The sequence below is a fragment of the Apium graveolens genome, chromosome 6 (genome assembly GCF_009905375.1).
Source record: "Apium graveolens cultivar Ventura chromosome 6, ASM990537v1, whole genome shotgun sequence".
Taxonomy (NCBI): domain Eukaryota; kingdom Viridiplantae; phylum Streptophyta; class Magnoliopsida; order Apiales; family Apiaceae; genus Apium; species Apium graveolens.
In genome coordinates, this window is record NC_133652.1 from 21839428 (window position 1) to 21983606 (window position 144179).

Genomic DNA, 144179 nt, shown 5'->3' on the forward strand with positions numbered 1-144179 from the left:
TGCTTCATTTTATGTTTTTCAAAAACCTGGCTCTCGTGTTTTATATATGGGAAATGTATGTGGACTTACAGTTTCTGATTTGTCTGATCTTGTTGGCTTGGTAAGTTATGTGGTCTATTGTCGGTCATTTATCTCTATCATTTACACCTTGCCTAGATGTGTGCTTTAGTAGTAGTTTGCAAACATATCTGTTTCATTTGCAGGATGGTTTGGTCTATGTAGTGGGGTTCTCTGATGATGATGTTGCACACAGCAGGCAGGAGGCCAAATGTTTTGACAATTAATATGAAAGGATATTGTCATGTCCATTACCGCATGCTTGTCGGTATGGTGGATGTGATATTCACTGAGATTGATCATCATCCTGAGAAGCAGGTTCTCTGTTGTCCCCATAATATGATGTCTAATATTATATTTTGTACTTTATCATATTAAGTGCTTTATTAATATCTTCAAAACGAGGGCCATTCTTTAATTGTAAATTACTTTCAAGTATTGTTATATCATCTTCTCATTGAATTTGTTATGTTCTATTAGTTTTGTCTGGAGGGGAGTTTGGTACTTAATAGTTCTCATTTCTATCTTAGAGCTGGTGGGATTACATGATCTCCAGAAAGGTTTGTATCAATTTTTATATTTAATTTGCCAAGTACAGTAATGTCTTTGGTATATTTGGTAACCATGCCGATGACTTGCATGAACTGTAGGTAAACAATATGAATTCAACTGGCCGTTTTATTTTTGATGCCCGCGACAAACGAAGGGAGTTTAAGCCGATAGAAACACTCATGTTGGGAGCATATGCCCTGGATGTTGGTGCTAACCGCATGTAGGAGGAATAGTTGATACGGGTAAAAATGGGAATTCAAGTATCAAGGGGCAGAAAGGGAATTGCTAATTTGGAAATGCTTTTAGGGGAATAGACGCAAAGTAATTAGGGTTATGTGATTTGTAGTGAGTAAACAATTGGGAGGCCACTACTGCTAGAACTGTGGTGTATCTGTAATAGCTACTAAGTCCAGCTACTATATTATTCCCTTTCCCTGCTTAAATATTAAAGGTCATTTTGATTCATAGCATTGAACCCCTTAAAAGAGAAGCGACAGTTATTAAGTTTTGAACTATTGTCACTCTATTAAAAATTATAGAATTATTGAATCTGCAATGAACCCCTTAAAAAAGAAGTGGTCGCTCTTAAGTTTCAATGCAATCAGTATTTTATTAAGCAAAATAAAAGAAGTTGACAGTAGTGTTCGATTCTTCTTATTTATTATGTTAATAATTGGGTGTGCGTGTGGTAGGGCCGTACGGGAATCCCGTAACCTTAAAAGCTGAAGTGATGCAAAGACAAAACTATGATATGCAAAAGTTGTGCAAATCTTTTTAAAATAGGCATAGTAAGAGCTTCTATGAACATCTCGTCAAACCATAATAAACCAATCCATAATAAACCTAACACAGAAATGATCACCTCATCAAACCATAATAAATCAATCCATAATAAACCTTACACGGAGCATTAAATATTCCAAATAATAGCCATAATAAAGTCTAATAATCTCCAAAATAATTCAAATCATCCATAATAATTAAATCCTATAACACAAATTAATAATAGAACAATAACCATAATAAATTCCAAAATCATGTTAGAAGTCCCTAAGTTTTGATCAACGGGAACAAAAGGTTACTCTCCATCACACTGTCTTCGATACCCCCTAATCCAAAAGAAAGTCAATCATCTGCCGAAAGAACGAGGTCATCATCTGCCAAAAGAAAGAGGCGGTAAGGACTTTGAATAGAGTTTCTAAAACATTTATAAAATTGAAAGCACTAAAAATGTTTTCACATAAACAAATAACAAATACATATATCATACATCACAGGGTACCAACTATCAATCAATTAGTTGGGGATGAAAAACTAATGGATGACCTAGCCATAAATTAAAGATGATAACGTAAACCATTTACCTTAATGTAATATTTTTTTTCTACAACTGACTTCTTTATGTGTCCCTAACTCAAGAGCTTTTAGTATATATACAGTTCTTCTTCTGGAGATGCTCAACTTAAGAACTAGTTACACACAATGCTTTGAGGTCTAACAGTCTAAGGATGTAGTGTTTGGACAAAATCCCCTCACATTTGTCTCAAGTTTTCAGCAGGTCCATAGTCAGATTAATAATGTGGCCATTATTAGATTAAGGATCCCAAAAATTGTTAAACATTTATAACACTTTACACTAGTCTAGAAACCTCTTTCCTTATATCTTGCTTGTAGCTAAGAAAAAGTTAGAAAATTGTTTACACTTCAAAAGATATTAGGGGACCTAACTGAATTTAAGAAAATAATGATTTATTTCAATCATAAATATGATCTTCTGTAAATAAAGCATCATCTGCAGATCCACGGACGGAAGATCCACGAACGGAACCAGGATCCTTGGTGTTTTTAAGTAAATAAAAAAAGAAGGGTCCTGATCTCTTGCAAACATTTGCTATTTAACTAATTTTGCAAATGGCTTCTGGACCGTTGAATCAACATAGGAACGGTCCAGATTAAAAAAAACGAAATTTAACTTTCCTCGCTTGATAACCGCGGCAAGGCAAAATTATAAATATGCCCTTAGTACTTGCCCCGCATATTAGGCGCGGCAAGACGGGCTTGTATCACTTTCAGCACAAAATCTACATTCCAGTTGATACATAATTATGAGCAGTTGAGCACTGAAAATTTCTAATAGTTTTAGATCATTCCTTCTACCCTAGAACATTCCTGATTTCCTATTCTAAAGTAAATAAAGGTGAAGGTTCTATTTGAGATTCAGGAGCAAGCAAGCAACTCACTCATTCCCGATACCTACAATGTAAAAAATAGCTTAATTTTTAATCAAAAACTCACAGGAAAATCAAACACTAATGCAAACAAAATTTTGTTAACAATGTCCAAAATGAAAGGACATCTTCGATTAATTATTTATTTTGGTATTTGCATAATTTAAACATAAAATTTAAAACACGTATTTCCTCTCCAAATAGGCATGAATTTAATTGACATGATCAAAAGTGGAAAGCCATATCTAGCAAAATATTTTCAAAAATATTTTTCAAAGTGTTTATATTTTAAATCTAAATACAAGATATATTCCAATTTGCTGAAAATCAAAATATATATTTTTAAAGGAATATACTCCAAAGCAATGAGATCGTAAAAGAACTATCGGAAATATGATCTTTCTTAGGCTCTCTTGCAATATCAATAAGGCAACAAGTTTGAAAAAGGAATATCAGAACTTGGATATTCTTTAGAAGTCTCGTGCTAAATTTATTTCAAAATAGATGTTTTTTTAAAAAAAGGATAAAATATATATCTTTCACTTCATAAACATTTATAAATCCAAAGATACATTTTTACTCTCTTAAAAATTAATATTTGATAAAGAAATATTAATATCTCATTTTATCCCCCTCCTCATATTTTTCAAAGTAATTTTCTCTCGTATCTCAAATATATTATTTATCAGAGAAAATACTTTTAAATACTTAAAAATATTTCCCACACTCTCAAAATATTTTATATTTAAGAAAATATATTTTAAGTATTTATTTTATCCCAAACTGAGCCAACAAGGTCTATCTGTTTTCATAAAAGATCGTTCATATTTTATTTGGAACCGAACCCTGATTTAATCATTTTAAATCTAAATAAAATACTTCCACTTGCAAGAAAATCTTGAAAATTAAGATTTGTCACTTAAATGGTATTTTCCAATGCATGGTTAAAAGTTTGTAATTTTTGAGAAATTTTGTTCGGGTGTGATTTTTCGGGGTGTTGACCAAGACTTTAACCAAGCTACCTTTGACCAAAATTGACCAAAACTTGCAGATCGTCATTTTATGATATTTAGGTAATTATCATATTTTTTGTTGTATTTATTAAAGAGTTTTCAAAGTCGTTATATTTAATGGTGTTAATTACTTAATTAACTAAGTAATTAATGATTAATAGAAAAAGCTAAAAATCATTATTATATAATTAATAGTTGCTGGGATTTTTCTTTTTTGTCCTATATGCAAGTTCCAAACGAACACACCTTATCCTCCATGTCATCAATCCACACCACTCTCTTCATCCACCATTCACTTTAACTCAATCTGAACCACTCCTTTCAACTAACTCCTTCTATAAATAAACACCCCCCACCATTTCAAACACAAGCTAAGAGCTAATTAATTGTTGGGCATTTTCAAGAAGTAATCTCTCTACACACTCTCTAATATCCAAACCCAAATATTTCATCTCAAAAACCTTCTCTCTTACAAATATATATCATATATTCAAGGTTTTTGATATTCAAGCTTAATTCCACCAACCAAGATCTATCTTCCCAAGCTCATCCATACCACTTTCTTGCCTCCCGAAGGGCTGCCCAAGTTCGACCAACAAGCCAAAATCCGACCGAACCTCCAGTGAATTTTTTCGGCGAACTTTTCCGTTTATCTCTTAAAAGTGGTAAACCTCTTAGCTTTCATCTAAGTCTTAACCGACAACTCTTAATATTCATATAAGAAGCTTATAACATCTGCTCTTCATCTCTACAAGCTCTTATATATAATAACTTAAAGAAAAACAAATCCGTACAAGGATTGTTTTCTACAAATTATACACTTCTAACACGAAGTGATAATTTCATACAACACTTGGTTTATATTCCTAACTATCACCTTTAGTGTTTCGTGGGAATTAAACTACAAAGCTAGCATTTTATTCTGTAAACTTAAACACACTTATTTTGGCCATATATTGATATATTCGTTATAATTGTTTAACAAGACTTAAGCGACTTCCCATACTAACACCTTTAGTGTTCTGTGGGAAAAACTTAAGCCTTATATTATATATATATACATATTTATTATATTTAGTTAAAATATTTGAGTGAATTCCCTTACCAGCACTTCTAGTGTTTCGTGGAAAGATCTTAAAGCTTTTAAGTAAATATAAGTATATATATAATCGTATAAGAATTAAGCGACTTCCCTTACTAGCATCTTTAGTATTTCGTGGGAAAAACTTAAAGCTTATATTTTATTATATATATACACATATAAATTGTGCTAATATAATTTAAACTCTACTCTTATATTTTGTGATATATTGTGTTTAAATTACGCACCTTTTTTTCTCTCGATCAAATATTTTATAAGTGCAAATAGTTAAAGAATAAGTGTAACATTCTCGAATTATAAAAGTCTACATACGACTATATTAAATGAGATAATATTTTATCAAAGATCCGAAAGCTATAACGCTTTACCAAGGACTTGATATATTTATTACTTTGGAAATAAAATATATTATTCAAAATGAAGTAATACCAAGTATACTCTAACATTCATTTAATCTAGAAAAATATACACTAATATTCTCGTAAGAATATTTATACGTCATCCGGTCTAGTTAAGTATATTACTAGTCCAAACTCTTTTTATCTATAACGGGTTTTGTTTCGTAGATATTGTCTTCTTCGTTTTGCAGTGAGGTGAAGTATAGTGAGATGATTCTCTTTCTAAGACCCAAGTCCTAGACGTACTAACGGGGAGTTAGTAGTCTTTGCACCGTGAGGAAAAGGAAAGACCCAAGACCAACTACTGAGATCCAAGACCGACAAAAGCTTAGAAGGACAAAGACTACACCAAGGGTTCTACATCAACTTTGAAAAATAACAACGTGTTATTGTCTAAGATAAGTTGTGTAGGTTGCACATTTATTTTGAGGTGGTAACCCGGAGTTACGCACCAAGACAAGTATTTGTGGGGTTGTAAAGGCTTCTCCGCCTCCATAAGGAGCAAGGTTATTTTAAGGGAAAACTCGGGTCCTGGAGAGGAGTTCGGGGACTGGACGTAGGGGTGAGCGAATCTATTAGAAGTTGCGCCATCGCGAACCATGATAAATCTCTCGTGTGGTATTTTCTTCCTTGTCTTTTATTTCCGCATACATAATATGCATCGATAAAATATTTAAAACGGGATAAATCTTTTTAAAACACCATAATAATTTTTAAATTGGTAATTAAGCTATTCAACCCCCCTTTTAGCTTAAAATTACCATTTTACGGGACCCAACACAAACATATCTCTACTTCCCAAAAAAACTTGTTGACAAATTTACCAAAAACATTTCAGTCCAACCTATCAAAAATATTGATATAATTATCTCAAAATACTTCAATTTTATTCACAAATCTCATCCAATTAGTAGCAAATTCACATACATACACATACAACTATAATAAGAATAAATAAAGTCATATGATTCACACAGCCACGGGAGAGGGAGAGAGAGGAGTCAACCTGCTCTAAGAGACGATCATAGATCTGGCCCATGAACCATTTTCCAAAAAATCAGGACCCAAAAAGAAATCATGTTTTTAAGCAAATAAAAAATAAATTACCTGGATAGAGCAAGTATTGATAACCATAAAATCTTTCAGGAGTGTCGAACTCCAGCTGCTCGTCTGCTATGTATAAACCCCAATATTGACATCTCATCCTAGCGTTTCCAACGTTATTGCTCTCGGCGCCTATATCACCGTAATCCACCAAACGGATAGTAGATCTCCAGTTTGAAACAGCTTCCATCCTTCTATTCCCTATACTCATTCGCTGGTTTTCCAAAATTCTCATACCCTCAGTGTGAGCTTCAGCTATTTTCCCCCCTTTCCCATCGACAAAATAAGTTCCATCTCCGTTATATAAATTATGTAATGGATACTTGATCACAGCACATATAGATATTCCAAAACCAGTGCATATGAACACGGTCATTGTGTAGGCCAACCAAGATTAGTTGATTTCGATATTAGAATTGTTCACCGACACCAATCTCGGGAACATGACCGACCATCAAACTCCAAGCACGAACTTCTTGATGCTCGTTTGGAAGCTCAGCTATGGTACGATTGTAGGCAGCTTGGTGGCTTTCAAATTCTTCGGGAAATACATCAGCGAATCTTTGCAATAGAACACGTTTGTTGTCCATGTTAGCTGGCGAGGAAGGGAGAGTGTAAGCAGTAAGAATATGGAGATAAACAACTGGTGAGAGAAGGAGAGTGTAAAAATGGAGTGTAAAAAGTTAGATAAGAAATGTGTGGTGTGACGTGAGAGAAGGAGCAAAAACTTAACATCAAAAAATACTAATGTCCTCATTTTAAATAGAAATATTTTGAATAAATATATGAATACATATTTATAACATGATAAATAAATGCATAATTTAGTTTATCAACTCATATTTTGCATAAATCTTTTAGTTAATTAGTTGTTTATGATGATCTTAATTTTTTCTCTCTTTAAAAATGTATTAATTTATGATAATAAATATAAAATAAAAGTACTAACAAAACATTAAAATATTAGAATGAATTGGGCAAATTTTGTAGATTTTTTTGAATAATATATATAATAGGATAAATAAATTCATCATTTAATTTAAGGAATCATGTTTTATACAAATCTTTTTACAAGTTATTTATTTTTATGATCTGCATTTTTTCTTTTTCAAAAAGATTATGTTAATTCATAGTAAACAACATATAAAATAAAAATAAATCCAGCTTTTGAGAATTAAGAAAGAATGATATTAATTTTATGATAATTTATAATCAAATTTTGCATAATTCACAAATACGATGTTAACCTTTATCGCCAATTATCAAAGAAGGATGTTGTACTTCTTTTATAAAATTAATAAGAAACTGCATACACAAAAAGTATTTAAAAAATTATTCAAATTCTTTCTTCTTATCATTTTGATGTTTTTTTCAATGTTTATCATCTCATTTACTCATGAGTGGTGATAATAATTGAGAAAATGTCATTTTTTTATAATATATATTAATTTTTTGTTTGAACATATTTATAATGACACTTAAAATGAGATCATGACATTAACAGATTGTCACATAATATTTTATTTCGTCTTCCCTCTATCTTTTTTTATTAAATTAATTATTTATATTTATATGATAATACTAAAACAAACAAATATCTATCACCTCAAATAACTTATTTTCTCATTAATTTAACAATAACATTATCACTAAAACAATATTCATCTCTTATTTTAATTTAGTAATAACATTATTAATGAAATTTTGAAATAATACATAAGAAAATTATCCAAAATACCGATATTTGATATTCTATGTCCTGATCTACTTAAATCCACCTAAATACTAGCATATATGCTCATGTACAATGTTTATCCAATTTTTTATACTTAATCCCATATTTCCTTTTCTTCCCTAATTCTTTATACTTCTAAGGTATTTTGTATTTTTTTCCTAATTTCTTAGACTCCTAAGATATTTTATTGCCACCCTCTTCATGAATTGCATAGTTAATTTTTTGATGGGTTTATTGAAATTTGGTACGAGATTGACCTGTGTAGTGTGGATATAGAAGATAAAGATGTTAGTGATAAAGAGATTAAAGCATAACAGTCGTGAGAAGCGAAGCATTAAACTTTACCAAAAATATGCCTTAAGTGATATGTGTTGGAATATCAACTCCCTGCCCTATGAGTTCTGATATATTTATTTGATATCTGTATCTTGAATAATTAATGTAAAAGAGAGGAACAAAACCCAGATTTTTTAACGCGTCATTTAAAGATGTGCATCTTGTAAAAGTACATGTCCTCGACATAAAGAGATAGAAACCATGCCAATTGGCTATGCGTATTAGCGGATACGCGTCATAGATATGCATTTGCAGTTGGTAAAAAAGGTCTTTCCTCCCACGTATCAGCATGTCAGACTCCTTCTTTAAAAATTAGACACATTAGGCCATTACCCATATATATATACACACACAGATATATATATATATATATATATATATATATATATATATATTAATAAATCATATGTAGCATATAACAAAAGAAACCAAATAGAATGGACAAGTGGGAGCTGGTTAGGGATCGAGCTTAAATTTTCAAACATCAAAATTTAATTCTGTTTGAATTGTTTCATTTTATTTTTCAATTACTGAAAAGCTTCCATTCCCATCCCACTCCAAATTACATGTTTTAGAGATGATTTTCTTGCATTTTGCTTGCTTACACTGAAAAAATATGTCGTTCAACTACGCAAACGGATGGTACAACTTCTTTATTATTTATGCTTATTTTTCATATTTGTATTTTTTTAACTTTTATTAAAATTAAAAGTATTTAAAATGATAAAGAAATTTATGAAGTTGATTTATATATTACAATAGTTTTTCTTATATGAAACTTTCCACCCTATACTTAATTAGTTCGAATTGTAATTATTTATTTATTTATTTTTGTTGCCAGAATTTATTTTAATTTTTAGGAGCAGGAAATTGTGATATTAACGTGCAAATAAGTATTTCTACATGTCGATGATGTTCTGTTCAAGGTGATGGTCGTACGTAACTCAACAACGGTACAAAAATACCTTGCCAACAATATTTAATCATAACATTAGTGAAATTTATTTTTCACATTTATCTCTTACTTTCAAAAAATTCAACTTCACCAAAATTAAACGTATTTTCTGAAATTTAATTACTAGTATCATCTTTACCTACACCGTGATAACCAATAAATTCAAGAACGTATGCCTAATAACCAATTTATACCACATATTCTTTAAGTATTTAATCATGATCCTCTTTTCAGTCACTCACTAAACAAACTCAGTCGACTACACAATATACATCAAAATTTCAAATAGTTGCACATCTGATAAGTTTATAAGCGCCTTTATTATTTTCACATCGGTCCCAACAAAATATACATCGAACTTCAGTTCTGCATTCTAAAACAAATATACATTTTATTCAAGTAATTTTCTTATCTCAAACTCAACATTCAAACATGTTTTATACCATATTCTGGATATTCTGAACATGTCAGATTTCACACAATTTTTTATTCCAAATTTTCAAACAAACTACACATTTTTAAAGTGTCGACAAAATTATCTAATTTATTCTAGAAATAAAAAAATTATCATTTTCTTACATTTACCTTTTGCAACTAGGCAAATCTCAAATTTTGAACATACACAATTCTCTAATTTTTTCTTTCCAAAATTCACTTACCCATTGTGAATTTTCTATCTTATGAAAAACGTATAAACCCCACGTTCCATATGCTCAATTTAATTTTCGAACCAGATTCTCGCAAACTCATCGTAGTGAAAAGACACGACTATGATACACATAAAGAAAACACCTTAAATTTAATTTTCGAATCATATTCTCACAAACTCATCGTAATGAAAAGACACGACTAGCACTCACGACTGTGACACAATCATGAAGTCGCGTCTCCTACAAAAATAAATTTGATTCAAAGAGAGAGGCATGTTAGTGCCGCACAAAGAAACCTAATGAAAACCCTATACATATCGGGGGTTCCTCCTAAACAAACAATGAATATTTTTAGTAATCTTAAATGAGGAGTGTAGGGTTTGATGGGCAACACATTGGAAACGTGGTATGTTAGGTCACACACACTGTAGAGGGGGTGAATACAGTGTAAAATACAATCAAATCGAACTTTAATATCTTAAATAACATAAAACAAACTTTATTGAAACAATAAACTCTGTTACAGTATGGAACTGTTACCTCTCAGTGATGAACAAATATCACGAGAGCTGCTAGGGTTACAATAAACAATCTTCTCGAATATGATAACACTTATAGTGTAAACCCTATGTCTGTGTTTATATACTACACAGTTACAAGATAATCGCTAATTGATATGGAATATAATTCTGCTTCCTAAAATATATCAATCAGATATCTTTTCTTCCAAGTATTCCATTCTTCACGGAACTCCTTCTTCATGCATATCTCTTCTTATGTTTATCTCGATCTTCTTTCCTTTAATCAGCTACTGTCCTTATTTGATCGTCCTTCAGCACTTAAGTTCTGATATCCAACTTCTGATGATTATCTCCTGATAATATAAGTACTGATATCCTTAAGTCCTGACTTCCAGTATAAGTACTGATTCCCAGTTAAGTACTGATTTGTCCCGTTAAGTAAGATCTGAAAACTAAACATAAATCATATTAGCCATGACATTATCAAATATATCTAACAATCTCCCCTAACTTGTAAATTAGCATAATATACAAGTTTAACAGATATTTGATGATGTCAAAAATATTAAGTACAAATGCATGAGAATTAGACTAGATAACTACAACTTACAGCCCTTAAAGCTTTACCAATATTTAAAAACTGATAACAACTTCAGTCTGTACAAATATCAGAATTTAAGCAGTTGTAGATCTTCAACTTGGTTTCATCTTCTGATCTCTCTGATGTCAGGAGTTGTTCTGAGATAGTTCTTCAACAAACATCTCTCAGCATATCTAAGTTCATCAATCATCCTCCTTTTAGCATCTTTAAGATCTGCAGTATCTTCACCAATCTGAAAGATTGCAGCCCTGAGATCATTAATCTTTGATTTTCTTATATCCTGATCCAGTCTGATCAGATAAGCTTTATCAGACTCAAGATTGAATTCCACAGCCCTGTACCCTAGAAAGGTAGTTATAATTTGAGCAGAATTGGGCTTCATTTCAACTATATCACCCTTGTGATCTCTGTACTTTGGAACATATGTGCTGTCAGACTTAACAGAATAAAGCCTTTTCTGTCTCTGAATCTGATCCTTCAAATAGTTTGCAGCAGTTCCTGTCAATCTGTCATTCACTTGAAGTAAGAATAGTACATGCTCCAATTCTTCAAAATACTTCAATGGAATGGCATTTTGCCTTATATGATAAACCCTACCATCTGTCATGAAGTACAACAAGATGTGTTCTTTCAAGTAGGTATGGTAAACTATTTGTACAGATTCCAGTTGATTCAATCTCTCAGGAGTTGCTCCAATACCTGGTTCACTCAAGGAAGTTGGATCATTGGTAGTGTTCTGTATTCTCCTTTCATCAGCACTTCCCAATCCAGTTTTATCTCTTGCTTCCTTTCCAGTAACTACTCTAGCTTCAAAACCACTTGCAGTAGTCTTCAAAGGTTGAGTCTGTTTTGCTTTAGTGAATCCTGGTAGGAGTGTCTTTGGTCTATCTTCTGATATCAAGTTAACTTGAGCTGTGCCAGAGGTTACTTGCTTCTTTGAAATATTAGAACTTACTTTATCTTGACTCTGAACAACTTGAGCCATGTCAGAGGTTGTTTTAAGAACTTTTCTTGAAGTCAGAGCAAGATCATCCTTTTCATCAGTGATTTCTTCATCCTCAGGAGGCACATAAACCTTGATAGGTTCACCAACCTTTTCTTTACCCTTGGATCTTGGATCTATCTGCGGTTGTGATTTAGCCAATGTTGCTTCAGTATATGTCCTTTCTTTGATCACAATGCCTTTGAGTTTTGGAAGTGGCTTTTTCCCAGAAGCTTCAGATTTAGATGTGACTTTCTCTGATTTAAGTCTGGCTTCTTCTTCCATTAAACTCTCCAAGTCCATTCTTGGATTTTCCTGAAGAAATAACTGTCTTGACATTTCTTCATCAAGATCTAAAAGTTCATCAGAACTTATTCTTTTACCAGTAGCAGAACCAATTCTTTTCCCAGTATCAGAACTTGTCCTGTGACTTGTGATTTCAGCTTTTCTTGATGTGAATCCTCTACCTTGACTATGACCTCTACCCGTTCCAGAGTTTCCTTGATCATAATCATTTGAAAAATAAACGCATTCGTTCTGTCATCCTTCCCTTTCAGTGTCTTGTCAGTCTTGCATTCGGACTTAATTACTTTCTCCCCCTTTTTGGCATCAATAGGTAGTAGAAGAGAGACAAACAATTCCACTGAGGCTTGGATTTCATTAAGTTGTGATTGCTGAGATGCTTGATTTTTCAGAATATCATCAATCTGAGCTTGTTGATTATCTTGAGTCTTCTCAATATAAGCAATCCTGTCAAAGGTAGGTTGGAAGAACTTTTTCTTATCAATCTTGTGAACTTGTTCTTGCTTCATTAGTTCTTCCCTTAAGAGATGTAACTCTGCATGAGTATTTGAATGAAGACCTTGTAAATGTTTAGTACTCAATACAGTGACTCTAAGCTGTGTTTTGAAATCATCAGTATTTAACATCTCATCAGCTTTTGTCAATTGCTCAGCCAGATTCTGTGCAGTTGGAACACAGGTGACTGAGTTCCATTCCTTAGTCCACTCCTGTCCTGCAGGAGTTTCACTCCAAGGCACTGGTGCTTCTCTGGTAACAAACTTCTTAACAAGTTCAGACTTAAGAATAGTTTGTTGAGGAGCATGTCCTGAAGGACCTGCTGCATCAGCATCTGTATTTGGAGCAGCATCACCAGTATCTCCAGCATTTGCAGCATCAGAACTTACAGAATCAGTATCTTCTGATAAAACAACAGTGTGAGTAGCAATGGAGGCTTCAACATCCTCTAATTGCTGATCTGGTTCTAAGTTCTGATCAACAGCCATATCCTGATGCTCACCTAAATTCTGATCATCAACATCTAGATACAGAGAAGGTGTAGTAGATAACTATGGAGTTTGAACAGCATCAGTAACAGGTGTTGTTGAAGGATTAGCTGCTGTTGGAGCTTCTAAGAGAATTACTTCAGGCACAACCAAGTGTTGAACATCAATATCAGCACTTGTGCCTGGATCATTAGGAGATACAGATGGTGTTTTGACCTTTTCAGAAACAGCTTCCTGAGATGGAGTTGATGGAGAAGAAGTGACTTTAGCAAATTCCTTTTCTTGTGAGATCAGAGATTCTTGATCCCCTTCCTGAGTTGCTGCTTCTTCATCATCTGAAACAGGTCTTTTTGCTCTCTGTTTCTTGTATCTCTTTGAAGATTTAGATTCCTTGGGAGTTTCAGGAACTGTCATTCTTCTAAGCCTCTTGAGAAGCCTAGATCCCCCAATTCCAGAATCCTTCTGAGAAGTCTCTTTCTCAGCTTCATCAATAACAGGTTCTGAAGAAGGAACCTGGTCCTCAGTATCAGATTTATCTCTCAAGGCAATCCTCCTTCTCTTTTGAGGTGTTTGAGGAACAATCGTTGTCCTCTTTGGCTTGGAAGATGAAGGCTTCACAGTAGGTACTGAGGTTGAGGGTTGAACTGTCTGTGAAGTGGAGAGATAGGATTTGATATATTTCCTGAGGGTTGGTTGAGTAGAATGGGTGGTAGGTGCTGATGGTTGTTGTGGTGTTTGGGAGGTTGTTGTTGGTTGGACATCAGAATAAACAGATCTATAAGTATCAGGATCAGCATTTACTAAGATCTGTTATACAGATTGAAGAATCTGTAAAGGTCTAACCACTGATTTCTTAGTGTCAGCATTTATCAGGTCATTGAAGTAACGTTTTGCAACCTTAAAAGGTGGAGTTGAGGAACTGACTAATTGAGGTTCATCAGTACAAAAAGTATATATAAGTTGACAGAATCTAGCAAAGTACACAACATTCCTATCCTCTGTCATCCTATCCCCAATAAAACCAATTATAGCGGTTGCAAAATCAAAATGAGTTTGGTTTATAATAGCATACCTGATGTGCTGACTCATTATAGGAAGAGCATCAAAATTTGAACACTTGTTCCCAAAAGTTTTAGTGATGCAGTCGAAGAAGAAGCTCCATTCTCTTCTGATATGAGCCCGTTTCAACTGTCCAAGCTTTGCCAAACTCTGTTCATACCCCAAATTGGCCATTAACTCCTGAAGAGCTGATTCCTCTGGAATTGAAAAGATACATCCTTCTGGGAGATGTAGAGCCCTGCGTATTGTACCAGGAGTGACTGCATATGAAGAATCACCCACTTCGAAAACAATACTAGGAGTGCCATGTGTACTACCATTATCAAAGTGCCCAGTCCGCCAAAACGTCAGAACTTGTTGGCTCGAAAAGACTGAAGGCTGGGTAAATGCATACCCAATCTCACTGTGTGCAAGAAGATCTTGCACAAAATGCAATTCAGATGGAGCTTCAGCATGATCAAGAATTGCAGCATAGTTGTTTGGAACAAATTTAGCTCCATCAATGATTAAATCCTTAGGTGCCATGTGAAAAATTTAGATTTAAGAGTGTCTGTTAGGTGTTTAATAAAATGTCTGTATGAAAAACCAACATTAGAAGAAGAAGGAGAGTAAAAACAAGTAGAGAGAAAAAATATGAAGAGAAATAAAAGATTAAAAAAAATCTTCTCTCTTTCTTACTTATACTCTGAAAAAAATGTTACCGTTGGACACCTGTCAGACATGCAGTAATAACGGATAGTTACTGGGCTCGAGAAAACAGGAATCATTACTTACCCACTTGCCGTTTTTCAAGGAAAAACCGTTCCACTTACCCAGATATTCCATTAATCAAGGTGAAACAGTTTTAATTCAAAATTGAAATCGTTCCCACTTATTTAATTATTTTTCACTGCAATATTAATATTCTGAAAATAAATCAAGTGAAAATGACCAAAATAAATCAGAGGAGTAAGTACTGATAAAGGAAAATCAGAACTTAAATTAAAACAGAATTTATATGGTCATCAAAATATGAATATTTATCAGGATTTATCAATGCATTACAAAATTTCTCAGAGACAAAATCTTGAAACAAAAATAAATTTCATTAATATATCAAGAGAATACATTCATGAAATTGAAAGTACATCAGAATTTATACAAGATTTCCCAAAGCTGCTAAACCTAACATCAACAGCCTTAGTCCTAGCTCAAGAAGCAGGGCAAGGCTGATGATGAAGAAAAACAGGAAGAAGAAAATAAATTATTTCTTCTTCCTACTCTCGACAAACAGAATGGCGAGTCGAATGATTCGCTCTTGCTGGCGGAGAGCTTCCAGCCTTTCCTCCTCCAATCGCTCCAGATGGCGATGGTAATCCATATAGAAGAACAGGAGGTGGGTGAGTACCTCCTGTGGGACAGAGTCCCATATCTCATCAGGAATGGCAGTGACGTGCCATTCCTGCTGCCACTCAGCACAGCTTAGCTCCATATTGAAGGTTTCGTAGTTCAAAAACATGTTGTATCTGACCATGGTATTTTTGAAAGAAAAAGTATGAAGGTAAGTTTGTGAGAAAAGATTTGATGAGAAGGCTGATGTGAAGTGGTTGCTTATATAGGCAAGAGAATGCCAGGAGACGCAAAGAATTTAATGTTGACAGGTAGAATTAATTCTACCTCGTCTCCCCAGACTTGGAAAAAGAAAAACAGTCATTGGAAAGAGAAAACATGGTTTAATGCGCACAAGAAGCAAGTAAAAGTTGATTGTTCAAGTACGAGTACCACTAATCTTAACCATAGTGACTATTAATCTTCCACTTCAACATATTCTAGTTTGAACCGAGACTGTTATCAAATTTTATCCACAGATAAGTCAAGTAAAGAACTAGACTGTAATATCAGAACTTAGACTTATATCAGAACTTAACAGTCATCAGAACATAATTTCTTAACTCGAAAAAGGAATGCCTATCTTAGTAAGTCCTCATACAAGTTCTGAGTTATATTCTTCAGAACTTAATCATCAGAACATGCAACCAGAACTTGTCCTCGGAATTTGTGCAATGTGACACAATGACTGTTCATCGAAAATAACATAGATCACCACAGTAATTTTCATCATTCAAATGGAGTGATTAGTGTGTGCATTAAGCTAAATGTCAGACACAGAGTAAAGTCTGATTCACTTCAGTACATCTTAGAAATAAGGCATAACTAAAATTTTGCTAAAGAGCTGTCATTATTCTGAAACCTACTGTTGAATGAGTTCATGCTTGAGTCCACCTCAACTATTTTGTGCTAATTTTATGCATCTTTTTAAATTCCATTTCACAGTGGCTTCTCAGTTTAAGTGAGTCATGACTGCTTATCAGAATTTATGCTATTATCAGAGTATTTCTCCAGTAATCATAGAGTGTGAAAAGTCACCAAGAAAATATTTTACTTTTCTAATGCATATTTACTTAATACCAGCAATGCACTTGGGTCGTCCCTTCCACATTTTTACTCTAGATCTCAAAGGAGTACCTGATTTTATTCTTTGATCCTTTTGCTTTTTCTTTTGATAAGTGAGGTTTATCAGCACTTAGTGCATTCAGCAGATTTACTAGTATCAGAACTTAACAGTTGAGTAGCATTATTCTAATTTGTAACTTAGTAATAAGATAGACAAAGTAAACTCAACTAAGCTCAATTATCAGAATTTGCTTGTGTCAATAGATTTCCACAGAAATAATTACTTCTTACATGGGATCATTTATTTATTGAAGACTACTAGGTCAGCATCTAGCACAGTTATCCTCATAGGATTGAATAGTTACTTAAACAGACATATCACTTATCAGAGTTTAGAAAGATATATCAGACAACAGTCAGTACTTAAACACATTTGTCAATTAAGCACAGAATACACAAAGAGAGTAAATTCTGTAAATACTGATCATAAAGTCTGATATAACAGATCAAAACTAAGCAGATTTAGAGAAAGAACCTGAAACCATTCCAAGTTCATTTACCAATCTTGTAAAAGTGGCTTCACACAATGGTTTTGTGAAGATATCTGCTAGTTGTTGATCTGTTGGAATAAAGTGCAATTCCACTGTACCTTCATCCACATGTTCCCTTATGAAGTGGTACCTGATGCTGATGTGCTTTGTCATAGAGTGTTGAACTGGATTACCTATCATAGCAGTAGCACTTTGATTATCACAGTAAATAGGGATTTTGAAATATGTTAACCCATAATCCAGTAATTGATTCTTCATCCAAAGAATCTGTGCACAACAGCTTCCTGCAGCAATATACTCCGCTTCTGCAGTTGATGTGGAGATTGACTTTTGTTTCTTGCTGAACCAAGAAACCAATCTGCCTCCAAGAAATTCGCAGCTTCCACTCGTGCTTTTCCTGTCAATTTTGCAACCTGCAAAATCTGCATCTGAGTAACCTATTAGTTTAAAATCTGATTCTCTAGGATACCACAATCCCAGATCAGCTGTTCCTTTAAGATACTTGAAATTTTTTTTCAAAACTGTTAAGTGAGGTTCTCTTGGATCTGCTTGAAATCTTGTACAAAAACAAGTAGCATACATGATATCACGTCTACTAGCAGTTAGATAGAGTAGAGAGCCAATCATACCTCTGTAATCAGTAATATCTACTGATTTACCAGTATCCTTATCCAGCTTTGTTGCAGTGGCCATGGGAGTGGATGCACTTGAACAATCTTGCATTCCAAATTTCTTCAGCAAGTTTCTGGTGTACTTAGTTTGACAAATAAAAGTGCCTTCTGCATTCTGCTTGACTTGAAGGCCCAGAAAATAGGTAAGTTCCCCCATCATACTCATCTGATACCTTGACTGCATCAGTTTGGCAAACTTCTTGCAAAGTCTGTCATTTGTAGACCCAAAAATGATATCATCAACATAAATCTGGAACAGAAGTAAGTCCTTTCCATGGTTGAGGTAGAACAGTGTTTTGTCTATTGTTCCTCTGTTGAATCCACTTTCCAGAAGAAACTGAGCTAAAGTCTCATACCATGCTCTAGGAGCTTGCTTAAGTCCATAAAGTGCTTTATCAAGCCTGTAGACATAATCTGGATGTTTGGAGTCTACAAAGCCTGGAGGTTGTTCAACATATACTTCCTCCTCCAATTCTCCATTGAGAAAAGCACTTTTCACATCCATTTGAAAGACAGTAAACTTTTTATGAGCAGCATAAGCCAAAAATATCCTTATGGCTTCTAACCTAGCAACTAGTGCAAATGTTTCATCATAATCAATTCCCTCCAGTTGAGAATATCCTTTTGCAACCAGCCTTGCCTTATTCCTTATAATTATGCCATCACAGTCAGTTTTGTTTCTGAATACCCACTTTGTATCAACAACAGATCTATTCTTTGGTCTTGGCACTAGGGTTCAGACTTTATTTCTTTCAAATTCATTTAACTCTTCTTGCATTGCTTACACCCAATCAGCATCTTGAAGAACTTCTTCCACTTTCTTTGGCTCAGTCTGAGAGAGAAAAGAATTGTAAAAACATTCGTTTGAAGTACCTGTTCTAGTTCTGACACCTGCATCAGGATTTCCAATTATCAAATCAGGTGTATGTGATTTTGTCCACTTCCTTGCAGATGGAAGGTTTTCTCTAGAACTGGATGCTCCCCCGTGATTCATGCTGTCCTCATTTTCATTTTCTGATGCTCCCCCTGAAACTATGCTCTCTGAGTTGGATTCTTCAGAATTTAGATTTTCAGCACTATCAGAACTTGATGAATCAGAACTTAAAGAGCCAGATGTATGTTCTGATGTTTCTTGAGATGTGGTAAGATCTTGAGTATGCTCCCCCTGCATAGGTGCATCTTCCTTTGGAGTAGTCACCACAGTTTCAATAACATCAGATTTTAATCCATCAGAATTTACAGTATCAGGACTTAGACTGTCAGGATTTTCAGTATCAGAATTTGAGTCTTCATTTTCAAATCTCAGCTGATCATGGTCAATAAAATCTTCAAGATCAGTAATCTTCTTGTCATCAAAGGAGACATTGATAGATTCCATGACCACTTTTGTTCTCAAATTATAGACTCTGAAGGCTTTTGTGGAAAGTGGATATCCAACAAAGATTCCTTCATCAGCTTTTAGATCAAACTTGGATAGTTGTTCAGGATGAGTCTTGAGAACAAAATACTTGCATCCAAATACATGAAAGTACTTCAGATTTGGCTTCTTTTTCTTCACCATCTCATATGGTGTTTTTCCTTGCTTGTTAATGAGTGTTGCATTTTGAGTAAAACAAGCAGTCTGCACAGCTTCAGCCCAGAAATAGGTTAAAAGCTTTGCTTCTTCAAGCATTGTACGTGCAGCTTCAATGAGAGTTCTATTCTTCCTTTCAACAACTCCATTTTACTGTGGAGTTCCAGGAGCAGAAAATTCCTGCTTTATTCCATGGTTTTTGCAGAACTCTTCCATTATCAAATTCTTGAACTCAGTGCCATTATCACTCCTTAAGGTTTTCACAGAATCTTTGACCAATTTATCCATATGTTTGACATGATCAATCAAGATAGATGCAGTTTCACTTTTTGTGTGCAAGAAATACACCCATGTGTATCTAGTGAACTCATCCACTATGACCAATGCATATTTCTTCTTTGCAATAGACATGACATTTACTGGACCAAATAGATCAACATGTAGTAAATGATAAGGCTCAAAAATTGATGATTCAGTCTTGCTCTTGAATGAAGATTTTCTCTGTTTGGCCTTCTGACAAGAATCACAAAGGCCATCAGGAGCAAATACTGACTTTGGCAGTCCTCTCACAAGATCTTTCTTGATCAGCTCATTTATATTGTTGAAATTTAAATGAGAGAGTTTCTTGTGCCAATTCCAGCTTTCTTCAATTGATGCTCTACTCATCAGACAGATTGTAGACCCATCAGTACTTGTTGAAAGCTTAGCTTCATAAATGTTACCACGTCTGTATCCTTTCAGAACAACTTTGCCTTTGAATTTACTCACAACTTCACTGTGTTCTTCAAAGAAGTCAACATGATAACCTCTATCACATATTTGACTTATACTCAGCAGATTATGTTTAAGTCCTGAGACCAGAGCTACTTCTTTAATGATGACATTCCCAAGATTGATACTGCCATATCCCAATGTTTTTCCAATGTTGCCATCTCCATAAGAAACACTTGGGCCAGCTTTCTCCACAAAGTCTGATAGCACGGCTTTATTTCCAGTCATATGTCTTGAACATCCACTGTCCAGAACTAGAATATTTTTCCTGTTGCCCTGCAATCACAAAGACCACTAATGATTAGTTTTAAGAACCCAGACTTGCTTGGATCCTTTGGCCTTATCAAGTTTGTTAACATTTGCAGCGGATTTAGCATCAGAGTTTATGTTAACATTTTTCTTATCAGAACTTACACTATCAGACTTTGAATCAGAATTTACACTAGAAGGAACAATGGAAACTTTCTTCAAAGAAGGTTTTAATTGATAATAATCATAGTACAAACTACGATATTCCTTACAAGTATAAATGAAATGCCATAAACTACCACAATGAAAACAAGGATTCTGTGGTTTATATCTAACAGACTGACTCTTAACTCCTGATTTTGAAGGTAAGGAGTTAATGTTCTTATTCTTTCTGCAAAAAGAATCCAGATGGTAAGAACTTCCACAGTTATGACATGTTTTCCTAGGAGCATCAGGAACAGGTTTATAATCATTGCTTTTATTCACACCTTCCTTTCCATTCCTATTTTTCCTAGGTGATTTTACCTTGTTTACATTCTTAACATCTTTCAGCTTATGCTTAAGCTGCTTCTTAGTCATTAAGCCTATGTTTACTTCAGCTATTTTTTCCTATTTTAGTTTGTCAGAAGTTAATCCCTCTCTAACTTTTGATTTATCATTATCAGACTTTACAGTTACAAACTTAACAGGTTTTAACTTTGGCTTTTGCTTAACAACATGCTTAATTTCTACAGTTCCTTTATCATTCTTATCCTCTCCATAACCTAAGCCCTCTTTCCAATTTTCACTACTTAGCAAATTTTGAGTTGTTCTGCCAGAGTTAGTCCAAGTCCTGATTATCTCTCTTTCCTTTTCTAACTCAGTTTTTAGAGATTCATTCATTTTTAGCACTTCATCCCTAACATAAAAAGCATCATCTCTATCCTTCTGAGTTTGATGGAACATAACTAACTCTTTTTCTAAGAAATCATTTCTTTTCTTAAAAGCAAGATTTTCAGAAGTTAATCTTTCACATGTTAAAGTCTGATCTCTATAACTAACAAATATGGTTTTAAGATATCTTCTCAACTCATTAATATCATCAGTATGAAAAGCATAAGTAGTCTGAGGTACCTTTGTTTCAGCAGCTTCAGAACTGCTCTCAGCACTTTCTTTATCAGCATTTGCCATCAACGCATAGTTCTTCTCACTTTCAGAGTCTGGGGTGTCTGTCCAGCTTTTCTACTTTGTGACAAGAGCCTTGCCTTTGTCACCCTTTACCTTCTTGCAATCAGGAGATATGTGGCCTTTCTCACCACAGTTATAGCATTTGACATTAGTATAATCTCCTCTATCAGACTTTCCTCCTCTGCCTTCAGATCTTCTGAAATTCTTCTTATCAGAACTTATGCCTTTTCTGGAAAGCTTCTTTCCATTCCTGAACTTCATGTATGCAATCTTTGTGATCCCTTTCACCATAAGGGCACACAACTTCATCATCTCCTCATCAGCATCAGTCTCAGGCAAGCTTTCAGAATCTGAGTCATCATCACTTTCAGAACTTGACGACTCAGTATCAGACTTTGTGAACAGAGCTTTACCCTTGTCTTTCCTTGAGGTAGCTGCCGTGGGGAATTCTTCTTCAGCCTTAAGAGCAACTGTCCTTGACTTTCCTCCTTTCCTCTTGCTTCTTTGTTCCATCTCAAGTTCATGAGTCTTGAGCATTCCATAAATTTTATCAAGAGTTGTTTCATCAAGATTGTAATTGTCTCTTATTGTCGTTTCCTTCAAATCCCAACATTCAGGAAGAGCTAACAGGAAATTTTAGGTTTGAATCTTCAAGATCATACTCCTTATTAACCAGTGACATATCATTCAAGAGTCTGACAAATCTATCATATAAATCAGTCAATGACTCATTAGCCTTTGAGTCAAAGTGTTCATACTCTTGAGTGAGTATTGTCTTCCTGTTCTTCTTAATTGTATCAGTTCCCCGACACCTTGTTTCCAGAGCATCCCATATCTCCTTAGCAGTCTTGCAGTTAATTACCCTGTTTGACATTACATTATCAATGGCACTATGCAGTAAGTGTCGTACCTTAGCATCCTTAGCAATTGATGCGATATCTTCAGCAGTATAATCACTCTTTTCCTTTGGTACAGTCTTTGCTGCCTCACCTGCAACTGCAACAGCGAACTTGGTTGGTTTGTGAGGCCCTTCCTTAATTCTATCAAGATATTCTGGATCTGTAGCTTCCAGAAACATGGTCATCCTCACCTTCCATATGCCATATTCAGATGGTCTCAGTATGGGAACTCTGATGGTTTCATACCGACTTTGAATTTGTGTCTTTGGAGGTTCTTCAGTTTTGGTAGGCTTAGTTGGAGTTTCTGTGTCAGACATGATTGTGTTTGGATCTTTAACTGTATGTGTGTTAACAGATAGCTCTGATACCACTTGTTAGGTCACACACACTGTAGAGGGGGTGAATACAGTGTAAAATACAATCAAATCGAATTTTAATATCTTAAATAACAGAAAACAAACTTTATTGAAACAATAAACTCTGTTACAGTATGGAGCTATTACCTCTTAGTGATGAACAAATATCACGAGAGCTGCTAGGGTTACAATAAATAATCTTCTCGAATATGATAACACTTATAGTGTAAACCCTATGTCTGTGTTTATATACTACACAGTTACAAGATAATCGCTAATTGATATGGAATATAATTCTGCTTCCTAAAATATATCAATCAGATATCTTTTCTTCCAAGTATTCCATTCTTCACGGAACTCCTTCTTCATGCATATCTCTTCTTATGTTTATCTCGATCTTCTTTCTTTTAATCAGCTACTGTCCTTATCTGATCGTCCTTCAGCACTTAAGTTCTGATATCCAACTTCTGATGATTATCTCCAGATAATATAAGTACTGATATCCTTAAGTCCTGACTTCCAGTATAAGTACTGATTCTCAGTTAAGTACTGATTTGTCCTGTTATGTAAGATCTGAAAACTAAACATAAATCATATTAGCCATGACATTATCAAATATATCTAACATGGTACGTGATTATAGAAAGAACAAATTAGAGTATGTGATGCTCAAGCGAGATTAGACTTGTTATATCGATTGAAGGAGGAGGGTGGTGGTAAATTTTTCATTAAAACTCTACTTGATGAAGAACAATGTTTGAAGAGTTTAGTATGGGTTGATCCTCGTTTTTTGATGGCATACAAAAATTTTGGTGATGTCGTTGCTTTTGATACAACGTACCGTACGAATAGGTATGCAATTGTTGGAATAATCTTAAATTTAGTTATTAATTATTTGTTTATTTAATTATTAGATATTTTAGATATTTAGCAATAGATTAATTATTAGAGAAAAATATTATTCTAGAATTGTTTAGTAGTGGGGTAGTGGAGTTATGGAGTAAATTATGGACATGTAATTTACCCATTAATTAGTAGTGGTTAGTTTTAGTAGTAGTTATTTTAATATGTTTGTAAAGCCTATATAATGGCTAATTTACCTTGAGTTTTATAACAACAAGACATATAGCAGTACAAGTTCTCTGCAAAAATGTAGGTGTCTTTTTTCTCTAAATTTTTACAACATGGCATCAGAGCCTCATGATCTAGGGCTTTGTGAGATATTTTAAAATATACACCTATATATATATGTTAAATATTAATTTATCATATTTCAAATGGCATTAAAAAATTTTCCATATATATTTAGTGAAGTATCAAGATGAAATGATACGTGGAAAAAGAAAAGAGAAGCAAGAATAAAAATGGAGGAAAAAATGAGGGACTGCTATTAGCTAAAGCTTCATCCTCGATAGGAACATGCAACAAAGTTCAATGCAACCATTGTCATAAGATGGGACATGAAGAAAAAGACTGCTGGTACAAAGGAAAGCCACAATGCTACAAATGCAAAAAATATGGGCATCTGGCAACGAATTGTAGATTTCAGAATGATGAAGAAAGGATGACACAATTGATCGAGGGAGAACCAATCCTTTAGAGTTGTGGAGAGAAAGTGCTCCAAAGTGTTTTTGGAGAGAAGTGCTCCAAAGTGTTTTTGATGAGAAAGTGCATCAAAATTGATGGTGGTGAGAAGTGAATCACAGGCGAAGAGAAAGTGTTTCATAAATTTAAGATTATGGGGGGTGAATGTTGGAATAATCTTAAATTTAGTTATTAATTATTTATTTATTTAATTATTAGATATTTTAAATATTTAGCAATAGATTAATTATTAAAGAAAAATATTATTTTAGAATTGTTTAGTAGTGGGGTAGTGGAGTTATGGAGTAAATTAAGGAAATGTAATTTACCCATTAATTAGTAGTGGTTAGTTTTAGTAGTAGTTAGTTTTAATATGTTTGTAAAGCCTATATAATGCTAGTTTACCTTGAGTTTTATAACAACAAGAAATATAGCAGTACAAGTTCTCTGCATAAATGTAGGTGTCTTTTTTCTCTAAGGTTTTACAACATCAATGCCATTTGTACCTTTTACCGGGGTCAATCATCATTATCAGTCGGTTCAATTTGGATTTGCATTGATGCGTGAGGAAATAAAAACCAGTTTTGAATGGGTTTTAAAAAGTTGGCTTGAAGCGATGGAAAATAAGCATCCCGTTGTCATAATCACCGATCAAGATCAAGCCATGGCCAGGGCAATTGCATCTCAACTACCTCACACCAATCATCTCAACTACCTCACACCATTCATTAGTTTCACGTTACTATTCAAAACCGATGTATATATGAAAATTGTTATTATGAAAGTCTAAAAGTTGTTTGATAATATATGTAATAAACGTTTTTTGTTAGTACAATATTTTAAAATTTTATTTGTTGATAAATTACATGTTTTTGTTTAATAACAAATTTTAAAAATATTAAAGTTTTGTAAATAATTCTCACCAATTTTTGAGTGAAAAGACGATTGTATTGTTTATTGACATCAATAAAATGAGGGTCTAGATATGGAAAATCGTAATTATTGTAACTTGTAATATAAATAAAACGAATTTAGTTAAAGCAAAATATATTGATTCCATTAACCAACTAATCACTGTAAAAATCTTTTTTATTTAAATACATCTATTAAAATGGTAATTTATTAAAATAAAATTGGAATTAATTAAGTAGAATAGAGTTCCCTCAATTTGAGAGAGAATTATCCATTCCTTATCACATCAATTTTCTTCATAATTCTTATTATAACAATTTTGTACCACCTAATTTATTTTTCAAATATTGCCTCTAATCCTCATTAAATTTCTTTAATCTCATACATTCCATTTCATTTCATTTCATTACATTCACCCCAACCAAATTCAACATAAATAATTTCTCTTATTTTGGATCCCTTTTAAAGGAATGTTCTGATATTGTAAAGGGTTTTGTATTCAGTTTATTTCCTTAGAGGATCAGCAAACTTAGCAGCTCATTGGCTTGCAAGAGAGGTTAGTTCTTTGTCTGATTTTAAGACATAGTTTTCCGTATCTCCCTGCCTTATCTATGTAATTTTTCATGATTTGAATTAGGATGAATCCTTTTAATTTCAAATAAAAAAATTTATGACCCCTCTTGTGTCACTTTACTTTGAGACTATAGCGGAAGCTGCTGGCTAGTATTTATGTTCATTTGGCTTTACTCATTTACGGAATGCAATATCATGAATCAGCATAACTCTTTTTTTTTGTTGCTAAATATGAATCAGCATAACTTCCAAATGTATAAAAGAGTAGTTACAAGTAGATGATGGGCCACATATTGTGGAAAAGAAACTTCTTTTTTGACAATTTGGGTTGGGACTTTTGTGTTTGTTTTGGGCTAACATGTTTCTTCTAGTGGTACTTCAAATTATTTATTATTTGCTCGGTACCTGCAATTTATTATACAGAATCTTCAAAAACTCTGCAGATTAATAATTCCGTATATTAACTTTCAACCTCTCCGGTTTTTCGAAAACGATTCTAATATACGGAGTTGGTCGTAAAAATTAAAAATTGAGGTAGGTCACGAAAATAAGAATAATACTCTTTTAAGGTTCATTTGAATTTTATCATTCGAATCTCACACATTTTTGAAAATTTTACTTACTATTTCTTCTTATTTAAATCGATAAATAATCCATATGTCGCCCTTTCATAATCTTATCCTCCAGATATTTAGTATTTAATTTATTATACTATTTAGTTTGTTGTATTTTAAACTGGATAAGGGCCCGTTTAGATAAAAGTATTTCATTTCAAATTTTAAATTTTATTAAATTAGCTGTTTGGGAAACGATAAGAATTTGTATTTGAAATTTGTTCAAATCCATGACATTTGAAAATTAAGTTTATATATTATAATTTGAAATGACAACTTAAAATATGTCATTTCAAATGAAAAATACACTTCTTTTTCAATTAAATTAGTAGAATTTTTTATAAAAAATATTTTTTCAAGAATTATTTTTTAAGAAAATTACTTTCAGAAATTAATTTCTCGAAAAAAAATTCGAGAACTTTTTCGGTGAGTTTTTTCTCGAGAAATTTTCCGGAAAAAAATTTCTCGTGATTTTTTTCTCTAAATACTTTTTTTCTTAAATTTTTTTTATGAGAATTTTTTCTCGACAACTTTTTCGAGTAATTTTTCTCGAGATTTTTTTTCGAAGAACATTTTTTTAAAAAAATTTCTCGGGATTTTTTTTGAAAAAACTATTTTGGAAACTTTTTTTTCGAGAAATTCTCTCTCGAGTATTTTTTTTCAGGTAATTTTTTTTCGAGAAATATTTTTCTGAGAACTTTTTCGGAAAAATTTTTCTCGAGAAACTTTTTTCCAAGAACACCGTTTTCCAGGAAAGTTTTTTCAGAAACTTTTTCAATTATTTTTTTCTCGAGAAATATTTTCCCGAGAACCCTTTCGGGAAAGTTTTTTCTCGAAAAACTTTTTTCCAAAAACATTTTTTTCCCGAAAAGTTTTTTCAAGAACTTTTTCGGTTAATTTTTTCTCGAGAAATATTTTTCCGAGAACTTTTTCGGGAAATCTTTTCTCGAGAAATTTTTTTCCAAGAACATTTTTTTCCAGGAAATTGTTCCCGAGAATTTTTCAGGAAATTTTTCGGCAAATTTTTTCTAGAGATATTGTTCCGATTTTTTTTTCAGAATTTTCTTTTTCGAGAACCTTTTTTCCAAGAACTGTTTTTTCTCGAAAAAAAATTTCGGGAATATATCTTCTCTTGAATTTTTTAGACAAAATTTTTCTCGAGTTTTTTTTCTAAAAAACTTTATCGAAATTTTTTCTTCAGATATTTTTGAAATTTTTTTCTCGAAATTTTTTTCCCCGAGAACACTTGTTGGTGAACGTTTTTTACCGGAAATTTTTTCAAAGAATTTTTCAGGAAATTGTGTCTCGAGAATTTTTTGGAAAATTTTTTCTCGAGATTTTTTCCCGCAAAAAATTATGAAAATTTTTGTTTCGAAAAACTTTCTCTTTAGAACACCTTTTCAGGAACTTTCTAGAATTTTTTCCAAAATTTTTTTGAGATATTTTTCAGAGAAGATTTTTTTTAAAAAAAAGTTTCTTAGAGAATTTTTTTCAAAAATTTGTTTCTCAAGAAAAGTTTTTCCTAAACTTTTTTCAAGACAGTGATTAATTTTAAAATTTAAAGATATCCTTAAACAGGAAATTCTGAAATTGAAATTTTTGTTTTTCCAAATGCGAGATTTGGATTTCAAATTTTAGATTTGAAATTATGAATTTGAAGTGAAATCAATGTTCCCAAACACTACCTAATTTCATTTTAAATTCTAAATTGATTAATTATTTTTAGATCTTATAGACATATATGTAGTTTTTGAACTATCAAATTATCTGTAAATTTCTTAGATTAATTTTGTGTACGTGATGTATCTTAAGTATCAATGAATCTACAATTTTACGAGATAATTTGATTTTTAGGTAGTGTTTTTTGTGCATCTCTCCTCTACACGTAATAGTAACTTTACGAAATAATTTGATTTTCAGGTAGGATTTTTTGTGCATCTCTACTCTACACGTAGTAGTTATTGTTAAAATTACATCATTTTGTGTGATGTTTTGCTGACGAATGTTGTTATTCTGAGAACAAAGATCAGGAGCAGAAATCATTGTACCAGTAAAATGAAACTAGTGATCAAGTTGCACTCAAGGTGTAAGTTTAGTTTATAACTGAGAATCGTTTACTATTGTTATGAATCATGTCTACCAGACATGCACAAATTCTCTAACAGAGAGTGTATTACCAAGCGCTGAAGCAACATGACATTGCCCCTCAAATGGTATGTATGCCACTAGGTTTACTCTAGTCTATTGTCTAAACTTTAATTTTGTTCACTCTCCAGGCCATCTTCCAGCAACAGCAATATCGATTTTCATCTGATTTATCGGTTTTTCTGCTGTGTGTCCATGGGCATATACTAAACACAAACTTCTTTAGTTTTAACTTGTTTTGATTGGTCAATACTTTTTAATAATGGTGGCCCCCTGTATTTACAACAAATACACATATCAAAACATTCCAAATTTTATAAATTTTAGTGCTTAGCACGTGGCCATGAGCACACACTAGACAAACCCCTGATTTATTATATCTAGTGTTCAATAGTTCTTACGTGTTTCAATCATACACTTTACTACAAGGAATAACCAAACCAGCTCTCTAAAATGGACAATTATTGGAAGTTAGAAGACAACTATTTACAAGATAAACCAAAAAACTTAGAATTAATTTAAGGTTTTGAATTGAAGACACGTGCATTAGTCCAGTCATGAACTCCTGTGGCAAAGAACATGACATAGTTCAGGGGAGATACTAAAAGAGATTTGCAGCAATAATGTACACTTACATATAATAACCTTCAACAGATAATAATAAAGGCAGGGTATACTTAAATTTGATAATGTTTAATAGATTCTACTAGAAAGGCCATAGCTAATATACAAGACTCTCCCACGTCGCAGGATCTAAAAAAAATCCTAGTTGTATCCATGGGGTTAGAACATGTTACTTGGCAAAGCTATAGGATAGGAAGCAAAGTCATCACGTCAAGTACGACCTTAACATAGATACACTATAAATTTTAATTAAATAAATCAAGGAGAACAAGCCCTCTGTCCATCTTTAGTCCTATTCCTATGCTTGGATGTCAAACTAAAATCAGTGGGAACTACATCAGTGATCTGTCCTGATTACCGAACCTGCACAATATCACCACAATCAACTGGAAGTTCGAGATCAGTGAAAAAGGCATCCAATTCCGCATTGAAATCTGAGTCCTTCATCGCCAACAACTCATTCAGAAGTTCATCATCAATTAAATTCACTTCCTTATTTGCGAAAAACTCATCTAGCAAGCCACCCTTCATAATCAGATCCTTGTTTGCGGAAAACTTGCCTGGCACTGCACAATCCGGCTTGGTCACATTCTTATTTGCAAAAAACTCATCCTGCAAGCCATTACCCTTCATAGTAAGATCCTTGTGCAAGCTACATACTCATCCAATGATCCAGTATCATCTGAATTCAAAGTATTACATGCATTCAACATCGATGAAGACATCCTAATTAGCCTCAGATCATTAGCTCTTAATTCCAAATTGTTCCTCAAATTTTCCATTGAACTTATATACTCCTCCAGTTCTTCTTCCCCTAAATGGTCGAAAGGTTGCTGCCACCAAAAATCACTTTCCTCTTTATTTACTGATTTATTTTTCTCAATTTCCAAATACTGTTTCTTCAGTTCTTCAAGCATGCATGAGGAATTCACGTGGGTTTCAGTTGTTGCAGAAGAATTCTTAGTACCGAGATATTTATCAACGACATGCTCAACGGATGGATGGCCGAAAGCAAAAACACGTCGACCGACAGATTCACAAAGTACTGCAGTCTCAGCACCAGTTAGAACACAAAGTTCACTGGCTTTTTTGAACACACCAAAACGGCGCTTGGAAAAAGTAATTTGACGGCTAGTTTTGCCATCTATTGGCTTCACTTCTCTCTGTTTTTTCCTTCTGGTAGCCTTGTTCTTGATCATGTTGTTCATGGGGGAGCAACTAAGTTCAAAAGGAACTAATGGAGGATTTTATATTGATAGAAGATTGAATAGAATTACAACATCGTTTATGGACGATTGTATCATACTATATAATGTTAATGGATGATAGTAAAGGGAAAGTTTCATTAAAAAAAATCGAAGGATCTCACCGGCAAAAAAATATGGTAACTTAGACATTTTTAAAATTGATTTTCATATGAATTTCATATGTTAGTTTTTTGTTTTGCGAAATTTAATATGTTAGCTTTGATTTGAGATTTAAAATTTATGATTTCCCCTACAAGTTAACGAAATTTAATTAAACTATATATGGTTTAAAATTTTAATTAGCTAAAATCTAGAAAACCTTTTTGTTATATTCTTTTTTTTCTTAAAAAGTTTTGGAACCCTAATATTTTCGGGCCGAGAACACTCGACCTGGATACCCTCCCTCTAAGCCGGCCCTGAATGGACTTTTCGGTTATATTTAATAATGTAAATAAAAAAAATGTCTAAACTATTTCCATATCCGAGCCTTTCTTAAGAATTTAATGAGCAAATTCTTCTTCTTCATCTTAAATTTGATTTCCTTCTTCCTCTTCCTGAGATATCGATGATTTGCATTATAAAGTCTGACATCTCCTCTGGCAATTACTTGCTTATTCTGAATATCAACTGTATACTCTTTTAATCCTGCCATATGAAAGATATATGTAAGTTACATCGTTATTCATAATATATATAAAAAAATACGTACAAAAGTATGGGTAATTATAACAAAAAAGGTTATAACTAGAAACCAAATAGTAAAAGTTGGAATTCTTAAATCAATTTTCTATATGAATTGAAGCCTATCTTTCAATGATAAATTTTTAAATGGATATCTTTCTTTGTATTTTGCTAGCAAAATTACCAATTTGGCGGGCACAATTAGACATGATAACTCTTTAATCAACCTATCTCTATACATAGTAACTTTTTGTGATAACACACATTATAATTCTACATGCAATTAGCTTCGGAAAAACACATCCTTAACTTGGAACTAATTATAGAAAAAACTGAAGCCAGATGTGGTTTTGAGGTTTTAAAAACGCAAGAGTTGGAAATGGTTGTCGGTCACTAATGATCAGCGTATTAAGAACTAACTAATCAACTTAGTTAAATTTCAACATAAATAATATTAAAAGGAGTTCACATTTGTCGTAGTTATTAAAATGATCTGAGAAAGAAAAAACTCAAAAATAATCTTTTATATCGGTATATTTCCTGATTCAGAAGCAGCCTCTTACATTGTTGTTTGACGGAAGTAGGGGCTGCATGACGGACGGTAGGAATTAATCAGACCTCATTAAAAATTTAGAGAACAGAAATCACATAACAACAAAGCAAATACGTAAAATGAAGATACTATTTACCAGTAATTTTAGATATGATTTGAGAAACTCTCTGTCGACAATAACCACACCCAAAACTTCCACTTATTACAATCACCTGAAACTGCCATTGCATTCAAGTACCATTAGTAATGTATATAAACAACATGCAACCTATTTTCTTCTATTCTCAGCAGTTTTACCAACCTTACCAGCATTCCCCTGTCATGAGGATGAATTAAGATGGCTAGACTATTGATCTTGCTACTAATGAAGAAATGTAATTACAGAACTTACTGAAGGAAGCGAAAGACTCGCTACGTGCAGCAGAGACTGCTTACTAATATTCACCATGATGGCCTTCCGAATCCCTTATTCTTTTGTGTATATATAGAAAGATGACATTAAGACAAAGAGGGAAGAGGCCGGTTATATTCTTTCTTTGTCTGGCTCTTATTGTTGATAAAAGTGGCTTCAGTGCACATACTTATAGACAGTCCTCTAGTTGAAAACAGATCATAAACCTAAAGTTTTTTTTAATCTATCTATATTCTATAATAGTAAAATAATAAATTCAACTTTAGCTCATTATTTAGAACTAATGATTAGAAGCATTATCAATAAATCATAAATGTATACATGGAAACGAATTGACACCCCATGGTTTGGCAGATTTTTGGCATGTTACAGGCTTACAGCCGCCCTGCTTCCATTACTAGTACCTTTTCACTTTTGTACATCTAGATTAGACTTGTGGGCTTCATGTTCTCATGAATTTTTAAACCAAGTTCACCCTACTCTAGCAATCTAGCCTCGTACTGCAGATAAGTTATTTTATTTTATTTATTGAAAATGATGAATCATGTAGGAAATCAAATAGACATAGATGTGTGTCTTACCATCTTCCTTGAGGTTCCGGTGGGACTCAAACTCTGCACCTATTGATATCAAAAGAGAGCAGCTGGAGTATCAGTTACATAGTAAGCCCGTCTTCTGTCGAGCCTCAGGTGAGACTACATCTCTTATCACCCGAGTAGAATATCAGCCATAAACCTATAACTTAAAAGGCCAGGGATTGTTCCGCAAAGTTAGTATTTGGACTTGAACGAGCTTATTGGCTGCAAACCAAATGAATAGTTACGGAAAAAACACACATCAATTGTAGAAACCTGCATACTCCTCGAGTCACTGGTTTTGCAAACTTTACGCCCTGCTTATGCAATCATCACTGACTCCCTGGTTAGGTGATATAAAAAGACAGCACCAACAATTATGGTAGATACATATATCATTTGTTGTTACATACCATGTAACCATCTCTTTAAAGTTCCTAGACATTGGCAAAATAGATTTGAAATTTGAGTTCCCCAATAGCTAAAATTCACATTTGTGTAATTCATAAAATATGTATGCACTTAAAACATGGTCTATAGATCCATAAACAATTAACATATAACATTGAATTGTGATATTAACATATTACACACTTGAACAATTAGACCTCATAAGGAAGAGGATTTTCAACAATTCTACTAATGATCGCTCAAAAGTATCAAACACTATTTACTGATGTCATCAGTCACCTAATAGGAGCAAAGCTCTGTGCATGGTGAGCCAAATTCTTGGTAAAAACTCAATGGTTTATTTCTTGCATCTGTGGACCAAGTAGATGGTGTACATTATAAGAACAAAAAAATTGTAATTCACGACAATCTTTCACATCCAACATATTATGATGAATGAGGATGCCAAGCATGCCTTGATGCAGAATCCAGGTTCCGGTTGCACCACCTAAGCCCTGCAAAAACAAAGTAAAAACCAAAATGATTATTTTTTTATGTATTGTGAGTAGAAAAAATGGGAATGGGGGCTAAAATAAACCAATGGCGAGGCTGACAATAAAAAAAAATTATGTATTCAGTAAAACATATAACATTACATTAAATATCACAATAATTTCTAAACGTCCAACAGAAACGAGGGGTAACTATCTCTCCTCACTTTCTTGAAAAAATGTTCCAATGATCTCCAAATCATCTCTGTCTATCTTTCACCTAAGTATTTTAACTCAAAGTTTAATGCCAACTCACAGTCCATCAATGCATCCACTTCAACATTAATTCTTGACATAAAAACATACTAATCTCACAAAATTTAAGAAAGTTATAATTGTGACTGAAACAGACATTTTTCACTGATATTACCCTACACCTTGTTTTGCACTAGATCGTATCACTGTATCACACGCCTACCAAAAGACCAATGTCAGTCATCACATAGCTAGACAAAGTAGTAGTTCTATGCCAAAATACCTAACCAATAAATTTCTTAGTATAAATTAGACTCGTTGGCAATACAACACTAATTTGAGATGGAAACTTCTCACAAAGGAATATAAATTGTTTTACTCATTGTATCAGAGCATCTACACAATCAAATTTTACGATACTATCTAAGTGCAAACAAATAAACACAATAAAAACATTACAAACTCAATCACCAAACATCACAAAGGCAACCACATTACCTCCTCTTGGTATAATACCGATCCTTATAATCTGGTCCATCTCGCGGTCCTTTCCCTGACAAAAGCGCTTTAACTCTCTCCCTCTCTCTCCTCTCTCTCTTTAACCTCTCCTCCCTCATCTCCTCAATCGTCTTCTTCCCACCGCCACTCCTTTTCCTCCCCTCCTTCTCCTCATCACTCTCCTCCTCACTCTTGTCAATTCTCGCCTTTTTCGACATATACCACGGCATTTTCACACCTTTTCCCACAAGTCCATACCCTAACTTATACTTCTCATCCTCCGGTGCCACGACCTTCTCCTCTGACTCCTTCTTCAACTTCTTCGCCTCGCGCTTCAATTGCTTAAACCTCCCTCTCTTATCATCATCAAAACTATTGATACTCGCTTCAATCGGATCAAATATCTTAATTCCTTCGAACAGATTAATATGATTATTCTTCGATTTCTCCTCCGATTTCACCTCCGTTATCGACTCGGCTTTCAACTCGGATTTGGATGAGGACGCGACGCCGCGAGCTTGACGGAGCTGTTCGAGACGCAACTCGGTGTCGCGTTTACGAGATTGTTCGCGTTTGAGTTGCTCTTCTTTAGCAGCGGCTTCTTCGTCTTTACGAACTTTTTCTCGATTATCGAAATTGTAAACATTCCATCGTTTTTGTGGAAGAATGTTTAATCCTCCGTGGCCTCCCATTGTTGTGTTGATTTGAGATTTTCCCCAATTTCTAGGGTTAGGTCACAAAAATTGAGAGAGTAATATTAATTTGTAGGTAATGACTAATGACTAACGAGGTTCCGGTTTATTTTCACCCGCCCAATTGTTATTTTTTAAGGGGCTATAGAGGAGCTATATCTATTAGTTATCCGAGTGAAATATTAATATTATCTAAAATTTTCTGAAACCGTGAGAAATTGTGGGTATTAGCTATAATGATTAATTATATTTAAAAAATTGTAATTTTTAAATTTTAACAGTTATTTTTAGTGAAAAAAGTTATTAAAGAAATCCAAATTAAAGTTAAATATTTTTTTATTTAATTTAAGTGAAAATAAAAAAATATTTAATAAAAAAATATTTGATGATATTATTGTAATATTTTAAACATGACAAAAATTGGTTGACAAGCATTAGTTTTATATTTTATAAAACATTTAACTAAATTTAATTTATCATATTATTTAATTAGTATTTTATAAAATGTTATATTAAAATAATTATATAGGTATTTAATAAATTTGGTTAACAGTGATTTTTTTTCAAGTTTTTGATAAATATTTTTACAATTAACATTTCGTAAAAATAAATATATAATAATTATTAAAAATAATAAATGTATATACACATGCACGATTAGGGTTCAATTCATTTTCAGATATAAAACATCATAAGAGTGGCCGAAAATGATGTGGAATTAATATAACTAATGGGGAGAAGATCAATAAATTTAGAAGACCTGATAGCTATAATTTTAGTCAATAGAAAGAGCAGGTTGGATCAAAATGTTAAATAATAGGTATATTGATTGACCCGGCAATATTAGCTATCAGGTAAATAGGGTTGAAATTACTCTAAAATAACTTATATTTGGGTGAAATGGGGTTGATGTTACTCTAAAGTAATTAATATTCTGGTGGGTCCATATTTTAATATGTATCAAAATTTTATTTATCAACCCTTAATCAGTATCAGAACCGATTTACGCAAACCTTTATAAATTATTAGAGTATTTTCGCGAGTATATTAGAGTATCTCCAAAACTAATAGTTAAAATGGTTAGCTAAATGATCATTATCTAAAAATTTGTTGAATCTGTAAAAGGTTTTACTCTCGTGGTACTAGGTATAATGGTTAGCTATTTTCAATAAAATTATTTTTTTTACAATATATATATATATGAAAATTTTATATGTTAAAATAATTTTAGTATATATTTAGTTAAATACACGTGAAAATATAAATAATATATTCAATGAAAATATATTAAATATAATAGCAATTTAATATTATTTCAATTGAATATAATAACATATTTAAATATAATCAAACATAATTAATAAACATTACTTACATATCTATTATAAAATATATAATTATATTATGTTATATTATTTCTATTTGTATTGATAAAAATATGCATTGTATATTAATTAAAATAAATATAATAAAGTTTTAAATATTAAATATAAAATAAGAATTTTAATATATTTTGATTTTTATATATATATTAAGTGTAATATAAATATATGTATATATTAATGTGCAGAGTAGGTTAAGTTTTAAATAAGGTACCAAAGCTGACGTGGATGTTTTAGCTAATGGTCAGAGGATCAACAAATATAGAAGACGGGATGGAGGATATCTAAAATTATTGCTAACAGGTCTAATGGTTGGAGTGGTATATTTTTTAACTAATATCTAAATCATGCTGTCACCTAGACTTTTTACCTAACAGGTGAATATGGTTGGAGATTCTCTTAGTATGGTTTTTCAAAATCTTTTTAGATTGCTAGCTTAAATATTCTATACTTTTTTTTTAATTTCCAGTTAAACATGTACATATCCTTCAATTACTAATTGATCTACAGATTTTATCATGAAAAAATGAAATAGGCAAACAAGCAAGAATTGGTTAGCCTTATGCTAATAGGGGGTAAATATGCAATTTATTTGAAGCTTCAGAAATTCAATTAGCTGCTAATATACATGCGAAGGAGGAGTCTGAAGGTCATTAACTCTTTACGTTTGATAAATAGAACAAGGTTTTGCATCATATTGGCTTAAAGTACATTCAATTAGCAAGTAATCAGCAGGCTGCGGGCGCCATTTGCAAAACATCACCATCTGCGAAACATCAGCATATCGGTTTTATAGGATGTTTCATCCATAAATTATCAGCTTGTTCCGGAAGAGCACAAAGTACAACAAGGGTGCAAGTCACTAGATGTCAATTAATATTCCTTAGTAAGGGAGTTCAGAAGATGAAGTCACTTAGTGGACCAAGTTTCTTGCCATGGACATCCTTTTTGTAAATGTATGCACTGCCCTCTACATCTGCATTCAAACAATTGATTCTGTGCCTGCAGCAATAACATTTCACTTTCTGTTGTTCTGTAATGGAACCTGAAAATATGTCGCTAGAATAACACAAAAACTTACCACTCAAAGTGATCCTCGCAACATATTGACCCACGGATTATAGAAAGACCAGCTGCTTTCCTACATCAAGATAATGTATTCAGTGTATCACACGAAAGGCACAAGAGGCCAAGATATTAAGAAAGTGTAATGGAAGAGCATAATGCAACTAAGAATTAAAGTTCTCTGGCATTTTGAAGAATTTGAATGATTGAAGAGATTAGGTGGAAGAAATTAAACTTAAATAAATGCATACCACTGCACTTACCAGGTTGCGGTATACATATCATAGAACTTGTCAAAGGCTTTATTAAAGCAGTAATGACAAGCTAAAAGATCTTTGATATCAGTAACCTTACAATTTGATTTACAGCACTTCACCTGTGCACATATATATAGGGAAATTAGCAGTAAATATAAGTTTTATATGTGTGTGCACAGAGAGACACACGGAGATAGAGATTCACGCAATATTACATTTTAAAATCTCACCAGATGTTTCAGCTTATAGGAGTAATATTGTTTATGGGAGGGATGCATCTTGATGTGCTCACTCAAATGACCTACACTGAAAATCGCCATACATTCAGTTTTGAGCTCAATTTCTAAAATGTCTGACAAAATAGATTCAAAGTTTGACACACTTATGCTCTTAAAAAGAGTTAAGCAGCTTCCAATTAATAAGACCTATACACATTGAATAATACAATCCCGGGAAACTGCTAAAATAGCATCAGAAAATACAGTTATAAAATTGCGTGAAGAAGACCCCATTTCAATACAACAAAAAAATCCAATTTAGAGAGAGGTATTTAAGTTGCAAAAAAAAATTAGATGTAGTCAATCACTCTTACCTATCACAACATGTAATATTACACTCGAGACAAGTAGCCAAATCTGACAATTTATTGCATGAATTGCACCTCGCACCATCCACATTTCTGCTGAATTGGTGACATCTGCAGTTAAGGGATATCTAATAAGGTATGGACTACAATATATTATCTGTAAGATAATGCCCATCATGACAATGGCACTAAAAAAAGTGGACAAGTTATGACTTTAATTAAGAACCTTTTGTATAATTCAGACAAATCTCTGGGAATGAAAGCTGACTTCTTCGACAATGTCACCTGGAAAAAAAGAAGCATGTCAACTACCTTTAATAAACATATCAAGAACAATGGTTATATTACTAAATACTAATTTATCTGTCAGTGACTTCTCACTCCAAGGCATAATAGAGAATAAGAAGCAGTACCTGGGAACATGTTTCACCTGAAGAATCTGGTTGCGAAATAGATGTAAATGACAAACAGTCATCAGCTAAATGTCCAGGCCGCCGACATTTCCAACTATATAGAAAGGAATGCAATTATTATGTGCAATCATAAACTTTGAAGATACGGCAAGGATGGCGATTGAGAGAGCTTGCTTTATAGTTATACCATCTATATGTGCATAGGCTTGAATTCTTTGCAGACCATCTATGGTTGTTATGATCCCAGGCATCCCCTCCGAACTCATATGGTTGTATTGGACAATTAGGAACAGATGAAGATTTCTCTGCAATAAGGTTTTTTGAAAGCTCCTGCAAACAAATTTCGCTATAATTCAAAGTCAAAAAAAAGAATCGCTAGGTTGATCATTTTCTCTGGTCAACTATAAAAAGACAAAATGCCATTATATAGACAAAACCAACAGACATAATTAGCAAAATAACACCTTTTCGCGTTTAATGTTCTCTAAAAGCTCAGCTTTGCAATCCATGCTGCAGACGTCATCATTTGTCTGTTAACATAACACATTGTGATCAGGCAAAGATCCTTCTGCAGGATAAATAAACAAAATAGGGTGGAAAATTTAATTGCATACAATTAATTTAAATTAGATCCTACCTCGTCGCAGATATATTCTCCATATTTTCCACATAAAATACAGGCAGGCTCTCCTGGAACAGGAAACCGCTGCTCACTTCTATTTTTCACTCTATCAGCTGCACTAATGTTACCTAAAATGAATTAACTACTATCATTGAAAATAACATACATAGTTATTACACTACTATATTAAAAAATAAAGATGTACACAACATGAAATTTATTTTCCTGTCCTAAAAGTCTCCAACTGTTGTGTGACTTGTGTCTATGTTTGGGTCAAGCTTGCTGATGTAATGGTATTTTATAGATGACAAACAAGTAATTCTATAGCTACGGAAGCCTTTCCGAGACCAAGTTTTAAAATGTTGATAAATTGACTAGACAGAGAACATGATGAAGAGAAGACAAAAGTCGTATCCTTCCATAGCCTCCTACAAATAATGTTTTGGCATAGTTTATAAAATAATAAAATAGTTAGGGTTGACACTCTTGTTGCACAGATGAGATCTTTAGAATTAACATGTAGATATATCATTATGAATTTCATTTTGAGCAACATTGTGACTTTATCTAAATTGTGTTCAGTTTTTATATATCTTCATAATTCAGGGTAGTAAAGCTCTCTCAGACAGGTAATTCTTTAGACAGCATGATATATTTTCCGTGTATAGTACAAAATTGTAACTAGTTACAAATTTACAATATCTCAATTTAGAAAAAGGACATTAAACTGATTTATTTTATAGAACTTTAACTAAACTTTCAAACTGCTTACATCTGCATTAGCTTAAATAACAAGATTCTATTGTATAGATAATGAAAAATGACAATAAAAGATACTAATATGGCAAACAAACCAGAGTCAGGGTGTTTCTGCTTTCCTTCGCCAGAATTATTGACCAAACTCGAAGCATCACGATCCTCATTCTCCTCATGATCTAGGGAAGTAGTTCCATCACCTGAGATTCCATGGACACAATTTTAGGCTGTAAAAATCAATGTTTTTTATGTACAAATGAAAGATAGCAATCAGGATCCGCCCCCACTTCAATATATAAGATAAGACAACTTTAATTAAAAGTAAATTTATGGATGTGGAAGGGGAAGGGAAATGCACAAAAACTAGTAACCAAAAGAACAAACCATTAAAGTACTTTATGCTTATAAGGTTTTAATATGGTAGTACTTACAAACCATGAAGCAAGCAATGTGGTAATATCATTCTCATAAAGCATAAAAATATATTTTTTTCATCAATGAAAATAACAGGATAGATTGTGGAGCTATGCGTAAACTCAGTCTGATGAGGTATCTAATAACTTATAGTCAACATGACTCAGTCAAATAAAGTCAACAATCAGTATGTGGCAGCTAGAGTTACTTGATAGGCTAGTAGTGGTCTATTTGAAAATTAGTTATTTCCCGCCATTTAGTTAGTTAGAAGCTTTAGTTCATTTTTCTGTACATATATTCAGTGTAGATGTATAGTGATAGTTAGTCAGTCATTCTATACACACACATCATGTATGTACAGTTTTCTCCATTAATGAAATGAAGTTCTTGCTTCTTTTCCACTGAAACTTTCATGGTATCAGAGCGGAATCGATCTTGATATTCTGATTGATTTCTTCGTCTTCGTCTTTGTATAGTCATTGTTGTTATCTTCGTTGTGATTACTTTGTAGATCTATCATTTCTTGATCATATTTGTTTCGTTTTGTTCTGATTGATAGTTACATCTCGTCATTTCTTGATCAAATTGATTGATTGATTGTTTGTGCTGAAAACTTTTGTTGTTTTGTCGATAATTCTGAGTATTGATTCGCTTCTTGATCATTTATCGCTGAATTAGTGATCTCACTTCGTATTCATTGCTTATATTTCGATCAATTTCTCGTGTTCACCATTTGTTTGATCAAATTCCTCTTTGACAAAGTCTAATATGGATTCTTCTTCGTCAGCTGCTGTGATTTCGTCTACTGGTGTGATTAATAATCATGATCCCTCGAGTGTCTATTACATACATCCGTCTGATGCTTCATCGACTCAGTTAGTTTCAGTCAAGTTTGATGGTAATGGCTTTAATAACTGGAAGCGTTCGATGTTACTTGTTTTATCTGCTAAAAACAAGGTTGAATTTGTGGATGGAACTATAGTTATGCCTCTGGTCAAGATGCAATGATCTTGTCATTTCTTGGATTATTTTTAATATAGATGCTACTATTGCGAAGAGTGTGCTGTTTCTGCAAAATGCAAGGGAAATCTAGTCTAATCTAGTCTGATCTTGAAGAGAGATATGGATATGCTTCAATGACTGAGGTTTATTCTCTTGAACAAAGGCTTTCTGAGATTGTGCAAGGTTCACAGAGTATCTCTGAGTTCTTTACTGCTATTAAGACTGTTTGGGATAGTATTGCAGATGCAAAGCCATTGCCTCAGTGTACATGTAAATTGTGTACATGCAATTTGACTCAAAGGATTCATGATAGGCAACAAGATCAGAAACTTCTTCAATTTATGATGAAACTGAATGACTCTTTTGCTGCTGTAAGAGCCAATGTTTTGATGATGCATCCATTGCCTAATGTGTCTGCTGCATATAGACAGTTTGCACAAGAGGAGAGGCACAAGGAAATTTCTCACTTAGGAAATCAGACTGAGGCTATGGCCTTTATGGCAAATGCTAGGAGGTTTAACAACTCTGGAGGTTCCGGAAATTTTAGGAATACGCGGTTCAATGGTCAAGGAGGAGTTTCTAATGCTAGAGCTGATAATTCTGGTGGAAATAAGAGGTTTGGTTCTAGTAACAAACCAGGTTCCAAATACTATTGTACTCACTGCAAGGTTCCTGGCCACAGTATTGAGAGGTGTTTCAAGATACATGGGTATCCATCTAACTTTAGACCCAAGGAAAGGGTAGCTGCAATTGCACAGGGCAGTTCAGAGTTACATTTTACTGAAGAGCAAAAGATTGAAGTACCTGCTAGTCACTCAGGCAATATCTCTGTGGAACAATATTCTCAATTGATGGATCTACTAAATAAGCAGACTGTTGGAGAAAATTCTGCTTTTGTAGGTGATCAGAATGCTGAATTTGGCAATCATACTGCATTGCTTATAGGTAAAACTTGTCTCCTTTCTTGCTCAAGATCAAATTGGTTGCTAGATAGTGAAGCAACAGATCATATAACAAATTGTTTGGAAGATTTTAGTACTTACAAAGTGATATAGTACCTGATGGTAGTGTAGTAACAGTTACACACATTAGTAATGTTTTACTTCATGAAAACATTTTACTCAAAGATGTTCTTCTGGTTCCTAGTTTTCATTTCAAACTCATATCTACACACAAGCTTTGTCCTGATCTCAAGTGTCAGTTGATATTCAATTCTGAATGTTGTTTTATTCAGGACCATTCTCTGAAAGATCCTCCAACTCTTCTTGGTAAACTACAGAATGGCTTGTATAGTGTGGATGTAGCTGGATTGAACAAGCAAAGCCCACCTATTCAAGCATGCTTGAGCTCATCATCTGTTTCTGATTCTGCTAGTCTATGGCATATAAGGCTAGGTCATTTACCATTTTCTCAAATAAAGCTTGTGCTACCTTTTACAGATGTTAAAAATTTTACTAGTGAACATTTGTGTCAAGTTTGTCATGTATCAAAGAAAACTATAAATCCCTTTCCTATTAGTAGTATTAAGACTACAGCTATTTTTCAGTTGATTCATATTGATGTTTGGGGACCCTACAAGGTCAAAACTCATACTGGATGTAATTAGTTTCTCACAATTGTGGATGATTTCAGTCGTTTTACTTGGATACATCTTATTAAACATAAGTCTTATGTGTGTATTGTGCTTGAGAATTTTATCAATTATGTTAAGAATCAGTTTCATACTAATATAATGTGTGTGAGATCTGATAATGCTTTGGAGTTGACTGTTGGAAATATTAAGCAATTGTATCTCAGAGAGGGTATTATAAACCAGACCACATGTGCTTATTCTCCACAACAGAATGGGGTTGTGGAGAGAAAACACAGACATCTTTTAGAAACTGCAAGCTGTTTATATGTTCAATCTCAAGTTCCTAACAAATATTGGGGTGATTGTGTACTTTGTGCAACTTATCTGATAAATAGAATGCCCTTGAAGAGTATAGATCATGATACACCTCATCATAGGCTATATGCAGAAGTTCCAGACCTTTATCATCTCAAGAGTTTTGGTTGTCTGTGTTATATCTACACAAATAAGGTCAACAGGTCTAAATTTGACAATAGAGGCTCACCTGGAGTTTTTCTTGGTTATCCAGTACATACTAAGGGATATAAGGTTCTTGACTTGGCAACAAATAATGTTATTATCTCCAGAGATGTTCTCTTTTATGAGAGTCATTTTCCTTTTCATTTGCTTAAATCTTCAGAAGTAAATTCTTACAGAAAATCTATTTTTCTACTTGTCACTACTTCTACTTCATATTCAGATGTTGATTTTCCACCTCATGCTCATGATACTGACTCTCATTAGCATTTTTCACTCAATAATGCTTCTTCAAATCATTTTTCTGGATCTGAGACAACAGATTTCAGTGATACTTCATCTGTTATTCTTAGACAGTCATCCAGAGTGAGAAATCCTCCAACTTACTTGAAAGATTATCATTGTATGATCAGTAAGACAAGTTCTTCTCCTAAACACTGGTGCAACTTAGTTTCTAGTAATCTGTTGTCACCTCAGTTACATAGTTTTGTCAACAATGTTGTTCATATAACAGAGTCAAATTCTTATTTGGAAGCATCAGGTAATTCTTTATGGGTAGAGGCAATGAATAAGGAGATTCAAGCCTTACAAGATAATCATACTTGGACATTAACATATTTGCCTAAGGGTAAGAAACTAATTGGTTGTAGATGGGTGTACAAGGTGAAGTTAAACTCAGATGGTTCTCTTGATAGATGTAAGGCCAGATTAGTAGCCAAAGGTTTCACACAGAAGTATGGGATAGATTATCAAGAGACATTCTCTCCTGTGATTAAAATGAATACAGTAAGATGTTTAATTGTTTTGGCTGCTCACAAGAATTGGAAGTTATTTCAGATGGATGTTAATAATGCCTTTCTACATGGTACATTGAAATAAGAAGTCTACATGAAGGTGCCAGAAGGTATAACACACTCTCCTAATCAAGTCTGCAAGTTAAAGAGATCTATCTATGGTCTGAAGCAAGCTTCAAGGGAGTGGAATGAAACTTTGTTAGAGGAGTTAATCAAGCAAGGTTTTAAACAGTCAAAATTGGATTACAGCTTGTTTATACTCAATGATTCAGTTGATATTACCATTGTGGCAGTGTATGTTGATGACATACTTGTCACTGGTAGTAATGTTGATAAGATAAATGCACTGAAGCATCATCTTCATGCTACTTTTACTATAAAAGATTTAGGAGTAATGCATTATTTTCTTGGTATTGAGGTTTCCTATCTACCTAAGGGAACTGTTTTGAGCCAGAATAAGTATACAATGGGAAATTCTTTCTACCATTAATGATGTGGATTTGACAAAGAAAGCAGTTACTCCTTTACCTTAAGACACTAAACTTTCAACTGATGATGGTCATTTGTTTGACAATGCAGAATTATATAGGTCACTAGTTGGTAAGTTGAATTTCTTAACCAATACTAGGCATGACCTCAGTTATATTGTGCAAGTACTTAGTCAATTCTTGCAGTCACCAAGGACTTCACATTATGAGGCTTTATTACATACATTGAGGTATGTTAATCAAACTATTGGTCAAGGGATTTTGTTGAAAGCATCAGATTCTCTTACTTTGCAAGCCTTTTCAGATTCAGATTGGGCTTCTTGCCCAGATTCAAGAAGATCTGTGACAGGTTACTTGTTGTTGGGGCTAAGAAACAGTCAACTGTTTCTAGGTCTTCATCAGAGGCTGAGTACAGAGCCATGGCTTCTGCAGCCTCAAAAGTGGTTTGGACTGTGAGATTATTAGAGGAACTTGGCTTGCAGGACTTGAAACTAGTTAAGCTTCACTGTGATAATCAGTCAGCTCTCCATATTGCCAAGAATCCAGTGTTTCATGAAAGAACGCAACACATTGAAATAGATTGTCATTTTACCAGGGATAAAGTGTTAGAAGGCTTACTTCAGTTAAGTTATTTACCAACACAGAGCCAGTTAACTGATGCGTTAACTAAGATCAGCCCTTCACCACATTTTTATGATCTACTATCCAAGTTGGGCATGTTCGGGCATGTTCAGTTTGTCACCTGCCAACTTGAGGGGGGGTAATAACTTACAGTCAACATGTGTTGACTCAGTCAAATAAAGTCAACAATCAGTATGTGGCAGCCGGAGTTACTTGATAGGTTAGTAGTGGTCTATTTGAAAATTAGGTATTTCCCGCCATTTAGTTAGTTAGAAGCTTTAGTTCATTTCTAAGCTTTAGTTCATTTTTCTTATATATAATCAGTGTAGATATATAGTGATAGTTAATCAGTCATTCTATACACACATCATGTATGTACAGTTTTCTCCATTAATGAAATGAAGTTCTCGCTTCTTTTCCACTGAAACTTTCAGTATCAGTCTAATATTTGGCATGTTTCTTAGCTAAGTTGAGCTCAATACCTCATCAGACTGAAAATTAGGTAGCGACTGATAGGTTAGGTTCATGGTAACAGTTCATACACTAACAATACTACCTGCATACTCTCAACTATAAGAAATCAACAAATATATAATACTTCAGTATACATAAATTATGGACCAAATTCAACCCAACAGTCCAAATACCGCAAGCATCACACGAATACTGTTATTCACATCATAACTATAACAAGTTGTATAAGAACTTACTATCATACTCAACTAAAGGTACACCCGAGTTCGAAGATTCCTGTAACACAACCAAACCATTAACATCATCACATCACCGTAAATAAATTAATAACTCGAAGATGAACAGAAAACAACTGCTACTAATCAATCAATATCTCAATTACCAACAAACTTGCCGGTAATTCTTCGAGTACTTGACAAGAATTAACTTCCCTCCTACACATTACAAACAAAAAAACTATTATTCATTTAACAAAATAAATGAACATCAAACACTTTAAAACCCTAAAATTCAAAAATTAACCTTCTTTTTTCGATGTAATCTTGGTGAGACATGGGCTGATCATCATAATGCTGCAAATGAGTATTTTTTTCCGGCGATGGTCGATGTTCACGGCGGCGTTTACGACGGCCGGCGACTATTTTCTCGCCGGAAAATTGTGATGGTTCTTGGGTGGTTGGAGGAGGTAAATTACCGGTGGCAAGATTATAAGCTTGGAGATTTTGAAGAGCAGAATTGAGATTGAGATCTTTGTTGTATGCATAAGATGGGTTCTTGTAAAAATTTGATCTTGTTGCCATTTTTGTATTTTTTTTCTGGATTTTAGTTTTGTGAAGATGACGAAGATATAAGGGGGATATTTATAAATGGGCCTTAAATAGTGCATTTAAATTTACTGGGCTTTGTATATATGTCAGAATTTGATGTTTTTGGGCCTTTGGTAGTATATGACTTATCGACTGTATATGATAAAATTTCGTTCTTAGAAGGGTGGAATAAAATGTGTATGTCAAAGAACAATGGAGGCTTGGATTTTAGAGATATTCATGGTTTCAATATAGCACTCTTAAGTAAACAGTGCTGGAAACTGATTCAGGAGCCAAATTCGTTAATGTCAAGAGTTTTAAAAGTTAAATACTACCCGGATAACCATTTTCTTCAAGCGAAGAGAAAAGGTGGTACTAGTTACACTTGGTCTGGGATTTGGGAGGCAAAAGAAGAGATGAAAAAAGGATTCAGATGGGTATTAGGTGATGGAAAGTTATTAATATTGGCAGTGATAAATGGTTGAGATCAAAGCAGGATTTTTCTATGGATAAAAATCAAATATCCGAAGAGGCCATGAAGTTGAGAGTGTGTGATTTCTTCCATGAACAAACCAAGGAATGGGATGAAAATAAGTTACGACTGCATTTTAGTAGCGAAGACGCTGATGCTATTCTGAGGACCCGAATTCCACAGGGAGGTACTAGAGACAGGGTGGCCTGGCTCATTCAAAGAATGGAAAGTACACGGTGAAATCTGGGTATTATACGTGGTGTCAGAGTCAAGCAACTATGGCAGAAGTTCAACAATCTAAAGGCTGGAATGTTATCTGGAAATTGGAAATCCCCCACAAAATTAGAGTGTTCCTATGGAGATTTTGTCGAAATACTCTGCCAGTTAGAAACTTATTAAGGGGAAGGGGTGTGCCAACCCCTATCATCTGCAATATGTGCACTGGGGAAATCGAGCATCTCAGAAATTTATTTTTTGAATGCCCTTTTGCGAAAAGTTGGGGGCAACAAGTTGGTATTAATGTTGTTGATTGGGACATAGAAAGTAGTCACGATTGGCTCTTAAAAAAGTTAGCACAGGGGTCTAAAATGGAGCTTATAAATATTTCACAAGTTTTGTGGGGAATTTGGTTCTTAAGGAACAAAAGTATTTTTGAAGGTAAGACTATGACCCCAGAAGCGATTATGGGCTGGAGTAAGAAACAAATTATGGATTGGCAAGCAGCTAATAAAAGATCACCGGATACAAAAAATGGAAATGGGAACAGACATCTGAATTATCGAAAATGGCAGCCTCCAGAAGTTGAAAGTTTTAAACTTAATGTTGATGCTGCTATTGTGGTAGGCCAGGATTCTTTTTCAATGGGTATGGTTATTCGGAACCATCTAGGTCAGTATGCGGCGAAGGTTATGAAGAAAGCTGGAGCTTTCTCAGTCTTGGAAGCAGAGCTCACAGGCATTATCGAAGCATTACTATGAGCCAGAGATACTATACCTGGAAAGGTAGTTGTTGAGAGTGATTCACTTCTTAGTATCCAAGCAGTGCAATATGGTCAAGAGAACATTTTTGAGGTTTGTAATATAGTGCAGCAGTGTAGGGAAATTTTGATGTGTAATCAACGATTCTCTCTTAGTTTTATTAGAAACGTAGCTAACAAGGTAGCTCATAACATGGCTAGAGTTCCTTGTGAGTTAAATAGTTTCAGAATTTTTCTGTCTCCTCTAGATCTGTTGTTGGAGACAATACTGTCAGATTCTTGATGTTTAATGAAATATCTTTTTTTCAAAAAGAAGAAAGCGTTAACTAACTCGTTAGTTACGCAAGTCAACTCAGAGCATATGCACCTCTAATGTCTATCAATTCATCAATTGAATCAATAGATTTAATTACTATTCACACTAAATTCATTTTTTTTCTTAGTTTTTATACAACCACATAACTCCATCAATTCATCGATTACTACTCATCAAAAAATAATTACATTATTATCATAAATTTAATTTTATCTCTATTATTTAACGGCCCCACAAATAGTATCCAATAATATATTGTTGAATAATTTAAATTTTTGATAAGATTGTGGATAAATTTAAATTTCTGATAAGATTTTCGTTAAATCACATTAAGATACGTGTCTTATCTAAATTTGTAAATAGAAAAATTGTCCATAAATAATATCATGATCTTCTAATAGTATCTCAAAATCATTACATTTTTCTGTCAAAATGAATACATTGAAAATATTGTTAAGTCAGAGGCAACAACACAGTCAAAAAGAGTCTGAAATCATGAATTCCATGGTCACCAAATCGGCAATGGTGATGGACTTCATCGACATTTCTGATGAAGCACAGGGACACGGCTCACGGTCTGGCAAATCTTCCAATCATAATAGATAAAGGCTATCGAGAGGAAAGAATCTTATAAAATATTACTCTGTTGCTCGTCCAATATTCAGTGAAGACGACTTCCGTCGGAGGTATAGAATGTGCCTTCATATTTTCAATCGCATCATGACAACTCTTTGCACTAAAGATTCCTACTGGCATCAAAAAGCAGATGCAATTGGATTATTGTGTTTGCTACCCCAACAAAAAATGATTGTTACATTACGAATGCCAGCTTACGGTGCAACAGCTGATCAATGTGTCGAAATATGTAGAATGGGAGAATCAACTATACTTGAGTGTATGAAAAAGTTTTGTCAGCAAGTGGAAAGACTCTTTGGTGAAGAGTACCTTCGTGCTCCAACACTTGCAGATTAAGAAGGTTCTAGCAAGGGGCGAACAAAGATGATTTCCAGGTATGATTGGAAGTATCGATTGTATGCACTGGGAGCGGAAGAATTGTCCGAACGGGTGGGGCGGAGCTTATAGTGGTCGAAAAGGACACCCTACTATCATTATAAAGGTCGTCGCTTCCTATGACACTTAGGTGTGACACGCTTTTTTCGGTGTGTCTGGAGCTCAAAATGATATTAACGTTTTAGGTCAGTCTCTCGTATTTGATAAAGTCATCGCAGGAAATAGCCCAACGGTGGCGTTTCACGTAAATGGCAAAAGAAACAACAATGCTTATTATCTTGCTAATGTGATTTATCCTGAAACATTTGTAAAAACCATATCAAATCCTGTTACTCAATCACAAAACTTGTTTGCTAAGAAATATGAGGCATATCGCAAAGATGTAGAAAGGTGTTTTGGTATCTTGCAATCTCGATGGACAATTCTTCGTCACGATGCTCTGATGCATAAGCGTTACACACTTAGAAGTATCATGATTACTTGCATCATATTGCATAACATGATAGTTGAGGATGAATTTGTGGAAGATGAATTTGTGAAGTCAGTGGAAGAAGATCTAATGAATCCATTAGCATCACAGGTTTATGATGGGCCAGTAGATTGTAATGGTAATCGAATTCCTTTTGCACTGGTACAAAGAGATGGAAGAAATCAATAGGCATTTTGGGATCGTATTGAGAACTTAGAACTAGCTTATGTCCATACAATGCTCCAGAATGATTTGGTAGAGTACAACTGGGCAATAGAAGCCAGTGAATAGTTGTAGATGTCAAATTATTATCTCTTAGAATGTACGACTTGACGATTTCAATGCAAGGACCACAATTTAAATAAATTTTTTTCATCGAATTTAAAAGCATATTACATAGTTAAATTAAAAAGCATAACACCTGGTTGAAATAAAAAGCTGAGTATATAATTGAATTAAAAAATATAAAGCATAACTGAATCTAATCATAATAATTATCGTCAAATCGAGGAACGTAAACACCATCACTAGTCGTCTCATCCACATGTCCCATGATCTCAGCCTTCTTTCTTTTAAACCACTTCTTCAAATTATGAGTCATTTGGCTAGTATCCATTGTCATGATCTTTGTTTGTTCCCTTAATTCTTCAATAGCCATTCCTTTTGCCAATCTTTCTTCTTTTCGTTCTTCTAGAGCATCAAGTATTTCATGTCTTGCTTCCTTTCATTTCTCAAGTTTTAACATCTCCCTCGATAACTGAAGGGTTTCCTCATCTCTTTTGTTGTTGGCCTTCACAAGTTGTTTTTGGTTACATTGTATACTATTAAAAATAGTTATAGACATCTCATCTTTTTTGGTCATAGCTTGTTTTTCTTTCTTTTTTGCTTGTTTGGACGCATTCACTCACATGGGTCTAATCGGACTAGAAGGACCTTCTATTTACCGATTAGACTCTGGAGTCGTGAAACCTTCTTCATCAATGTAATCATCACTATTTAAATTAATTGGTGATTCCATTTGTGTTGGAAAGTTTCGTTGAAATGACAAAGAACTTGTGGGAACGTCTAAAAATTGAGGATGTGCGGAAACTGTTTCATAACATTCCCATTTGTCAAATGGCTTGTTCATCTCCTTGAAATAATATCCTTGAGTTTGGGTTATCTAATTAAAATGACAAATTATGCATATTAAGTTATCACTCAAATAATATATCATATTAAAAAAAAAATCTGACCTCATCCACCAAATTGGTTCCGCTTGCACTAGGGTTGTAATTCGGGTCGAGCGAGCCGAGTTTCGAGCCGGGCGTAATTCGAGCCGAGATTAATCGAGCCGAGCCGACTTGTTTAACTAATCGAGCCTAAAATTTTGCCCGAACTCGATTTGTTTAATTTCACAGTCGAGTCGAGTCGGCTCGTTTAGCTAAACGAGTCGATTTTAACGAGTTGGGCGAGCCGGCTCGTTTAATTTTACACTTAATCGAGCCTAAAACTCTACCCGAACTCGGTTCGTTTAATTTCACGAGTCAAGTCGAGCCGGTTCGGGTAATTAAATGAGCCGGAATTTCTGCCCGAACTCGGCTCGTTTAACTAAATGAGCCAAGTCGAGACCACTTATACGAGTTCGAGCCAGGCGAGCTCGCGAGCCACCCGACTCGAATTACAGTCCTAGCTTGCACTATGCCTCCTAGCTTGATTTTGGGCACATTGCCATTTTTTTAGTGCTCTCTTTAACGGTGCAAAGTGCGAGTCAAGAGTAACTTTTGAACGAGGTTCCACATGAGGATTCTCGGGAGTGCCACACCAATTTTTTTCATAATCCTCATGAATTCACCCCCATAAAATATTTTTGTTTGAAATTCGACCGGTGATCGGAACAACAGATTGTCGAGCCCATGAAACACATAATTGTAATTATTCGGAAGTAAGTCAATTAGTACCCATTATATGTATAAAAATATGAAAATGTGAAAGAAAATGAGATTGAGAAGTTAAGAATATGAGTACAATAAAATTTCGTGTGTATACAATGAACACAAGAAATGCCATATTTATAAGTAAATAAGCTACCGTTAATATTATAGACCTTGTTGTGCAACAAATTTATAGTTGTTAAAGCCATTTGATCACTTTTGCTTGATAAAATATATAAATAAAATAGACCCCTCCAATTGGTCCATTAATTATTAATGTTTCACTTGATGGACTAATGGACCGTTGAAAATTGATGGACTAAAAATACAAACTAGTGCATCCACACTCTCAATCAATCCATTAATAAAACCCATGAATTGTTGAATTGATCATACGCTGCATATGCTCTTAATATATCAAATTTGTCATTGAATTGAAAACGGTATTAATATAACATTAAAGTTATGAGTATATTTTATTAATTGTCCTTAATATTTAATGGAATCAATCGATCTCAGTTTATTACTTTCAAAACTAGATTCTGCTGACATTTTAAACTTCTTACTAATCAAATGCTCCTTAAATTTTAATATATCATCATTTTCCGTCATTAAATATTAAAGAAAATTAACAAATTGTACATATCGCTAACTTAACTATTTCGATGTCCCACAAACTTCCAAATTACACAATTTATCCTTAACTTGTCACTTTAATTTAACTAGCTCTATAGCCCGTGCAATGCACGGGCATGCTCTATATTACGTGAATTGATGTTAGTTTGACTGTAATTACTAACGATATATTCATGTTATTTCCTGATAGATCGATTAACTAAATATCTCTCTTTATGAAATTGAGATTGGTGACATAATTAACATATTTTCTCTCAAAATAAAATGAATGTGCGCTAATAAAATCAAAATATATGATCAATATATATAATACAAATGGAAACACGCGTTTCTCTAAAAATAATTACAACTCATAAGAATGAAATATTATGGAGTTAATTAAAGACTTACTTCAGTTGTTTACATGGTACGATTAGTGATACAATGAATATGAGGTAATTTTTACTTTCCTTATCAGAAAATGTTTGAATATGAAAATCAACATGTTAAATGTAATATTGTACAATTGACAATATGAATACATTTTTCAATATACTTCATATTCTATGATAAAAATATTAATAATTAGTTCAGTAATTCATGGTTATAAAAATTGGAAATTGAAATAAATTGGTTGAACTACCGATTTGCGATTTATCAAAAATTGGAAATTTATCGGAATGTTAAATCGGAATAAAATCGAACATATTTTTTATATATTTTTCAAATATATAAGTAAAATAATTATATTTGAGATATGTAAAATTTCCATGTTGTCATTTGTATATCAATACCAAGTTATAAGAATGTTTTGTGTGCATTATTATTTAAAATAACAACAGCCTTAATAATCTGTACGCCTCTCTTCATTTTCCTTGTCATCTTCTATTATCTTTCCGGTTTCAAATCGGCAGTCACTGGTTTCTTAATTTAAAATCGCCGCTCTTCATCAACTCAAGGTTGAGCTTCTTCATTTTCTTCTATGCAGCGCCTCAAAACATGAGCTTGATTCGTCAAATTTTAATCGGAAAATTGGCGATTTTGACCGAAAATGACAAAAATGTTTTATGCTTCATTTTTTCTCTATAATATCGTTTGGTTGCCTTCCATCAATTTATCGGTGAAATTTCCGATTTTTGTAACATTGTAGTAATTTTATAAATATTTTATTTATACCTCTGAATATGTATGTCAATGGATCGGGTTTGGATCGGATCGGCCTAAATCCATATCCATATCCATTTATTTTTTCGGATTCAGATTCAGATCGGATCGGCTCCGGATTTTTTATAGGCCGATCCATATCCGGATCTGTTCGGATCACGGATTTCAGATCGGATATCCGCTCCATTTATGTATTTTTTTAACTTCAATTATTACAAAATCTTTTTAAAATTGACAATTTCGAAAAATATTAAAATACAAATAGAATATAACGAAGTCCAAAGATAAATTACGAACTAAAATTCGCTTTTTGAAACAAACATACTTTTGGGTTGTACGGTATTTTAATTCTAACAATGAAAAAAATTGATGTTGCAAAATGAAAGTGTTATATGAATTGAAAGTTGAGTTATGCAGCTCTAAAAGGTAAAAGAACTAGGGTTATAGAAATGGACTATACTATGGAGAGTGAACCGAACGAAATATAGATAATGTGACTTGACTCGAGGATAATAAGACTTAACTCGAGGATAACGGGACTTGACTTAAAAATAAAAGTGTTATAAGAATTGAGACATGGGTTATGCGGCTTTAAAAGGTAAAAGAACTAGAGTTATAGAAATGGATTAGACTACAGAGATTGAACTGAGCGAAATATAGATAATGGGACTTCACTCGAGGATAATACGTTTAAAATTAGAATTATTAAAAAATATTTTTATTACATTATATATATATAAACCGGATCGGGTTATTAACGGATCAGATCGACTTAAATCCATATTCGCTTCATTTCTTATCGGATCTCGGATCGGATTTTTAATAGGTCGATCCATATCCACTAAAATGGCCTCGGATCGGATCGGATTTTCGCTTCATTGACAGGCCTACCTCTGAAAACAATCTTTAAACTGGTTAATATAAAATATATAAAATTCACCTTGTTATTGTAAAGCATTGATGTAACTACAATGAACTTGATATTTTAATATTTTATCATATATATTTAAAATCTTTAAACCAATATTAGTTTATATTCTATTTGACCATATAAATGAATCTCAACTTCATTATAAAACTCACTTATAACCCACTCTTTCTTAGTCTACAACAAAGAGAACATCTCTTATATTTTTTTGGATTTAATGTTTGATACACCAACATTATTATTTTCAGATCAACTAACATATATTAAATTTATTTGTTAAAAATAAATTTATTTTATATAGGTACTTTAAAAAAATAGAAATTTAATATATGTAGAGGCAAATATGTTTAAATTTTAGATATATAATTATAGGTTTTTAATATTCAATAATAAATGAATTATTAATATTAATGACTTAGGTGTAATTAACATATGTTTTTGAATATGACAATTATTGATATTTATTAATAAGGAGTAATAATGACTTTTGTGTAATTAATACATGACATTAAATATAACAATTATTTGTATTAATTAATGATGGGTAATTTAGTAATTTTAAGTGGAATAAAATGTATCATCCAGCCCCATATTTACTCTATTATATATATAAATAATAGATAATAGATTAGTTATCCTGTTTAATTATATAGTATTGTATAATTAAAAAATTACTGTCAAAATTACCTCTAGGCTATAACATATTTTCAAATATTAAAAATAATTTATCAAAAAAATATTAAATATAATTATTTAACCACCGATCAAGGCCCACACCATCATAGTTTTATACTAGGGTGGTGCTAATCTGAAAGTACATTAACACCCTCTTCAGGTATTAAAGACAGGTTTTTGTTCACCGATTTACAAGAAGAGTATAGATAGGTGTGTAGCGGGGAGCTTATGAACTCATGAGGCTAAAGTGCACCTTTTTTTAACTTCGTAGCTCGTAGCTACAAATGCGGAAATGTATTTTATTTCAAAATAAATAATTACAATAAATTATCAAAACTACCTATGTATAAAAAAAATTAGGATTTTAATGTTTTCTACAATTATTTGTAAAAACACGGTTTAAGCAAAATCAACCAATCCCAATTAAACAATTATTTTTTTATTATATTTAAGGTTGTAATTGATTTAATCAGTTCAACTTTTATGTTAAATATTAAATCTATTTGATGTTTGTTATTTAAAAATAAATTTTATTATTTTATTTAAAATATATTAAATAGATTAACGCAAACAACAAGTTTAAATAAAAAACAAATAGGTCATAAAAAGATATATATATTTAAAAAAATGATAAATAACAAAAATAAATTTTACCGTTTAATAATATAATTAAAATTCAACTAACAATTGTGACAAAAAAAATTCATCTAACAAAAGTTTATAAAGTGCTTTCAATGTTTTTTGTGCCAACAATAAATTGACAAAGAATGTCCAAAAAACTATAAAAATCTCATCAAAAATATCAGGGATATGACAATAATTATTCATTACTGCACGGAGCACACTATTAGTGCATTTAATAATTATGTTATACTAACTCAAAGGTCCATACAATAAATTAATATTCCCTCCTTCGATACGCAGCTTGGAGAAGGGGAAAGATCAATTACAAATAATAAATCCCCAAATCCACATTCTTCCAAAACCCTAAAACTATACACACAAAATTTGTATCTATACATCTCCAACTTTCCAATTCATCAAATGGGTATACTCAGAAGCGGCTTCCACTTCATTCTTGGCACAGTGTGTGGAGTCTACGTTGCCCAGAACTACGACGTTCCAAACATTCACAAGCTTTACAAAACAGGGCTCGTGATCGCCAAGCACTACGAGGAAAATTATCGCAAGTCCAAGAAGAAAGATGATGATGATTTGTAGCTTGATAATGGGTGTTGATTGGTTTCGGATTTTATGCGGTAATTTTCACAAAGTTTTGATCTTTATGTGAAAATTTAATATAGTTATATTATGAAAGAGGTTGATTTGAGATATGGGTTAGTTGTAGTTGACTCTTAATTGTTGAAGAATTGAATGATATGATATTTAAATTTTTCTTCATTTTTTTGGCCTTTGAATTGTATGATCTGTTGTTGCTAAATTAATTTATATACTTATTTTTTTGTGTATACTTGAGTAGTGTTGCAGTTACTATAAATGCAGGTGAAATTTTAGTTCAGTTTCAGTTTTGCGGAAGTATTCGCTTACTGTAATTTTTATCGGTTTGTATAATATGTATTTGCAATGCTTTAGATTTTAAAGTACAATGGAAGTAGGGATGTGAATCCATGGCCTAAGAGGGGTGTGCTTAAGGAGCCTTGCGTCTAGGTTATCAATGAATTTTGTGTTGACTGCTACTTTTTTTACTAGTAAGAAAGCTGAATTTGCAAAGAATTTTGACTTGCAAATCAGAAAATAGATTAGCTAGTCGTTCCAGGGTATTTGTAAAGATTTTCTTGTGTATTAATAGTATAGGTACATGGTTTTTAATTTTAGTCTCCGGCCATCTTTTTGTGCTAGATGTAAAATTTCATATTTTGTTAAAGAAGTTCCCGATTTCCCGTTATGGTTTGTCATTTGTATGTATATTTGTCTTGATATACATTGTTGATTGTTTTAGGGAGTTTTGATTTGTGTATTAGCCTGTTTGACAAAGGAATCCTCAATGTATACCTAGCCCGTGAATCGGGATTTTTACAATACAATGATGTTTGTGCTAGTTCAGTTGTCATTGAGGAGAGATTTGGTTAGGAACTACATTGTTAAAATCTTGATAGAAGTATTGTATGTTAGGGTTCATAAATGTCAATCATACAGGGAATTATTTGTGTATCAAACCGTCAGTAAAGTGAACAAGTAATGGCAGAATTTAAGGAGTCTGAATTCTATCTTTGTGATCATTTACTTGGGCTTAAAGTAAACCAAGCAATCTTAATTTTGACTTGAAAAGCTAAAGCTACTATAAATCATACTGCAAACGGGTTAAATATCAAAGTGGTCACTGAAGTCACGGTCATATATCACTTTCTTGATTATAGTTATCGGCGTCTCTAATGCATCACTCTAGTAGCGAGTAATGACGTACCCGTTAATTTTTAACTGTTGACCAGACGGGAATTTTTTGACCGTGACGTGTATACTTTATTTGTTTAAATAGACAATAACAGAGGATTAGGTGGCAAGTGACTAGATAAATATTGATTTTCTATTTATATAAACACAAGTAGTAAACCCATATGTAACAACACATCTGACCACCATATATAACAGATACATACACAAACGTATATCAGCAGCAAGGTTGTGTTCAATGTTGCATCAGTAGTGGAGAAGAGTATATGAAGGAAGGAATGGGTAGTGGTGCAGATGGGGGACATTTCCTGGTTGCCAGGGTTCTGGACTTAAGATTTCTACACTAAGCTTAAGAAATTTATAATTCTTTCCTCTCAAGAGTTTTGAACTAAGCTTAAAATTTTTTTTACTCTTCACCAGTTCACTCTTACCTCTATTTTCACTCATCTATATCTCCCTGGCCGAACGTGAAACAACAAAGACACGCAGTTCACTGTAACTCACAATGCCCATCGTTTTCAACCTGAGTAGAGGTCACCAACTTAGAGGGCCCACCGTTGAGCAGCAACAGAAACGTGCAAGTACCAATATTATACCCACCAATATTACCTATATCATGTGGTAAGACTGAAATCGAGCCCTCAACCTTATGAGATATGGGCACAGAAAATGTTGTAGGAACAACGACAACTGCATCACTATATTTCTAAATAACATATATTTCTGCAATTTAAAGTTTTAACACCTTAAAATAGTAGGCTTTATCTCTAGGTTACACTTTTCTATCAGTCTCTGTAACTAATTTTTGGAGGGAAAGTCTGTTTGAGTGAGTTGACAGCGGGCTCGGATGACAACTAGCTCTCTTGTGTACACATGGATTTTCTGCTGGCACACCTGTGCACATGTCCGCCTTTGTTGACACACTCAGAAGTCAGACCTCTCAGTATTCTCAACAATTATTATGATAAAATCTTAAGATTATATCCCTAGAAGTGCTGTGAATTCTCCTTGCTGCTTTGGTTATCTGTAAGTTAGCATAGTTGAATACTTAAACTGCTGACATGAAGACCCGAACATTCAGTGATGTGGCTTATATAAACATACAGACATACTGTATATATGATAGATACATACCATAGCTTAGCTGGATGTACATGTTGAATTAATATTATATTTTTAATTCTATTCAGAAGAGTCAACTATGCCACCTAACTTTACGTTAGGTCAACAGTTAACATTTAACAACTTTGTCATTATTGGCTACTAAAGTGGTGCATTAGAGACCCCGATAACTATAATCAAGAAATTGATATATGCCCGTCACTTCGGTGACCACTTTGATATTTAACCCTACTGCAAACCATGTGACTTCACGAAAAACAAGTATAGTTATATAATGAAAGAGGTTGATTTGAGATATGGGTTAGTTGTAGTTGACTTTAAATTGTTAAAGAATTGAATGATATGATATTTGAATTTTTCATTATTTTTTGCCTTCGAATTTTATGTATATGTCACTGCTAATTGTTTTTAGTGATTCTTAGTTCGTACTTCGTACTTCAGTGATTTTGCAGTTGTTATAACTTCAGGTGGAATTATAGTTCAGTTTAATATTTTCAGTGTGTCGGCCAAGGCTAATCCAAGGCTTTTTTATGTGTTTTGCAATGGTTTAGATTTTTATGTGTTTTGCAATGGTTTAGAATTTAAAGTACAATGTAGGTAGGGATGTCGGATGTGAATCCTTGACTTAAGAGGGGAGTGCTGAAGGAGCCTTGCCTCTAGGATATCAATGATTTTTGTGTTGATGGCTACTTTACTGGTAAAAAAGCTGAATTTGTAACGAATTTTAACTTGCAATTTAGAAAATTAATTGGCCTATCGCTCCTGTGTATAGGATGGATACATGGTTCTCACTGTATACCTACTCCGTGGAATCAAATATTCATACTTATGATGCTGTTTATGCTGTAAATGGAGTGTTCATCTCCTTCTCCAACAATAAAATGTTGGAAGAGGACTGTTATTTTTTGTAAACTTGCCAGTTGTGGTCTTAAATGTTGTAATTGCCTGCACTGCTTTGTTATCATATATTTGAGATATCTGTGTGGGTCTGTTTGTTTTCACCCGATCTATGATTTCGTTTCGTTAGCCGTTGTATCACTACAGAAAATATTCTCCTGGCACAATCTTAATATTATCATGTTATTACTTTATCGTTCGATGCTGTAAGAAAGTTTTTATATAAAAATTTAGAAGACAAATATGTTTTGATTAGATTTCCGGTATCATTGAAATATGGAACAAAGAGAATACTAATAAGATAGTAAGCAATAATTTGCTGTGGCTTAATCTCCAAGAAAATTTTAAGTAGCTGCATACACTGGACTCTGGACAAATTGTGAACTCGGTCTGAGTTTCAATTCTTGGAGTGACATGCTGTTGTTGAGCTTTGATAAGTTTCATCTTATTAGTATATACTTTGTTCCATATTTTAAACTCGGTTGGAGTTTTAAGGAAGTGGCTGCAGACACGGAGATTAATAGATTATGAAGATCCAAAATTTGAAATTGAAGCCTGTCATACTAAAACAGTGGTTAAGGATTTTTTTTTATCTCATATATACTTCAAAAGGACTTTATGTACCCGCGTTTAAAAAAGTGGGGGTTGGCTGTTGGCCGTTGGTATCTACCCTAGGTCCTGATAATTTGTTCGTGTCGTGTATTTTCGTATATCGTGTACTTGAATGTCAAACACAAAACCGACATGTTTAGCATTCTTGTATTTTCGTTTCGTATCGTGTTCGTGTTCATGTATTTTCGTTTCGTATCGTGTACATTCGTGTTCATGTATTTTCGTTTCGTGTCGTGTTAACTGAATATTAATATATATTTAATTTAATATTAATATAAATTAAAAAAAAACAAGATTTTTAGGTAAAAAAATATTAAATATATGAAAAATATATATTTATATCTCAATTATATACAATATAATGAAGTCTTTTAAAAATAAATATGCATACATTTATTATAATTTTACATATATTTATAAAAAATATTAAATTTCAATTATAATATTTATTTATGTTATATATTTCATGTCGTGTCGTGTACTCGAAGGTTAAACACAAAACCGACACTAAATCTCGACCGTGTTCTTTCGTGTTCGTGTACTGAAAATGCAAACATAAACACTAAATTTTCGTGTCGTGTAAGTCGTGTCGTTTCCAAAATTGTCGTTCTACCTAGGATACTCCTCTCAAATCCCATCACGTAATATCATAAGTATCAGTTTGGAAAAGTTTTTTCAAGTATTTTTTTTTCAGTAATTAATGAATTTATTGATGAATTGTATTCAAATTATAATAGACAAAGATAGAGCATATCTTTCATTCCGAAAGTGTTTATCATCTAAACGAAGGTCATGCATAAATGTTCCCGGAAGCTTAGATAATAAAACCTTAATGTTTGAAGAGATAACTCACAAAAAGGTCTCGTTAAAACCTGCAAGAGTAAAACCCAATGGGAAAAAACTCGAGGAAAAAGAGTGCCTGAGTACATCCTATACACAACTAATAAAAAACTAGTGTTTTTTCTGATAGAGGTAAAATCGCTCGTGTTATCAAAATTTTTGGTTAAGTTGCATTGTACTCCGAATTCAAATTCATTGGCAATATGATTGTGCTTTAAAATCTGAGACTCTTCCGATTATCGAGAAGAATACCATATCATCACTCCGAGTTCCATTGTAGCTAATCACTTTACAGTCTTATCATAGAACACTCATTTATGTTTTTTCAAACATCCTGAAAATGAGAATAAAATAAATAAGAAGAATATTTTAGATAAAAGAAAAAATAATATTTACTCAAACGGATAATCTAACCAAAGAAAATATTTGGTTAGACACAAAAAGCCAACAAAATGGCACATGATTGCCAATAAAGGCCAAAATTATGTCATCAAAAGGTCATCCATAAAAGGTACAATAACAAACCATTAATGGCACAAAACCTCTTCAAGATAGCAAAATCATTTTTTATAGTCCCAAAAAGGTACACAAATAATCAAGAATAAAAGTTATAAAAATGTATTGAATAATTTTAAAATTTGAATTAAAGAATTAAAAGATATATGTAAAATCGTTTAAAGTTAAATTTTAACAAAGGACAAACAAAGATCAACAATTATGATAATAATAAAAGACAATTAAATTCTTTTGGCTAGCACAAAATTATATATACTAATTATTTATTAGTCACATAAAGTGACGTCAATCGTCATAAAAGACAAAAACGTCATCAATCATGGCCTTCAAAAATAGTACAAATTTCCTCATGAATTAAAGCACAAAGTCATCAATCATGATCCTCAATAATGATACAACTAGCATAATAACCCGTGCGAGGTACATGTCATTTTCTAGATTTTTTTATGCGTCATACAATTATAATGTTCTTAGTTGTTTTCTTATTTGTAAATGTTGTACAATATCTAACGTATATTAAATATAAGTTGATTCTTTATCAACATGTATTATTTTCATACAATACATTACCAAATTATATAACGTTTCTAATATAGCTCATTAAGCAAAATATATATATTCTTGTTTGTGTTGTATAATTTGTATTAAATAAATGAATATAAACAAGATAGTCGATGTACGTTTAAAATAAAATGATTAAACTTACTCTGTAGAATGTCGTCATTATGTTTATAAAAAAGCTAAAAATTAACATATATGTTCAATATAAAGTTGACCAAAAATTTTGAATTTTATTTAAATAAACTATATGTACTGCTCAATTCACGACTAACTTACAATTAACTTACGCAATTTAAAAAGATAAAAAATGCATAACTGAAATGAGGATAACTTGCGATCATAATATACAATAATGTAAAATTTACAATACTGTCAATATAAAAGTTGATTTTAATGAAAAATGTTACTTTTTGAAATTCAACGTATGTAAAGGTAAGATTAAGTTATATGTGTATGTGTCAGCATGTAAGTAAATTATCATATGTTACATTTCTTGGTAAATTCTGAAGGTTTCAATTATTTATATGCTAAATATATTATTTATGTACATTTATATTCATTATTAACATTTACCGAGACAATTGATTACTTAAATAACATTCATTTATAATTATTCAAAAATTAAAATTATGTAATAAATAAATTATAATAACTTATATATGGTATTCACATTATCACTGACAAACAATTCATAACTATTTTTTACGCAATCGAGTACTAATCATGGTTGTAACATAAAATTAATGTATAAATTGTAAAGATTTATTATTGATATTCATTATTTTTTTCAAGAACTAGAAGGAAAAATTGTAATTATATCGTTATTTAAACTATTTTAATTTTCTTTAATTACGACTCTAATATATCTTCATATAATAATTTGATAACATTGTATGCTATTCTTCGAAAATTCAATATTTTTCAATTCGATAAAGTTTTATAAGTATCAGTTGAACGGGTTAATTCCTTCAAATTATTGAACAATATATATATTTTTCCCTTTAAATAGTATAAAATGCATTGAATCAAGGAATTTTTGCATAAATACCCAAGTTGCAGAAAATATTTGCAAAATACGGATCAATCTCATATGCAACCACATATGCAACCGTTCAACCTCATATGCAACATTTGTCCGTATTTTTACAAATATTTTCATAAAAAAGTAATATTTTGGTAAATTCCCTTGAATCAAACGCTACAATATAGTAAAGATATAACTTTTATTTGTATATTTTATAATATTAAAATAATTCAAAGTATTTGTACAATATTTTCTTGATCAATGAATATTGCTTATCTAAAAGAATTGTTTTTAAAAGACTAGTTTTTTCAAGTGAAAAATGAAAAATAAATATATTTAATATAACATCGTAGTTTTAACAAATCTCGTGAGATCTTATGTCAAATTTCGATATTTTTAAAACCGGGACAACTTCCAAAAACAATTACGCTACCAGTGAATTTAGTAATTTTAATACAAATAATCAATTGACTTGATCCTATCAAGACCTCAAATACATTAATTTATATTAAGATAAACTATTAAAATATTTCACATTATTGATAAGATATTCTCTGCGAGCTTGTAATTTAAATTTACTAAATGTAGAATGTGACGATGTTTTTCGGTCGGGTCATGTAGTCAAATTCGAAATAAACTAAAAATGCATTGACTCATTATAATTCGAACTTATCTAAATATGTAATAATAATATAGATTATTTACATATAATCGTTCTATTTTCAATATTTGTTTAAAAAATTATATATGTGCATTTTAATTACTTTTTATAATAAAAAATATGTTAAAAATATATAAGATATATTTTCAAACTAAAAAATGATTAATAAATAAGATAATAATTCATTTGTGTACTATGCCTAACTTTATATTTGGAATTAAGTTTTTTAGAATTAACTGTTCAAATATTCAATTAACGATCCTTTTTTTGGAATTCAAAGTAACTACCTTTAAAGTTAAATAAAATATTCATTTAGCACACTTACATATTATGTGTATGATAAAAAGCACACGTGACAATATGGTGTAGTGGTATGAGGTTGTATATGTGAATGAAATAACTTGGGTTCGATTCCCACAAACCATATCTTTTATATAAATACGTGGCTTCCGCAATGAATCATTAATGAAGCTATTTCTTTCTTTAATTATTTTAAAATAAAATAAATATATTATCCTTGCATTATATTGAAATTATGTTGTCAATATCAAATAATTCAACTATAATAAAATTAAGTATTTCATAAATTTAGTAAAAATATGTATAACCGAATAATAAAATTATAATTCAAATATAATAATACTCATTTCATATTTATTACTATTAGATTATTTCGAGAAACGTTTATCCGAGAAGGTTTTTAATTCATAAACTCATGATTTCGTAAACTCTTGAGACCATGAGTTTATGAATCAAAAACCATAACGGGTGCACGTTTCTCAAAATAATGCATATTAGTAATAATTAAATGATGAATATTTAATAAAATTTATTAATATTGTATTATTTAATGAAATATGTTTTTACTAAATTTATAAAATACTTTTCGAAAGATATAAATGTGAACATAAGAAGCCCACTTTGGAAATAGTTAATTTATTATATTTCAATATATATATATATATTGTGCATATGTTGTGTACTTGATGATGACATAAACAAAACACCTAAGTAGATTTTACTTAGTGAAATAATGTAGCACTCGACGGATAAGAATTATAGTCCCGACGGATAACTCATTATAGTCCCGACGGATAATGATTTATTATCCATCGTGTGAGTAGCTTATGTAATAATAAGTCTGTAGCACATTTCTGCATACACCTTTGTATAGAGTCTGTAGTAGCATATAAGTCATGTGGACTTTAACTAGATATGCAGAATAGGTTGATTAATTGTACATAGATGATGTCTTGTAATTCTGCATAAGTGAAATGAAGTCAAGTGACTGGTTGCTACCCGACGGATAAACTACAAAGCACCCAACGGATGATCAACAACCCGACGGATGATCAACAATCCGAAGAATGATCATGAAACCAACAGATAAAGAATTCAAACATCAGTTGACAGTGACAACTGGTCACATGCGTCGGGATATATGCAAATGGAATGAGGAAGCCTATTAACTGGGTAATAGAGAACAAAGTAGCAAAGCATAAAAACTGATAGTTTTTATAATGATTCTATATTTTGACTTTGTAATCTTGGTAATATATAAACCAAGAAGTAGCAAATAGAAACATAGATCTGAGATACAAAAAGTGAGAAATATTTGTAAGCAGAATTATTAGCATTTCTCTGTATTCTCAGTAGTTCAAATTTGTAAGCAACTGTGAGCATTCTTGCACACAGAGTTCTCTCGATATAATATATATCTCTGGTGGAATTGTTTAAATCCACCAGAAAGTTTTTAAAGACTCTTGTTTTTAATTACTTATGTTTTGATTCACTTAAATTTTTATTCCGCATTGTGCTAATCAAAACACTTATATTTGTATTCGAGTTTGAACATTTTTTATTTTAAGGAAAAAGGTTCAAGAATTCCATTCAACCCCCCTTATGTAATTCTTGCTATATTGTTAAGGGACTAACAATTGGTATCAGAACAAGCTCTTAATCTACAAAGAGTTTAAAGATCAAAACAATTCAGCAAGATGAACAAGAAGGATGTTGGAGTCAAGATTCCTTTTCTAGATAAAGATAATTACCATCATTGGAAGGTAAAGATGCATCTTCATATGCTTTCTCAAGATGAGGCCTATGTGGACTACATAGAAAAAGGCCCTCATGTTCCAATGAGAGCTGCAACAGGAAACGAGCCATCAGTTCCCAAGCCAAGGCATGAATGGTCTGATCCTGACATTGAACAAGTCAGGAAGGATAAAAAGGCCATGAATATTCTGTTTAATGGAGTTGATGCAGACATGTTTGACAACATTATCAACTGCAAAACTGCCAAGAAAGTCTGGGATACTATACAGATAATCTGTGATGGCACTGAGCAAGTTAGAGAAAATAAGATGCAGCTCTTGATTCAGCAATATGAACATTTTCACAATGAGGAAAGTGAGTCTCTCACTGACATTTTTAGTAGGTTTCAAAAACTACTAAACGCTCTTAAGTTGCATGGAAGAGTCTATCAGAATAAAGACTCTAATATGAAATTCCTTAGATCTCTTCCAAAGGAATGGAAATCAATGACAGTCTTATTAAGAAACTCACAAGATTATAAGGAGTTTTCTTTGGAGAGACTGTATGGCATCCTGAAAACCTATGAGCTTGAAATAGAGCAGGATGAAAGGATGGAGAGAGGAAAGAAGAAAAGAGGATCCATTGCACTAGTTGCTGAGTTGGAAAAGGAGAAGGAAGTGAAGATGGAAGCTGTTGAATCAACTTCTAAGGTCTGTGAGAACAAGGGCAAGGGGCTTGCCGTAGAAAGTGAAGATTCATTGAGCCAAGATGACATGGAGGACATTGATGAGCACCTAACATTTCTTTCCAGGAGATTTGCCAAGCTCAAGTTTAAGAAGAACTTTGGAACAGCCAAGTCAAATAGAAACATGGTGGACAAGTCAAAATTCAAATGTTTCAAATGTGGCTTGGCAGGGCATTTTGCCAATGAGTGTAGAAAGTCAGATTCCAGTAAGAAAAAGTTTGAGTCTGTGGATTATAAGCAAAAATACTTTGATCTACTCAAACAAAAGGAAAAGGCTTTTATTACACAAGAAAATGACCGGGCAGCATATGGTCTGGATGAAGATGAAGATGTCAGCTATGTTAATCTAGCCCTAATGGCCAAGTCTGATGAGACAGAGACAAGTTCCTCAAGCAATCAGGTAATTACTACAAACCTTGCATATTTATCTAAAGCTGAGTGTAATGATGCCATAAATGACATGTCTACATAATTATATCATTTGCGTGTTACACTTAAGTCTCTTACTAAACAAAATGCTAAAATCAAAGAAAACAATTTATTTTTAAGTGAGAGGAATAATGTGCTTGAGTCTTAGTTTATTAATTTTGAAAAATTAAGAATTGAGTGTAAGATTGCCAAGGAGGAATTAACTGAGTCCTTGAAAAAGGAAGAGATTTTAAAGAAGCAGCTCGAGCGTGAACAAGAGGTGATTAAAGCATGGAAAACATCCAGGGATGTCCATGCTCAAATCACCAAAGTTCAAGGAATTGAGTCTTTTTGTGATGAAGCCTGGAAAAAGAACAAAGAAAAACTAGAACCTAATTTGGTAGATGGACTGCTAACAGATGTAGACTCGACGGATGATGAAGACTATCCGTCGGATAACAAAAAGTGTTATCCGTCGAATGATGAAAATCCTCATCCGTCGGCTGTGAGCAAGCCCATTAGCAAAGCCAAACTAATCAAGCTGAATGAGAAGTATGGGTCTGTTTCCAAGAACTTTGTTTCAGGAGAGTCAAGTCAAGTTAAGAAAGGGAAAAAGACTAATGTTGGTCACATGACTGTCAAACAGTTAAGTGACAGACTTGAGAAAATTGAGGTAAAAATAGAGACCAAAAGAAAAAACAATAGGAATGGTAAAGTAGGGATTAACAAACACAATAACTATACACCTGATAAATATGCTCCTAGAAAAATCTGTGTCAAGTGTGGTAGTGTAAATTATTTATCTGTTAATTGCAAATCTGCCATGCCTACTCCCATGTCTGTTCAGTCTCAATTTCCTAACATGAATGCCATGCCTTCCATGCATGTTAATGTTATGCCTACACAGAACATGAATGCATAGTTTGCTAATATGCCATTTGCACCTAATCCTTATTATGCTGCATATAGTATGCCACAAATGCCATTTAGCATGCCTTACCGGGATAATATGTTTACACCAAGCATGCCATTTCCTGTTAGTCATAATATGCATGATAATTTTGTTGCAATGAATGGTTTCAAAGGTCCAATCCAAATGATTAAGGACAAATCTGAAATTCCTAAGTCAAATGAGATAAGACCTAAGAAACAGAAAAAGAAAGCTAACAAGGCAGGACCCAAGGAAACTTGGGTACCAAAATCAACTTGATTTGATTTTGATGTGTGCAGGGAAACAGAAAGAATCTTTGGTACTTGGATAGTGGTTGTTCAAGACACATGACTGGTGATTCTACCCTGCTCACAGAGTTTAAGGAGAGAGCTGGCCCGAGTATCACTTTTGGAGATGACAGCAAGGGTTATACTGTGGGATATGGCTTGATTTCAAAGGACAATGTCATCATTGAGGAGGTTGCCTTAGTGGATGGTCTCAAACACAATCTGTTGAGTATCAGCCAGCTTTGTGACAAAGGCAATTCAGTAACCTTCAACTCAGAAGCCTGTGTTTTGACTAATAAAAGAAGCAACAAAGTGGTTCTCACTGGTGTGAGAAAAGGAAATGTGTATCTAGCTGATTTCAACTCATCCAAAGCAGAGTCTGTAACTTGTCTTCTCAGTAAAGCAAGTCAGGATGAAAGTTGGCTATGGCACAAAAAGCTATCCCATTTAAACTTCAAGACCATGAATGGGCTGGTAAAGAAAGAACTGGTAAGAGGCATTCCTCTAGTGGAGTTTTCAAAGGATGGACTGTGTGATGCCTGCCAAAAAGGGAAGCAGATCAAAGTATCATTCAGGAAGAAACTTGATTCAACAATTGAAGAGCCTTTGCAACTGCTTCACATGGATTTGTTTGGACCAATCAATGTATTGTCCATCTCAAGAAAAAGATTTTGCCTAGTAATTGTAGATGATTTCTCAAAGTTCTCTTGGACATATTTCCTAAAATCTAAAGATGAGGCTAGTGAAATCATCATCAATCACATAAGGCAAGTCAACAATCATCCTGATTTCAAAGTTAGAAGAATCAGGAGTGACAATGGAACTGAGTTCAAGAATTCTATCATGAGAGCATTTTGTGAAGAAAATGGGATTCTGCATGAGTTTTCAGCAGCAAGGACTCCACAACAGAATGGAGTAGTGGAAAGGAAGAACATATCACTTATTGAAGCTGCAAGGACAATGCTTGAAGAATCTAAACTACCAACATATTTCTGGGCTGAAGCTGTAAATACTGCATGCTACACTCAGAACATTTCTCTGGTTAATCAAGCAAGATGCATGACTCCCTATCAATTGTTCAAGAACAAGAAGCCAACTCTAAACTTTCTTCATGTCTTTGGCTGCAAATGCTATATCCTGAGAAATCAAACTGATCAAAATGGGAAGTTTGATGCTAAAGCAGATGAAGGAATTTTTGTTGGATATGCTGTTGGTAAAGCATATAGAGTCTACAATCTAAAAACCAACATTGTTGTGGAATCTATACATGTTGTGTTTGATGATAAAAAGATTGAAGGACTGAAAGATGGAGATTACCATGAGAGCCTTAAATTCGACAATGTGGAGATGGTTAGTGATGACAGTGATGATAAAAGTGATCAAGAAATAGTGTCTAAGGATAATGCAGATAAATCTACTACCAATGAAGCACAAAACTCAACATCCATCGAGTTGCATAATGCTTCATCCGTCGGAAGGCAATCTGCGTTATCCGTCGGAAGACAACCTGCCTCATCCGTCGGTTCTCAAAATTCACCATCCGTCGGGTTATCAAAAGGAGCAGGAGGTCAAGACAGATCACCTATAGAAAATTCCCCTTTCTCAAATTAAAGATCCACAAACTCAGGGGGAGTTTCTAACAATCAAAACTCAATCACACATCAAGACGAGCATGAGGTCTCTTCATCTAGAGCTAATCTACCTCAACAAAGGAAATGGATAAAAGATCACCCCTTTGAGCTTATCATTGGTGATGTTTCTTCTAGAGTTCAAACAAGAAGAGCAACTCAGGAAGAATGTCTATACAACAGCTTTCTGTCAAAGGAAGAACCAAAGAAGGTAGAAGAAGCTTTGTTGGATCCTGATTGGATTTTAGCCATGCAGGAGGAGCTAAACCAATTTGAAAGGAATAATGTATGGAAGCTGGTACCCAAACCTAAAGGAAAGAATCCAATAGACACCAAGTGGGTATTCAGAAGCAAGATGGATAAAAATGGTATAGTAGTCAGGAACAAAGCTAGATTGGTTGCTAAGGGCTATTGTCAGCAAGAAGAAATAGATTTTGATGAAACATTTGCTCCTGTTGCAAGACTAGAAGCCATCAGAATCTTCTTAGCCTATGCAGCCCATGCCAATTTCAAGGTCTATCAAATGGATGTCAAAAGTACCTTTCTGAATGAAGATTTGGAGGAAGAAGTATATGTCAGTCAACCTCCTGGTTTTGAAGATCCAAATTTTCCAGAATATGTCTATTATCTTCTGAAAGCACTTTATGGACTGAAACAAGCACCTAGAGCCTGGTATGACACTTTATCAAAGTTCCTTTTGGAAAATCACTTCACAAGAGGTACTGTAGATAAAACTTTATTTTTCAGAAATGTTAATGGCTCTAGTATACTTGTTCAAATTTATGCAGATGATATTATTTTTGACTCTAAAGATGAGAAACTTTGCAAGAAGTTTACCAAATTGATGCAAAGTAAGTATGAAATGAGTATGATGGGAGAACTAACTTACTTTCTTGGTTTGCAAGTTAAGAAAGTTAGTAATTGAATATTCATTTGTCAAACTAAATATATTTTTGATCTTTTAAAGAAGTTTGATCTAATGGATTGCACATCTGCAAAAACTCCCATGACCACTGCAACTAAGCTTGAATTAAACACTACTGAAAAGTCTGTGGATATTTCAAGTTATAGAGGCATGGCTGGCTCACTTCTGTACTTAACAGCTAGTAGGCCAGATATAATATTTGCTACATGTTTATGTGCTAGATTTCAGGCTGATCCTAGAGAATCTCACTTGATAGCTATTAAGAGAATTTTCAGATATCTCAAGGGAACACCAAACCTTGGCATTTGGTACCCTAGAGATTCTGGTTTTGATCTAACTGGTTATTCAGATTCAGATTATGCAGGTTGTAGAATTGATAGAAAGAGCACAACATGTACCTGTCAATTTCTAGGAAACAAGCTTGTGTCCTGGTTCAGTAAAAAGCAAAATTCAGTTTCTACTTATACAGCTGGAGCTGAATATATTGTTGTTGGCAGTTGCTGTGCACATATTTCATGGATGAAAAATCGATTGCTAGACTATGGTTTGCAAGTTGAGAGAATTCCTATTTTCTGTGATAACACAAGTGCAATTTCCATCACTGAAAATCCAGTGCAACATTCAAGGACAAAGCACATAGATATCAAGTACCATTTCATAAGGAAACATGTGATGAATGGTACTGTGGAACTACATTTTGTTCCAAGTGAGAAGCAACTTGCAGATATCTTTACCAAGCCACTGGACGAATCCACCTTTTCAAGGTTGGTAAGTGAGTTAGGTATGCTTAATTACTCTTAAATTTATCTGAGTTATTTTGCAAGTTGTTATGTAGCCAGAAATTTAATTGATTCAGTCTTGGATGAAATTTTGGCTAAGTCAAAATTTACATCTCGACGGATGACCCTCATCCATCGAGTTTAGTCATCCGTCGATATACCATTTGCTAATGAAAATCAATCACTTTTCTGGAATCTTTTAAAACTCGACGGATAACAGTTTATCCTCATCCGTCGAATTGTCTTAATCTCAGCCGTTAATTCCCTGTACATTATCCATCAAGTATATTTACAGTTTGTAAGTATTATACGACGGATAATGGGTGGAATTTTTACAGTTCATTTTTAAACGGCTATTTTAGGCAATTTCTATTGGTTAATTTACTTTACTTTATTATTTTTAATCAGTTATTTTTGAGATAGTATAAAAGCTTATTTCATTGCAATTGTTTTCTTTTATCATTCTCAAATTCAACTGCTCTTATTTCATTCTCTCTCAAGCAATTACTTTCTCTCTCTCTCTCTCTCTCTCTTCAAGCTTTCATTCTCTAACAATGGCACCTGTAGTAAAGATTATGTCTCAAACTGGGTTCATTTATGAGAAGAACAATTTCACTGCATTGGTCAATAAGGGTATTCAGTAATCAGAGGACTACCACAAGATGATGGACTTTGTGAAGAACTGCAAGCTCAATTACGCTATGCTGGAATCACCACAATCTTCTGTGAAGTTGTTGCAGAGATGTGGACCACTGCTATCTACAACTTTACTGACAAGACCATCACTCTAACCATCAAAGGTAATGAATTCTGTATCAATAGTGATGTGATAAAAGCATGTTTCAAAATTCCTGATAATAATGTGACTTCACCACACAATGACACTGATATTATCAATATGCTTAATTCCATGCATTATGCACTTCCTACTTCTAAACTGAGTGATATTAGGAGAATGGGTCTTTGGAAGGAGTGGAATTTCATGTGTGATGTAGTTACTAAGGTTTTCTCTGGAAAAGTCAGTAATTTTGATTCAGTGAATATTTCCATGCTTAACATGCTATACATGCTAGTTATAGATAAATTTTATAATTTCAGTGACCTTGTCTTGTTTGAGTTAGGTTTTAAATTAGGTGAGTTAGCTAAAAGAGGTAAGAATGTATATTATGCTAGATTTTTCATGTTATTGGTTAACCACCTCTGTGAAGAGATTGTGCTTGAGAACCCAAACAACAAACTGGTTTGTTGGGTTCAAGAGAGAAGACTCATTGAAGATTTGAACAGGGCCAATCATCACAAGGATGTGCCAATGTTCTACTTTCCTGTAATGCAGGCACCTCAAGTAAGTGAGGTAAGTTCATCCATCCCTACAACTATTCCAACCTCCACTATTTCTTTGAATTCAGGAGTAGCTATGGCAACTGTGTCAATGACCAAACAGTTGCCTACCAAAGCCTCCAAACCTACTACTATTTCTAAATCTAAATCAAAGAAAACCCCCTCTGGTATCTCTCAAAAGATGCCAGTTGAAAAACCCACCAAAGCCAAAGAGCGGAGTGTGAAGGAGGGTAAGTTAGGTGAGGGAAGGGGTGAACATCAAAGAAACCCTAAGAATAAGGTTGGAGAGTTGAGTGAATCCCATCCTAGCCACACTGCAGTTTCCCAATAAACTGCAGTGCTTAAAAAGGATAAAAGCTCACTTCTAGCTGCATCATCCCAAAAGGATGTAGTTATTGAACAAAGCTCTCAGCCAAGAGCACAGGCCAAAAGGGTTAGGGACACAAGCTCACCCCAAACTTATACAAGAAAGAAGAAATCTAAAACCTCTGGGGATGCACAGGGCACAAACACAGTGCAAACTGGTGCTAAAGACACAGTCCATGCACTCTCTCAAATTCAGTTTGATGTGGCTCTAATAAATGTGGAGTCACAGCCAAAATCTCTAGTTATAGAAGCATCTCATACACCATACTCACCAACAAACTCTCTGGAAGTGGATATGATAAACACTTCAATTCCTGATTCCCCTTCTTTAACTCTGTTGGGGAAGCCAAAACTCAGTACAAGTGAGCATCATCTTTTAGATGATTTGTTGGCTCACTTGCCAATTCTTTCAGAAACTATTGTGACATATGTGCCCCAAATATCTTCAATCAGCACAGAGTCAACAATAGTTTCTCTTCCCACCTCATTCATTTCTACTCTCTCGACGGATATTGCTCATCCGTCGAGTAGTGACTGTATCCCGACGGATAAGCCTAACAACAGTTATCTGTCGGATAGCATTACCACTCACTCGATGGATATCACTCATCCGTCGAGTATCTCTGCACAACTTCAAACTTCAATTATTTCAAGTGCAGAAGATTTAGTGGTTGTACAGTCACTCCTAGGACTGAGAGAGGAGAGTGTCTTGAGTGAGAGGCTGGGTTGCTCCCAGGCAAAAGGAGAGGAAATGAGTGAAAATCAGCAATCCATTGATTCAGGATTGGCAAAAGGGAGTGAAAGGAGTCCCACCTTAGTAGGTGAAGGTGAGGGTGTGAGGGTGGGGAGCCAGGGTGAGACCCTGATGCAACAAAAGAGAGAACATGAGAGAAAAGCATGTACATAGGGTATAAGGGTGGATCCAGCCATTGCTCATGAGTCAATGATTGTGGATGATGCTGAAAAGGAAAGACAATTTCAGCAACATTACAAAGCTGCAATTGATAACATTTCCTTGGATGCTGACACTTTTACTCATCCTGTGTCAGCCTATCAATTGTTGGCTGCTCAGGGCAATGAGGAGGCAGAAAAGACTTTGAATCTGGTGCATACTTCAGAATCTCTACAAAGGGATAAAGCTGCTGTCAATTTAATTTCTTCTACAGCTGGTGAGCCATCTGAGGAATTTGGAGTAAATTCTAATGATGATGACTCTATTTCATTTGATGGAAGCATGAACTTAGGGGGAGATGAAGGCCCAAGTTCTATTCCAGATTTACCTGAATGGGCCTTGACAAAGGAGTCCACACCAGGATAATTTAATGTATCCTTGGTCAAACAAATCATGTTTATCCAACAGGCCATTCAGAAGTGCTCAAATGCTGGTACCAAGGCTATTCTTCAAGCTCATCTAGATTCTCTACATCTATTGAAGCTACAACAATTAAGACGGAATCTGAGTGTAGATGAACTCAAAAAGGATATAGCTGACTTGAAGACCTACAATTCGGAGAAGCTGGATTCAGTCATGCCATATGGTACCATGCAAGATCTATTACTAAGACTGAGAAGAGAATCAGATGCTGAAAAGAAGCTGGCCAAGTTGGAAGACAGAGTTCAAGTTATTGAAAATTATATGGCCACCATTCTTCAAAATCAACAGTCTCAGACCAATCTTCTAATACAACTGGCTAAAGCACAAAGCCTGACTCCTCAACTTGATGATAACAAAAAGGGGGAGAAAGAACCAAGTGAGGGGGAGAAACTTCAAATACAAATCAGTAAAGTAATTGTGCCTTCAATTACTGTCTCAAAGCCATCAGTTGCAGATGGTATGGATCTGATTCAAGTAGCAGCAACAAACTTGAAAGTTGCTGAGAAAGAAAAGTTGAGTTTGATCAACAGAGAGAAGATTGATGAGGAGATATAGAAGAAGTTCCAACTTGTCAAGGAGCCAGTTAAGTCAGCCATCCATCACTCTCAAGTCAAGCAAATCAGTGTGAATGAGATGAGCATGAATTATCTGGAAATAGGACAATCTTCCTGCATCAAGTCTCCAAAGACTGCAATGATCCTTAAACCAAGGGTAAACTATTCAAAATCATCATTGAAGAACCCCTTGGATACTGTGTATGAGACACCCAAGCCTGATGAGAAGAAGCTTCTGTCAAGATTAATTGTTTTCTACAAAGATCCAACTGATTCAGCTTCTAAAAAGAGGATTGCTAAGATATTCAGAAATGGGAAGGAAATTTGGGTAGTAGCTGGACATCCTCAATTTGCTCAAGCAAAGAGAGAAGAAAAAGCCAGATTGAAGCAGGAAAAGAAGCAAGCTATTCTAGATGCAAAGAAGGCTAAACAAAAGAAAGAGCAGATTGCTATCTTGGCCAAGCTACAGGCTGTAAGTTCATCTCAACAAATTCCCTCTCAACCATCTGAAGCTACTGAATCAAGGGAGCAAGTTGAAGAACAGAAGAAATCTCCAAGAAAGAAAGAATTGGCTAAAAGAATAAAAAGGAAACTGGATATTGTTGACAAGGAATTGGGAGATCAATTTCCTAAGGAACCCACACCAACTACAACTCAAGCATCAAAGCCCTCTGTGGTATTTGAAGATATAAGGGTGGTGGATCCCTACAGGAATATTCATGGTGAACCTATTGTGCCCAAGGATGAGCCAATAGAATGGGATAACATACCAATTCCTGACTTCAGTCTACCAATCCTTAACAAACCAAAGAGGACAAAGTCAAGGACAGTCAAGAAAGTGAAGCTGTCACCCCTCAAATCCAAATCTGTAGTCAAAGCTCAACCCAAAGTCAATAAGGGAGACTACTTGTACTTGTGTGACATCAAAGAATTTTCTGATCTAAACCTCTATCTGGATGAACTAGATGAAGTGAGGGGAATTTATGCATACAGAAACCTACCTGAAAGGTTAGTGTTCAAGTACAAAGGAGGAAAGGAGATTCACTGGCCACTTCACAGGATTCTTCAAGAGAGTCAAGCTGTACTGATTAAAGTTTATTCATCCTTCAAGAAGAACTTTGGGTTCAATGTCACTGCTAGAAGACTAGTATTGAAGAAGATTGAAGAACTAAGGAGTGTTAGAGCTAAAGATGCACTCCCAAAGACTCTAATCATCCCATACACAGGGAGAAGAGTGCATCTAAGGCCCTACTGGCTGATGGAGTTCATAGATGACAAAGGGGTGAGAAGATTCTTCATATTAGAAGACCAATAGAGCATCTCCAGCAATGAGACTCTCTTGGAAATGCAAGAAAAGCTAAATCTCTCAGAATCTGATGAACTGGAATTCCACAGGCAGCTCCAAAATCAGATTGATGAAAACAACAGGAAGCTTGGAAGAAGATCCAGACCTTCAAGAAACTAGAAAAATCTGCTCAGGCTAGAGGAGCATCTTGAAATGACTGTGAGCCAAACTTTGTACATTTTGATTAATTGAAGCACTTTAAGTATTATCTATTTTCTTTTAAAGATGTATGTTTAGGGTGTTTTGTTATCATCAAGTATCTCTTAATTTATGACTACAATTCCAGTAGACATAAATTGAGGGAGATTGTTGTGCATATGTTGTGTACTTGATGATGACATAAACAAAACACCTAAGTAGATTTTACTTAGTGAAATAATGTAGCACTCGACGGATAAGAATTATTATCCCGACGGATAACTCATTATAGTCCCGACGGATAATGATTTATTATCCATCGAGTGAGTACCTTATGTAATAATAAGTTTGTAGCACATTTCTGCATACACCTTTGTATAGAGTCTGTAGTAGCATATAAGTCATGTGGACTTTAACTAGATATGCAGAATAGGTTGATTAATTGTACATAGATGATGTCTTTTAATTCTGCATAAGTAAAATGAAGTCAAGTGCCTGATTGCTACCCGACGGATAAACTACAAAGCACCCGACGGATGATCAACAACCCGACGGATGATCAACAATCTGACGAATGATCATGAAACCAACAGATAAAGAATTGAAACATCAGTTGACAGTGACAACTGGTCACATGCGTCGGGATGTATGCAAATGGAATGAGTAAGCCTATTAACTGGGTAATAGAGAACAAAGTAGCAAAGCATAAAAACTGATAGTTTTTATAATGATTCTATCTTTTGACTTTGTAATCTTGGTAATATATAAACCAAGAAGTAGCAAATAGAAATGTAGATCTGAGATACAAAAAGTGAGAAACATTTGTAAGCAGAACTATTAGCATTTCTCTGTATTCTCAGTAGTTCAAATTTGTAAGCAGCTGTGAGCATTCTTGCACACAGAGTTCTCTCGATATAATATATATCTCTGGTGGATTAAATCCACCAGAAAGTTTTTAAAAACTCTTGTTTTTAATAACTTATATTTTGATTCACTTAAATTTTTATTCCGCATTGTGCTAATCAAAACACTTATATTTGTATTCGAGTTTGAACATTTTTTATTTTAAGAAAAATGTTCAAGAATTCCATTCAACCTCCCTTCTGTAATTCTTGCTATATGGTTAAGGGACTAACAATATATATATTTCAAATTTAAATGTATAAAATTTTTCATTTCGAAAAAAATGATAGAAATTATACTCAAAGTACTTCATTCTTGGTTATGACGTGTTAAAATATTTTGATACATAATTGTATATTATTTTTTTCTAACCGGACTTTATATCATAAATAAATTATTCTAAAACTAGTATTATATTTGTTACATTTTTTTTATTTTTTAATGTACTTATTTTAGCAAAATAGAAGGTAAAATCTGCAAGATTTATGTTCAAAATTTTTAAAAAATGATATCAAAAATTTATATGAAATCAACAAGGGGTGTCAAATTTATAATAAATTTTAAAATTTCTTATTATTTTTTTTGGGACACAAGAAAATTAATTAGAAAAAATGAAAAAAATCACTGCTTCCGCAATGATTCATTACGGAAGGAGAGGAAATTCGAATCATTACAGATGGAGAGGAAATTTGTATAATTCGTGCGTCACTGTTGCGTTGGTTGGTGGGAGAATTAAATAGTTCTTTCACAATTATTTATTGCGGAAACATTAAATGTACCTTCACCAACCTAATCATTGCGGAAGGAGTATTAAATGCATTATCACCAACCTCCTTTTTAGAATTTTTAAATATAAATTACTTAAAAAATTTACAAAAAATTGAGAATAATATAATTCTGGTCAAAAAAATTATACAATTTATTTTCTAAAATAACAATATGTAAATTTTTTTCTAGAATTTTCTGAAAATATTTTTTATTATTCTTTTTTTTATTATTTACTCTAGTTTTCATATTTAAATTACTTCAAAAAATAATAAAAAATTAAAATTAACGAAAATTTAGTCAAAAAAATACCAATATTTTTTTCTCAAAACTTTTATTTTTCTACATTTTGTCCGGAATTTTTTAAAATATTTTTATTTTCCTCTTTTTATTACTTAATTCGAATTTTCAAATTAAATTATTGTAAAAAATCATAAAAAATTAAAAATAACATAAATTTACTTGTGGAAGAAGAACAAAAAATTTCATTTGTTTTAATTGTTTGAAATTGTCTCGATTATACCTATTTTTTTAGTTTTAATCAAATAAAAACTGTGAATTTAAAAAAAATAATTAAAAGTTCTCGTCTTCCGCAATGAATCATTGCGAATTATTGCGGAAGGATTGGTTGGCTTGAAATAAGCCCCGACCAACCATGGTTGGGGAAGGGCATCCATACAAAACAACCAATTCAAACATAACTAACAGCTAATTGTCAGGACCAATGTATCTAGTAATCATATGTCATGTTTGAAAATTAGTTTTTTTTAATAAAAATAGCTTTTTAAATCAATTTAGAGGTTTTGATTAAATAAATTTTTTAATATTACTATTTGATAATTACCTTTTTAAAATAGTTTTTTTATCTCAAAAACTAATTTTGAAAAAAATACATATTTTTTCATGTGATGCAAAAAATTAATTGAAATAACTATTTATAAAATAATTTTATTCGAAATAATTAAATTTAATTAACTAATCAAAACAATTTACTCAATCAGCCAATCACCCATATTTTCAAATTCAGCTACTCAAACTAAAATTATGAAACGGTGTATAGCTCTGGAAAGTTTCCTATTGTCAAAGGATCAGATTTTTTTTTAAATATTCTTCAAAAACTAAAATCAATTATTAATTTAATAATGTATAATAAAAATTACCCAAAATACCTATGCCTTTAAAATTATTTTTAAAAACACTAACGTCTTCAAAGTAATTTATAAAAATATTTGTAGAGTCTTACAACTTGTTATCCAATATAATTTCAAATTTTAAAATATATTGACTTTAAGGTTATATTAGTTGCCTTTCAAGTTTGTAACCGAATTAATGTTAAAATCAATATTGAATTTCAGATGTTGTAAATCATATTTTTGAAAATAAAACTTCAAAAATTATATTTTTGAAAAAAATTTAAAAATGACAATATTTTTGAAACAATTTTTAAGAAATATAATATTAAAAAAAAACCTCTCTTAAAAATATGTTTTGTACTACAAAAAGAGAAACAAACTTAAAAAACTAGGGTTGATCATCAAACCGCACAAACCGCCCGCACCGCCTCACACCGCATCACAAAATGCGGTTTTTAATTTTTTGTGGTGCGGTTGCGGTTTGATTTTTTGACAAACCGTGTGGTGCGGTGCAGTTTGCGGTTTGATTTTTTGACATTGCGGTTTAAACCGCACTACAATTTAATATATATATAAATTAATTTATAATATATATGTATATAATGTATATAGAGATATATTTATATATTATATATTCATTTATTATTTATTATAATTTTGTGTTATAAATACTAGCTTACATATTACAAATTACCAACATATTTTATTTTTAATCAAATATATATTATTTTTAGTTTTCTTATTAGCTAAATTTTATTTTATTTATATGTAAATATTATTTTTTTGAATAAATAAACTACACAAACCGCATCACAACGCACTGCATTTTCATGATATGGTTTTTGCGGTTTTTGAGGTTACGCGGTGCGGGTGCGGTTTAGAATTTGATCAAACCGAACGTATGGTTTGGAAATTTGATCAAACTGCATGTGCCGGTTTGAGAAAAAAAACGTATCGGCCGCATCGCGATGACACAGCAGAAAACCATTTTTCTCTACAATCTCAGAAAAGATGAAGATTACTTCTAGACTTGTAGTCTAGATATAGATATATATGCGTGATTGAAGGCGGTGGACAACACACACGTTTTTCTCTTATATATCGGGGGTGTGCATGGTATAGTTTGGTGCGATTTTTAACATTAACCGTAGCCGAACCAATACATACGGTTCGGTTCGGTTAATTGCTATTAACCGTCACCAAATCATTTAAAATATTTTTTCGGTTTCGGTTTCTATTCCGTTTTTTTTAAAGATTTTTTATTTGTACAATATTTTGTTGGTAATGTGTTGGATAAAAAAATAACATCAAGTTAAATAATAATATTACATTAATCACCAAAAATCTGTCACTTTAGAATTCGTTAAATAAAATTGATATATTTAATTTATAAAGTTATTTTTTGAATGTATAATTAATATTATCTTAACTAATAGATACGAAATATGATAAAAATATATCACAACAATGAAAAAAAAGAGTATATATCACAACATATGATAAAATTGATTATATACATATTAAAAAAATTATGATTTATTTAGCAAAAAAATATGATTTAAAAGTATTTACATATTAATCTTAATTAATTTATTGTATTATACTATACAATTATACTAATGTTAAATAAATATTTAATTAATAAAATATTAGAATCGGGTTATGATAATATACACATGTATATATACATAATATTATATATATATATATATAATGTAGCGGTGCGATTAATTTTGGTTCGGTTTTGATTGAAAACCGGAACCGAAACCGCACCGCTAATTCGGTTTTTGTTGGTTCGGTTTTTTCGAGTTTTTTAGCAGTTGGGTTTTTTTCGGTTTGGTTTATCAGTTTTTTTCGGTTTCAGTTTTTTCTTTCTGCTCACCCCTACTTATATATATTTTTTTGTCAGGTGTAAATAAAAAGAAAAAAAAGATAATGATTAGGTATTTAGATAAAATATAATAAATGATTAGGTTCCGTGAGACTCTTTAGACTTCTTCTGCACTGCTCATATCATATATATACAACTTTTCTAAAGTTGAGGGTTGTGATAAAAAAGCATCTATTTACTTCATCCTTCGAAAAAGGTTAGTTCTTTCTTCTCTAGCTCATAATAATCGCAATTCTTGTTCTTTGTTGGTTTTTAATTCAAGATTTTTTTGGGTTCTTCACAAAATTGTAATTTAATACTGGGTTCTTGATTGATTGAAAAAAGATTGCGTCTTTAGTTAGAATTTAGAAAATCTTTGTTGCAGATTGTTATGTTCTTTGTTTTTTTGTAAGTCGTTTTGATGATTGATTGTGTAGGCATCAAAGATCAGTGATTTGGTATTCTAATTGGGGATTTTATGGCAAAGAGTTCATTTAAGCTGGAACATGGTCTTGGTATGATCTTGAGTATACAAGTTTTGTTTCTTTTCTGTTAGGTGATTGATTTGTTGTTTATATGTAATTGAATGGTATTACTAAGTCTTTTTTTTGATTATTGTTTGCAGAGAAGAGGAGTGCAGAGGCTGCTAGGATCAGGGAGAAATACCCAGATAGGATTCCGGTGAGAGTCGAATCTTCGAAGCCTTTATAATTTGTACTTGCATGAAATTGTTTGCAAAGTTACGTTTGAGATTTCTATAAATTATGGAACGTTTGACTCGTATTTTAGTTTTAAGTAGTAGTTTTTCTATTTATTTATGTGGAGGCTTATTTGAATGTATTTGAAATTGTCACTTGTCAGACAACACAAAGGAAAAAAAGACTGATATATTTGTAAAATCTAACTTGCCACTGCAGCTAGTGATAAGACTAAATTGTTTTCTTCGCGTCATATTGTAATTTGTTCCAATAATATCATTTTTCTTGTCTTGACTTGCATTATATCGTATTACCTTCTTTAATCATTGTCCGTGTTCACAGTCCTTATTAGAATTAAAACAATTAAGGTGGTAACTTTTGAGTAAAATGGTATTGAATTAGTCAGGAATGAAACACTGTAAGGATTAGTTGACATATATCAGAGCCCAGGCTCTCTTTGGAAATATCCTCGCTGCTCTTTAGAGTAGAGGTAAGGCCTGCTTACATCTCGCCCCCTGCTTTACGAACGGGCTACACTCAATATATCGGGTTTGGTTTGAGAGGATGGTAGAATCCAGGACCGTGCATTATATCTGCAGTAGCGGCCAATTCTATCTTTGGGTTAGTGGTAAAATAAAGAAAGCACGGGGGTTCAAAGTGCCTTGGACCTTTAGTGATTTCAGTGGCTAATTAAAAGAAATATCACTCGTATATATGTAAAAAATGAAGACACTTAGTCAAGTCTCTGCTTATATGTTGAGGGCTACAAGATTGTAATTTCTTATTCAAGCATCATGCTTTTTTGGGTTTGTGATTGAAATGAAATATATTTAATTATACTTAGTTTGTATTTATTGGATAAAAGGAGAGGAGATATGTTGAATATAGGTTCATGAATCTTAGCTAACCTTCTAATCTAGATAATAGAGATTTACTTGGCATGTATTTTATGATTTCGTTACAGGAAGATCGATCCTTTGAAATTTCTGTTCTGTCTACAACTTCTGCTTAATTTACATTGAGTTTCTGGATATAGAACTCAATCTGACTTTTATGTTATCCTGATCTTGTGAATTGAAGGTCATCGTGGAGAAGGGGGAGAAAAGTGATATACCTAACATTGACAAGAAGAAGTAAGTCTTTCTTAATGTCATGAACTAACTCAGATTGTTAGGTAGTTAATTGTTCAGTCTTTGTTGGCATGAACGAGCTCAGATTTTTTGGTAATTAATTATTCCTTGCTAGCTACCACTTTCCTCATAGGTAAGATATATAACATGTTGGCAGTTCTATTTTTGTTATAATATTTAGTTGACATGTGCTTTTACTCTTGCTCTCTTTGCTCTTAGTATAGCTGTATAATCTATTTTATATTTTTAAAAGATTTAGTTTTGCAATATTGTATGTGTACTGTAAGTTTTTACTTCCAAAATAAATTCGATTTTAGAATAATGTTCAAGTCAAAGACTTGATCATTCTTCCTGTAGAAAGGGAGCTAGAATGATTAAAATGAGACTTGTTACCGGATGGTAGGTATATTATTTAGAAGGTAAACATAGTTCAGGTTTAGTGAAGCTGAGGTATCTGTCAGAAAACATACTATTTAAAGTAATAGTTGCAGTCAACCAGAAGTGCAGGCTGGAAAATACTTATGAGAGTCGGCATACAGCGCGGGTACCATCCTTAACAAAGTGGCTAATTTACTTTTTGCATTGTGCAAAACTCGGGATAGTGAGCGGCTTTATGCTAATTAAAAAGCACCCCCTCTCTATACCTGTATATCTCCTATATGCATATTTATTCTTGCAGTTCTTTTTTTTTTTGAAGTTGTGGTTGTGTCAAATGTCAATTGAGTACCGACTGTTACCTGTAGAAATATAAATTGTTATAAACATCTTACAGACAGCCCTTTAGGTTCCTTGAGTATAATCTGCTTGGCTATCCACTAGATACAACAAGATCAACAGGGATGTTTGCTGTAAATATGTTTGTCAGAACTGATTGTTCATATGCACAAAACTACAAATACATAAGTGTAGTCTATCTTTGCTGATGTTCAATCTGTTTTATTTGTAATAAATTTTAGGTATCTTGTCCCATCCGATTTGACTGTGGGACAATTTGTTTATGTTATTCGCAAGAGGATCAAACTAAGTGCGGAAAAAGCAATTTTCATATTTGTGGATAATGTGCTGCCACCAACAGGCAATTACTGGACTCCTTACTCATATTTTATAAATTGACAGTCGTATTCATTTTTACAGCTGAGCTTGTATGCATCTTGTTTATAAAACACTCTTCCTCTATATGTTCTGTTTGATTTTTCAGGGGCGATTTTGTCTGCAATATATGACGAGAAGAAGGATGAAGATGGTTTCCTCTATGTCACTTATAGTGGAGAGAACACATTTGGGTCTATATTTTATGATACCCCTTGACAGTCCTGCAGTTGCATTACTTTTAATTGTATATAATCTTCAAAAACATTATTGTACTTAAAACTCAAAGTTTTACTTCATGCTGCAATATAATATTTCATTCTTATCATATTTTCTTAGTCACAGTTTTAGTTATTTACATCAGGCACAAGTTTGTTTAGTTTGCGAGATCTTTACTGAAGGAATTATGCTTATACCTAGCAATTAGAATGTGGACAGAAATTTGAAAATGACCAGCTGGATAAATTTGAATGTCACTTGTGTCCCCTCGAACTATCAACTTGTTAGGGATACAAATAAATGAATTTGGAGAAGGGATGTTAATTTAGACAAGTCATGTCCTAATGCCTATGAGGACATGATTTACATTTTCATGTTACATCAGCCGGCAAAAGGATTACAGCAGTAGCTTATCTTCTCGGTCTAGATATCTGCTTCAAATAATGCAAATGGCGGTGTGGTCATGCAAGTAATGCAATGCAACCCTGCCCCTTAATCTCTTCATTTGCCATCTCATTGTCTGTAGGTCCTGGCTATTTCAAGCATCAAACAAGGTCTATGTAATGATAGTTGGAAAATACAGAGTGATTCCATCAGAGTTTTGCTGGAGGATATGTTTCAATTGAAATCACTTGACACAATGTGAGTTCACAATGGCAATGTTGACCATGACACGTAAATGTATGTAATTGTTGCAGATCTGGTTTCAGTGAAGACGGAAGTTCTTAAAAGGAGATGAACAAAATCCTTTTAAAATTTCTGATGAAATAGAATCATAGACTTTTAGCTAAGGGTCCACCGGTCATGATAAATCCAGAACCTGCTAAGGTACTACTCTCACAATAGAGCATGGAAATAATGCATGCCCTGTATTAATGGAATGATGAATGAAACTGATCAATTCCAAACTACAGGGGCCAGGTTGATACAAATATTGCAGAATGCTAGTAACATTAAGAGTTCAAGATTAATGTATTGTTTGTTACCTTTATAAATGAACTGCATATCGTGTCGTTTGATTGCTTTTGGTACTTCACATTATAGCCAATCAAGCCCATCAGCTAAAGCCTAAAGGATCAAAGGTATATCACCGGTTACATTACTAATAGAGCATCTCTGGACCAACTCCTCCTCCTCCTCTGTTAGGTCCCCTACTCCAAATTAAGAAAACAAAGGAATGCTACGCCATGCAGATGTAAAGGGGACAAGGCTACAACAAGGCATTACCGGATCCTACCTATTAATTTACGGAGTGATTTATTTGAAGTGTAGGAGTAGGGGGAGGCGAAAATCAAACTCTAGACCTCTTTTAAGTTCTAAGTTCTAGCAGTACAAACACACTCCTTGGTTCTCCAGCACTTCCAATCTTGTTACAATCTTGTTAATTTTAAAGTAAATTTTACACATATGCCAGTAAGAATAGTAACCGCGACAAATTTCAGCTTCGGTGGAAAATACCAATTTACTAAATGAGAATTATTAAACCTTTTCTGGTATCTATGCTAGCTCTAAAGTTTACCCCATTAATGTATTTTTGAATCTGTGATTTGCATTTTGAAAGCTGTATAAACACAGTTTGATTTGCTGCAGAGGATATATCTGTGAAGAAAACTGGATATTATCAAGTCATTGTACAATGCACCAAGTTATCATCTCATGCCAACTGCGCTCACAAGTTGTGCTTCGACGCGTCAGGTCTTTGTCCATATGACCCCCTTCATCCAAGTGGCTGCTCTTCTTTCGCTCTTGTACTACCAATCAAAGTTTATGTAATTATTCATCTGTAAATGCATACCAATTTTTTTACAGCAAATCTCTGCATTTACATTTTGAAGCATTTAAAATGTTTTCAGATGATAATCAACGCTTAAAACTGGTTGAAATCAGCAGGGATGTGATGAAGATCCTGAGGAAGCAAGGTCTAAGTTGTTAATCAGAAGAAAACAGTTTGGATGAACGAAATTAAGTCAGGACTTTCGGCAGCAATGATGCATGACATATATATAGTGATGGTGACAGGAGAATATTAGTAAATGTAATAGTCCTGAGTTCTGGATACAAGTGATTATAATCTACAAAATTTTCAAGGATATTGAAAACTCCAGCTTGCAAGTCAATTTTTTTTTCTAAAATGTGGAAAATTTGTAATTTTTTTTAGCATCTCAATCGTCGACATAGTGATTCATATTAATCGTACTGAGTCAATGACTTTTATAATTTGAGTTAGATTCAGTTTTATTTTTAGTTATATGGTCATAAGTTGGAGATGGCTCTGTTTAGGATTGCTGTTAAAATTATAAAAATCAGATGACTGTTTGGTAATTTTTTTGATATGTATATGTTTTGATGCAAAAAATTAAAAATAATTATGCTTTTGGTAAGGTTTGATGGAAAATGAGCATCTGTTTCCCGCAACAGCTGAAAATTAGCTTTTTCTAAAAGTATGAGGAGACTTCCTCTCTCTAACAGCAGCTTTTAGGCTAAAAACACTTTTCTGAAAAGTAACTTTTAAATTTTACCAAACAGTTTTTTAACGGCTTTTCAGCCGCTCTGTTGTATACCAAACACACCCTAAATGACTGAAAGACTAATAATTAACAGTTATATATCAAAATTTTCTTGAAAAGTCCAGTGAAAATGTCAAAAGAAATAATTTGAATTTAAACTCGTTACATATTACTCAAGTACATCCTACCCTCGGAGAACTCAGACTCTGGATCCGCCGCTGACCACGAAGTAAAGCTTCAGTTTGAGGTGATGAGCATGTACTCGTCTTGGGTTTTCTTGCCCATCAGTACAATGGCCCTGTCGCTTTACTGAGTTTGAATGCAAAAAACTACGTTTGACAATATGGTGCATCTTTTGGAAGATCTTCTTTTTTGGAGCAAGGAGATAATCCAAAAGAACGTCGAAAGAAAGACTGTTCATAATTTTTTATTTTGGGGTTAAGTGGAGTGATTGCCGGTTAAATACTTGAGAGTTTTCATACCTTAATATATATGATTATAATTTGGCTTTATACAGTTTGCATTCATGTTTAGCATTTAAATTAGTATGGAAATATTTCTTGGAGGTTATATTACACATCATTTTCTACACTTCATTGGACATGTTTCAGGGTAGGTTTTTTTTTATCATTATTTTAACTAGTATAATAACCCGTACGAGACACAAACCATTTTCTAATTTTTTTTTAGACCGCACAATTATATTAGTAAAATTTTTGATCATTTTTATTGGTAAAAATTGTATAATGTTTAAAGTATATCAATAAGTTAAGTGTTTATTAATATTTATGATTTTCCTGTAATAATGTAAGATACAAACAACATAAACAAAGTTTCTAATATATGTTATTCATAAAATTTCATAAAAATATGAAGCGCAATAAAGAACGAGTCCATGTTCTTGTATTTGCTACGAACCAAATGGTGCCACAGCCAAGCGAAGGGACATTCCCATAATTCGAAGGCACACATCCATTTCAATTCCTTGCTCTAAATTCAATTCTTTTTTTGTCTCATCCCCTCAAGTTGTTGAGCCCAAATGCACGATTATCCTCGCCTGAAATTAAAATCTTTTCACATTACATTTGTCTCCATCTTCTATATTAATTACATTTCTTTTACCTAAAAATGAACTAAAAGATCTGCATTTTTCCATCTATAAATAGCAACCATTGTAGCCATTAATTTTCATCATAAACTAGCCCTTCTCTATCTAGCTTTACAAAAAAGCTCATAGAGATTACAAACTAGCTAAACCTTAAGGCATTACAATTCCTTCTCTTAAGATGGCTTCCAAGGTTCTATCACCAAGTATCACTCTTGTTTTGGCCTTAAATCTTCTCTTCTTCTCTTTGGTCACTTCTACTTATTGCCCTCCACCACCTTCACCAAAACCAAAACTACCACCAGTACACAAGCCAAAATCCCCGCCACATTCTTCACCAACACCCAAAACTCCCTCAACTCCCAAGCCCAAAACTCCGACAACACCCAAAACTCCAGCATCACCTCCTAAAGTCCCAACACCTCCTTCAGCCGCAACTTGCCCAAGAGATGCACTAAAATTGGGTGCTTGTGCAAATGTGCTAAGTGGCTTGATTGGTGTTGTTGTTGGAACCCCGTCAAAGGAGCCATGCTGCAGTCTTCTAAGTGGTCTTGCTGATGTTGATGCTGCTGTCTGTCTTTGCACAGCCATCAAAGCTAATGTCTTGGGTCTTAACCTCAATGTACCCGTTGATTTGAGCTTGTTGCTAAACTATTGCGACAAGAAGCTTCCATCTGGCTTCAAATGCGAGTAGTTTTTACTATCATATACATTTCAAGCACGTGTCTGTAATGTTCAAATGTTCCCTCAGATTATGAGGTATTGTGTACTGGTATTGTTTAAATGTATTGTGTTAGTGTCATATAATAGGCATGCATGTCTGTAATATCAAACTGTATCCTTTCCCTTTCAGTTTGAATCAATACGAATAAATGAGATTTATTAGACTCCGTGCTTTACAAATTTACGAGCTATTACTGATGATTTAGCCTAGCTATATATGGTCGTATTCAGGGGCGGATCTAGTAAGGGACTCGTATTCGGTCTTTACATGCATATATATGATTCATTTATGTATTTTTTTCATCGTTCTACAACAAATAAAACATTGCAGACCCAGAGAGTCCACCATTTTTAGGTAATGCAAAGAGGATCTAGGCGTACATAATATTTGTTAAGAACCTATATCTGTAAATCTGTTATGCAACCTAAAGCTCACTTTTTGTCTTTCTTGATGGGAAGCTAAAGCCTACTTAATTGCATGCATCCTTTCAAAACTCTAGCTCTGCCTGAAGGAAATAGAAATATTTGATATATACTTCAAAAAGTACTAAATATTCACTTATTCAAAACGTTAAAAACTGTTCTTAGCTCAGCAGGTAAGGACTTATTTTTCAATTTTCCCTCTTCCCGATATTTATTACCGAGATTTTTAGAGCATATATTAATATACTAATTTGTGAGACATATAAGTCTAAATGTTAAAAAAAAAAGGTCTCTGTTCTTTTCAAGCTCACTGATACCAGCAGTAACATACTGCTAATATAACAAAAATGCCAGTGCACAAATAGAAGTAAATAACACGATCCCGATACATCCTTTTACATTCCTTTTCCAAAATTCGTATCATTAAAAATCTAAAGGTTTCAAATAGATGTAAGGCTTTATACATGCTATTCTACAAGAAGCGTAATCTGATATAACGATATGTATATATACAAAAAGAAAACAAAAATGTAAAAAGAAAAGGAAATAAATAGATGTTGATATCATATGGAGTACGTTAAAATGAATTTACATGCGGTTAGCGCTTTAAAATAGTTTCCTCACGGTTAAATAAAAAATAATTATATGCATTATCTTTCTTTAACTTAAAGGGGGATGCATATATTCTTTGGGTTCTAAAAAATCTCATAGACATAACACTTCCCCACCATGTTGTTTATCTAAGAGAAAACGATGGTGAACTTAGATGAAAGTGTATGAAGCAATAATCATGCTTTTGAACAATGTGACAACTGACCATTACATACTTCATATATGATACAAATGACAGCTAATAAAACTCCAAAACCTCATCTTTAATCTTTCAACTTGATCATCCGCCAGATTCATCCTCAATTAACCACATTTAGTTTCCGCCCAAACCAATTCACGTGCATAGGTCTCGATGTAAGACCCCCTTAAGATTTGTGATTTAAGTTCAGTTTATAAAGTAAAGTAAGTATTACCACTAATTACACCAACAAATTATAATTTTTTAATGTATGTGGAGAGTTTTTGCAATATCAAAATTGATTGTATTTGAGTCGATAGATTTCATTTATTTTGGACTCGGACATCGGATTTGACCCAGCATTTGGGTTGGTAAGCTTTGTCTGTTTTTGAACTCGGATACCAGAATTTGATCCAATTTTTTTAATAAAAGACATAGGATTGTACTCGGTTGTCACGCTCAATCCATAATACCTTACATCACTAAAATAATAAAAACATATAATTTAAAAAATGTATTAATTTTTGATTTAAAAAGTCACTTATTATATATAAGTGATCACCAAACATATCACATGAATCTAACCATCTATAAATAGCTTGACAGATGACCATTTTCATCACAAACTATACCAAACACTCCTTCTGCCCAGAGGCAACCTAGCTAGTGTTTGCGTGTTGTTTGATGGAGATGGCGTTCAAGACTCTTGTTTTAGCTTTAAACCTTCTCTTCTTCACTTTGGTCACTTCTACTTATTGCCCACCACCACCTGCACCCAAGCCTAAGTGCCCACCCCCACCTGCGCCCAAGCCTAAATGCCCACCGCCACCTGCCCCGAAACCAAAATGCCCGCCATCCGTGCCAAAAACCCCACCATCACCGTATCCCAAGGTGGCAACTTGTCCTAGAGACACACTTAAGTTGGGTGCTTGTGCTAATGTTCTCGGTGGCTTGATCGGTCTCGTGGTTGGAGCCCCACCAAAACAGCCATGCTGCAGCCTCCTTGAAGGGCTTGTTGATCTTGAAGCTGCTGTTTGTCTTTGCACCGCTATTAAAGCTAATATATTGGGCATTAACCTCAACCTTCTTGTTGATTTGAGCCTGCTGCTCAACTATTGCGGCAAGAAAGTTCCCACTGGCTTCCAATGCCCTTAATTCCGTGTCTAATGATTGTGTATCAACCTTATAATTATTAAATTTGCTACCTAGCTTACTGTAATATGATCATTTTTCTTCATCTTCAATTAATCTGAAGTAGCTCTTTTTCAAAATATAATGTCAAACGATTATATGACCAGTAATGACTTGATCCAATCCCGGGTGAATCAAGCATGCATGATATGTGTATCAAGAACTTGTGAAGGAGTGTTAAATCCATTCAGAAGGAGATAAAAATGATTAATAAATGTTACATAATTGATTTAAAAAATTAATTTAATGTAAGTAATTAAGATACCAGTTAACATTGCCCCCCACAGCATGTTGTATCATCAGCATACTGCATACATCTTGTACAAAAGGTGTGCTTCTGGTTAACATATATTTATGTAATACCCTACTTTCATATCTATTATAGAGTATAAAACCTGAAGCATTTTATAAGGTTCAAAGACCAAAATATCCCTCCTACTTTTAAAAACTACCAAAAAAATTTAACTATTGCACCTAACTAATACTTTCCCTTCATTCTAATACACGTATTATAGAGAAAGTAATACAACTGCTAAGCCTGAAGAGTTTGGTTGCCTCTCTTTGCAAAACTTTTTCAACACAACTCATGTCTAATCAACAGTAAGTTCAAATGACAAAATGACAGTAATACTGGATTGTCGCTGTTAATTTGAATTTGAATTTGAATAACAATTTGTTGAATTTGAATAACAATTTTGTTTTGTCTTTGTATGATGACATAAACACGTAAACTCCTCTCTTTGCTTGATCATAATACTGTCAATTTCTTTGCTTCATCATAGTATTGTGAAATTTTGTTGTTTGTTCGTGAAACTCCCTTGTTCTCTTCGTCATAGTACTTTAGTTACTTTGCTTGATGATAGTAGTATGAAATTTTGATATAGGTTAATGATAGTTGTCCACTAAGTTGTGTTATTCTTTTCTTTCGTTTGGCATAGTTGTACAATATTAATTCGGTGTGTGCTTTTTGTTATGTTATATGATGATCGGATTAACATTTTGTACTAACTGATAATCATTGTTTTCCCCTTTGAAGGTTTATAAGTTACCTACTTAAACTCGACAAACGTAATGAAACAGCAGAAGAACCCTACGACCATTGGAACCAATCCTCGATTGTCTAATGATTGTAAGTGAAGTTAGTGACACACCATGTTTCCGCTTAGATGATATTGTTGTGTTTATTAATGTTGTTCATCAAACTGTTATCCCATATTGCAGTGGAGTTGCAAGATCATACTATGGATGTAGATGTTGTTGAAAACTGTCATCAAATGGAAATTTCTGATAAGGCATCATTGCCATATGATAATTGTGAGTGATGTTTTTTTACAAACAGGGAACAACTAATCATAATGCTTATTTTCAGCATATGATATCACGTCAATCATGGTTACCGTGTTTACAGTTTTGGTTATGGCTTTTCTAGAGAGTTTTGGTTATGGAATGATAAAGCAGAGAGCTGAAGTAAAAACAGAACCTATTCTGTCTAGAATTTGTGAGTGTCTTTGTAATAGTATACTATTTTTGGACTATCCACATTGGAACCAATCTCATGTCTAAACAACTAATCGTAATGTCTGCAAATTACTACTTTAGGGACTTATGAGCATGTGATGATATCAAATTTTGATCCTGTAAAAACAAATCAAATTCACATTTTCCAAATAAAGGCAGTGTTAATAAACATACCCTCTCAATATTATACAGTTTCCAAATTAATTTTTAAGTTAATAATTTAATAATTTGCATTGTACATTTTATAACGCCATTTCAAGATTCATCTTGGGCACGGAAGTTTGGCATTGCTGCAGATTTAAACAAAAAATGAAAGACAAGCAATGGTATGTCATATCCTCTCTTTAACTCATAAAAATGCACACTCCACAACTAACAAACCTAATGGTATGAATATGTTTTAGTGGTCATACTGTTGTTCTGCACATATACATTAATAATTTGCTTAAATTAAATACTAAAGTTATGTGTACCATTGTAGGTGAAATGAAGTCACAAAAGAGAAATAGTCCTCTATTTCCGCTATCTGCAAATACAACAGTTCAGTCTGAAATGAATAAAGGTATAACTTTGTTCCATTATAATGAACTCTAATATACGTTTGTCCTGTATGACTGATTAGATCAGCTGCAGAGAATCAAAATTCAGGAATTTCTCCAAAAACACCCGTGCCTGGTTGCTATGGAAATAGGGCCCCGTTGTCTCCTTTATCTGTGAATACTCTCCCTTCAAAAAATAGTGTCTACTCTCCTCAAACACACTTCTCTCCAAATGTACCGAAATGAAAGGAAAATCAGATAAGCAGTAGTAAGCACACTCGGAAGACAAGCAATGGTATGTCATATCCTCTCTTTAACTCATAAAAATGCACACTCCGCAACTAACAAACCTAAAGGTATGAATATGTTCTAGTGGTCATACTGTTGTTCTGCACATATACATTAATAATTTGCTTAAGTTAAAGACTAAAGTTATGTGTACCATTGTAGGTGAAATGAAGTCACAAAAGAGAAATAGTCCTCTCTTTCCGCTATCTGCAAATACAACAGTTCAGTGTGAAATTAATAAAGTTATAACTTTGTTCCATTATAATAAACTCTAATATACGTTTGTCCTGTATGGCTGATTAGATCAGCTGCAGAGAATCAAAATTCAGGAATTTCTCCAAAAACATCCGTGCCTGGCTGCTATGGAAATAGGGCCCCGTTGTCTCCTTTATCTGTGAATACTCTCCCTTCAAAAAACAGTGCCTACTCTCCTCAAACACACTTCTCTCCAAATGTACCAAAATTAAAGGAAAATCAGATAAGCAGTAGTAAGCACACGCAGAAGAAATGCAACAACCGTTCGCCATCATTTAATCACTTCAAAGAAGGTACATTTCTTATACAGACCAGTGGAAAAAATTGCAATACCATTTGTACCTTTCTGAAGATATTTAAGAATTTCATAATTGACTAGGGAATAAATCTGAAGGAAAGAAGGCAATGGCTGAATTTAATGCCATGTCAGTTAAGAATTTTAAATTTGATGATACAACACCAAATAATACTTCTCACCAGCTTTATGATTTAGGTATGTATTTTTACTTATTGTTTACCCGCTTCAACTACAAGTAAAACTGGCTCACTAATAGTTTCATGTTTTCCTTCAGAGGATGCGTGTTTTTATGATTTCCAACATGAGGACAATGATGCATCATCTGAAGATGAAGACTTCACTGCTGATTTGAACTATTATTCCTCTGAATTTGTACAAACTGCACACCAAGGTGAGGAAAAATTAATTGCTTTATGGATTATTTTGTATTGTCAATTCACTTTGTGCATCCTCACATCCTGCATTTTAAATTTAATGTCTTCTGTACATTATTAAGTTGTAAAGGAATATGCTTCATTGGGTGCTCCTGATGTTCAATGTTTACATTGTCATGCATGGATGTGGAAGCAAGAGCGTGCAAATAAAAATGTAACCCGTGGCCCTCCTGTTTTTTCTCTCTGTTGTGCAAAGGGGCAAATTCAATTACCAAATGAGCCACTTACTCCCTCTTACATTTGGCAGTTACATAATGATAAAGAGAAATCTAAGCGATTTAGTGATGGTATGCGTATGTTCAATAGCATCTTTGCATTCAGTTCCACAGGCGGTAAAGTTGACCACTCAATTAATTGTGGTGCTGCCCCTTATGTTTATTGTTTACACGGACAAAATCATCACCTTTTTGGTTCACTCATACCAGAGAAAGGGGATGATCCAAGTTTTGCCAGCTATATATCTGTGACACTGATAATGAACTTGGTAATCGTTTGAAGTGGGTAAAAGTCAGTGATGGAGAAACTGTAGATGCCGAGATTGTTGATGGTTTGATGAAGATGTTGGATGAAACAAATGAGTTGGTAAAAGAATTCCGGTTTGCCCGTGACCGTTTTGAGGATAATGGGGTTGAAGATTTGGAAATTATCCTATAGGTTTCGCGGGCTGACAATGGACGTGAGAATCATGTCAGTACATCAGATGAAGTTGCAGGCATAATGGGGTATTTGACAAATTAAAGAAATAATTAACAATTAATCAGGAGGAAAGATGATAAAAGTAAATGCACGTTTTTTAACGTTATAAAATTAATAACTTTCACCCACTTGAAGAAGTCAAATTTTAGAAACCATTTATAAAGTGACGGGTATCACTTTTCACAATTACTTCTAGACAAAAAATTAATTTCACTGTTGTATTGATAATCACAATTTCTAAATTAACCACAACTTATAAAAAAAGGTTATCCTATTACAAATACTATTTTTTAAAGACAATAAACAAAAACCAAAATAATAAAAATACTGTACTATTATATAACGAAATTTATAAGACAAATTTTTTTTATTACTGTACTATTAAATACAAAGATTTGTGCCTCGAAATTGGAAAAAGGCCCCAAATGTCACTTTTTTGGGGCAAATGGCCCTGAATGTCACTTTCTGAATAATTGGCCCCAAATGTCATTCCAAAACGGAGTTTCCGGTGAAGTTTTTCTTTTTAATGAAAAACGGAGTTGCGTGTTCCGTTTTGATTTTTTTTTTTCCAAAAAAAAATTTGAAAACACAACTTCAATTCGTGTTTATGGGGGCAAAACGCAATCTCAGGATGAGTTTCTCATATTAACTCATTTTGGATCTGCATTTTGAATATTTTTTTTGCATCCTGAGAAAAACTCGGTTAGAAACTACGTTTTTACGAAAAACTCATTTTGAAACGACGTTTTATATCCATAAACTCAAGACGGGACTGCGTTTTTTATCGAAACAATTCTGAAATTGCGTTTTCAGCAGAAACTCGGTTTGAAACCACATTTTTCAAGAAAAACACGAAACGAAACTGCGTTTTTCTTTTATTTGAAAAAAATAAAAAAAAATTGTTATAGAAAAACTTAACATGAAACTGCGTTTTTTGTCTATTTTTAAAAATTTCGCCCGAAACGCCGTTTTCAAGTGACATTTGGGGCCAAAAATTCAAAAAGTGATATTGAGGGTCATTTGATCCCAAATAGTGACATTTGAGGCTAACACCCCGAAATTTCCGGCTTCTAAATTACATTATTATATTACGCCAAATACTTGCAATTTATCGTAAAACGAATTACTACCCCAACCATGCGTAGCGGGTAAGGCCCTAGTAATGGCTCTAACAACATAATCGGTTTTTTAAATAATGGCTCTAACACCTGCATATATATATCATCTCAAGTGTAGGTTGCAAGAATCTTTTTACTTTCTTAAAGAGAAGCACTGGTAGTGAAGAAGTCCCCTAGTTGTGTGCAAGATATATCGTAGTATTAATACATACATTTTTTGCTAACCTCATAACTAATAACACTTCAGAAAAAGAGCAAGAAGTAATAGCCATCATGCTTCCACATAAAAAGATGACTTTATTTTTATTTCAAAATAGAATAACCTTGAATGCTATCAAGTGCTTAAACATCAGATTTGTTTCAGTCGGCACCCCCGAGCATCACCCGATATTGGAAATAATCAGACTCAGCCATCAACCTACTAACCCAACATGTGGTCCATCACTAACAATATTAATAATGAACCCTGTTTCATTGACATCTACATAGATCAGGTACTCATGCAAATTCACGGTAGTTTCGGGAGGAAGAGCAGCTGTAAATTATTATCTAAAGTTGATAAGATAATACTTTTACAGATTCAATTAGCTATATAGATCTGGTTGCACTACAAGAAAATAAGCCTAAATAGATTAATTTCAACTACTTTCAGTTGAATTTAAGGACTAAATTCAACCGCAAACGATCGTATTTAAAAACGGTTGTAAAGTTTAGGAAGTCAGTTACTTAGCTATATTCACATTTTACAACTTAACATCTATATTTTGTGAGCAAAAATGAATTCAATGAAAATAATTATATATGTAATGTACTCCAGAAACTAAATATGATCAATGAGCTAATTAAGGAATGCTAAAATAATCTATAACCTACAATCTAATACACCATTAATTAATTCTTATCAAGAGGTATTTACCATTGTAGCATCTTCTTGCCGGATCATACGACTACCGAATTCATTACGTTTGCCAGGACTGTTTGGCGTTCCGACCACCGCATCTCCATGTGCCCCCATGCCCACATACTGGTGAATCACCAACACCGAATACGTGGCACCGAAATCAGATGAAGCCAACAAATCTCCGATTGCTCCAAGTTCCGGACACTCACTCCAGTCGGTTAAACCAGCGGTCAATGGAGACGTCATGCCTTGCCCTCTCCCAACTATAAACAGGTCATGAATATTATCTATTGATCTAATTGCTGCCAATGTTTGTTCACCATTACTTACTATTTTTTCGGTATATATGATGGACTCATCGTCCTTACTCTTTTCCCTAAATGCATTTATATGATCATCATCTAGTTGTTTTTCTTTGTCATGATCTGTCAAGACTGTTAGAACTCTAGGGTCATCTTTGTTAAAACATGACTCTGAATTTGGTTCGCTCACGTCATCTCCTGGAATAAATCGCATTACAGTTAGATTAACGCCAGGCTGATCCGACATCTTCCATGCGTATGCTAAACCTTCTCTATCATCAGGTCCACCGAAGAAGAGCATAGCAACATGATGACAAATTTGATGTGCTGATAACATGGCTGAAGAGGTAAATCCCCGATCAACTAAAATCCCGACTGAACATGGAGCATTGGCTAATAAATTTTGGTTAATTATCCGAAAAGCTGGATTCATAACTTCCATTTTTCCATCAACTGCTTGTTGTTTGTGAAATGGAATGATGATGAAAGCTACATGCTTGTCTTCTGCAACTGTGCAAATATCTTCATGCATGGTGGAGTATGGTGAAATTGCTGTGAGTGGCTGTACAGTCACATATTGGACTTCTTGTTCAAAACTTTCGAAAGCATTGATTATGTGATCGCTCTGAGCTTGTGTACGATTAAGAGGCTGACTGCCAGTTTTTCTGTTGTTGTGGACAATTAGGATGGCAGAGGATCGACCAGTGAGCTCCACGAGGTGAAGAACGTAGGCACATATTGGGGATCGTTTGCTTGGATTTGAGGTCTCGAGGAGATTTATGATCGTGGGAACATTTTTTGGAGAATGAATGCATGCTAGTATTTTAAATTCACTATCCTGTTTTATCCTCTGTATGGTTCTTCTTTTGTGTGTTCCATACTTCCTTGCAGGCTTGTAAATTGATGTAACAGTTGGGGTGATGATACTTGTCATAGCCAATGTCACCAGCACCATCATTGCAAATGCTTTTTCATCCAGTACCTAATTGTGTGGCACATCAAAAACACCAAATAAGATATGAGTGATTTTGATCCCTTAAAGAAGAAGTTGAAGACTAAATACCTTATGATCCTTGCCAACATTAAGAACAATCATCTCCACAAGGCCTTTGGAGTTCATGAGTATACCGAGGGTGATCCCTTCATGAAATGGCATCCTATAATATACTGCAACAATAAGAGTTCCAGCTATTTTTCCAGCGCATGCCAAAACAATAACAAAAACTAAGAGCGCCCATGTACCAACCCCATTAATGGTAGAAATCTGCGTCTTAAGGCCACTAATGGCAAAGAAAAGAGGCAACAAAAGCCCCGACACAAAGTCCTCGAGCTTATCTACAAGTGTAGCACCTAGTGGCCCGTTGGGGATCACTAATCCGAAAATGAATGCTCCAAAAACAGAATGTGTTCCAATTGTATCCGTGATAAAGCCACATATCATTACTCCTGTGAGAATGACACATATATAAAATTCACTAACGTTTTCGCCTTCGGGTGTTCTATCAATTATCCATTCAATCATCGGACGAACTACCAATATGCAGAAGACCACGAATGCAGCGCCAGAAAAAATCACCAAAAAACAAGTAAATGTCATGCTTCGGGTCTCAGCCAATGCAATGGCGAATGCAAGCAAAATCCATGCACACATATCATTAACAAGAGCCGATGACATAGCAATTCTTCCCATCTCCGTGTTGAGTAGTTTGAGCTCAGCCAGTATCCGAGCCAGCACGGGGAAGGCAGTGACGGAGAGGGCTGCCCCAAGAAATAGTATGAAGGTGCCTTGTCTTACCACTTGCGTTTTCTGAAGTAAAAAATAGGAGAATGAAATGCCTGTCAAGAAAGGCAAAAACATACCCGCAACCGCAATAGCTAGAGCTTTTTTACCCGTTCGACGGATCACACTAAGATCCATTTCCACTCCAACCAGGAAAAGAAAGTAGAGAAGACCTACATTTGCCATTGTCTCAAGAATCATTACACTTCTTAGAGGAAATATTGCATCCGCCAGTTTCTTATTTCGCCCCATCACCGACGGTCCCAATATTATTCCAGCCTACAAAAATATTTGTGATCAAATTGCGAAAATTAATAGTTAATATATCAATATTTTCAAGAATACGAAGAATATATATGTACTTACGAGGATTTCCGAGATAACACGAGGCTGGCGAAAGGGTTTTAAGACGAAAACAAGAATACGAGTGAGTAAAACAATCAATGTTAATTGCAATATAAAAAGCGGTAGAGAATAATCCAATGGATTATCGCCCTGCCAAATCCCAAGTGTTGTTATCATTGTTGGGGAATAACAAACAATGGCATCCGTACTATTCTTTCCATACACCATTTTAATTCACCGAATTGATGATAAGAACTCCTTAATCCAGGTTTTTTAATCAAACCAAACAGACGGGGTTTGATTCCTCCTTCTCCTCCCTTTTCTTCAATTCCAATACATTGTTACAGAACTCACATAATTGTATGATAATTAAGTCATGAGAGACAATCCAGAAAGAGTTTAGGTCTGGTTTACTAAAATTGTCCATGTAATTTCATTTCCTTCAATTTTGATTGATGAGAGGCAGTGAGTGCAAGAATTTAGCTAAATCGATTAATGGTCTACTTTGTTTACACGAAGCTAGATATTCTATGGTCAAAAATTTATCAAAAGGCTCTATTCTGCATCTACCAATATACAGATGAATGATGACATGCATATTTAGTAAACAACATAATACATAGTATCTCCTATTCCTGATGGTCGACTTTTTTACATCAACAATTGGCAGTTGGCACCTACGTAGAATCATAGCTAGATGGTTAATTGGGTGAAATGTGTATATTCCTGCGTGAAAAATGCTAAGAGCATCTCTAAATCGGGTTGGATTGGAGTCACATCTCAATCCAACCCAACCCTACCCATTATATGCCATGTTGGGTTGATTTGGGTCGCTTTCATCAGTTTAAATAATTTTATAAAAAAAGAATTCAATATCATATGACATCGCTCATTTGGAAAATCTAAGTAAAACTAAAATTTTTTATAGCTACGATTCAGTGCTCATAATTTGTTTTGACTAACATGATAAATTTAAGAGTAAAAAACAGTTAGTATACCTGAACTTTACAAAATCTGCACTTTTTGTACCTATACTTCAATATCTAGTCGTTTGTGTACATACACTTTCAATTTCATTGCATAAAGCATACTTTCATTAATTGACGTTAACTCCGTGGTGGCATTTTCGTAATTGATCAAGTTTTGCGTGGTCAGATTGGCAAGAACATAGATGCAACGGCTCTTTCTCATTTTCATGTTAATAAAAGAGTAAGTTCATACTCTCAGTTGGGTCATAACCGGGTTAAACCCCCCAGATTCATAAACCTAATAATTTTGCTAACTCTCATGCTTTGTAATTGATGGATGAATATTGTTTATGTCGTATGGTGGTGGTAGAGAGGACTGCTTGGACTGAGAACAATGTCGGAAGGAGGTTTGTTGGCTGTGTGAATGAGCGTAGGGGTTGTAAGTACTTCCGATGTATGGATTCTCCGGTTTGCGAGCGTGGCCCTGTGGTTAGACAAGGATTACTTAAAAGAATACAGAGGAACGAATAGGAATTGGAAAAATTGATGGTGTTGCAAGAGAAAGAGAAGAAGAACAGTTGTGACAAATGTAGTCCTAGTCCATATTTTTATCTGAAATTTGTCGTTATAATTGGTATTGTTGTTGTTTTCTTTGGTCTCAGTTGAACAAAAGTGTAGTGTAGGTGTGTTCTTGCTATTGTTCACAGTAGTATGTAATGTAGGTGTTAGTCCCTAACAATGCAACAAAAATTACAGAAGGGGGGTTGAATGAAATTCTTGAAACTTTTTCTCAATAAAAAATGTTCTATCTAAATAATATATAAGTGTTTGATTTTCAAGGTGCGGAATAAGAAGTTAATAGAATCAAAACACAAGTAATTAAAAACACAGGTTTTTAAAAATATTCTGGTGGATTTGAATGTATCCACCAGAGATATATATATTATATCGAGAGAACTCTGTGTAGCAATAAAAGCTCACAGCTGCTTACAAATATGAACAACTAAGTTTACAGAGAAATGCTAAGGATGCAGCTTACAATTGTTTCTCTGAGAAAATGTTCTTGGTCTTGTTGTTGTTCTACTTGCTACTTCTTGATTTATATATCACCAAGATTACAAAGTAATAAGACAAGATAATAAAACAAAACTTATCAAGTCTAATACTCTGCTGCTTCATTACTCTATTTCAGCATCTTTGAATATCTTCATAATATCATGGAAATGACAATGCTTCTTTGTTCTCAAAAACCCAGTTGAATAGGCTTCCACATTCCTTTTGCATACACTCGACGCATGTGACTGTGTTGTCACTGTCAACGGATATTTGAATTGATTATCCGTTGAGTACATGATCATCCGTCGAGTTATCTTGTTGATCATCCGTCGAATAGCTTTGTTGATCATCCGTCGAGTAGCTATTTGGCACTTGACTTTATTTCATTTATGCAGAATTACAAGACATCATTTATGTACATTTAATTAACCTATTCTGCATATCTAATTAAAGTCAACATGACTTATATGCTACTACAGAATCTATACAAAGATGTATGCAGAAATGTGCTACAGACTTATTATTACATAAGCTACTCACTCGATGGATCGGGACTATATTGAGTCATCCGTTGGGACTATATTTGCTTATCCGTCGAGTGCTACAGTTTTCACTAAGTTAAATCTACTAAGGTGTTTTGTTAATGAAATCATCAAGTTCACAACATATCCACAACAATCTGCCCCAATTTATGTCTACCGGAATTGTAGGCATAAATTAAGAGAAACTTGATGATAATAAAACACCCTAAAAATACAACTTTAAAAAGAAAGTAGATAAAACTGTAAAGTTCTTCAAATAACAAAATGTACAAAGATTGGCTCACAGTCATTTTCAAGGTGCTCCTCTAGCCTGAGCAAATTAATTTATTTCCTTGAAGATCTGGATCTCTTTCCAAGCTTTCTGTTATTTTCTTCTATCTGATTTTGAAGCTATCTGTGGAATTCGAGTTCATCAGATTCTGAGAGATTTAGCTTTCCTTGCATTTCCAAAAGAGTCTCATTGCTAGAGATGCTCAATTGGTCTTCTAATCTGAAAAATCTTCTAACTCCTTTGTCATCCATGAACTCCATCAGCCAGTAGGGCCTTAGATGCACTTGTTAGTGTATACTGAAAATATTTATTTGAAGTATGTACATTTATTTCTGGCCAGTTTATTTGAGAATAATTTGAATATTTACATGTTGTCTATTATTATATATTGTGAACAATCTAGTATCAAATGGGATACAGAATATTAGATTGTTAAATACGGTTATATAATATAATAAGGTTCACAGCACAAGTGGTGTTGGACAATCCACTGGTATGGCTGTAGTATTATTTAGATTAGTTTATATTGACTAATAAATAATACTAGTATACTTTGTGTATATTGAACATGATCAAATTTAGAATTGTTCCCTTAATACTGATTAAGAAGGAGAACTAAGATTCTATGTTATTATTAATGCTTAGGTTCTTAATCCGGAAATAGTAATTGACACGTGTATATTATTTACATGCTTTGATTTATATATGAAATAATTCTTTTGAATTATATCAATATATTTTGGGTGATGGAATTATATACATGGTGGATATTATTTATTGAAGGAATCCATGTCCTGATAATATTCGGGTTAATGATGTCCCCTTGAAAGCTCAAAAAGATTTAATTATGTGAAACCCTGCAGGTGGAATTTATTCTGGCATAATTAAATAAAGGTTGAGTGGATGATCAAGGATAAAAGATATTAATTAAATAAATTATCAGTAATTTATTTAATTAATGGACATATGATATTTTAAACATGGGGAATTTAATAAGCAAATAATATTGGAACCGAATTAATTAAATTACGGTATTAGGAAAGGTAGTGCAAATATTAATTCTTTAGTGGATTGAATTAATATTTAATTACATTGGGCTAGGCTCAAGATGTAATTAGAAGGCCCAACCTAATTATCCATGGTCCCTATTGTAGCCTATATATATTCTTATACTCTTCTTGCTTGGGAGTGTGTGAAAACATATTGTAGCCACCAAGGAGCAAGAAGAGAGGATAACTTGAGAAGACGGAGGCCACACTTCGCTCAAGGGAATTTGGGAATACAATAGAAGAGCGTGGAATCAACCATTAACAAGATAATCCTCTTTTCGTAATCTTTATCGTAAAACGTAGTAACACCCTAAGTCCGTGGTTCCCAACAATTGGTATCAAGAGCCTGGTAATGGGTTCTACATTTTATGATATAATGTCCACGTCGTAATTATATATGCGTGTATATAGTGTTTTGCTTGTATTGGTTTTGATGCAGGTTGTTAATCCACTATTATGGCCATGTATATTTTAATTATGTGTTTGGATCCCACGTGGTTTAATCGTGGTTAATTTTTGTTTTGGTTTCCACGTGGTTTAATCGTGGTTGTAATTTACACGAGGGTTGATCGTGTTAGAATAGATTTTACAAAATTAGTTTTGTATTAGATCTATTTTCTGTGAGTTTTGTTTTGATTTTGTTCAATCCAAACATCAACAGCAGCCCCTTGTAATCGCACAGCGGAACAAAAAACTACCGGAATTGATTTCCGATCGCACATAACTATTACAAAATACCCGGAACAATTACTCTGCTGGGGCCGCTGCGGCAGCTGGAACCTTCTAGTTTGAACCAAACATATCTTTGGCACTTGAGATTAGGTCATATTAACTTGAGGAGGATTCAAAGACTGGTAGTAGACGGGCCTTTAAGCTCATTGGCAGTGGAGCCATTTCCAGTTTGTGAATCCTGCTTGGAAGGTAAAATGACTAATAGGCCTTTCAAGGCAAAAGGGAATAGAGCCAAACAACTGTTAGAATTGGTTCACTCTGATTTATGTGGACCCATGAATATCCAAGCAAGAGGTGGTTATGAATATTTCGTCACTTTCATTGATGATTATTCTAGATATGGGTACGTTTATTTGTTGCACCGTAAGTCTGAGTGCTTTGATAAGTTCAAAGAGTACAAAGCTAAAACAGAGAAGCGACTTAATAAAAGTATCAAGTCACTACGATCAGATCGTGGTGGCGAATACTTGCTTGGAGAATTTAGGGAATATTTATCAGAAAATGGGATAGAATCCCAGTTAACTGCACAAGGCACACCCCAGCAGAACGGTGTAGCAGAGAGAAGGAACCGAACTCTTTTAGAGAGTGTTAGATCGATGATGAGTTATTCAGATTTACCCAAGTCATTTTGGGGACATGCCTTAGAGACATCAGCTTATCTTCTGAACTTAGTACCTTCTAAGTCGGTTCCTAAAACCCCCTTAGAATTGTGGACCGGGGATAAACCGAGTCTAAGACATATTCGAATATGGGGTTGTCCAGCACATGTGCTGAACAAGAACGCGACTAAGTTAGAATCTCGTACAGAAGTAAGGTTGTTTGTAGGCTACCCCATGGGAACGAAAGGATATTTATTTTATAGTCCGAAGAATCGGGATGTCATTGTTAGCACCAATGCAAGATTCTTGGAGGAGGACTATATAATGAATCACAAACCCATGAGTAGTGTCGTTTTAGAGGAACTAGTGGGAGGGACAAATAATACCCATGAAGCTGTAGTACAAGTAGAACAACCACAACATAATGTACAACCTGTCACTAATACCGCACCAGTGCCTCATCGTAGTGGGAGGGTTGTTCAACAGCCTGATAGATTCATGTTTTTGGGAGAGTCTTCAGACTTGGTCCCTGGTGAACATGATGATGATCCCCGTACATACGAAGAGGCAGTATAAGACAAAGATGCAGATCTTTGGCAAAAGGTGATGGAATCTGAGATAGAATCAATGTATTCTAATCAGGTCTGGGAGCTCGTGGAACCACCCAAAGGTATAAAACCTATTGGATGTAAGTGGATCTACAAGAAAAAGAGGGGATTAGATAAAAAGGTGAAAGCCTGAAAAGCAAGACTTGTTGCGAAAGGGTATACCCAGAAAGAAGGTATCGATTATGAGGAAACCTTTTCACCGGTAGTCATGCTTAAGTCAATCCGTATTCTTTTATCTATAGCAGCTCATCTCGATTATGAGATTTGGCAAATGGATGTCAAGACAGCTTTTCTTAATGGAAGTCTTGAAGAAACCATCTATATGCAGCAACCAAAAGGATTCATTAAGGAAGGCCAAGAGCATCTGGTATGTAAGCTTAAGAGGTCTATTTATGGACTTAAACAAGCTTCTAGAGACTGGAATATTCGTTTTGATCACGCAGTCCAGTCATATGGATTTGATCAAAGTCCAAGCGAATCGTGCGTGTATAAGAGAAGTGAAGGTAATGCAGTGGTTTTTCTAGTACTATATGTAGATGATATTTTAATCATTGGAAACAATGTTGAGATGTTGTCATCAGTAAAGGCATGGTTGTTTAAATAATTTGACATGAAGGACTTATGTGAAGCGACATACATCCTTGGGATCAAAGTTATAAGGGATCGCAAGAAAAGGATGTTGGCTTTATCTCAAGAGCCTTACATTGATGAAGTATTAGCTCGTTTTAACATGCAGAACTCCAAGAAAGGTTTTTTACCTTTTAAGCATGGAGTTGCTCTATCTAAGAAGCAGTGTCCTTCGACACCTAAGGATATAGAGAGCATGAAAGCAGTTCCTTATGCTTCAACATGTGGAAGCTTAAAGTATGCTATGTTATGTACGAGGCCTGACATCTGCTTTGCTGTAGGCATGGTTAGTAGATATCAGTCGAACCCAGGTCAGGAACATTGGAGTGCAGTAAAAACTATACTCAAGTACCTGAGAAGGACTAAGGAGTATATGTTAATTTACAAGGCCTCAGATCTATTTCCTTTGGGATATACTGATTCAGATTTCCAATCAGATAGGGATAAGAGGAAATCAACTTCGGGATATGTTTTTACTTTGGGAGGTGGAGCCGTTATATGGAGGAGTGTAAAGCAGAAATGCATTGCAGACTCCACCATGGAGGCCGAGTACGTGGCGGCCTCTGAGGCTGCCAAGGAGGCTGTATGGTTCAGGAACTTCCTTTTGGACTTAGATGTGGTACCTAATTTGCCTAGGAGCTTGACGGTGTATTGTGATAACACTGGTGCTGTGGCAAATTCAAAGGAACCGCGAGACCACAAAGCAGCTAAACATATTGAACGTAAGTATCATCTCATACGAGGAATCATAAAGCGAGGGGATATAGTTGTGGCTCACATATCATCAGAAGACAACCGAGCAGATCCTTTCACAAAGAGCTTGCCAACCAAGGTTTTTGACAAGCATGTGGAAGCGATAGGAGTCAGATGGATGGACATATAGATTTTTATGTAATAGTGGATTAAATAAACACTGATGTACACATAGAATATTTTGAGTATAAGTGGGAGATTGTTAGTGTATATTGAAAATATTTATTTGAAGTATGTACATTTATTTCTGGCCAGTTTATTTGAGAATCATTTGAATGTTTACATGTTGTCTAATATTATATATTGTGAACAATCTAGTATCAAATGGGATACAGAATATTATATTGTTAAATACGGTTATATAATATAATAAGGTTCACAGCACAGGTGGTGTTGGACAATCCACTGGTATGACTATAGTATTATTTAGATTAGTTTATATTGACTAATAAATAATAATAGTATACTTTGTGTATATTGAACAAAGATCAAATTTAGAATTGTTCCCTTAATACTGATTACGAAAGAGAACTAAGATTCTATGTTATTATTAATGCTTAGGTTCTTAATCCGGAAATAGTAATTGACACGTGTATATTATTTACATGCTTTGATTATATATGAAATAATTCTTTTGAATTATATCATTATATTTTGGGTGATGGAATTATATACATGGTGGATATTATTTATTGAAGGAATCCATGTCCTGATAATATTCGGGTTAATTATGTCCCCTTGAAAGCTCAAAAAGATTTAATTATGTGAAACCTTGCAGGTGGAATTTATTCTGGCATAATTAAATAAAGGTTGAGTGGATGATCAAGGATAAAAGATATTAATTAAATAAATTATCAGTAATTTATTTAATTAATGGACATATGATATTTTAAACATGGGGAATTTAATAAGCAAATAATATTGGAACCGAATTAATTTAATTACGGTATTAGGAAAGGTTGTGTAAATATTAATTCTTTAGTGGATTGAATTAATATTTAATTACATTGGGCTAGGCTCAAGATGTAATTAGAAGGTCCAACCTAATTATCCATGGTCCCTATTGTAGTCTATATATATTCTTATTCTCTTCTTGCTTGGGAGTGTGTGAAAACATATTGTAGCCACCAAGGAGCAAAAAGAGAGATAACTTGAGAAGACGGAGGCCACACTTCGCTCAAGGGAATTTGGGAATACAATAGAAGAGCGTGGAATCAACCATTAACAAAGTAATCCTCTTTTCGTAATCTTTATCGTAAAACGTAGTAACACCCTAAGTCCGTGGTTCCCAACAGCACTCTACTTCCTGTGTAAGGAATAGTAAGAGTCTTTGGGAGTGCATCTTTGGCTCTAATACTCCTCAGTTCTTCAATCTTCTTAAGAACAACTCTTCTTGTTGTAACATTGAATCCAAAGTTCTTCTTGAATGATGAATAAACCTTAATCAACACATATTGGCTTTCTTGAAGGATCCTGTGAAGTGGCCACTGTATCTCTTTTCCTCCCTTGTACTTGAACACTAACCTTTCAGGTAGATTCCTGTAATCATCAATCCCTCTAATTTCTTTCAGTTCATCTAGATAGAGGTTAAGATCTGAGAATTCCTTGATGTCACAGATGTACATGTAATCTCCTTTGTTGACTTTGGATTGAGCTTTGGTTAGAGATTTGGGTTTGAGAGGTGACAACTTCACTTTCTTGACTGCCCTTGACTTTATTATCTTTGGCTTGGCAATGATTGGCAAATGGAAATCAGGAATTGGTAGACTTTCCCAGTCCATTGGTTCATCCTTGGGAACAATAGGTTCACCATGAATGTTCCTGTAAGGATCCACCACCTTAATGTCTTCAAATACCACTTAGGGTTTTGATGCTTGAGTTGTAGTTGGAGTGGATTACTTGGGAAATTGATCCTCCAATTCCTTACCAACAAAGTCTAATTTTCTTTTGGTTCTTTTAGCCAATTCCTTGTATCTGTGAGACTTCTTCTGTTATGGTTCACTTTGCTTCTTTAGATCTTGAGATTCAGTGATTTCAGATGGCTTGGAAGAAATTTGTTGAGTGGTTTTCACAGCTTGCAATTTGGCTAAGATAGCAGCTTGCTCTTTCCTTTGTTTAACCTTTTTAGCATCTTGAGCAGCCTGCTTCTTTTCTTGCTTCAATCTTGCCTTTTCTTCTCTCTTTGCTTTAGCAAATTGAGGGTGTCCAGCCACCACACAAATTTCTTTACCATTCCTGAAAACTTTATCAATTCTCCTTTTCAAAGCTCAATCAGCTGGATCCTTGTAGAAGGTAATGGATCTTGACAACAGTTTCTTCTCATCTGGCTTATGTGTCTCATATACTGTTTCCAAGGGGTTCTTTAGTGATAATTTTGGATAGTTCACCCTTGGCTTCAAAAGTACTTCATCCTTTGGAGATTTGATGCATGATGGCTGTCCTCTTTCCAGATAGTTCATGCTTATTTCATTCACAGAGATTTGCCTGACTTGAGAGTGATGAATGACTGACTTTTCTGGCTTCTTTGCTAGCCCAAAATTTATTTGAATGTCCTCATCAATTTTCTCCCAGTTGATTGGAATCAACTGCTCCTTTTCAGCTGCTCTTATATGTTGGGTTCCGAAGGCATAAAACGCAGCGGATAAACGTAAATAAAACAAAAATTCGAAACCCAAAAACAGGATCCATGTATAATTATGGGCAGATTATGGAGATAACGAATCATACCTTTCAAGAGATTAACTTTTACGAACTCAACGGAGATCCTAGCTATCACGCTTTGTGTCTACCTCTCGGAGAAACACCTCTATGGTATCCACACGAGCACCTTCAAGAACGTCTCACGAACTTGACTACGGAATGGATGTACTAGCCTCCTTCTTGACGATCTGAATTGCCTCTGCCTCTCTTTGCTGCTAGGGTTTTCTTAAAAAACGTTCAAGCCTCTTTAACCTCTCATTATCTATTTATAATGACTGATTAAAAAGGCCCATAATAGCAAAGCCCAACCCTAGTAGGTATTGGATTAAATAATAAAAACGAATTTCTATTATTTAATTAATAACTAAGTCATACTTAATTATTATGGGCAAAAACATTCCTTTTAATTCGAATTTATATTATCTCAATTAAGTCTTACTTAATTATAATAAAATTCAAATAATCATCAATTAATTTAAATCCATAATTTAAATTAACTATTCCATTAAGTGCTCTATTTGTGCGACCCTATAGGCTATTATTTAATTGGCAATAATTTTATTCTCTAATAAAATTATAAACAATGAGCGGTATCTAGTAATACATCATTGTTACCCAATTAAACAATAATTAAATCGTGATTAGATAAAACCTTTCGTGATTAATGTTTTTTCGTGTAATATAATCCCTTTAACCATACATATTATAGATTAAACTCGAGGCATGTATTTAGTCATCCTCTTCAACATTTAATCTGGGTTTACTTGATGCATGAGTAGATTATTGAAACAAATCATTATTTGAGCATGGCCATGCTTTTATAATCTCACTCAATCAAGAGGCCAATAATATCTCTCCTAATTATAGGAGGGTTAAATCCTTTATCTATCATTCATATTTCTCATACGACTCATGATATACCCGATGTCCACTTTTATCATCACCCGATCAAAAGTAACTTTTAATGTAGTCAAAGTATATTAATCCTCGTATAGAAATATAATGATTTCAAGTCAAAGGATCGTTACACCATTATCACTGTGAGTCTTTCTTATGACTTTATTAAACATGAAGAATCTCACTGTGGGTCTGTCCAGTACCATGTACTCTCACATGTACCTATGTATTGACTTCAGTATCCCCATACTTATAACCAATGAGATGTGGTTATCTTGTCAAACAACATACTAGTCTATCTATGTATTATTATTGTCCTATATAATAATACTCGACTAGGGACCTTTAAGAATATGATATATTATATAATCTCAAGTTCAAGTCATGTACTTAAACTATACAATTTGTATCATGATTCTAAGGACATTTATTATGCTAACAAAATATCGCAGTAATTAAGGTCATAATAAATACATTTATTGAATGATCAACTGACATAAAGATAAAAGAATAATGTATTGCCTCTAGGGCACCTACACTAACAATCTCCCACTTGCACTAGAGCCAATCACCCATATATCTAATACCCATGGAACTAGTGTGACCATCGTGCTTCTGCTGCGACAAGCCTTTGGTCAGTGGGTCTGCAATGTTATCATTTGTGTGCACTTTACATATGTGTATATCACCCCTTTCATTAATCTCTCGAATAAGGTGAAATCTCCTGAGTATATGTTTAGCCCGGGAGTGTGATCTAGGTTCTTTAGCCTGTGCAATGGCTCCATTATTATCGCAGTATAGATCAATGGGATCTGCGATCGATGGAACCACTCCCAAAACAGAAATGAACTTTCGAATCCAAACGGCCTCCTTAGCTGCTTCACAAGCTGCAATGTACTCAGCCTCCATTGTAGAATCAGCTACTGTTTCTTGCTTTGAACTCTTCCAGCTTACAGCACCTCCGTTTAGACAAAACACAAAACCAGACTGTGATACAGTATCATCTCTGTCTGTTTGGAAACTTGCATCGGTGTAACCTTTTACAACGAGTTTCTCTTCTCCTCCATACACCAAGAATGAATCTTTAGTTCTTTTCAGGTACTTAAGAATATTCTTAACTGCCGTCCAGTGACCTTCACCCGGATTAGACTGGTATCTGCTCGTCATGCTCAAAGCATACGAGACATCTGGGCGAGTACATACCATTGCATACATGATAGATCCAATTGCTGAAGCATATGGAACTTTATTCATGTGGTCCTTCTCATCCAATGATTTCGGACATTGGTCCTTAGAGATCGTTATCCCTTGAGACACAGGGACATATCCCCTTTTTGCATTTTGCATTCCAAAACGATGCAAAACCTTATCAATGTATGTGCTCTGACTTAGACCGATCATCCTTCTAGATCTTTCTCTATAGATCCTCATTCCTAGAATGTAGGATGCCTCTCCTAAGTCTTTAATGGAGAAATTGCTCCCTAACCACGTCTTAACAGCCTTTAGAGAAGGTATGTCATTCCCCATTAGTAGTATATCATCAACATATAGTACTATGAATGCCACATAGCTCCCATTAACCTTCTTGTAAACACACGGTTCATCTTCGTTTTGAACAAAGCCATACTCTATGACTATTTCATCAAAACGGATATTCCATCTCCTAGAGGATTGCTTCAATCCATAAATGGATCGACGCAATTTACATACCTTGCCAGCATTCCTTGGATCGACAAAACCCTCAGGTTGTGTCATGTACACATCCTCTTCAAGGCTTCCATTAAGGAAGGCTGTTTTGACATCCATTTGCCAGATTTCATAATCATGGAATGCTGCAATGGCAAGTAAAATCCTTATAGACTTGACCATAGCCACTGGTGAGAAAGTTTCATCATAGTCAATACCATGAATTTGTTTGAAACCTTTTGCAACCAGCCTAGCTTTATAGGTCTGAACATTTCCATCCATGCCCTTTTTCTTCTTAAAAACCCATTTGCACCCTATGGGTTTTACCCCTTCAGGTGGATCAACCAAAGTCCATACTTGGTTTTCGTACATGGAATCTATCTCGGATTTCATGGCTTCAAGCCATCTCTTAGAGTCTGGACTGTTCATAGCATCTTGGTATGTGAGAGGCTCATCTTCATCTATGAGCATCAAATCACCACACTGAGTCATGAGAAATCCATATCTCTCTGGCTCATGGCGAAATCTACCAGATCTACGAACAACCTGTGTTTGTTGAGCATTATCATTATTCTGCTCTTGTTCCACTTCAGGTTCAATGCTATTTTGCGGTTCTCGATCTTCATCGAGATCTATAGTTCTCCCACTGTTTCTTTTGGAAACAAAATCTCTTTCCATGAAGACAGCATCTCGAGCAATAAACACTTTCTGCTCAGAAGGACTATAAAAATAATACGCCTTTGTTTCATTAGGGTATCCTACAAAAATGCACTCTTCGGATTTAGGTCCAAGCTTGTCAGATTCTTGACGTTTCACAAATGCCTTACATCCCCAAACTTTCATAAAGTTCATGCCTGACCGTTTCTCTTTCCATATCTCATATGGAGTCTTTTGAACCTTCTTAGTAGGAACACGGTTAAGTGTGAAAGCCGCTGTTTCTAGAGCGTAACCCCAGAAACTAATTGGAAGATCTGCATGACTCATCATCGATCGCACCATGTCCAACAAGGTGCGATTTCTCCTCTCTGAAACTCCATTCCATTGAGGTGTTCCTGGCGGAGTGAGTTGCGATACAATACCACACTCTTTCAAATACTCTCTAAATTCGGTGCTTAAGTATTCACCCCCACGATCGGATCGTAAGATCTTAATACTTGCATCTCCGCCAATTTGCTTCTCTACTTCAACCTTGTATTCTTTAAATTTTTCAAAAGAATCGGATTTGTTCTTCATAAGATATACATATCCATATCTACTGAAATCATCAGTAAATGTTATGAAGTAGTAGTAGCCTCCTCTAGCCATTACACGCATTGGGCCACATACATCACTATGTATTAGCTCCAGACGTTTAGTGGCCCTTTGACCCTTACCAGTGAAAGGGGCTTTAGTCATCTTACCAAGCAAACAAGATTCGCATTCTTGGTATGATTCAAAATCAAACTTATCCAAGTATCCATCCTTATGTAATTTGGATATGCGTTTCTCATTTATGTGGCCTAGACGACAATGCCAGAGGTATGTTTGATTTGAGTCATTTATTTTAAGTCGTTTGTTTTCTATATTACAGACAGGGTTATCTAAATCAAGAACATATAAACCATTAAATAAACGCGCAACACCATAGGTTAAATCATTCAAAGCAAAAGAGCAACTGTTGTTCTTTATTGTAAACGAAAAACCTTTCTTGTCCAAACAAGAAACATAAATAATGTTTCTGCGAATCGCAGGCACGTAAAAACAGTCTTCTAGTTCTAAAACAAGCCCAGAGGGCATAGATAAATAATAAGTCCCTACAGCTAAAGCAGCAACTTTTGCTCCATTGCCTACTCTTAGGTCCACTTCTCCCTTAGCCAGAGTTCTACTTCTCTGCAGGCCCTGCACATTTATACAAATGTGAGAAGCACATCCAGTATCAAATACCCAGGATGTAGAAATAGACAAATTGACTTCTATAACATAAATACCTGATCCAGAAATCTGAACTGCTTTCTTTTTCTTCAGATCCTCCAAGTAAATTGGACAGTTTCTCTTCCAGTGACCATCTTTCTTACAGTAGTGACATTCACCCTTGGCCACACCACCTTTAGGCTTTAAAGCCTGTTTGGGACCTGACTTTGGCTTGGTTGTAGAATCAGATCCAATCTTCTTCTTACCCTTCCATTTTCCCTTCCCTTTGGCCTTACCTTTATTTCCCACCATCAGTATGGGAGCAGGTTCAGCTGTCTTCATGTTGGTCTCATATGTTCTCAACATATGCAACAATTCAGTAGGTGTTTTGTCAAATTCATTCATATTGTAGTTCACAACAAACTGAGTGAATTTGTTGTTCAAAGAATTCATGATTAGGTCAATACCAGTTTCCGGACCAATCGGGAAACCCAAAGTTTCAAGGTACTCAATGTAACCAATCATCTTCAGAACATGTGGGCCAACTGGTTCACTCGCCCCTTGTTTGCAATTAAAAAGTGACTTACTCGTGTTGAACCTTTCTTGACGAGTTTGGCTTGCAAACATGCTTTGCAAGTGCTCATTGATAGTATATGCATCCATATGCACATGTTGTCTTTGAAGCTCAGCACTCATAGTTGCCAACATAAGACATGCAACATCATTTGCATCATTCTCATCCTTTGTGCGTGCTGCTCGTTCATCAGCAGTAGCACCCTCAGGAAGGGGGCCTGGAGGAGGAATATCAATGACATGAAGCTTGCGCTCCTGCCTGAGGACAATCCTCAAATTCCTCTGCCAGTCTAGGAAGTTGTTTCCTCCTGTCAGCTTGTCCTTCTCAAGGACTGAACGTACGGATAGTGTGTTTGTGTTGTTTGCCATTACTCAGTATCTACAATAATAAAAGCGCAAAATAAACATTAGATTGTCTGAGTTAAAATTTTATGTTCATATGATTATGATATATTCGTAATATATCTCCCACTATTTTTTTATCAAATTAATAGCCCTAACTATTAATTCGGAAAGTATATCCCATAAATCTTTCTAGTGAGCCAAGATCCATATTTCGTCATGTTCTAAGTCAACCACTGGTATCCTTAAAACATGATTATTTAGGTAGACAACAGTTGTCAATTATATCATATATAATTCTTGGATAATTTGGTGAACAACAATTGATCTTATCTATCTAATAGATTTTTAACCAAACTCTATGCTTCTAAGTTCATAATAGTTGAATATAACCGTTTATATTCACCTTATTATGATGACTCAGTTAAGTTAGACCCAATGATACAACGTCCGAATATAACCGTTTATATTCGTCGCATTTCACCATGATAGATAGGAGTCCCCTGCCACTGACAGCCCTTCCCCTTATCGATCTAGGATTTAATGAGTGTTCATTCATTGGAAAGCATCTGATTAAAACTTAATATTTTTACTTAGGGATTTTAATTTAGAACGATCATGATCCCATCATAAAGAGATTCCCAATTTTTCCTTGAATAAAATACTTCAAATCAATACTCGTCAATGGTTTGATTTCCAGGTAGTGGAGGAGTCACATCGGTCTCGCTTAAAACCCACAGCCTTACAAGTTCTATGAACCCGTTGTTGACAAAATCGCCCCATGTCAGAAATAAAGAAAATTCGTATTTTATTCCGTGTTTCATAAACACGAGAATCTCATGATCGTTTGTTAATTTTAAATCTTGAGTCGTTACAGATTTTATCTTGTTTAAAGGCATGGCATGGGTGATGTATCTAATACATACATACATCATTAATCTAATTAAAACATGCATTTTTCTACTCTACACATACTATTTATACATCATATGAAAAGTACGTAAAGTAAACGTGCAATAGTTATGGCCCAATCCTATGTGATCTTTTCAGGCTAATGAAAAGATCAAGGTCAATCTATGGTGTAAAAATAACTATTACATATGTCTTCTCTATTGCTTCCATTGTCTCCTTGGCCTCCATAGGATGCCTCCTCTTTCCCTTGTCCTTCTAGGATGTTACATTAAGAATTATACTAATGAACTTACAAAAGAACTCGAGTTACATTCGAGATAAAACAACTACAAATAGAAAACGACATGCAAGTCGTATTTATTACAAACCAAAAGAATAAACCATTACAACTAAGGTCTTAAGGCCATAACTATGCACCATGCTCAGTAACCATTAAAGAACATGATAGATCATATAAAGATGACATACTATTTATCACTTATCATGATCCAATCAAGAATAATAAATAAGTAAAGCATATGTCATAAGCACAAATTAAAAACGAAACCCTAACCACGCGGTTCCAGAATACTAGAAATCATGTATCGGAATACTATTCCAGTATCAGAATCAAGTATCAGAATACTAGAAAAACATGTATCGGAATACTATTCCAGAAGCATGTATCAGTATACACACGATCCATATCCCAGTTACCAAAAACGTGTATCAGTATACATATTTTAAGAGATCGCATACATATGAGTTATGGCAGATCTTAAACATACTAGTATCATCATATAGATCATTAACAGATTCATCATATCATTCATATAACATAACTGTTATCATGGCAGACTCATATAACATAACTGTTATCATGGCAGACTCATCACACATGCATACTTGTAAAAATACAGTAAACACGTAACCAAATCAGCCCCTTATACACGTAGCTCTGATGCCATTGTTGGGTTCCGAAGGCATAAAACGCAGCGGATAAACGTAAATAAAACAAAAATTCGAAACCCAAAAACAGGATCCATGTATAATTATGGGCAGATTATGGAGATAACGAATCATACCTTTCAAGAGATTAACTTTTACGAACTCAACGGAGATCCTAGCTATCACGCTTTGTGTCTACCTCTCGGAGAAACACCTCTATGGTATCCACACGAGCACCTTCAAGAACGTCTCACGAACTTGACTACGGAATGGATGTACTAGCCTCCTTCTTGACGATCTGAATTGCCTCTGCCTCTCTTTGCTGCTAGGGTTTTCTTAAAAAACGTTCAAGCCTCTTTAACCTCTCATTATCTATTTATAATGACTGATTAAAAAGGCCCATAATAGCAAAGCCCAACCCTAGTAGGTATTGGATTAAATAATAAAAACGAATTTCTATTATTTAATTAATAACTAAGTCATACTTAATTATTATGGGCAAAAACATTCCTTTTAATTCGAATTTATATTATCTCAATTAAGTCTTACTTAATTATAATAAAATTCAAATAATCATCAATTAATTTAAATCCATAATTTAAATTAACTATTCCATTAAGTGCTCTATTTGTGCGACCCTATAGGCTATTATTTAATTGGCAATAATTTTATTCTCTAATAAAATTATAAACAATGAGCGGTATCTAGTAATACATCATTGTTACCCAATTAAACAATAATTAAATCGTGATTAGATAAAACCTTTCGTGATTAATGTTTTTTCGTGTAATATAATCCCTTTAACCATACATATTATAGATTAAACTCGAGGCATGTATTTAGTCATCCTCTTCAACATTTAATCTGGGTTTACTTGATGCATGAGTAGATTATTGAAACAAATCATTATTTGAGCATGGCCATGCTTTTATAATCTCACTCAATCAAGAGGCCAATAATATCTCTCCTAATTATAGGAGGGTTAAATCCTTTATCTATCATTCATATTTCTCATACGACTCATGATATACCCGATGTCCACTTTTATCATCACCCGATCAAAAGTAACTTTTAATGTAGTCAAAGTATATTAATCCTCGTATAGAAATATAATGATTTCAAGTCAAAGGATCGTTACACCATTATCACTGTGAGTCTTTCTTATGACTTTATTAAACATGAAGAATCTCACTGTGGGTCTGTCCAGTACCATGTACTCTCACATGTACCTATGTATTGACTTCAGTATCCCCATACTTATAACCAATGAGATGTGGTTATCTTGTCAAACAACATACTAGTCTATCTATGTATTATTATTGTCCTATATAATAATACTCGACTAGGGACCTTTAAGAATATGATATATTATATAATCTCAAGTTCAAGTCATGTACTTAAACTATACAATTTGTATCATGATTCTAAGGACATTTATTATGCTAACAAAATATCGCAGTAATTAAGGTCATAATAAATACATTTATTGAATGATCAACTGACATAAAGATAAAAGAATAATGTATTGCCTCTAGGGCACCTACACTAACATTATATTGGCTGCTGCTTCATTTATCAGATCAATACTGTCTTTGGCTGGTGGCTTTGAGATAGTAATTGTAGGCACAATTACTTTACTAACTTGAATGTTGAGCACTTGCTCCCCCTCACTCCTAGAACTCTCTTTCTCCCCCTTTTTGTTATCATCAAGCTGAGTAGAGGAGGAGGTTTGTGCAGGCACCAGTTTCTGAAGCAAGTCTGTTTGTTGAGCTTGGTGCAGATGGACTGCTGTAAGAGATGCTTCCATAGCACTCATTCTTTTGTCCAAGGAATCCACCTTGGTTGCAAGATCAGAGTTTTTCCTAAGCTGTCTTTTGATGTCTGTTATTGTTGTCTCAGGAAGTCTGGCTTCCAACTGGTCAGACATGTCCTTCTTGAGTTGATCAACTTCAAGTTTGATGAGGGATACATTTAGACTTTGTTGGTAGCCTGAGATTTGTTGTAATTGCAGAGAAGCAAGATGTGCTTGAAGGAGCTTTTTAGTGCTGGAATTTGTGGTGGTTTGAAGAGCATAATTTGTCTGATTTATGAGTTGAATCAGGGTTGTCTTGAAGTAGTGTTCATCATATTGCTTGGAGAATACCCAAGATGGCATGCCTGATCTTGAACTAGAGCCTACTTCTCCCCCTATGTCCAATGGCTCTTCTTCACTATCTTCACCTCCAAAGAAATCTTCTGAACCACCAGTCTCATAATCAACATCACCAGCTGTAGAAGGCAAAGCTGTGATGACATCCTTAGCTCTTTGCATGGACTGTGTGGTGTGCACTAAGTTTAGCATCCTTTCTGCATTGTCATTGCCCTGTCCAGCTAGTAGTTGGTAGGCTGGGACATGGTGAGTAAATGCCTCAGCATCTAAGGAGGTAGAATCTATAACAGTCTGAGTTTGCTGAGATAGTCCCTTCTTGTCTGCATCCTGGACATTCATTAACTCACTTACAATGACATCCATCCTTATATCTCCTGTACCTGCTTTTCTCTCATTTTCTCTCTTTTGTTGCATCAAGGTCTCACCTTGGCTCCCCACCCTCACACCCTCACCTTCACCATCTAAGGTGGGACTCCTCTCACTTTCTTTTTCCAATCCTGAAGAAATGGATTGCATCTGTTCACTCATTTCCTCTCATTTTTCCTGGGAGCAACCCAGACTCTCACTCATATTTTCACTCCCTTCCCTCAATCCTAGAAGTGATTGTACTACCACTAAGTCTTCTATACTTGAGATAATTGAAGAAATTTGAAACTGTGCAGAGACACTCGACGGATAGGGGACATCCGTCGGGGTAGTAGTTTGGCTAGCCGACGGATAACTGCTGTTAAGCTTATCCGTCGGGATACAATCACTACACGACGGATGAACAATATCCGTCGAGAGAGTAGAAATGAATGAGTTTGGAGTGGAAACTATTGTGGACTCTGTGCAGATTGATGAGATTTTGGGCACAGATGTCTCAACAGTTCCTGAAAGAATTGGCAAGTGAGCCAAAAAATCATCCAAAAGATGATGCTCACTTGCACTAGATTTTGGCTTCCCCAACAGAGTTAAAGAAGGGGAATCAGGAATTGATGTGTTGATCATGTCCACATCCAGAGAGTTTGTGGGAGAATGTGGTGTTTAGGGTGCTTCTATCGCTAAAGATTTTGGCTGTGACTCCACATTTATTGGAGCCACATCAAACTGACTTTGTGAAGGTGCAGTGACTGTGTCTTTAGCACCAGTTTGCACAGTGTGTGTACCCTGTGCATCCCCAATGGTTTTTGATTTCTTCTTTCTAGCATAGGTTTTGGGTGAGCTTGTGTCCCTTACCCTTTTGGCCTGTGCACTTGGCTGAGAGTTTTGTTCAATAGTCACATCCTTTTGGGAGGATGCAACTAGAAATGAGCTTTTATCCTTATTAAGCACTGCAGTTTGTTGGGAAACTGCAGTGTGGCTAGGCTGGGAAACACTCACCTCTCCAACCTTATCCTTAGGGTTTCTTTGATGTTCACCCTGTCCCTCACCTGCCTTACCCACCTTCACACTCCCCTATTTTGGTTTGGTGGATTTTGCAACTGACATCTTTTGAGAGATACCAGAGGGGGCTTTCTTTGATTTGAATTTAGAAATTTTTGTTGATTTGGTTGCTTGGGTAGGCAACTGTTGGGTCAATGACACAGTTGCCATAGCTACACTAGATTGCAAAGAAATTGAAGAAGTTGGAAGAGCAGGGACAGCTGAGCTTACCTCACTTATCTGAGGTGCCTCAATAATAGGGAAATAGAAGAGTGACACCTCTTTGTGATGGTTTTCCCTGTTCAAATTTGCAATAATTCTCCTCTCTTGAACCCAACAATCTAATTTTTTGGTTGGGTTCTCAAGCACAACATCCTCAGTGAGGTGGTTAGCAAGCATCATTAAAAATCTAGCATAATAAACACTTTTACCTCTCTTATTTAACTCTCCTAACTTAAAGCCCAATTCAAATATGATAAGATCACTAAAGTTAAAGAATTTATCTGTAACTAGCATGTAGAGCATGTTAAGCATAGAGATGTTGACTGAATCAAAATTACTGATTTTGCCAGAAAAGACCTTGGTAACCACATCACACAAATAACTCCACTCCTTCCTAAGACCTAACCTCCTAATTTCACTTAATTTAGAAATAGAGAGTGCATAGTTCATGGAGTTAAGCATATTAACAATGTCAGTGTCTGTGTGTGGAGAAGTCACATTATTATCAGGAATTTTGAAACATGCTTTTACAATATCACTATTAACACAGAATTCCTTACCTTTAATAGTGAAGGTGATAGTCTTATCAGTTGAATTGTATGTTGCAGTCGACCACATCTCTTCGACAACTTCACAGTAAATGGTGGGTGATTCCAACATGGCATAATTAAGTTTGCAGTTCTTCACAAAATCCATCATTTTGTGGTAGTCGCCGGACTGCTGAATCCCCTTATTCACCAGAGCAGTGAAGTTGTTCTTCTCATAGATGAATCCAGTTTGTGATATTATCTTGACGACTGGTGCCATTGTTAGAGAGTAAAGATTGCAGAGAGAGAGAGATGATACTTGCTTTTGAGAAAGAGAGAAATTAGAGCAGATGATTTGAGAATGATAAAAGAAAAGCAATGAAAATGAATTATACTTTTATACTATCTCAAAAATAACTGTCAAAAATAATAAAGTAAAATAAAGTAGCTAATTAGAATTGCCCAAAATAGCCGTTTTAAAAATAAACTGTAAAAATTCCATCAATTATCTGTCGTGTTATGCTTACAAACTGTAAGTATACTCGATGGATAATGTTCAGAGAATCAACGGCTAAGAATAAGACAATTCGATGGATGAGGATAAATCAGTTATCCGTCGAGTCATAAAATATTCCAGAAAAGTAATTGCTTTTTATTTGATAAATGTATACCGACGGATGATCAAACTCGATGGATAATGATCATCCGTCGGGATGCAAATTTTGACTTGGCCAAAATTTCATCCAAGACTGAAAAATCAATTAAATTTCTGGCTACATAACAACTTGCAAAGTATCTATAAAAAATTTAAGAATAATTTAGCATACCTAACTCACTTACCAATCTTGAAAAGATGGATTCATCCAGTGGCTTGGTAAATATATATGCAAGCTATTTTTCACTTGGAACAAAATGTAATTCCACAGTACCATTCATTACATGTTCCCTTATGAAGTGGTACTTGATGTCTATGTGCTTTGTTCTTGAATGCTGTACTGGATTTTCAGTGATGGCAATTGCACTTGTGTTATCACAGAAGATGGGAATCTTTTCTACTTGCAGACCATAGTCTAGCAGTTGATTTTTCATCCACAAAATCTGTGCACAACAACTACCAGCGGCAATATATTCAGCTTCAGCTGTAGAAGTAGCAACTGAATTTTGCTTTTTACTGAACCAGGACACAAGCTTGTTTCCTAGAAATTGACAGGTTCCTGTTGTACTTTTTCTATCAATTCTACAACCTGCATAATCTGCATCTGAATAACCAGTTAGATCAAAACCAGAATCTCTAGGGTACCAAATGCCAAATTTTGGTGTTCCCTTGAGATATCTGAAAATTCTCTTAATAGCTACTAAGTGAGATTCTCTAGGATCAGCCTGAAATCTAGCACAAAGACATGTAGCAAACATTATATCTGGCCTACTAGCTGTTAAGTACAGAAGTGAGCCAACCATGCCCCTATAACTTGAAATATCCATAGACTTTTCAGTAGTGTTTAATTCAAGCTTAGTTGCAGTGGCCATGGGAGTTTTTACAGATGTGCAATCTATTAGTTTAAATTTCTTTAATAGATCGTAAATATATTTAGTTTGACTAATGAATATTCCATCACTAACTTACTTAACTTGTAAGCCAAGAAAGTAAGTTAGTTCTCCCATCATGCTCATTTCATACTTACTTTGCATCAATTTGGTAAACTTTTTGCAAAGTTTTTCATTTGTAGAGCCAAAAATAATGTCATCTACATAAATTTGAACAAGTATACTAGAGCCATTAACATTTCTAAAGAATAAAGTTTTATCTACAGTACCTCTTGTGAAGTGATTTTCCAAAAGGAACTTTGATAAAGTGTCATACCAGGGTCTAGGTGCTTGTTTCAGTCCATAGAGTGCTTTCAATAGATAGTAAACATAATCTGGGAAATTTGAGTCTTCAAAACCAGGAGGATGACTGACATAGACTTCCTCCTCCAAATCTCCATTTAGAAAGGCACTCTTGACATCCATTTGATAGACCTTGAAATTGGCATGGGCTGCATAGGCTAAGAAAATTCTGATGGCTTCAAGTCTTGTAACATGAGCAAATGTTTCATCAAAATCTATTCCTTCTTGTTGACAATAGCCCTTAGCAACCCATCTAGATTTGTTCCTGACTACTATGCCATTTTCATCCATCTTGTTTCTGAATACCCATTTGGTGTCTATAGGTTTCTTTCCTTTAGGCTTGGGTACCAGCTTGCATACCTTATTCATTTCAAATTGGTTTAGCTCCTCCTGCATAGCTAAAATCCAATCAGGATCCAACAAAACTTCTTCTACCTTCTTTGGCTCTTTCTTAGAGAGAAAGCTACTCTATAGACATTCTTCTTGAGTTGCTCTCCTAGTTTGAACTCTAGAAGATACATCACCTATGATAAGCTCAAAGGGATGATCCTTTGTCCATTTCCTTTATTGAGGTAGATTAGCTCTAGATGAAGAGGCCTCATTGTTGTCTTGATGTGTGATTGAGTTTTGATTACTTGAAACTCCCCTTGAGTTTATGGATCTTTGATTTGAGAGAGGGGAATTTTCTGTAAGTGATCTATTCTGACTTTCAGCTCCTTTTTATAACCCGATGGGTGGTGAATTTTGAGTACCGACGGATGAGGCTGATTGTCTCTCGACGGATGATGCAGGTTGTCGACCGACAGATGATGCATTTTGTAACTCGATGGATGTTGAGTTAACAACTTCATTGAAGGTAGATTTTCCTGCACTATCCTTAGTAGTAGTTTCTTGATCACTTTCATCATCACTGTCATCACTAACCATCTCCACATTGTCAAATTTGAGGCTCTCATGGTAATCTCCATCTTGTAGTCCTTCAATCTTTTTATCATCAAACACAACATGTATTGATTCCACAACAATGTTGGTTCTCAGATTGTAGTCTCTGTATGCTTTACCAACAACATATCCAACAAAAATTCCTTCATCTGCTTTAGCATCAAACTTCCCATTTTGATCAGTTTGATTTCTCAAGATATAACATTTGCAACCAAAGACATGAAGAAAATTTAGAGTTGGCTTCTTGTTCTTGAACAATTGATAGGGAGTCATGGATTTTGCTTGATTAACCAGAGAAATATTCTGAGTGTAGCCTGCAGTATTTACAGCTTCATCCCAGATATATGTTGGTAACTTAGACTCTTCAAGCATTGTCTTTGAAGCTTCAATAAGTGATCTGTTCTTCCTTTCTACTACTCCATTTTGTTGTGGAGTTCTTGCTGCTGAAAACTCATGCATAATCCCATTTTCTTTACATAATGCTCTCATAGTAGAATTCTTGAACTCAGTTCCATTGTCACTCATGATTCTTCTAACTTTGAAATCAGGATGATTATTGACTTGCCTTATGTGATTGATAATGATTTCACTAGTCTCATCTTTATACTTTAGGAAATATGTCCAAGAAAACTTTAAGAAATCATCAACAATTACTAAGCAAAATCTTTTCCTTGAGATTGACAATACATTGACTGTTCCAAACAAATCCATGTGTAGTAGTTTCAAAGGTTCTTCAATTGATGAATCAAGCTTCTTTCCGAATGATGCTTTAATCTACTTTCCTTTTTGGCAGGCATCACACAATCCATCCTTAGAAAACTCCACTTGAGGAATGCCTCTAACCAGTTCTTTCTTTACAAGTTCATTCATGGTCTTGAAGTTTAGATGGGATAGCTTCTTGTGCCATAACCAACTTTCATCCTGACTTGCTTTGCTGAGAAGACAAGTAACAGATTCTGCATTTGATGAGTTGAAGTCAACTAGGTACACATTTCCTTTTCTCACTCCAGTGAGAACCACTTTGTTGCTTCTTTTGTTTGTCACAACACAGGCTTCTGAGTTGAAGGTTACTGAATTGTTTTTATCACAAAGCTGGCTGATACTCAACAAATTGTGCTTGAGACCATCCACTAAGACAACCTCTTCAATGATGACATTATCTTTTGAAATCAAGCCATATCCCACAGTATAACCCTTGCTATCATCTCCCAAAGTAATACTTGGGCCATCTCTCTCCTTGAACTCTGTGAGCATGGTAGAATCACCAGTCATGTATCTTGAACAACCACTATCCAAGTACCATAGATTCTGTTTCCCTGCACACATGAAAATCAAATCAAGTTAATTTTGGTACCCAAGTTTCCTTGGGTCCTGCCTTGTTAGCTTTTTTTTTTCTGTTTTTAGGTTTGATCTCATTTGACTTGGGGATATCAGATTCATCCTTAGTCATTTGAGTTGGACCTTTGAAACCATTCATTACATCAGAATTATCATGCATATTTTGATTAACAGGAAATGGCATGCTATTAGTAAACATGTTATTCCAGTAAGGCATGCTAAATGGCATTTGTGGCATACTGAATGCAGCATAATAAGGATTAGGTGCAAATGGCATATTAGCAAATTGTGCATTCATATTCTGTGCAGACATAGCATTCATAGGCATAGAAGGCGTGACATTCATGTTGGAAAAAGGAGGTGGCACAGATATGGAAGTAGGCATGGCAGATTTGCAATTAACAGACAAATGATTTACACTACCACACTTGACACAAATTTTTCTAGGAGCATGTTTATCAGGAGTGTAGTTGTTATGCTTGTTAATTCCTACTTTACCATTTCTATTATTTTTCCTTTTAGCCTCTGTTTTAACCTCAATCTTTTCCAGTCTGTCACTCAATTGCTTGACAGTCATATGACCAAAATTACCCTTTTTCTCCTTCTTCACTTGACTGGATTCTCCTGGAACAAAATTCTTGGAAACTGATCCATATTTCTCATTTAACTTGACAAGTTTGGCTTTACTCACAGACTTGCTCATATTTAACGGATGAGGATTTATATCACTCGACGGATAACCATTTTTGTTATCCGACGGATGACCCTCATCATCCGTCGAGTCTACATATGTTAGCAATCCTTCAACCAAATTGGGTTCCAGCTTCTCCTTATTCTTCTTCCATGCTACATCACAAAAGGACTCAATACCTTGAACTTTGGTGATTTGAGCATGAACATCTCTAGATATTTTCCATGCCTTAATCACCTCCTGTTCTCGTTAAAGTGCTTCTTCAAGATCTCTTCTTTCTTCAAGGACTCAGTTAATTCATCCTTAGCAATTTTACACTCAATTCTCAATTTTTCAAATTCAATGAACTGAGACTCTAGCACATTATTCCTCTCACTTAAAAACAAATTGTTTTCTTTGATTTTAGCATTTTATTAGTAAGAGACTTAAGTGTAACACGCAAATGATATAATTCTGTAGACATGTCATTTATTGTATCATTACACTCAGCTTTAGATAAATGTGCAAGGTTAGTAGTGATTACCTGATTACTTGAAGAACTTATCTCTGTTTCATCAGACTTGGCTATTAGGGCTAGATTGACATAGCTGACATCCTCATCCTCATCCAGACCATCTGCTGCCCAGTCATTTTCTTGTGTAATGAAAGCCCTTTTCTTTTGTTTGAGCAACTCAAAATATTTCTGTTTATAATCCACAGGCTCAAACTTTTTCTTGCTGGAATCTGACTTTCTACACTCACTGGCAAAATGCCCTACCAAGCCACATTTGAAACATTTGAATTTTGATTTAATCACCATGTTTCTATTTGGCTTAGCTGCTCCAAAGTTCTTCTTGAACTTGAGCTTGGCAAATCTTCTGGAAAGAAATGCTAGATGTTCATCAATATCTTCCATGCCATATTGGCTCAAAGAATCTTCATTTTCTGCTACCAGCCCCTTTCCCTTGTTTTCACAGACCTTTGAAGTTGATTCAACAGCTTCCATCTTCATCTCCTTCTCTTTCTCTAACTCAGCAACTAGTGCAATGGATCCTCCTTTCTTCTTTCCTCTCTCCATCCTCTCATCTTGCTCTATTTCAAGCTCATATGTTTTCAGGATGCCATACAGTCTCTCCAAAGTAAACTCCTTGTAATCTTGAGAGTTTCTCAATGAGACTGTCATAGGTTTCCATTCCTTTGGAAGGGATCTAAGGAACTTAAGATTGGAGTCTTTTGTCTGATAGACCCTTCCATGCAACTTCAGAGCATTTAGTAGTTTTTGAAATCTACTAAAAATGTCAGTGAGAGACTCACTATCTTCACTATGAAAGTGCTCATATTGCTGAATTAGCAGCTGCATATTATTTTCTCTAACTTGTTCAGTGCCATCACATATAATCTGTATAGTATCCCAAACTTCCTTGGCAGTTTTTCAATTGATGATATTGTCAAACATGTCACCATCAACTCCATTGAACAGAATATTCATCTCCTTCTTATCCTTCCTGACTTGTTTAATATCAGGATCAGACCATTTATGCCTTGGCTTGGGGACATATGGTTCATTTCCAGTTGCAGCTCTCATTGGTACATGAGGGCCTTTCTCTATGCAGTCTACATAAGCCTCATCTTGAGAAAGTAAATGAAGATGCATCTTTACCTTCCAGTGATGGTAATTGTCTTTGTCCAGAAAAGGAATCTTGACTTCAACATCCTTCTTGTTTATCTTGCTATTTTGTTGTGATTTTTAAACTCTTTGTTTATCAAGAGCTTGCTCTGATACCAATTGTTAGTCCCTAACAATGCAACAAGAATTACAGAAGGGGGTTGAATAGAATTCTTGAAACTTTTTCTCAATAAAAAATGTTCTATCTAAATAATATATAAGTGTTTGATTTTCAAGAAGTGGAATAAGAAGTTAATAGAATCAAAACACAAGTAATTAAAAATACAGGTCTTTAAAAACTTTCTATTGGATTTGAATGTATCCACCAGAGATATATATATTATATCGAGAGAACTCTGTGTAGCAATAAAAGCTCACAGCTGCTTACAAATATGAACAACTAAGTTTACAGAGAAATGCTAAGGATGCAGCTTACAATTGTTTCTCTGAGAAAATGTTCTTAGTATTGTTGTTGTTCTACTTGCTACTTCTTGGTTTATATATCACCAAGATTACAAAATAATAAGACAAGATAATAAAACAAAACCTATCAAGTCTAATACTCTGCTGCTTCATTACTCTATTCCAGCATCTTTGAATATCTTCATAATAGCATGGAAATGGCAATGCTTCTTTGTTCTCAAAAACCCAGTTGAATAGGCTTCCACATTCCTTTTGCATACACTCGATGCATGTGACTATGTTGTCACTGTCAACGGATATTTGAATTGATTATCCGTTGAGTACATAATCATCCGTCGAGTTGTCTTGTTGATCATCCATCGAGTAGCTTTGTTGATTATCCGTCGAGTAGCTATTTGGCACTTGACTTTATTTCATTTATGCAGAATTACAAGACATCATTTATGTACATTTAATCAACCTATTCTGCATATCTAATTAAAGGAACATGACTTATATGCTACTACAGAATCTAGACAAAAATGTATGCAGAAATGTGCTACAGACTTATTATTATATAAGCTACTCACTCGATGGATAACAAATCATTATCCGTCGGGACTATATTGAGTCATCTGTCGGGACTATATTTGCTTATCCGTCGAGTGCTACATTTTTCACTAAGTTAAATATACTAAGGTGTTTTGTTAATGAAATCATCAAGTTCACAACATATCCACAACAATAGGTTTCTTTGTGTATTGAATTAAGTTATGATTTCTACGATGTATGTGTAATGACTTTTAGAAATGAAGTAACACTTATTTATTTTGCTACTTTTATTTTTGGCAATTTTCTTGTTGTAGTGGACAAATTGTTACTAAATCTCAGATCAATAGAAACCATGCAAGTTATTGAGGCCCTTAGATTTATAAAGATGATAAAACATAAAGATGGCAAAAGCATAACAAACACATAGGAAAATATAGAAACTGGATAGAGAAACAACAATAAACTCTAATTGCACACTAGAGTTTCTACATCTGGTCTGCAATAAGGATGGGGGTGGAGGAAACCAGGTGCCTCATCAAACTGTTTGAGACCACCATTGGCACCAATCTGAGAGTGTGCAAGAGCTGTGACTGCTTCATTGGCAGACTTGGACACATGCACCATTGCAAAAAAGTCCCAAGCCTCATTTATGAGATTGTTGATCCACACCATAAGATCAGGAAACCAAAAATCTGGATCAGGATTATTGACCTTGTTAACAGCTTCTTCACAATCAAATTTAATGCAAAATGACTTGACATCCCCCTTCTCCCAAGCCATCTCCAGTCCATAGAAGATGGAACATAACTCTGCAGCTAGTGGCACCATCAAACCCATCATACCAGCATTCCCCCTCACCCAATGGCCTCTGTTGTTCCTCATGATACTTGCCACAACCCCTTGTATTTGGTTCTGTCAAATAACCCCGTATAGTTCACCTTAAAAACCCTTGTAAAAGTAGGCTTGCTCCTGCCAACCATGATGAATAAACTATAAAATGGATTAATGTATATGAATTTGGTAGTATATGGATGAATGTGTGTGTGAAATACCCCTGCAGTGTGTTTAAATAGTGCATTCACCATCAATGAAGGACAGTCAAGTCCATTTCTTCCAAGGCATTCAAACTGTCATTACCAAGTCAGTTTCAAGTTTACCACAAAAGCCAATAACAAATGAGATTAATGGAAACTTCTGGAATAAAACCACTTAAATTATAAACTGTTACATGAATATTGTTTTGTACAATAATTTGTACCATAATTAAGGTTGTGTACAATACATTGTATCAAAAATAATCCTAGCAAAAATAGTAATGCACTAACCTAGTGACCTAGTCACCATGACTACAAAAATTATACCACTTTCTACCGCATGACTACATAATTTTAAAATATCGACTTCACAACCTCCATGGAGGCCTTGTCACCACTTGTGCTTTCCTTGCATTAGCCTCTGCCACTATCTGCTTCAAGGTTGTCACATATTGCCCCCTAACCATAAATCTTTGTATTTGTATATCTAGTACTGTGTTTTCCAACCTAGTATGCTGAGTATAGGATGTAGGGTGAGCAAAAAACCGCACAAACCACAAAAAATGTCCGCACCGCACCGCAAAATACGGTTTTTAATTTTTGTGGTGCGGTTGCGGTTTGAAATTTTGATAAACCGTGCGGTGCGGGTTGTGGTTTTAACTTTCTGAAATGCGGTTCAAACCACACCGCACCGTAATATTTAATATATATATATATATGTAATACATGTATTGACCGGACTATCAGCCCACTAAAATTATAGGTAAATATAACCCAGCCCAATACTTAATTAAGTTATGACCTGCTTTTCTCTTAGCCGCATAGCAGACTCATTCTTCAGTCTTCACTATCTTGTTTCCACTTCACTTCTTCAGTTCCACCACTTTCCACTTTGATCAAAATAATTACCTTTTCTCATCTTGTTCCAGGTTCCAACTTCCAATTAAGGTATCTTCTAATTAATCACTTTTGAGATTTTATATAATTGTTAAATTTCCTTAAATGTTTGATACTTTAATTTATATTAATTGTTAACTTGTAATTTTAAATGGAGACTGAAAAAACTCGGAAGATGTCATTACTCCACTGACCTCTATGAGCCAGAATCAAACGCGAGATACACAAACCAATGAGACCAATGAGAAGACACCTTCATCACAAAAATGAAAACCAGAGGTATATTCTTCTAAAATAAGTGATGTTTGGGACCATTTTACAATAAATAAATCTGATCCAAAAAATGTGAGAGCTATTTGTATTTATTGTGATAAAAGTTATGTTGCTGGTACTAGGAGACATGGAACTAGTACAATTAGGTATCATTTGGTAAATCAATGTCTGAAATATCTATATAGAGTGGAGGATAAAAAATAAAAACTTTTGTGCTTTCAAAAAATAAGTAAAATTGGATCTGAAAGTGGTGGTAGTGGTATCAATTTGGTTGCCGTGGGATTTAATCAATCTTATTGTAGGGCTGCTTGGGCTAAAATGATTATTATTGATGAATTGTCCTTCAGATTTGTTGAGCAGGAAGGGTTTAGGATGTTTTGTAGCGTTGTTTGTCCTAGATTTATCACTCCTTCGCGTCATACAATTGCTAGGGATATTATCAAGTTGTATAATTCGGAAAAGTCAAAATTAAGGGACTACTTGGTTAGAAATTCACAAAGAGTTTCTTTAACAAGCGACACTTGGAGTTCCATCCAAAATATTTTTTATCTTGTATTAACATCACATTTTATTGATAATGAGTGGAAAATGCAAAAGACAATTTTGAATTTTTGTCAAATAGCTAATCGTAAAGGAGAGACAATAGGCAAAGCTATCGAGGCATGTTTGAAAGATTGAGGTATTGATAAAGTTTTTACGATTACTCTTGACAATGCAGCCTCTAATGGTGTGGCTGTTAATCACATTAAGAAAAAGGCTGTAGATATGGAAAATAACCATCTGTAATTGAGATTTTTTTTGCATATGAGGTGTTCAACCCATATTCTTAATCTAATTGTAACAGATGGACTAAATGATGTTGACAATTCTATTTCATCCGTTCGTAATTCGATTAGGTATGTCAGAACTTCTCCATCTAGATTGGAGAGATTCCAAAGTTGTGTGAAAAATACTTCCAAAGAAGAAAAGGCTCTAGTTTGCTTGGATGTACAAACTAGGTGGAATTCCACCTTTTTAATTCCGGACAGTGCATTAAAGTATGTTGATGGATTCAATTTGTTAGAAGAAGAAGATGAGGTCTATATGCAATATTTTTTTGATAAAGATAAGAATGGAAAGAGTTTGATAGGGCCACTGAATTCAAATGATTGGGAAAATTATGTATTTTTCTGCAGATTTTTAAGAGTATTTTATGAGGCCGCTCATAAATTCAGTGCACCTTTGTTTGTCACTTCTAATTCCTATTTCATGAAGTGTATGCCGTCCGTGGAAAGCTGTAATAACCCCAATTTTTGGAAATTTTTGAAACCCTTATGAATAGTGTTTTTGCTGAATGAGAAAAATTTTCATGCCACGCTATGTAGGGGTTCTGTTATTGATCTAATGGAATATTATTAGTACTCTATGTGGTATATAAGTGTATGTAAAGATCGTCAGAATCCAATTCCGAACACTTTGATTTTCCCAGAAATCCAATAGATACGGAAAGAATTGAGTATAATGTAACAGGATAAAAAGGATTTAAATTAAAGGATTATAAGAGAGGATCATAAAAGGAATACAATATATTGAGAAAGGTTAAGGGAACCTAAGTAATAAGATCCCGGGTATGATCCCTCAAACGATAAACGAAAATGAAAGTTAAGCGAACCGTATAACAGATCAGCGGTCATTAGGCAAACGATTAGGAAGTTAATCAAGGGGATTAGTGGGGATGATGTCATCCAACCAATAGAAAGAGGACAAGGAGGGGAGGATGACATCATGAGGATGACACAAGCATGACATGGGAAGGAAGGAGGTGTGGTTGAATGAGAACCACACAAATTCAAGGGCAACAAGGTAATTGACTAAATCAAACACAAAAACAAAGCAACCAAGCCAAGTAAAATCATTTTCATCAAAATCAAAAAGAACCAAGGCTTGTTCTTGAAGAAGCTCTCGGCTTTTTACTATTCAAAAGAGCAAGAAATTCAAAATCAAAGATCCAAGCTTCCTAAATTGGTGAGTTAATTCCCTAATCATCTTCATGCTTAGTTAGGGCTATATCATGAGTTTAAGCCATCAATTCCTTCTCCATCTTCTCCATTTAATCAAAGAAGAAGGCTATGAATAGTGTTTTCAAGTTTTTAACTTGAAATTTTTCTTATTTTCCTTGAAGATCCAAGCATTCCTAAGACTTCTCAAAGCTTCTTAAGGCTTCCTAGCTCCTCCCACCACTTCAAGGAAGGTATACCATCTCCAAACCCTAGATTCCTATGTATTATAAGATGATTTTGATTAGTAGAATGATATTGTAGCTTGTTGTTGTGATTAGAGTTTGGGAATTGAAATGGTAGTGAAATGAAATGGTAAATGTTATGGTTTTGATTAAAAGAACTTAAGTATGGTTAAAGTTAAGCTTAGGCATAAGTATGAATGTTAAAAATTGAATTGGTTGAGGTTGTTATGATGTGATAAGGATGGATGTTGGTTGTATGTTGGATTTGAGGTTGAATTGGGAGGGTTTTGAATGGTTTAAAATATTGGAAATCGCGTAAACATAGCCGTCGTAACGTCCGATTTTCTTTGGACTGTTTTTGTGCATAGCATTAGGACCCGAGAACCCCCTGCTAGATTATGACCACTGCCATGTTTAGATAGCTCATGTTACGAGCTTCGTTTTGATATATAGTTCGTTCGATTCCGATGCACGGTTTAGGAGAAACGACCGTTTCAAGTAACGACGTTTCGCGAACGAAACTTTTCCCCTCGCCTTACTTTGAAACATAGGTTAAAGACCAAAAAGGGTTAATTAATGCATGAAACATTTATGGTAAGTGTGTTAGGCAGTTGGTAAGACACTCGCGAAGGAATTGCCTTAAAACTCGTAAAGGATTAAATTATTAAAAATGGTGGAGCCGAGGGTACCCGGGTGACTTAAGCAAATCAGTAAGCGCAAAACAAGCGTTAGAGTCTAAGTTAGTTAAAGTATAGATTTACAAGTGACTTTGGTTTAATTCCAACTTACTTGTTGTTTATAGGTTACCAGACTCGTCCCGAGCCTTTTATCACCCCAAGTCGCTCAGGCAAGTTTTCTACCCGTATAACTGTTGTTGTGATGTATATGTGTATATGCATGATCTTGCGATAAATACATATTGGTTATTAGCAAATTCTTGCGATATATTGTAGCATGTGATATGGCATATATGCATGCCTGTTTCATATTCTTGATTTATATATCTGTTGGTTCAAATGCTTATAGTTGCATAATACCTATGCTAGAGATAAGCAGTATTTGAGTTTACCCTTATTATAGGGGATAAAAGGTGAACATATTTCTAAACCGGGAGGCGAGGCTCCCGAGTATAATATATATTTATATATATATATATTGATATAGTTTTTAAAACTATTAATCGAATAAGGTTTATTCGATAACTTTATTTTATTTAATGAATATTATTACGAATATTCATTCGAGGACTTATGACTCCTTTTATTTTATTATTTAAATATTATTTGAATATTCATTCGAGGGCTTATGACTCTTTTATATTATTTGAATATTCATTCGAGGGCTTATGACTCAGTTTATATTATTTAATGTGTTAGATATATTTGATAATGTCATGGCTAATATGTTTTATGTTTAGATTTCAGATCTTATTTGAACAGGACAAATCAGTACTTAACTGATCAGTACTTATACTGGAAGTTCAGAACTTAAGGGATATCAGTACTTATGTCATCAGGAGATAGATATCAGAACTTAAGTGCTGAAGGACGATCAGATAAGGACAGTAGCTGATTAAAGTTAAGAAGATCAAGATAAACATAAGAAGAGATATGCATGAAGAAGGAATTCCGTGAAGAATGGAATACTTGGAATAAAAGATATCTGATTGATATATTTTAGGAAGCAGAATTATATTCCATATCAATTAGCGATTATCTTGTAACCGTGTAGTATATAAACAGAGACATAGGGTTTACACTATAAGTGTTATCATTATCGAGAGTATTATTTACTATAACCCTAGCAGCTCTCGTGATATTTTGTTCATCACTGAGAGATAACAGTTTCAGATTGTAACAGAGTTTATTGTTTCAATAAAGTTTGTTTTTCTGTTACATAAGTTCTTGAAGTTTGATTTGATTGTAATAAACACTGTATTCACCCCCTCTACAGTGAAAGTGTGACCTAACAAGTGGTATCAGAGCCTTCTGTTAACACACATACAGTTAAAGATCTAAACACAATCATGTCTGACACAGAAACTCCAACTAAGCCTACCAAAACTGAGGAATCATCAAAGACATCAACTCAGAGTCGATATGAGACTATCAGAGTTCCCATATTGAGACCATCTGAATATCCCATATGGAAGGTAAGGATGACCATGTTCCTGGAAGCAACAGATCCAGAATACCTTGATAGAATCAAGGAAGGGCCTCACAAACCTACCAAGCTCGCTGTTGTAGTTGCAGGTGAAGCAGCAATGACCGTACCAAAGGAAAAGAGTGATTACACTGCTGAAGATATAGCATCTATTGCTAAGGATGCCAAGGTACGACACTTATTGCATAGTGCCATTGATAATGTAATGTCAAACAGGGTAATCAACTGCAAGACTGCTAAGGAGATATGGGATGCACTGGAGACAAGGTGTCAAGGAACTGAAACAGTTAAGAAGAACAGGAAGACAATACTCACTCAAGAGTATGAACACTTTGACTCTAGGACTAATGAGTCATTGACCGATGTATATGATAGATTTGTCAAACTCTTGAATGACTTGTCATTGGTTAATAAGGAGTATGATCTTGAAGATACAAACCTTAAATTCCTGTTAGCTCTTCCTGAATGTTGGGATTTGAAGGCAACAACAATAAGAGACAACTATAATCTTGATGAAACAACTCTTGATGAAATCTATGGAATGCTCAAGACTCATGAACTTGAGATGGAACAAAGAAGCAAGAGGAAAGGAGGAAAGTCAAGGACAGTTGCTCTCAAGGCTGAAGAGGAATCCCCCAAACCACCTTTCTCAAAGAAAGACAAGGGTAAAGCTCTTATCATAAAGTCTGATACTGAGTCATCAAGTTCTGAGAGTGATGATGACTCAGATTCTGAAAGCTTGCCTGAAACTGATGCTGATGAGGAGATGATGAAGCTGTGTGCTCTTATGGTGAAAGGAATCACAAAGATTGCATACAGGAAGTTCAGGAAGGGAAAGAAGTTTTCCAGAAAAGGCATAAGTTCTGATAAGAAGAATTTCATAAGATCTGGAGGAAAGTCTGACAGAGGAGATTACGCTAATGTTAAATGTTGTAACTGTGGTGAGAAAGGCCACATATCTCCTGATTGCAAGAAGACCAAGAGTGACAAAGGCAAGGCTCTTGTCACAAAGCAGAAAAGCTGGACAGACACCTCAGACTCTGAAAGTGAGGAGAACTATGCATTGATGGCAAATGCTGATAAATCAAGTTCTGAGAGCAGTTCTGAAACTGCTAAAACAAAGGTACCTCATACTACTTATGCTTTTCATACTGATGATATTAATGAGTTGAGAAGATATCTTAAAACCATGTTTATTAGTTATAGAGATCAAACTTTAACATGTGAAAGATTAACTTCTGAAAATCTTGCTTTTAGGAAAAGAAATGATTTCTTAGAAAAAGAGTTAGTCATGTTCCATCAAACTCAGCAGGATAGAGATGATGCTTTTTATGTTAGGGATGAAGTGCTAAAAATGAATGAATCTCTAAAAACTGAGTTAGAAAAGGAGAGAGAGATTATAAGAACTTGGACTAACTCTGGCAAAACAACTCAAAATTTGCTAAGCAGTGGAAACTGGAAAGAGGGCTTAGGTTATGGAGAAAATAAAAATGAAAAAGGAACTGTAGAAATTAAGCTTGTTGATAAGCAAAAGCCGAAGTTAAAACCTGTTAAGTTTGTAACTGAAAAATCTGAAAATGAGAAATCAGAAGTTAAAAAGAAATTAGCTTCTGACAAACTAAAACAGGAAAAGACAGCTGAAGTTAACATAGGCTTAATGACAAAGAAGCAGCTTAAGTATAAGCTGAAAGATGTTAAGAATGCAAACAAGGTAAAATCACCTAGGAAAAACAGGAATGGAAAGGAAGGTGTGAATAAAAGCAATAACTATAAATCTGTTCCTGATGCTCCTAGGAAAGCGTGTCATAACTGTGGAAGTTCTAACCATCTGGCTTCTTTTTGCAGGAAGAATAAGAATATTAACTCCTTATCTTCAAAATCAGGAGTTAAGAGTCAGTCTGTTATATACAAACCACAAAATCCTTGTTTTCATTGTGGTAGTTTATGGCATTCCATTTATACTTGTAAGGAATATCATAGTTTGTACTATGATTATTATCAAATAAAACCTTCTTTAAAGAAAGTTTCTGTTGTTCCTTCTAGTGTAAGTTCTGATTCAAAGTCTGGTAGTATAAGTTCTGATAAGAAAACTGTTAACATAAAATCTGATGCTAAATCCGCTGCAAATGTTAACAAACCTAAAAAGGCCAAAGGATCCAAGCAAGTCTGGGTCCTTAAAACTAATAATTAGTGGTCTTTTTGATTGCAGGGCAACAGGAAAAATATTTTAGTTCTGGACAGTGGATGTTCAAGACATATGACTGGAAATAAGGCCCTGCTATCAGACTTTGTGGAGAAAGCTAGCCCAAGTGTTTCTTATGGAGATGGCAACATTGGAAAAACTTTGGGATATGGCAATATCAATCTTGGGAATGTCATCATTAAAGATGTAGCTCTGGTCTCAGGACTTAAACACAACTTACTGAGTATAAGTCAAATCTGTGACAGAGGTTATCATGTTGATTTCTTTGCAGAACATTGTGAAATAGTTAGTAAATCTAAAGAAAAAATTGTTCTGAAGGGATTCAGGCTGGTAACATTTATGAAGCTAAGCTTTCAACAAGTTCTGATGGTTCTGCAATCTGTTTAGTGAGTAGAGCCTCAACTGAAGAAAGCTGGAATTGGCACAAGAAACTCTCCCATTTAAACTTCAACAAGATAAATGAACTGATCAAGAAAGATCTTGTGAGAGGACTGCCAAAATCAGTGTTTGTTCCTGATGGTCTTTGTGACTCATGTTAGAAGGCTAAACAAAGAAAATCTTCGTTCAAGAGCAAGACTGAATCATCAATTCTTGAGCCTTATTATCTACTTCATGTTGATCTATTTGGTCCAGTGAATGTCATGTCTATTGCAAAGAAGAAATATGCGTTGGTCATAGTAGATGAGTTCACCAGATACACATGGGTGTATTTCTTGCACATAAGAAGTGAAACTGCATCTATCCTGATTGATCATGTCAAACATCTGGATAAATTGATCAAAGATTCTGTGAAAATTTTGAGGAGTGATAATGGCACTGAATTCAAGAATCTGATAATGGAAGAGTTCTGCAAAAATCATGGAATAAAGCAGGAATTTTCTACTCCTGGAACTCCACAGCAAAATGGAGTTGTTGAAAGGAAGAATAGAACTCTCATTGAAGCTGCACGAACAATGCTTGAAGAAGCAAAGCTTCCAACCTATTTCTAGGCTGAAGCTGTGCAGACTGCTTGTTTTACTCAAAATGCAACACTCATTAACAAGCATGGAAAAACACCATATAAGATGGTGAAGAACAAGAAGCCAAATCTCAAATACTTTCATGTATTTGGATGTAAGTGTTTTGTTCTCAAGACTCATCCTGAACAGCTATCCAAGTTTGATCTAAAAGCTGATGAGGGAATCTTTGTTGGATATCCACTTTCTACAAAAGCCTTCAGAGTCTATAATTTGAGAACAAAAGTGGTCATGGAATCTATCAATGTCTCTTTTGATGACAAGAAGATCACTGGACTTGAAGATTGCATTGATCATGATCAGCTGAGATTTGAAAATGAAGATTCATATTCTGATACCTCAAGTCCTGACAGTCTAAGTCCTGATACTGTAAATTCTGATGGATTAAACTCTGATGATTTTGAAACTGTGGTGACTACGTCAAAGGAAGATGCACCAATACAGGGGGAGCATACTCAAGATATTATCACATCTCAAGAAGCATCAGAACATACATCTGGCTCTTCAAATTCTGATTCATCAAGTTCTGATAAGCCAAGTACTGACAGTACTGAAAATCTAAATACTGAAGGATCCAACTCAGAGAGCATAGTTTCAGGGGGAGCATCAGAAAATGAAACCAAAGACAGCATGAATCATGGGGGAGCATCCAATTCTAGAGAAAATCTTCCATCTGCAAGGAAGTGAACAAAATCACATACACCTGATTTGATAATTGGAAATCCTGAGGCAGGTGTCAGAACTAGAACAGGTACTTCGAATGAATGTCTTTACAATTCTTTTCTCTCTCAGTCTGAGCCAAAGAAAGTGGAAAAAGCTCTTCAAGATGCTGATTGGGTGCAAGCAATGCAGGAAGAGTTGAATGAATTTGAAAGAAACAAAGTCTGGACCTTAGTGCCAAGACCTAAGAATAGATCGGTTGTTGGTACAAAGTGGGTATTCAGAAACAAAACTGACAGTGATGGCATAATTGTAAGGAACAAGGCAAGGCTGGTTGCAAAAGGATATTCTCAACAGGAGGGAATTGACTATGATGAAACATTTGCTCCAGTTGCCAGGTTAGAAGCCATAAGGATATTCATGGCTTATGCTGCTCACAAAAAGTTTACTGTCTTTCAAATGGATGTGAAAAGTGCTTTTCTCAATGGAGAATTGGAAGAGGAAGTATATGTTGAACAACCTCCAGGCTTTGTAGATTCCAAATATCCAGATTATGTCTACAGGCTTGATAAAGCACTTTATGGACTTAAGCAAGCTCCTAGAGCATGGTATGAGACTTTAGCTCAGTTTCTTCTGGAAAGTGGATTCAACAGAGGAACTATTGACAAAACACTGTTCTATCTCAACCATGGCAAGGACTTACTTTTGATCCAGATTTATGTTGATGATATTATTTTTGGGTCTCCAAATGACAAAATTTGCAAAAAGTTTGCCAAACTAATGCAGTCAAGATATCAGATGAGTATGATGGGAGAACTTAGTTATTTTCCGGGCCTTCAAGTCAAGCAGAGTGAAGAAGGAACTTTTATTTGTCAATCTAAGTACACCAGAAACTTGCTGAAGAAATTTGGAATGCAAGACTGTTCAAGTGCATCCACTCCCATGGCCACTGCAACAAAACTGGATAAGGATACTGGTAATTCAGTAGATATTACTGATTACAGAGGTATGATTGGCTCACTTCTCTATCTAACTGCTAGTAGACCAGATATCATGTTTGCTACCTGTCTTTGTGCAAGATTTCAAGCAGATCCAAGAGAACCTCACTTAACAGTTGTAAAAAGAATCTTTAAGTATCTTAAAGGAACAGTTGATCTAGGATTATGGTATCCTAGAGAATCAGATTTTAAATTAATAGGTTACTCAGATGCAGATTTTGCAGGTTGCAAAATTGACAGGAAAAGCACAAGTGGTAGCTGCCAATTTCTTGGAGGCAGGTTGGTTTCTTGGTATAGCAAGAAACAAAAGTCAATTTCCACATCGACTGCAGAAGCAGAGTATATTGCTGCAGGAAGCTGCTGTTCACAGATTCTCTGGATGAAGAATCAGTTACTGGATTATGGGTTAACATATTTCAAAATCCCTATTTACTGTGATAATCAAAGTGCTATTGCTATGACAGGTAATCCAGTTCAACACTCTATGACAAAGCACATCAGCATCAGGTACCATTTCATCAGGGAACATGTGGATGAAGGTACAGTGGAATTGCATTTTGTTCCCACAGATCAACAAGTAGCAGATATCTTCACAAAACCACTGTGTGAAGCTACCTTTACAAAATTGGTAAATGAACTTGGAATGATTTCAGGTTCTTTCTCTAAATCTGCTTAAACTTGTTCTATGTTATCAGACTTTATGATCAGTATTTACAGAATTAATCTCTTTGTATATTCTGTGCATTAATTGATAAATGTTTTTAAGTACTGACTGTTGTCTGATACATATCTCTTAACTCTCATAAGTGATATATCTGTTTAAGTAATCATTCTATCCTATGAGGATAATTGTGCTAGATACTGACCTACTAGTCTTCAATAAACAAATGATCCCATGAAAGAAGTAATTATTTCTGTGGAAATCTTATGACACAAGCAAATTCTGATAACTGAGCTTAGTTAAGTTTACTTTGTATATCTTATTACTAAGTCACAAATTAGAATAATGCTACTCATCTGTTAAATTCTGATACTAGTAAAACTGCTGAATGTACTAAGTGCTGATAAACCTCACTTATCAAAAGAAAAAAAAAATCAGGTACTCCTTTGAGATCTAGAGTAAAAATGTGAAAGGGACGACCTAAGTGCATTGCTGGTATTAAGTAAATATGCATTAGAAAAGCAAAATATTTTCTTGGTGACTTTTCACACTCTATGATTACTGGAGAAATACTCCGATAATAGCATAAATTCTGATAAGCAGTCGTGACTCACTTACACTGAGAAGCCACTGTAAAATAGAATTTCAAAAGATGCATAAAATTAGCACAAAAACAGTTGAGGTGGACTCATGCATGAACTCATTTATCAGTAGGTTTCAGGATAATGACAGCTCTTTAGCAAAATTTTAATTATGACTTATTTCTAAGATGTACTGAAGTAGATCAGACTTTACTCTTTATTATTTATTTAGCTTAATGCACACACACATCACTCCATATGAATGATGAAATTTCTGTGGTGGTCTATGTTATTTTAGATAAACAGTCATTGTGTCATTTTTGCACAAATTCTGAGGACAAGTTCTAGTTACACGTTCTAATGATTAAGTTCTGACGTTCATAACTAAGAACTTGTATGAGTATTTACTAAGATAGATATTCCTTGTTCGAGTTAAGACATTATGTTCTGATGACTGTTAAGTTCTGGTATAGGTCTAAGTTCTGATTTTTCAGTCTAACCCTTTACTTGACTTATCTGTGAGTAAAATTTGGTAACAGTCTCAGATTAATTTCGAAATGTTGAAGTGGAAGATTAATAGTCTATGGTTAAAACATAATGGCACTCGTCCTTGAACAGTTCACTCTTGTTACATGTGCACATTCCTTTTCCAATGACTGTTATTCTTTTTCAAAGTCTAGGGAGACGAGGTAGAATTAATTCTACCTGTCAGCATTAAATATCTTTGCGTCTCTTGGCATTCTCTTGCCTATATATGCAGCCACTTCACATTAGTCTTCTCATCACACTTGTATCACAAATTCAGTCTTGTTTTTCATTTACTATCACGAATGGCTGAATTTGGCTGGTTCTACAATTACGGTGATGAGACTGTGCATGTCTTTTTGAATGGAATTCCAACTCCCTACCCTATCACCAACATCCCTCACAATCTCTGGATTCAATTTCCAGAGGTTATCAAACGTGATCTGGTGGCCGTTCGAAGAGACCTTCACCTTCGTCGTATCCGTCAGCAAGAGCGAATCATTCGACTCACTATCTTGTTTGTCGAAGATAGGAAGAGGAAGATGACTTAATCTCGTCTTCTTCCTGTTCTTCTTCATACTCAGCTTTGTCAGGCTTCTTAGCTAGGACTAAAGCTGTTGACGTTAGGATTAGAAGCTTAGGGAAAATCTTGTATTGATGTAATTTCTATTTCATATATGTATTGACTTGATATATTAATGAAAACTGTTTTTACTTCAAGATTTTGTCTCTGAGTTATTTTATCTTGTGTTGTTAAATCCTGCTTGATACTCTGATGACCCTTTAAATTTTGTATTTATTTAAGTTCTGATTCTTTGTCAGCACTTATTCATCGAAATTATCTCGGTCATTTTTAACATGATTCATTTTCAGAATATTAATGTTGCAGTGAAAAAAATTCAATCAGTGCTAACGGTTTTAATTTTGAATTAAAATTGTGTCTCTTGATAACTGAAATGGTTTTTCCTTGAAACAAGGCAACTGGGTAAGTAATCATTCCTGTTTTCTCGAGCCCAGTAACTATCCGTTATTACTGCATGTCTGACAGGTGTCCAACGGTAACATTTTTTTTCAGAGTATAAGAAAAACAGAGAGAAGATTTCTTTAATCTTTTATTTTCTTTATCCTTTATCTCTCTTCTTACTTTTACTCTCTTTCTCATTCTTTCTCACGTTGGTTTTTCATACAGACATTATCTCAAACACCTAACAGGCATACTTGAATTTCAATATTTTTTCACATGGCACCAAAGGATTTAATCATTGATGGAGCAAAGTTTGTTCCAAACAACTATGCTGCAATTCTTGATCATGCTGAAGCTCCATCTGAATTGCATTTTGTGCAAGATCTTCTTGCACATAGTGAGGTTGGGTACGCCTTAACTCAGCCTGAATTATTTTCAAGTCAACAAGTTCTGCGGTTCTGGAGGACTGGAGTTTTTGATGATGGTGGTAAACGAGGAACTCCCAGTATTATCTTCCAAGTGGGTGATTCATCCTATGTAGTCACTCCTGGTACAGTACGAAGAGCATTACATCTTCCAGAAGATTGTACCTTCTCTATACCAGAGGAATCAGAACTTCGGGGGTTAATGACTGATTTGGGATATGAAAAGAGTCTGACGAAACTTGGACAGTTGAAACGGGCTAATATCAGAAGAGAATGGAGTTTCTTCTTCGATTGCATCACCAAGGCCTTTGGCAACAAGTGTTCAAATTTTGATGCCATCCCACTT

At 34.3% G+C, this 144179-nt stretch overlaps 9 protein-coding genes and 1 long non-coding RNA gene across 18 annotated transcripts in view; 6 read left to right on the top strand and 4 right to left on the bottom strand.

Annotated features, from left to right (window-relative positions):
• LOC141668865 (uncharacterized) overlaps positions 1-1074 on the top strand; it is a 2740-nt gene extending 1666 nt beyond the window's left edge. For 3 of the 6 annotated variants that reach the window (XR_012553245.1, XR_012553246.1, XR_012553241.1), the window contains exons 5-7: positions 204-375; positions 538-617; positions 708-1074. This is a non-coding gene — a long non-coding RNA (uncharacterized LOC141668865). Of the gene's footprint in view, positions 376-537; positions 618-707 lie in introns of all 6 variants that reach the window. The other 3 variants (XR_012553242.1, XR_012553244.1, XR_012553243.1) reach the window with 3 other exon arrangements.
• Positions 1075-16511: 15437 nt separating this feature from the next.
• On the top strand, positions 16512-85219 carry LOC141668091 (autophagy-related protein 8C-like). Of its 2 annotated transcripts, none has more exons than XM_074474785.1 (6): positions 16512-16522; positions 82412-82487; positions 82598-82653; positions 83751-83803; positions 84757-84875; positions 84999-85219. In XM_074474785.1, exons 2-6 carry the CDS (start codon positions 82451-82453, stop codon positions 85106-85108), a joined length of 375 nt encoding a protein of 124 aa, XP_074330886.1. In that variant the 5' UTR covers positions 16512-16522; positions 82412-82450; the 3' UTR covers positions 85109-85219. The 2 variants fall into 2 exon arrangements, with proteins under 2 accessions (XP_074330886.1, XP_074330885.1); XM_074474784.1 differs by lacking the exon at positions 16512-16522 and adding an exon at positions 82053-82189 and having other exon boundaries at positions 82410-82487.
• On the bottom strand, positions 30331-30900 carry LOC141664741 (agamous-like MADS-box protein AGL62). Its single transcript, XM_074470695.1, has one exon. It carries the CDS (start codon positions 30898-30900, stop codon positions 30331-30333), a length of 570 nt encoding a protein of 189 aa, XP_074326796.1.
• Positions 33688-35610, bottom strand: LOC141668273 (uncharacterized). Its single transcript, XM_074475079.1, has 2 exons — positions 34804-35610; positions 33688-34074 (listed from the first exon to the last, which is right to left on the bottom strand). Exons 1-2 carry the CDS (start codon positions 35493-35495, stop codon positions 34068-34070), a joined length of 699 nt encoding a protein of 232 aa, XP_074331180.1. The 5' UTR covers positions 35496-35610; the 3' UTR covers positions 33688-34067.
• Positions 37503-47294, bottom strand: LOC141668809 (uncharacterized). Of its 2 annotated transcripts, none has more exons than XM_074475822.1 (14): positions 46981-47294; positions 46841-46892; positions 46695-46734; positions 40675-40776; positions 39836-39933; positions 39663-39728; positions 39386-39528; positions 39199-39292; positions 39012-39070; positions 38792-38896; positions 38430-38505; positions 38206-38318; positions 37959-38018; positions 37503-37879 (listed from the first exon to the last, which is right to left on the bottom strand). In XM_074475822.1, the coding sequence occupies exons 1-14, from the start codon at positions 47256-47258 to the stop codon at positions 37774-37776; spliced, it is 1392 nt and encodes a 463-aa protein (XP_074331923.1). In that variant the 5' UTR covers positions 47259-47294; the 3' UTR covers positions 37503-37773. The 2 variants fall into 2 exon arrangements, with proteins under 2 accessions (XP_074331923.1, XP_074331922.1); XM_074475821.1 differs by having other exon boundaries at positions 39836-39948.
• Positions 48015-48713, top strand: LOC141664743 (uncharacterized). The gene has a single exon (XM_074470696.1). It carries the CDS (start codon positions 48015-48017, stop codon positions 48711-48713), a length of 699 nt encoding a protein of 232 aa, XP_074326797.1.
• Positions 56682-60363, top strand: LOC141663977 (uncharacterized). Of its 2 annotated transcripts, none has more exons than XM_074469826.1 (2): positions 56682-57062; positions 60110-60363. In XM_074469826.1, the coding sequence occupies exon 1, from the start codon at positions 56848-56850 to the stop codon at positions 57022-57024; it is 177 nt and encodes a 58-aa protein (XP_074325927.1). In that variant the 5' UTR covers positions 56682-56847; the 3' UTR covers positions 57025-57062; positions 60110-60363. The 2 variants fall into 2 exon arrangements, with proteins under 2 accessions (XP_074325927.1, XP_074325926.1); XM_074469825.1 differs by lacking the exon at positions 60110-60363 and adding an exon at positions 59935-60083.
• Positions 85220-88800: 3581 nt separating the features above from the next.
• On the top strand, positions 88801-89607 carry LOC141663714 (pEARLI1-like lipid transfer protein 3). The gene has a single exon (XM_074469513.1). It carries the CDS (start codon positions 88902-88904, stop codon positions 89412-89414), a length of 513 nt encoding a protein of 170 aa, XP_074325614.1. The 5' UTR covers positions 88801-88901; the 3' UTR covers positions 89415-89607.
• Positions 89608-91267: 1660 nt separating this feature from the next.
• LOC141668812 (14 kDa proline-rich protein DC2.15-like) lies at positions 91268-91900 on the top strand. The gene has a single exon (XM_074475826.1). The coding sequence runs from the start codon at positions 91341-91343 to the stop codon at positions 91809-91811; it is 471 nt and encodes a 156-aa protein (XP_074331927.1). The 5' UTR covers positions 91268-91340; the 3' UTR covers positions 91812-91900.
• Positions 91901-97894: 5994 nt separating this feature from the next.
• LOC141664203 (cation/H(+) antiporter 15-like) lies at positions 97895-100940 on the bottom strand. Its single transcript, XM_074470116.1, has 3 exons — positions 100343-100940; positions 99260-100255; positions 97895-99178 (listed from the first exon to the last, which is right to left on the bottom strand). Exons 1-3 carry the CDS (start codon positions 100547-100549, stop codon positions 97895-97897), a joined length of 2487 nt encoding a protein of 828 aa, XP_074326217.1. The 5' UTR covers positions 100550-100940.
• Positions 100941-144179: the final 43239 nt, after the last annotated feature.

What these genes read in the sequence shown, in the direction of transcription:
- LOC141664741 (XM_074470695.1), bottom strand. Translation starts at nt 30,900, where the DNA reads ATGATCAAGAACAAGGCTACCAGAAGGAAAAAACAGAGAGAAGTGAAG.
- LOC141668273 (XM_074475079.1), bottom strand. Translation starts at nt 35,495, where the DNA reads ATGGGAGGCCACGGAGGATTAAACATTCTTCCACAAAAACGATGGAAT.
- LOC141668809 (XM_074475821.1), bottom strand. Translation starts at nt 47,258, where the DNA reads ATGGCAACAAGATCAAATTTTTACAAGAACCCATCTTATGCATACAAC. An exon ending in AATTACCGGCAAGTTTGTTG is followed by an intron (nt 46,735 to 46,840) that starts GTAATTGAGATA and finishes GTTGTGTTACAG; the next exon opens with GAATCTTCGAACTCGGGTGT. An exon ending in AATATTACATGTTGTGATAG is followed by an intron (nt 38,506 to 38,791) that starts GTAAGAGTGATT and finishes GGCGATTTTCAG; the next exon opens with TGTAGGTCATTTGAGTGAGC.
- LOC141664743 (XM_074470696.1), top strand. Translation starts at nt 48,015, where the DNA reads ATGGCAGAAGTTCAACAATCTAAAGGCTGGAATGTTATCTGGAAATTG.
- LOC141663977 (XM_074469826.1), top strand. Translation starts at nt 56,848, where the DNA reads ATGGGTATACTCAGAAGCGGCTTCCACTTCATTCTTGGCACAGTGTGT.
- LOC141668091 (XM_074474785.1), top strand. Translation starts at nt 82,451, where the DNA reads ATGGCAAAGAGTTCATTTAAGCTGGAACATGGTCTTG. An exon ending in CCTAACATTGACAAGAAGAA is followed by an intron (nt 83,804 to 84,756) that starts GTAAGTCTTTCT and finishes AATAAATTTTAG; the next exon opens with GTATCTTGTCCCATCCGATT. An exon ending in TAATGTGCTGCCACCAACAG is followed by an intron (nt 84,876 to 84,998) that starts GCAATTACTGGA and finishes TTGATTTTTCAG; the next exon opens with GGGCGATTTTGTCTGCAATA.
- LOC141663714 (XM_074469513.1), top strand. Translation starts at nt 88,902, where the DNA reads ATGGCTTCCAAGGTTCTATCACCAAGTATCACTCTTGTTTTGGCCTTA.
- LOC141668812 (XM_074475826.1), top strand. Translation starts at nt 91,341, where the DNA reads ATGGAGATGGCGTTCAAGACTCTTGTTTTAGCTTTAAACCTTCTCTTC.
- LOC141664203 (XM_074470116.1), bottom strand. Translation starts at nt 100,549, where the DNA reads ATGGTGTATGGAAAGAATAGTACGGATGCCATTGTTTGTTATTCCCCA. An exon ending in GTGTTATCTCGGAAATCCTC is followed by an intron (nt 100,256 to 100,342) that starts GTAAGTACATAT and finishes ATATTTTTGTAG; the next exon opens with GCTGGAATAATATTGGGACC. An exon ending in ATGTTGGCAAGGATCATAAG is followed by an intron (nt 99,179 to 99,259) that starts GTATTTAGTCTT and finishes CCACACAATTAG; the next exon opens with GTACTGGATGAAAAAGCATT.